General features: G+C 40.4%; 3 protein-coding genes across 7 annotated transcripts in view; 1 reads left to right on the top strand and 2 right to left on the bottom strand.

Annotated features, from left to right (window-relative positions):
- Positions 1–29143: 29143 nt before the first annotated feature.
- On the bottom strand, positions 29144–79202 carry LOC121327675 (BCL-6 corepressor-like). 4 transcript variants are annotated; one of them, XM_041271816.1, is made up of 15 exons: positions 78313–79202; positions 61192–61322; positions 57877–57955; positions 54387–57371; positions 52961–53017; positions 52403–52565; positions 49606–49869; positions 47395–47739; positions 43850–44184; positions 43047–43304; positions 37172–37338; positions 36490–36635; positions 33145–33222; positions 30940–31123; positions 29144–29792 (listed from the first exon to the last, which is right to left on the bottom strand). In XM_041271816.1, exons 2-15 carry the CDS (start codon positions 61275–61277, stop codon positions 29492–29494), a joined length of 5448 nt encoding a protein of 1815 aa, XP_041127750.1. In that variant the 5' UTR covers positions 61278–61322; positions 78313–79202; the 3' UTR covers positions 29144–29491. The 4 variants fall into 4 exon arrangements, with proteins under 4 accessions (XP_041127750.1, XP_041127751.1, XP_041127752.1 ...); XM_041271817.1 differs by having other exon boundaries at positions 78751–79202; XM_041271818.1 differs by lacking the exon at positions 52961–53017.
- Positions 79203–113959: 34757 nt separating this feature from the next.
- On the top strand, positions 113960–122679 carry LOC121327903 (renin receptor-like). Its single transcript, XM_041272228.1, has 9 exons — positions 113960–114074; positions 116546–116676; positions 117122–117250; positions 117898–117993; positions 118500–118637; positions 119373–119426; positions 119576–119725; positions 120104–120223; positions 120481–122679. The coding sequence occupies exons 1-9, from the start codon at positions 113996–113998 to the stop codon at positions 120673–120675; spliced, it is 1092 nt and encodes a 363-aa protein (XP_041128162.1). The 5' UTR covers positions 113960–113995; the 3' UTR covers positions 120676–122679.
- A 5940-nt stretch (positions 122680–128619) lies between these two features.
- LOC121327826 (mediator of RNA polymerase II transcription subunit 14-like) overlaps positions 128620–144179 on the bottom strand; it is a 36299-nt gene continuing 20739 nt past the window's right edge. The window contains exons 20-31 of one of the 2 annotated variants that reach the window (XM_041272051.1): positions 140877–141029; positions 140314–140583; positions 140040–140168; positions 139854–139941; positions 139344–139475; positions 137038–137220; positions 136399–136637; positions 134198–134377; positions 132596–132703; positions 131856–131981; positions 129899–130088; positions 128620–129298 (exon numbers count right to left, since the gene is read on the bottom strand). In XM_041272051.1, coding sequence (XP_041127985.1) covers positions 129225–129298; positions 129899–130088; positions 131856–131981; positions 132596–132703; positions 134198–134377; positions 136399–136637; positions 137038–137220; positions 139344–139475; positions 139854–139941; positions 140040–140168; positions 140314–140583; positions 140877–141029 — 1872 coding nt within the window. In that variant the 3' untranslated portion in view covers positions 128620–129224. The remainder of the gene's footprint in view (positions 129299–129898; positions 130089–131855; positions 131982–132595; positions 132704–134197; positions 134378–136398; positions 136638–137037; positions 137221–139343; positions 139476–139853; positions 139942–140039; positions 140169–140313; positions 140584–140876; positions 141030–144179) is intronic. The other variant, XM_041272052.1, reaches the window with a different exon arrangement.

Below are 144179 nucleotides of genomic sequence, written 5' to 3'. Positions count from 1 at the left end.
TTCTAATTTATGTAAAGGGGACTGTTTCTTAAAGGGAGGTATATTTACTATAAGTGGGGCTGTATTCCTTTTTTTTTTTTTTTTTTTTTTTTTCTGACGGTCTAAAAATAGGTATCGTCAAGAAATTTAATGATTAAACAGTTTTGTTAAGGCGTTGTCACTTTCAAAATTGATCATTTTTTCTATAGTTATTATACAACAAATGTTCCTAAATATTTAAATGCTCACATGAAAAACAGCAAATGGTAAATTATAGAATATTTCGTTTTTATGTCCTCTTTTTAAAGAAATTATATTTTCACCATCAGTGAATGATCAGACAAAATCAAACAATAAATACAGCAATCCGTCGTGTTTCCGCCCGTCACATATCCGCCACGATCAACCTCTTCAGCAACGTTCGTTTATTGAACAGTGAAGATTCGGATACGCAGCGGATTACTGTACATGTAAAAAAAATGTATAAAGGGACTCCTAAGTGGCGCATCCAGTAAAAGGCACTCCGCGTGGAGGGCAGGATGTTCCCTATAGCCAGGAGGTCGCTGGCTCAAGTCCAGGCTATTCCACTGCCGACCGACGGGAGCCTCCGGGGGGCGGCGCACAATTGGCCAAGCACAGCCTGGGGGAAGGACTTAGGTCGGCCATGGTGTCCTCAACTCACAGCACACCAGCGACCCCTGTTGACTGGCCGGGCGCCTGCGGGCTTGCCTGTAAGCTGCCCAGAGCTGCGTTGTCCTCCGTCCTTGTAGCTCTGAGTTGGCTGCATGGAGGGCCTGTAGAGTGAAAAGAAGCGGTCGGCTGATGGCACACACTTCGGAAGACAGCGTGTGTTGGTCTTCGCCACTCCTGAGTCAGCGTGGGGGTGTTAGCAGTGAGCTGAGCCTAAAAATACAATTGGACATTTCAAATTGGGAGAGAAACGGGGTAAAATCAGTTGGCGATTACTAAATTTATTTTAAAAATGACATAAAAAAAAAAAAAGAAGTAAATTTTAAAAAAATTATGTAACATAACTAAAAAAATGAAATTGTCAAGAAAGCATGGTCCTCAGGAGGCTGCAATCAGATTGTAATGTGTGTTCTCCTCCTTAGTTTGCAATGAAATATGCCCTCTGCCTATGGGGCACACCTAGAAATACAGTGTTGTGAGCTGCGAACTAAATTCATTAAAAGTAAGGTATGGTGACAGCTGTTCGACTCTCTAGTGTATTGCACATCAATCATACACCTGAGAGGTATGAGATGGGCTCAGAACTGCCCAATGTGGTTTTAGTTATCCGAAACCAGTGATTGGTTTTAATCTTTTAAGCCTGCTTTTACTGCTTATATAATAATTACATATATATATATATATATTATATATATATATATACGATATATATATATATGCTTGGTGCTGAAGTCTGGCTATCGAGCCAAAAATAACGTAACAGAGTTTTGAAACAGAATTGTATTGTGGTACTTTAACCTTTATAATAGAGTGAGTCAATGTTACGTGTAACTTGTAAACAAAACATTTTTATATGTGCTTGCTTAAAAAGCAACACATTCAGCTAATTTTAAAGATTGGTGTTGTCCTTCAGCAGATGTTTGCGCGTAGTCTGTGTGCGTTTGTGTTGTTATGTGTGTTTGCATAATTAGCCGGTAAAGTAACAAAAGCGCTTCCTTGAAAACTTATATCCCCATCTAGATTACAAAACAAATGGCACTGAAGCCAGGGTTAGAAGCATTACTGCTTTAACTACTGCTGTAACAGAAGGGAGAAAGTCAGAACAGTATGCAGGAGGATGCAGGGTGCCTTAAGGGCAAAAGAATAGGTTTATATACACAAGGAAAACGGTAGCCGTTCTGTCCAGGGTGGTGAGCATAGCTTTCTTCTTTGCTTCATTGCAGCTGGCGATACGCTCCCGCTTGTGCAACAGGACTCTGATAAAGGAGTACCGTACCGGGGCTGTGCGATACGTGCCCCTGGCTGAGGCGGGCTCCTTGGATTTGGGTGATGACAATGATGACGACGACGACACCTCTGTGCTGTTCTACTCCCTGGCGATGACTCCTAAGGACGGGACCGTGATGCAGGCTGCCCCCCAGAAGCAGCATTACCACCACCACTGAGCTAGCTGCCTGTGTGTGGCGGCAGAAAGCAGCAGCAGCGGAGGGGAGGACAGCCCAGGAGACACTGGAGACGAGCTGTCAGCCTTCATTATTAATTCCCAGCTCTTAATATTTAATGTCATAAAACTGCAGCTCCCCTACGCGCTTCTGCGGAGTCATCAGACATGCAGAGGACATATCAAGCTGAGTTCCGGAGATGGAAAGCAGGGGGGGGGGGGGGGGGGGGGGGGGGGGGGGTGAGAGAGTGCAGTGTGCGTGGCTTGCTGGCTCCAAGAGCTTTGAAAGGGATTGAGATTCTTTTTTTTTTTATTCATACAGTATATGGGGCTTCCCCAGTTGTTTTAGTTCATTATACAGACGTGTACAAATACTAATCTTATATATAGGTGTATGTGTAAACAAATGTAGACAGGCAAGCTTATAAATGCTACACGTAATTATTTATATTAACATTCCCTGGTATTTACCACATTGCCAGTTTGCCAGGTCTGTTAATTTCATTCATTGATAAGCAGACACTATACAGAACAGTCAGTTTACTAGATTTATAATATTCAAGAGATAAGAGAGGCTTTGATTTTGGCATGCTGGAGGAGAGATCCTTGAGAGTTTTGGGCAATTAACCCTCCCCCTTCCTGTTCTCCAAACAGCAGTGCGCTAAAGTAAACAGCTGCTGTCGGGGTTACACAAGATCTGTCAGATCCCGACGTGCTGTTTTGTAAATCAGAAGTTGCCGTTGCCACCGTTGCCACTTGATTGGCAGGTTGTCCACAGCTGTCAATCTTCTGAAGTTCAGTGTTAAGTGAGAACGTGTTCTACTCCCAGGCTGCACCTTTGTGTACAGATTCATCTTGTATCTGTCAGCAGGGACGCTGACCCGCAACGGCCTGACCTCATTTCCACCCTGAAGCCTCATTTACCCAACCACAGCATGGGGGCAGGGGTTCCCTGGAGAGGAACAGTCGTGGTCAATGGACTACTCTGTATGAATACCTTGAAATAATAATAACACATATATAGATAAATACATAGATTAGAGGGCATGTAGATCAAAGCTTAAAGCTCATCTGCTTGTTTTCTTTGTTTTACTTACAAATCAAATGGGAAAATGTAGCAAAGACCAAATAAAATTCTGTCAGCCTATTTCTTGTTGTTTGTTTTCTGTTGCTGCATGGCAGCTACGGAGTGCTGTGCCTTAGGGGAGGGGAGGGGGGTAATAACACTATTGTTTTGGACACAAGATGGCAGCCTAAAATGAAGGCAGCTTTGCATAAGCAGCAGCAGCCTCACACCTCATTACTTTCCTAATTTACACATAACTCTTTCACATGCCAATCTATTACTCATTCAGGGAGAACTGATTGAGTAAAAAATGCCTTAGCCAGCAACTAGAATCACACATAGAGTTAGTTCCAATTGTCTGGTTACCTGTTTTATCTAAAATTAAAATTCTTATAGTTCAGCATTATCATACATCTGCTTTATCTGAAAAGAAAAAGTTTTTTACTTTCCCAAAAGTTTTTTTTTTTTTGGTTTGTTTAGAAACCATGCCTTTCTCTCATCTAAAACTATACACATAATGAACCTAAAAATACACCTTTTTTTTGTTTTTTAATGCAGTAGTTCTATATAATCAACAAATTATGATAGGGGCACAGATTCGTAAAATTAAAATAAAGCTTTATTTGTAGTACATATTTAAGTAATTTCACATGAAATCTTGCCCAGATGTACTTTCCTGTTCTTGGGGCATATTTTATAATTGTATATATGGAAATGTTTCCATAACTTCTGATACACAGTAGTGCTGTATAAAACAACTGTACATACCAGTCTGCAAAAACCAAGGTATTATTGGATAGCTGTTGCTTTTCGATCACAGTCTAACGCTAATAAAACAAAATGATAATGCAAAAACCAGTACAATAACTGGGAATTACATTTCTGCAATATGTAATTAACTTTGTATGGTGCACATAAAATAATCAAATCTTGGGCTGTCATATGGAAAATAATTAATTATTTCCTGTATCACCACATGTGCAGTAATTGGATACAGTTTAGCATTCACAGCCCCCTAGCATCAAAGCATGCACTGTGCCTGCCACAATCTGGCCTTGACGCTGAATTATTTTTCAGAGTTTGTAAAAGAACCTGCAAACCCTCACGTGACAAAGGGAGCAATAGGGGGCTCTGAAGAGATTCACATCGGCTGTTGGGAATTATCCTGGACCGAGTGCATTACTGGTTAAAATACAACACTGGCAGTGACAGCACAACAGGAAAAAAAAATTAAATTGAAGCCCACAGCTGGCTAGATATGAAAGGCGCTCAAACTGAGCAGGAAGCATTAAAAGTATTGCTTTGTGGGGCTTGACTGCAATTGTGCAAACCTCCTGGCACTGGTTGGAAAAGCTTGTGGGCAAGAGGGCTGCCTCATAAACTTCCCCTTAAACAACAGGAACCACTTGTTAGTGACTTTCAGCCAGACCTGTGTTCATCTGATCGCTTGCAGACAAAACAGCTGTTAATTTGAAACACAGGAGGGCCTAGGGCCTCCGCGGATAGCCTGCTCACAGTTACGTTCACCTCAGGGTCAGTGCTTTGATTCACAGCCAGGTTAGCAGCTGCTGTAACACTGACCAGAAAGCCTCTTTTTTTGGGTGCTGTTGTGTTAGGGAATTCTGATGTTCCGGTGCTTTTTTTAAATTTTTCTTCCATTGAAGATGATTTTATGAAAGATGTATTGTTATCAATATTCATATGTTTTGTTTTGTTTTTATTTGGGAAGGCAGGACAGAGCTGGTATCCTTGTAATAAATAACACACACTATAAAGGTACTGTGCCACCGGGAAATGTGAACATCTTGCTTTCTAGATTGGCTTTGCAGCCTGCACTGTAACTGAAGATAGCTTGGATTTCTGTGTACTCAGAGCGTAGGGATGCCTTTGAATCCCTTGCCTGGGATTGCCACACTAAGCCGTGTCTAAAATTATAAATCTGGGGCAGGCAGGGCTGCCTGCAGGTCCCTCTGCTTGTGGTTGTAGTGAAAACAAATTGCTCCTTGAGTTGGCTGCTTAGTCCCACAGCCCCTGGTGAGGGATGAAGGAGGAGCCGGGAGCCATCGGCAGCAGTATAAAGGCATAGATCCCCAGCATGCGCTGCAAGCCACTGTGCTGTTGTCCAGAAACAGACACTCGCCTATACATGTTTCAATCCCCAGCTCCTCATTATGCGTCTGTGCCTTCAGTGGATTTCAAGCGCTCTCGCCTTTTACTGCTTACCGTCCCAAGTGTGTGTGTGTGTGTGTATGTGTGTGAGCGCATATCAGAGAGAGCGAGTGTGTGTGTCTGCATTAAGCTCAGTAATCTCTTGTCTTACAGGACCCAGGGGGCAGATATCACTTGTGAAGGCTAGCCTGCAGAGGTAGGGACAAATAATAAGCAGTTACTGGAAGCAGGAATGCAGCCACTTAGAAGGCGATCTGTCTTTTTTTTTTTTTTAAATGTATTTCTTTTTTACATTAGTGTACAGATTAGGCAGTCCCAAATGAGTGCAGCAATGAGGTAAGCACATGGTGGAGGGAAAGTGGGGAACATTGAAATGGTTTTTCATAGTCCTGTTCTGTTTTTTTCTATGTGCTTTGCAATTATTTCCCTTAGGACAGAGACATTTAATATACATTTATAGGGGAAACGCCTACAGTCTTAAAGGGTGTAGGGTGACCATGGGCCACTAGGACAGCACTGATTCACCAAGGTATTTATGACTCAATGGTTAGCACCTCTGTTTCCTTGGATGGAAATCTGCAAAAGGGTCTGTTCTCCAAAGTGGTGTGTATCATCGCTTTTGAGAAAGAGACCACATATTCTTAGCTGCAGAAGCTATCAAATCTGTTACGTGTGTGGTCTGTGTAGAGATGCAGAACTGGCATAACAAACCATTTGGTTATGTGAGGGATAGCCCTCTCCATGCCCTGTGATTGCAGCTGCAACACTAGTAGATTCACCTTTGTGGCATGGCTTCTTAGTACTTGATGGCTGAGTATCATAAGTACAATTTTTTTTTTTTTAAAGAGCATTTTAATGTTATTACTGACGGGTCTTAATATCTGCACACCATAGCAAACAGCCATTTACAGTGCCCAGAATCCAGATTTATAGCAGAGGTACTGAGGTACAAGGTGCGTTCAGTGGTCATTGTTTTATTTTTTCCAAGAAACACAGTCAAGTGGTTGGTTTTTGAGAGCATTAATTCATTGTGAGCAATTGCCATCCAGACAAAATTGATTTACTCTATAAAAAAATATAAAGGAATCTCTGCTAGCAAATGAGAAATTGTTGAACTTGGCTTAAAAGCTTTGCTTCTTTAGCTTTGCAATTCGCACTGTATTACTTGGGTATGTAAATACATGTTTTCAGTAAAACTAATAAATACATAATATTTAATTTCCATGAAAATGTTCTAGACTAGCAGTTCTCAATCTGTGGCCCCCCGGCTCCCTTCAGGTGGTCTGTGGAAAGGTTACATAATTACGGAAAGGAAGCGGTTTATAGATCCCATTGCAAACCCAACATTTGAGACCTGAAAAACTCAGGTACAGAAGCAAGAAGAAAATGTATGCATGGAGAATATCTCCAGTTTTTTAAAAAAGTCTAAAATGTATTCTTTACTAGGGAGTGTTCGTATATTGCTCTCACGCCATGCACTCAACACAGCAGCTTGTAAAGTAAGGGATACCACACGACAGGAACCAACAAAGCCGCTTACTGATACAAATATATCCTTCTGCTTTGGAGAAAAAAGAATCACTCAAATGAGGCTCTATTTGTTGTAAACATTAAACTGGAGGTTTTCAACGTTTCCATCGAAGGTAATTCATTAAAATGAATAAACCTCCGTGCTGGTCTGAATCGCTCAGTAAGCAGAGCTGACTTGACCAGCTAATGAAATGAAAAGATACAGAAAAGGAGGCAAAGACAAAGTTCACTATCCACGCATTACTACCACTGATCTGGAGAAGCCAATATAAAAATACATTATTTACATTTTGAAATACTTGGTCACTAGCAGGCTTATCTTTGTGGTTTATGTCAGCACTGTTTGCGGAGCGACTGAGACCAGAACAGAGGGATGCCACAACAAAGCCTACATTTCTTTTCAGGACAGCAGCCCCCCTGCAGATGCTACCGTGTCTTTATTGATAAGGATTGATTGCGCTGCTTGCAAACTCGGGGACCTTGCGCGTGGTGGCCTATGTGCACGCAGCTTCAAAATACATCACGGGGTTGTGGCTCGATAGGCGTGACATTTGACACGGAAATAAAATCAATAGCAGCACACAGTGGCAGTGTAAAGGAATATCCCTGTCCCTAACCCGACCCCAACCCTAACCCTAACCCTAACCTTAAAAGCAACCCCAGCCCTAAAACCTAACCTCGAACCCAATACCTGATGCTTAATACATTCGTAAATTACATTGCTACAGTAGAGGATGTGAATGCTTACGACTTCAATAAATATATGCAAATTTCCATACATTGAGGTATCACAACTATATCGCACACAAGCACGATTAACCTACCCTGCAATGTAGTAGGACTTTTTTCTAGCTATCTGTACTGATTATACCCTTCAATGTGCAGTATATTTTATTTCTTTTTATTGAAATCAATAAAAAAAAACACCAGCTGCCAAAGCATTTGTGTTTTCTTCGATTTCATTAAGTTGTTGACTTCTTGATCTTTCTGTCTCTTGTTTTTTTGTTGTTGTGTTTTGTTTTGTTTTTTTCAAAGGAGGTTTTGCTTTCTGTAATTATAACCACTTGTCTACTGTCATGCCCCCGAAATGATCAAATGTGACGAAAGGTGTGTGACTCGTTTTTAAAAACTTTAAAAGACCCCTCAGAACAATGTGTATATTTATTGTGAGTTTACTGTATTGATAATTTATTAATTGAACTGTGCTTTGGCCAAATAAGTTCACCGAATCCTCAACAGCCAATCAGCGTGCACCATCGCACTAAAACTAAGAAAGGTAAGTCTATGGTTCCCTTTCAATTCAAAGATGACCACCAAAACAATTATTTTGGGATATGCCTGCTTGTCAGGTATTGGCTAAGCATTTTATATCAAAGCTGCCGATAGGCCCCTCGGTGGAGTGACGTCCTCGGTCCCACCTCCCGCGGTAATAAATAGTCACTGAGTCACAATAGTCACAATAGAGCCTTCAGTCTCTATTGCCTTTCAGGAACAGGTAGGTAGGGTGAGTATAAAAACGAACCTCTTTCTAGTTGTGTGATTGACTCTTTTAAGAGCTCGCTCTGTCTTGTTTTTCTGCAGTTCCCTAGCAATTTCATTGCTAGAAGTCGGCTTGCCACTTCCCCCGAATCAGAAACACAGAAGCTGAAGACTGAGCTTAACGCTACGCATTTTGTGTAAAAAATGTGTGTATATATATATATATATATATATATATATATATATATATATATATATATTTTTTTTTTTTTTTTTTTCAACAGCTTACATTGCATGGTGATTGTAGTCTGCTTTCACTAACCTTGCAGCTTGCTGCATGTGTTTTCTATCTTTTCCTCTGCTTTTTGCAGCTGTTTGAAATAAAAAAAATTAAGACAAGGGAGAACGTGATCCTCCAGCGAGACCCAGCTCTGCTGCACGCTGCTGTTAACTCGAGGACTCTGGGTGACCTCGGCACACCCACTCGCTGTGCGCAGCTTACTGCCCCAACAGGTCAATGGTTACTATTGCTTCTTCATTACTGCTTACGGTCAAAAAGAAAAAAAAGACCCTTACACTCCAGCTTGCTGTTGGGTGTCTGTGTGTGCTGCTGTCTTACGTTTCTCCATGTCTGTAGGCTGTGCCACCCTGCTGCAAGCTATGCGCTGCACCGGTTGTGTATTGCTCCCCTACATAAATCAGCAACTGCTCAAGATCACTGTCAAAGGCTAGGAAACAAGAGAGGAATGCAGATCAGGCAAGGGACGTTGCTGAGTTAAAGGGCCAGATGGCCCAAATACTCAAGCTCTTTGTTCTCTCTCCCCTGCGCCTGCCTTAGCACCACTACCAGCACCTGCCCCGGAGCACACCCTGGCTCTACCGGTGGTCGCACCAGGCGTTTCAGAGTAGCACATGGTGATGAGCGAGGAAGAACAGGACGTGATTTCTACTGCGGCTTCCTGGGATGAGGAGTCCTTCCTAGGGGAAGAGATATGACAACAAGTCCTGACACAGGAGATGGATCCCAGCTCTGAGCTTGCCTCAGAGACTGAAGTTCCAGCATCACTGGCCTTCTTGGAAGGTTCAGAGGTGATAGGGCTAGCACAATTCCCACCTCCACTCCACAGACTCCACCATCATGGCCTTCGTTTCATGTTTATTTTCACGTTCCTATCCATTCAGCACACAGGAAATATCTCTGCTTCGCCTTTCAGGGGAGCATCTTCAAGTTTTCTGTGCTGCCATTCGGCCTCTCTTTAGCCCCCCCGAACATTTTCCAAGTGCACAGGTGTAGCTTGCGGCTGCAAGGAATCAGGGTGACAAATTAACTGGATGACTGGTTGATCTGTTCCCAGTCCCAGGAAGGAGCAGTGGCCCACAGTGGCGAATGTGACACAGCATCTGTTGAGGCCATGTCTTACCCTCAACTATAACAAAAGCCAATTAATTCCAGTGCAAAGTACGGTCTACTTGGGTCTCCGGCTGGATATTATGCAAGCCTACCTGTCAGATGACAGAATAGCTGCCATTCGCAACAGCCTGGCCCTGTTTCAACAACGGTCCACAGTGCAATTGGTGCTGTGCCAAAAACTACTGGGTTTGACGGACGCGGCTTCATTGCGAATATGAACCACCAGGGAGGCCTTTGGTCCCTGGGGTTACACCACATAGCCTCTCAGCTGTCGATCTGGGCACAGAGGCACTTCCTATCCCTCTGGGCTACCCATCTCCCGGGAGTGGTGAACTGGGCAGCAAACCTCCTCTAGAGGGATGGTTCTCACCCGCCAGAATGGCGACTGCACCCCCAGGTGCTGCAGCGCATTTGGGAACGTTTTGGGCAAGCTTAGGTCACGGCAGAGACGACCCATTGCCCCCTTGCACAAATGGCCCGCTTTCCTGTCTATAGCGCTGCTCCCTGCCTTCCCTGGATTTCCATCCCCCTCCCTTTGCGGAGAAGACGGATCGGATATTGAATTCCCTCTGCTCGGCTCGGGCATAGAATGAGGACGTTACGTCAGTCTCACTCATGGTGAAAGGATCCGAGGTCAAGCCCTCTCTAAGCAGCGACTGTCCCATTGGATTGTGGACACAGTTTCGACTGTGTATACTAATGTCGGCCTAGCCCCACTTAGGAGGGTGGCCAATCACTCTACCAGAGGTGTGGCTACGGCTAGCTGGGCTACTCTGCATACATTCACCAGATTCTACCGACTCAATGTGGTAGATCCCTCTATGCCTTCATTAGGCACAAGGGTCCCTGAGGTTGCACGCTCACACCACCAGACGTCCCTCATGTGCTGTCTGCTCGTTCTCCCTCGCAACGGCTTTGGTATACTTTCCCAAAAGTATTGTTTTGGTGGTCATCTTCGAATTGAAAGGGAACGATAGGTTACAGGTGTAACCCAGGTTCCCTGAAGAGAAGATGACCACCAGCTTTCCAAGGTCGCATCTGTCGCATTCGCGGGTTCAACTACTCACCCTACCTATCTGTTCGTTAAAGGCAAGAGAGTGATGGCTCCGTGCTGTGACTATTTACTGTCTCGGGAGGCGGGACTAAAGACGTCTCTTCACGGAGGGGGCCTATCGGCAGCTTTCATAGGAATGCTCAGTGAATACCTGACCTGTGGCAGGCACATCTCAAAAGTATTGTTTTGGTGGTCAACTTCTCTTTCAGGGAAGCGTGGTTACATCCGCAACCTATCCTTATGCTTAATATCGTAATAGGCACGTTTGGACTCGCCCTGGCCGTCTGTTGGTGGAGCGGGTGCCGTGCCCGGAAGTCAGCCTCTCACGGAGAGAGGCTGGCATGCTAATTAGGGATAGAGGGATGCTGCGAGTGGGAATTGTAGGAAAATGTTTGTTATGGTTGTATTTCACTGTTTTGGTTATTGTTCGTGATTGTATTTCTTGTTGTCTTGTACAGTCCTGAAATTGTTGAACCCTTCCTGTGTTTGCCTTTGTTTGAGTGCAAATCAGTGTAGTGCTCCGGGTTGGGTAGGTCTATGAGTGTGCGGGTGGTGCGGGATGCTGTTAGCTAATAAACCACATTGTACCTGAAACAGCCTTGGTGTGTTTGTCCATTACTCCGGTGCTCGCTACAATATTATAGTTTTTTTTTGTTTTGTTTTGTTTGATGTGCTTATTTTTCAGTAAACTGTACTGTTTATTGTGTGATCCGCCGAGATAGAAAAAATAAATAATAATTCAGATGGTCCGAAAACAAAAAAAGTTTGAGAACCACTGTTCTAGATAATTTTTAATGTAAAAAAGACAGTTTCATGCATATCAAACTGTATTTTATTAATAGAAACACGGGTTAAAAAAAAAAAAAAAAAAAAAAAAACTATTATTTTTTGGTTTGTACCATACAGTAATGAGGTGTTATTGTTTATTTTCCTTTGTTTAAAAAACCCAATCTTGGACTATTTTTTAAAATATAAAATTATAACTATTTAAAAATATTAGTAGATCGTTTTTTTCTGTTCTTTGTTGTTTCGTTGCACTGCAGTTACAATGATAACTACTGTTATCTTTTTAAATGGTCTTCCAGGCAGTTTTGGAGCACCTGCAGTCCTACAGTGATTATGGAAATCTCCAAGATGAGAGGTGAGCTCCTTTCGCGGACTTCTCTGCGCGGCGGCAGCAGTCCCCAAACCAGCTGCATCAACTTTGTGTTTTAAGAAAACGGCCTCAAAGAGAGTGACACGGCGAGTCTCTGGGAAGCCGGGGTGTAATACAACTGAGAGATGTGCTCATATAAATCAAGAAGATTTATAGAAGGCTTATACTTCAAATATATATTTATTTCTCAGTATATAGTACCAGAAAATACCAACTGAGTCGAGGCATCTCATTTAGAGGTTCGCAGGTCATATTTTGTTATAGACTGGAGAGGGGACGTATTTTGTAAGATGCGCATAAAACCAACTGCATTTTTTATTATAGTCTATGTGTCCCATCTGTTTTGCTGTTGAAGCTAGCTACTGTTTATTACAGCTTTCGGGAGAAACCTCTTGATAAATATGCATAAAGCGTGGCATATAAACAAAGAAGTATGCTATTCTTTTTTGATACGTTCTTATTATTATTATTTTTTTTGTAATTGTTGAAATACAGTAAAAGAGACCGTAACCAGAAAACCCGTCTCTACTTTCTGATTTAGTACAACCGGGTATAAATAAATAAACACTAAACTGATGTGTATGAAACAGAGACCAGACACACAAAACTGCATGAAACAAGAGGTCGCATCCGCTAAACATAATCATTAGCATCCAGTTTTGGCGAGTCATTCTGCTTTGGCTTGTAAATGGATAACATGAGTATTATTGCACTTTCTGGACGTCTTGCTCATTAAAACTATTTGCAGCACAATGGCACGTTTGCATTAAATATCCAGTCCTAAATCTGTTAGAAATCTGCATTGTTTTCCATTGCACACGAAACATCTATCACAGCTTGCTGCTACAGGCTTTAATGCTTCAAAGCAAGATGAAAAAAAAGGGGATCTGGTGTAAATAAAAACCTGGACAGCTGACAACCACTATAAAATAAACAAACATCCAAAAAATAAATGTACATCGTATTTAATGTTTGCTTGTTTTATACAGTCTCATTCCATTGTCACTGTAAACAATAATACATACATGTACGGTCAGTTTTGTGTATGTGTGTTTATCACAGCCACCCCCGGGAGTGTGTTGTTAGCGTTTCTGTGTAGATTGTTCTTCGTGATCCACAACGACCTGCGGGTGCATAGCGCTGATTAATCACTGCTGCTCTAGGCGCAACTGCGTGCAAAGGACTCGACTTCCTGCAATCGGATCTCAGTGCCTGCCACAAGAAAAAAGCCGGTTTCCAGGGTCGAGTGTCTGGGGTCTGTCGAGGCTGCAGTGAAAGCTTTTTATTTCAGCTCTCATCCCCCGACGAATCAAAGCAATCTTTTGAGTGCTGAGAGCAGATGGCTGCGTCGGTTTTTACTTCCCCGCGTGCGGGACTTATGCAAGTCAAGTGTTCATGTGGATTGTTTCCTTATGTCGAGCGCTTCACGAAGAGTATATATATATATATATATATATATATATAGTATATATATTCTATATATATATAATATAATAAAACAGTGCGAGGTTGGTTTTGGTCTGAGTTTAAGCCACGGGAACCGGAAACCTGCACAACCGTCTACTGCTGTATTTCAAAGACGTTTGCCAGATTCAGACAGAATCATACCCAGAACCCTTTATAATTAAGACTCTTTGTAGATATGTACGTGCTCTGTAATTCTCATTTTATTCTAAAAGCAAATATTCAAACGTTATACCACCAGCTAGGCTTAACCAGTAATCTATCACACATTTCTGGTATTAAATGGACCAGAACTGAAGAAACATAGCTGATATATTATGAGAAGTAATTCATTACTGTGAAATTCCTGTTTAGGTGTTGTTGCAGCTAAAGCAATATATGGCATTGTGTTGCCTCATAGTTGCAGGATTGCTCACATATGCTTGGAAATGATTTCCTCACTTCTTTCCACTAACTTCTGATGCAGTACTGACCCAGAGCACAACTGCCAAAACTATTTGGAATGGAAATAGATCCACTTAACTTGCATTAAGTAAAAAACGTTTATTATTATTATTATTATTATTATTATTATTATTATTATTATTATTATTATTATTATTGTGAAGTTGTAAATTCACATATGATGGTAATATCAAATTCCTTTACAAAATACATAACAACAAAACAAAAAAACATTTTTATTGTGCATGCTTATTTTGTATTGAGTACAACTTGGAAAGAAACATTTGTAGCAGTTCTTCCCTATTTGGGAGGGGAAGTATTTGGTTTAAACTACCTTCACCTGCCAAGTCACTGACATCAACCTGCAAGAACAACTCGCTGTATTATGTCTCAGACTGGCACACTTGTTTGCATGCATACCTGCAGAAGAGGGGGGTTTCAATTGATGAAGGCTTTTGGATAGGTTGCATGAGCTAGCTCCAGGAGCACTCCCCTGCACTGTACTGGTAAAGCAGAAATGAAGCAATATTTACAAATGCTGCTATGTGCATGGTTTTTACTTGGTTGTCTAACCAGAAAGGAGAAACACCAATGCCACCAGTGCCACACCTCTGCAAATCTCTAATGTTTGCCCTGTGAAAAGTTGTATGCAGATTTATAGTGGTTCTTTAAAGGGGCCCTTGTAGTGTAGTATTCCTGCCGCAGAGAGCACACTAAAGGTGTCGGAAACAGACAACAGCAGAAGTCAGTGTCAGGAAAGGAATGTGTAGGAAAGGATAAGGCTGCAGACAACTGAACACTGCATTTCGAAACCATACCGAGAAACCTAAGTCACTCAAAGAGCTCTTAATTAAACTCAGAGCAGGCTGAACATCTTAATGCGTGAACCCTCAGTGAAGGCGGCATGGCAAATTGGTTGATGCCCAAGTCAATGTAATGACTAATGAGCTCAATGAACTGGGAAGATCTACCTGGGGCCCCCCCTTCTCCTCCCTCTGGATAGGGGTGTAGTTGTTTTACCTCTCACAGCTAGGCTTGTTTCCTACTGGAGAATGTCATTACTGCAATGTAAGACAAACAACGCTGATACGTGGTGTGTATGTGCACAATGGAGCATTTTGAGCACATATTTCTCTGTCTGTTCAGCTTTATTCTGCATAATACAAGGTAAGGTGACCATATGGCTCCGTGTTCAGCGGCACAGTTTGGGACAGTTCAGGCTTTTCAACTCAAACCCAATGCATTCAGGTATGTTTTACCTGTCAACCCAATGCATTCTGATACGTTTTACCTGTCTCAGATACCATTCTTTCCTTTAAAAGAGAAGCAGGACTACGCTTACCAGAATGCATTGGGTTGTGAGTTGAAAACCCTGAATTGTCCCGTACTGTCCAGCTGAACACAGAGCCATATGGTCACCTTAATACAGGGTGACTATGATTATATATAACAATTATTCAATACAAAAGTATTCTCTTTGATCAGTTATCATGTAGGGGTTATGCAACAATAATTAAAATAAATTGCAATTGCAGCAATGGGCCACTAAGTGGCACTGTGTGCTACGCAAAAAAAAAAAACAGGAGAAGAAATGCATTTAAACAAGACTAGATTTACAGTGAAAACATGAACAATTGGTTCTGGTTTAAAATGCCATTCAGACTTTGCTCTTTGCATTTGAAAATCAAGTAATCCCAGCCAGCAAACGTACGGTTAAGCAGATAAAGCCTCTTGCCTCGCCTAGACCCACTCAGTGTCTCAAGGAACTTACAGGGGCATTATGAATGGCCTTCACGGAAGTAATCAGTTTGAAGTTTATTGCAGCAGTCCTTCATGAACAACATTCCCCCAGACATCTGCGAGAGAAGGACCCCCTCCCCCACTAGAAATTGCAAGCCTTTGACAGATGTGTAACAGCTGTGAGCTACTGCCTTTGCACATTGCTGCTCAGAGACGCCAGAAGTTATAATTGTATGTTGGTTCATAGGTTGTCAGAATTTGTCACTGCGGTTTGCCATTTAGAATGTCAACAGCCTTTGATAAAAAAAAATAGACCAAGCATAGGTATAATGGTCTGACCGACGCAGAATATTCAGCAGATACTGTGAACCCCCTTTTAATAGGGTGCCATTATTATATTTAATTTAGATATGTTCAGTGTATGAAATACAACAGTGAAATGTTTGTCCTACACTACAAAAAAAAATGCTCACAGCAGGTTTACGTTATTTACTTATATATTTATACAATTAATACCATTGGGATGAAACCTACTTCTATTTTGTAAATAACAGGACACTTAAATAATGACTTTCAATTACTGTTTTATAGGCATTAATTTCTGTGATGGAATCCTAGTATGTAAATCCTAGTTTGTGACGTTATAGTTTGAAAGTGGATTTGAACAATAGTATACAAATGTGTTTGGATGTGTTGCACCCACTAAACTCAACCTGTGCCCCATGTTTAGGTTGTGTTTAGTATGGCATGTGCATTCTCCCAGGAACAGAGGTTATAATTATATAACCCTGCAACAGGAATGCAGTGCAGACACCTTTACTTACCGATGTCCCATTTTTTGTTATATTTAGAAATGTTACCAAAAATATTTAGGGTCATTCATTTTGAGATGCTGTTCTTCATGCTGGGGGTCGTTTGTCTTGACAACCTATTACTTCAAGGTACTAAAATATGTCATGTGTTATCCTTGCTGGGGGTATGTATGTATGTTACTGTCAGGCCTCGTTATTGTTTCCCCCAGTACTGTATGTTTGTGAGTGATGATGTCACCTTAGAAACGAAAAACAGCACCGCGGCAACATTTAAACAGTGCTTTTACTTGACACATTACTCTAGCTGTTGTCAGTGGGGCACCTAAATAAATAAATAAATACTGTTTTTAAAGTGTTTAGTTGGGCCATGGCAATTTTTAACCTGTGTCCTGACTCAGCTTTACAAAGTTTACTCACCCCCTGGATCCGTCTATTTCTCTTCTCCAACACACTAATATATATATATATATATATATATATATATATATATATATATATATATATATATATATATATATATATATATATTTATATATATCCCTATTAGGGATGGATTATTCTGTTTCTAATGCGCTGTATGTATACCGTGTGTCACCGATGTTATTTACAGTGTAGTCGTCTGTAACGTAACCTGCCTGTCTAACAAACAAGCCAGATCCACAATAAGAAGCTGCCCTCGCTGTTTTAATACGTGTGGGTAGGTAGAGGCACCAGTGCTGCGGCACGAAAACCTCCTTAAAGCCTTCAGTGCGAGCAAAACGGGAACATCTGTGGCTTTTAATTTAGGAAGGAAGTGAAACCACTTCCATTTTACAAGCGTCTCTGCGAGCTGTCTGCTGTGCTGATGGGGGTTCTCTGAGCTGTGTACGCGACGACAACACGTGCTGGTTCAGTCCCTCCCCAAACCAAACAAACAGCGGCCAGCTCCAAGAAGGGTGTGAGGGCACAGACAGACACCCTGCTGTAAAATGTTGACAGATTTTATTTCATTTGTGGATATTATTTATACGTGGTATAAATCGTGCTGTTATATTTTAAAGATTGAATTTTTTTTTTCTTGTTTTGTGTTTTTATTTGTTTTGTGTTCACTAAGAGCCAGCGCTCATTTTACTTAACCCGAACAGAGGCCAGTGTTAAAGTAGTAGTAAAAAATGTACTGCAGGTATAGCATGGTCAGGTAAATGTGTAACTGTAGTGCAAGCATGGTACATCACAGGTAACCACAGTAAAACATTGCCAAATCCATGCTGAATTGAATTGGTTTTATTGATAAGCTATTGCTCATGCTACTATAGAGACATTTGAGCCTTGAACCCATTTTGACGATTACCTGGCTATGTGGACCAGGCAGTCAGAACTCCCCTATGAGAAGTAATCCAAGGGGCAGCTGCAAGGTTAGAGATGGGGGAGGTGGAGGGATGCCTGATGGAACCCAAAATGACAAGGGCATTGATTTTTTTTATATACCAATATATCTAGACTATATGAAATCTGGCTAAATGCATGGTAAAAACAATAGTAAACTGATTAACTGCAGTGCAAATTCACAATGGTGACATTTTAAAGGGGGGTGTTGCCATGTGTGTTTATTAACTGAATAACTAGCCAGATAAGAAGTTGGGGGTGAAGAGCGCTCAAGACTGAAACACCCTGGCTGTTCATAAGAAATGCTAGGGTCTGAAATGAAAAGTATTGTTTGTTTGTTTTTCCCCCCCAGTGTGTGTGTGTTGACTCACATTGATTCCCTCTGACTGTCTGTGTACATAGTCTACTAGGCCTATGTGTGTGTGTGTGTGTGGAACCTCATCCCCCACCCTTCTCCATAACACAAAGACAGAATATACAAACAAGATTTTCAAATCAGGTTGTGTCACCCTCCAATCAGACAACAACAATCTAACATTAACATGCCAGGACAAAAATATATACTGCTCAGTCTGGGAAGAGTCACTCATTTCTGTATCTGCACACGTATGTGTGCTTATTTACTGCACCTTAGAAGTCCTGTTGAGATTAAAATCTATTTTACAAGGCCAAGAAAACCGCAGTCCAAGATAATAATCAAAAAAATATATATAATAATAATAAAACCCTAGCAGGTTCACATAGTTAAAACAATCGCGCAAAACAACGCTGGCCTTAAATGATTCATAACACGTTTTACCAGCCAGAGTCAGAAACAGGAGATTGTAGCTCATACTCATACACCACCCCCCTCACCCCCCCCCTTACCCCATCCTCCAGGTGTGGGGGGGGGCCGCACCTCTTGGTGTGATAACAGTAGTTTAGGGCCTCACGTCCTTCAGAAGTCGGTTATTAAGATGTGCTTACTTGACACCGGTGGAATCAAAAAGTCAGGGGAAACTTTCACAGTTTTTAATTGTATCATTAAAAATAAATACGTACTTCTGTGGGAAGCATCAGTCATATTAGCAGGGTGGGGTCTACGCTAGTGAATATGGGGACTTGGCAGGTTTAATTAAGCTGTGAGAGAAACCAATTCCTGCCCTCATTACAGCACTGTCCTTGGGATCCATGAGTTTGAAGGTTTTAATGAGGTGCTTTTAATGGGATTCAGTGTAGTAATAGCACTATGCCAGGGATTGTGTTAGCAGTTGAGAGCAGTGAGCGTTCATGATGTGAGGAAAAAAAAAAATTAATTTCACAAAGACAGAGTGAGGAGTAGGCTACTGCTATTTAGCACTGGTGTGTTTTCTTTTTTATCTCGTTCACATTAAGAGTTGTTGTAAAAAGGCACAATTGTAGTGTTGATGTTACAGTCAGGCTGCACTGCACACTGGGAATGGGTAAAAACTGGACGAATAGCACATCTCTTCTACCCAGGGTACTTAATTAAATCCTATTAAATACAGTATAATTGTAAATCTCGAAAAACTACTCACTTCTGAATCTTTTGTAGTCATCTTTGTATTACTTTAGTATAAATACATGTTAATTTGGATTCATATGTTGTTTTTTTCTGACTTTATGTGAACGAAAAGACACACATTTGCCCATTTGCCCATTGGAAATAGTGATATTTTGAAATATCACTGTCCTGGTTACAAAAGCAAAGTCTGTGGGGAATAATAACCATTTTCTATACTTTTGAGGCATAAGCAATTAGGAAATAACACTTACTACCCAGGAACAAAAATTGTGTTACATAGTGTAATTATTCATGAATCACCTATTATTATTATTATTATTATTATTAATATTATTAATTCAGTTGAATATGAGAGACGCAGAGACAGTAAAGCTTCCTCATCTTACATTACTCTATTCATTACTCTTACATTACTTAAATGTTTCCTAATTTCACATCTGCAGGTGTAATAATTTGATGTAGGTTTTAAGACCAGGCACTTAAAAAAAAATATGGGGACTTCTCTAATGACCATTCAAATGTAGACTATAGGGAAGGAGTAATAATTTTAAAATATGCACATTTCTATGATGAAATTCTTGTTATTTAGATGCTCAAACCTCTTTAAATGCCTCATCTAGGCATTTTTATCTTGGTCCAGCTTTTACCAATTCCCCTGCAAAACACCGACATTTTTCAATAAGGCAGACTATGATTAAGCTGTTGTTTAAGCAGCACTGTTCAGCAGGTATTTTTATGATGTTAATTACATGTTTTTTTTTTTTTTAAAACTGATTTTAAAAAGCATGAATGTGAATTCAAAGCTTCTTGAAGCTGCCATTGCTACAAGCTGACCCTTATGAAAATAAAGACCCTGTGGAACACCCACACACACAGTATAAATAGATGTGCTTGCCTGCTCCACTAATCAGGCCTAATTCTCTCGGCATTGCCGGCTGCACTCCTGTTGCCAGATTCAAACCAGCAAGGCTTCAGATCTCATTGCCAAACCAATGAGCCAGGCAGCTAACTCAGATAATCCAGTAGGAAATACTACAGTACCTGCTGTAGAAAACATGATTCCATGCAGCTGGAGAGCTCACAACATTACCGGTCCTCACCTTAATGGAGTTTAACAAGCACCAAAGCACTTAAGAGTCTCCTTGCACTGGAGTGCTGTGAGGTATCAGAAAGGCTGCTGTTTAGAAACATGGTTTGATTTGAATGCAAGCTTTGTTACGAATGTCTGGGTTTTTTTTTTGGTCTTTGTGTGTCTTGCCCCTTAAACACCCCTGCAGTCAGGATGTGAGATCTCAGAGGAAAATAAATAAGTAAACATCTCCAGGTCTACAGCACAGTGCTGAAGCCTCAGAGCTTTCCTGAATACATTACTGAAACTTGTTTCATAATGGCTTTTATTAAGACTGCATACAAAATCATTCAGAATGGCACAGATTCCACAATAGCATTATGTGATGCTATGAAAAAAAAAATAGCAATTACCATCTCTTAATCATATGGGCCCCTATTTTAAAAGCGTACAGGGGGATCGAAATCCCTGCCCAGTTCCATTATGTCAGTGGGTCTGTTTTTTTGGTAACAGTGTTGTAGTCAGTGGCAGTGGAATAATTTTTAAAGTGGGGGTGCTGAAAGCCATTGAACAAAACTGTAACCCCTGTATGTGGTAGACGCCATGCAAAGCCAGCACCCCTAGTTCCAGCGCCCTTGGTTGCAGTGTACAGCCAGGACCATTGATTGTTTAATTGGTATTCTATAAGACTTCAGTTTTTAAATTGTTTAGTTGTTTAGGGCAGTCATTTTTAACCTTTTCAACTAAAGTTCTATTGTTACCAGTGAGGGCCATTAGCTGTACCAGTAACTATGATCAATCGCAGCTCGGTTATTGTAAACCTACCCCGTTACAATCGATTTTCTTTTTTGTTCCAAACGACTCTGAAAATGTGACAGCTTCTTTTAATTATTTGACAAGAATTCACCACACATAACACATAGGGGGCTGCTTTGGTTCGCCATGCGTAACTAAAACTGTACAACAAATACTTCTCTTCATAATTTCAACACCACTTCTGCTCAGACTTGATAAGAGTCCTTTTCTTTGTTGATGTTACAAACAAATAGCATGATTAGCAGAGTATTGTGTTTTGAGAATCACATTGTCGTAAAGCTGCATACTAGTTGCTTGCCTGTCATGTACCAGTACTGATAAACTCAATTTCTCACCATACCAACCAAATGTTACTTCTAAAACTGCAGCACTAGGGTCTACACAGGTTCATTTACAATTACCAGTACTAAGACTAATACTGTATTACACAACTTTATTTTTTCAGACATGTTCCATTGTCAGTGATGTCAAGCTTAAATGAACCTTTCCACCACCTTGTTTGAACCTCAGTCCATATCAATGACCCAGACTACATGCTTTGTGTAGAATACAGTTCTTACACAGCTGTACAGTTCCATTACTTAATTTTCCCACTGAGCACACAGAGAAAAAAAGTTAGGTTGAGATCATGAAACACATTAAATCAAATTATTTTTTGCACTTTTAAAACCTGTAGTTTTGGGGTTTGTTCTCTCTCTCTCTCTCTCTCTCTCTCTCTCTCTCTCTCTCTCTCTCTCTCTCTCTCTCTCTCTCTCTCTGTCATCATACCGCTGAGTTATTAAATTGATGCACTTCCTTTGACCCTGTGAGCTTCAATCCAATTGTCTCTGGACAACCCTTTGCTTTAAGGCACAACGTTTGTATCCACCCCATAGTTTACACAAAACAGTGCTGTGTTTGTACAGCAATAGTAGAAAACAAAGCAGCTGGGTTTTTTTTTTTTTTAGTCGATAAAGGTTTCCATTGGCCTTGAGCCAACCATATTGGCCAAACCCATCACGAGGACAAAACCAAGACAAACTGCTGGTTCTTCGTAGTTATCGCATTGCAAGAGCACAGCTTGCGTCACAGTGGCAGTCCTGTATTTTGAAGTCTGTTTTGAAACGAAAATGTTGGAGTTTCAGAGAATTCTCCTGAGATGTATCTATCACAAAAGAGGAGTAACACAGCAGTGAGTCATTTACACCCAACATCACCAGACTCTCCTTTTTCTGAGAATTCCTGAAAAACTGCTAGGCTCAGCGTAGATTTGCGCCAGACTGTTTGGTGGTTTTGGATGTGTTGAGACTACACAACTCATTTCACATGTGATCTAGCGCAGGGGTCTCCAACCCTGGTCCTGGAGAGCCTCAAATCCTCAGGTTTTATAGGTGTCTATGTCATCAATGGCTAAATATCTGGAACACTTGTTAATCTTGACTGATTAAGTCAATAATTTGTGTAATTAAGTATTTAAGAGCTCGGTTGAAACAAAAACCAGAAGATCCAGTAGCGCTCCAGGACAAGGGTTGGAGACCCCTGATCTAGAGCAGCACAGTTCTAAACCATAGGTGAAAGAGAAGTACATAAGAACACAGCCCCACCATAGCCTCCCACACCCGTAATTTATCTTTGATATTTAAGTTAATGGATTTGAACCCTTATTGTGTGTAAAGCGAGGCATGGCAATTGGTCTGTTAGAGGTTTCTGTGACGATAGACAGACACACCACACAGTGTACTTTTCCAAAGATTTGAATGAATTTGCATCTCAGCCTATTGAATTGAATGGAAAGGCAAGGGTTGTAGTCGAGAGGTGGGTACGAGTCTTATGCTAATATCAGTAGTATTAACTCATCCACCACTAGGTGTTTCCTGCAAAATGGTATTGGTATTAAAACAACATCATGGGGGCTCCCGAGTGGCGCATCTGGTAAAGGCGTTTTGCGAGTACAGGATGCACCCTATAGATCCCTGGAGATCACAGGTTCAAATCCAAGCCAACCACAACTGGGGGCTCCTAAGGGGCAGCACACAATAGGCTGAGCACCACCCAGGTAGTTGGGATTAGATCAGCAGGGGAATCTACAGTTCACCATGCACCAGCAACCCCTGTGGCCAATAGTGTGCATGCAATTCTGCAGTTGAGCAATCAGATCTGTATCATTCTCCAGCACTATAGGTCTGATGACCTCACTGTCAATCCACTGTGTGAAAAATGGCAGATTGGCAGGAGCATATTTCAGAGGACACATGTTCCAGCCTCCATTTCCCAAGTCAACATTGGGTTGCTGCAGTGAACCAGGGTAAAAATAACACTTGGGCATTCAAAACTGGGAAGAAAACTGACTAAACTTTAAGAAAAAAATAAATAAAAAAAAACACCACCATGGGCTTCTGTCTTTTTAAGACTTAAAAAAATCAAGAAAGTTCTATGTGGTGTGGTGGCTCTTTCATGGGGGGGGGGGGCATCAACAGGTTTTAATGAAGCTAATGCTTAGGTTGGGATCTTGTAAATGCTGACAATAAATGTCAAATTAAAGGGTGAAAAATTAATTGCAGACAGATATGACCACGGCGCTGCCCTTGAGTTGCTGGAATTATCAACACTCGGAAAAAGCCAACAAAAGGGATTACTTATAGTGCAAATATCCTACTCATGCCAATTAAGAGACAGATGTTTATAAAGGGACACCGTCCTGTAGCCTACTGTACAATCTTATAATAAATGATTCGCCAAACCTTGCTTTAGTGCTAGTGCTATACTGAATACAGCCACATATTGTAAATAAAAACATAATCATGAGTTTCTTTTCAGTTTTGTCTTCCGTTTTTAGCAAACAGCATGCTAATTATACCCTGGCAAAAAGAAATCTTTAAATAAAAAAGAATTGGAGGAAAAAAAAGCTCTTGATGTGTATTGTGTGCATGACTAGCAGTGCATGCTGCTTGGCAGTGATGTTCTCAGCCCCTTGTGCTGTCTGTCTATTGAGTGGCTAATCCTCTGATCATAAACACATAGTCAGAGGTTTCGCACATCTAGACATTTCATAAAGCTCATGCTTTATTTAGGTGTGTGTATATATATATATATATATATATATATGTGTGTGTGTGTGTGTGTGTGTGTGTGTGTATATATATATATATATATATATATATATATATATATATATATATAATCCTCCCAGCTCCCTTTCCATCTTGAAGTAATCATAAAAGGCCAAATCAGGATTCTGGAAACTAATCTCAGCAGTGAATCTGAATTCCATTAAACTGAGATGCTGCAAGGGGCATTAGTCTGCTAAGTATCAATATCCTCCGCTGGCTGTTCTCAAGAGCCTCAGACGAGGAGGTAAGCCGTGTCAGGCTGTAGATTGTATAAGAGTACAGAGGATCACAGCCAGGGTGAATCACGCCAGGGTGAGTGAGCACGAAACAGCCTCTGCAGCTAGCTGTGTGTTTTAATACAGCACTAAAGGAAGAACCACGGGCTCTACTGATGACATCTCATACTGAAAGGCAGCCTTTTCAATTGATCAAGACAACAGTGGATCCCAATACAGCTGTCATTATAACCAGTAGAAGTCTGCCTGTCTCTTTAGTGTGTTTTTTCAAAGGCCAGTTCCTGTTTTGTTTATATGTTTAAACAGCAATGCTTTTTAGAACCGCCCCACTCTTTAACTAAATTTGATAGACACCCCAAGGTGTCCTGGGGAGAACAACAGAAAGTGGCTAGAGCAAATCAACCCATCCCAGGTTCCAGCACATATTCACTAAAAATCATTACTCGAGCTTCACATGTCAGTCACTGATACAGTACCACCAAGATTTAGAATCTCACACGTTGATGCGGAAAAACCAAGGGTCTGTATTTATACTCATCAAAAAGCTTGTGGATCAATTGCAGCGTACCAAATAGAGTTTGATCCACTAGCTTGTGCTAGCATTGGTACCATTGCTAATCCCAATTGCAGCATTCCAAAAGTTGACTAACTCATTGGGATCATCAGTTAAACTAGGTCAAGGGTGGTACTAATTGCACCGTACTAAACCAGAGAGCCACATTAAGTGGATTAATTTAGTCCTGTGGAGATAGAGACTGCGCTAGTCTGCTCGTTCTGATTTGTCCCCTTTTTCTTGATATTTGCAAGCAAATCTGCTTGATAAGTTACACACATTTGCTCTTTATGTCCCTTTAGCCAGTAGAGAATTCAAGAATGTGCAGAAGAGAGCAGTTAGGGCATTTTTGATTTAGAAAAGAACTAACCTGATTTATGAAATAGCTATTAAACAGTTCTGGTATCTGAACCAATTACATGTCAATCTGTATGCAGTTAATTGTGGAATTTTGTAATTTGTGACCTGGGTTCACATGGCTCTTGTAGACTACAGTTCTGCTGAAGATATTTGCTAGCGTTCTGTGTAGAACCCTATTGCTTTCATAGATTCTCTGTTAATCAAATATTCCTCAGAAAGGTAATTCTTGGTCAGCAGCAGGATTTAAGAAACAGCACCATGGCGGGAAATATTCTGTGACATAGTGTGAAAAATAAATGATATGAAATCAATCAATACCAATTTGTTGGCTTCTGTAGCACAATAGCATGATTTTTTTTTTTAAATCAAAGGTTGCTAAATGAATGGCCATTAATATTAATATGCACCCTAGAAAATACTTAATACATTATTTATTGGGTATGAATTGTTTTTAATAAAGCAAATGAGGCATTCAATTAATTTATAGTGTTTTGTAACACATGTTCATTAATCTGCTTTGTTTTCCTTTCAAGATTTATGCTAGGTTCAATAGAGAGTTAGACACCATTAAAATGGTGTATAATAATAATAATAATAATAATAATAATAATATTTTTTTTAAAAAAGATTATTGATCAGTGTGAATGAGTTACGTGTTTATCCAGCAGATGTTCTTAATTACAAAGCTGGACCAAAATCAAAGTTCTTAACTGAATTGGAGCCAACTCGACTGGTCAGACTTGTGCCCAAGATCTATAAAAAGTGTTTTATTATTTTTAACGAACATCATCAAATGACAGTGACAATACAGGTAAAATTGGAATTGTGGGCGTTTTTAAAAGGTAAGATTAGGTCAGGGTGCAAGAAGCATCAGTTTGTTTCTTGATATATATATATATATATATATATATATATATATATATATATATGTGTGTGTGTTTACATCTGGTGCTAATGACACACAAGAAAGTGCATTTATGTCATTTGTTAGGTAAATAAGGGACTTTAATATCTGCCCATTGATTGCAAGAGTTCAGGGTCAATAGGGTCAACTCAAGGTCTCATGCTGAGAAGCATGTCATTGATGAACAGCGAAACAAATGAGTGCGTTCACAACCCGCTTCCATCTCTCTTCTCCTTTCTCCTCTCAAATCAAATTATGCCTGAAGTGGTCATTACACTGCCCAGCGGGACAAAGAAATGTATTTAAACCACAGGCTTCCAGATTCTCTTTCCTGTTAGATTCATGGAGGGGTTATAAAACACTGAGATTTTTCTGTGTGACATAGCGTACAACAGTAACAACATGAACTAAAATTGCATGTGCCTCTAGTTTGATTCTTTAATGCCTGTTTAGCTCTAGGGTGGAGAAGATAACTTGTAGTTGAGCAGCCCTCCAGTGCTAGATTGCCATTCAACACATAGAGACACCATTATAATACCAGTGCATTCGAATGAAGGCATCCTTAGCAGACCACAGCATCACCAGCAACAGAGGAACAATGCATTCTGAACTCAGAGAATGATCAAACGCATAATACTTGTCTATTAGGTCCAGTCTAACTGTGTGTACCAAGAAAGAATGTCCCTGAGACCTAAGGGCTTGCATCTCAGCAAAACTACCTGCATACATAACTTTGAACAAGCAAATATAATTTTGCAGCCCAACAATAAAATGAGAAATGCCAAGACATTTTATAAGATTAAATGCAGTATGAATTGATAGAAGTTAAAAAAGCAGATTAATGATGGGACTATATATTTTATCAGGAACATCTTAAAGGACCAATCTCACAGTGAAAACAGTAAACAGTGTGTGCTAACTATCAGAGGCTGGAAACTGTTTGTGTTGCTATAGTGACTCAGGCCTCAGCTAAGGGCTAGTACAATGATCCAACAGCTTTCATCACCCAATCTGGGTGTTTTGATTGACAGGACATGCAGTACATTCAGGTAAGTACAGGGGAAAGGATTGCCGGACACAACACACTGGTTACGTTCTCAAAGTAGAAGCCTACATTGATCCATTTTCCCTGTAGCAAAGTAATAGAAGACTAGTTTGTTTTTCATTTAAAAAAAAAAAAAAGTTATAATCTCAATAACTTCACTTTGGATATATCACATAGCAGTTTGACAATGTTAAAATAATACTGCTCTACTGCATCAAAACAGAGCAACATTTATATAAATTTAATAAATAATGCATTCAGAGTCACATTGTTTTATTTTTTTATTTTTTGGTTGTGCAGTCAATTAGGAAGTGGACACGCAGCAGCTTAAACGCATCACATCAAATATCTGCAACAGTGTAGATGCTTCCTGCCGTCAGTCGCCAGCAACAAGTTGATGATGCAGCTTGGGAACTGGCATGCTGCTCAACACATTGAGCTCCACATCGAATTGCTAACGATGCCTGTAGGCAGCTCTAGGAAATACATCACAGCAAAAACAGAGCAAGGTGTTGTTTATAATGGCAAGCTGTATTATTTGGGCCTTTGGCCCTCCTTGTGACCAGCTCACTATTAAGATCACACTCAGTCCCTTCCACTGGCAAACAAGCCACCCCTTAGGGCCTGCTCCCTCTTGAGACATTTTTAATATAGTTTTAACAGAGGGTTTTTATTGCATATTACTGTTCGTTTGTAACAGACCATTTATTTTGGGTCTTTACATTTTGGCATACGTCTGATCGTTCTCTGCTGTATGATAAATTATAAATCACACAAGAGAAAAATCGTTAAGTATTTGTCAAAATTTCTGTCTTCTTATCCTGTGCATAGAATATATGTCACAATACAACTATGTGCAATAGTAATTCCTGATCACTTCACTTCTGAAGGCACCAATAACTTGTTTAGTTGTGTAATATGGTATAGATGGATGCAGAGAACATTATGTGGTTAACATTGTAAAATACTAATCAGTACACAGACAAATCGGACAGTCATAACTGTTTTATTGCCATTTATTTAAAGGAACTTTTTTTTTTGTAAAATATAAATACAAATAAGAAGTTTTTTTGGTTTAATTACAAAGAAGTTTAAACACAGATCCAAAAAACAATACGCACATCAGTCAGAAACATTTACTGTAATCATCACCCTTTTATATACAAAGTTCAAGCTGGTTTTCCTGCCAAACAGCGCAAAACATTTTAGTATTTTTTTTTTTTTTTTTTTTTTTTTTTTAATATCTTACAAAAAACCACCTGAAAAAATATTTTAAAATGTTCTATCTTTAAATAAAAAAAGTCAAAACCAAATCAGAACACAGGTATAAAAGAATTTCTCCTGAAGTTTAAACTTTGAGAGAGAAAAAATAATAGGAGAGGTGTCTTGCTTAGACTGGAAAAGAACTCAATTCACATTAAAAAATAACTTGATTTCAACCAATATATTTTCACCTACCTGAGGCAGGCAAGTCTACTATCAAACATTTGGAAGTGCACCACATTAAATAAAAATAATTATAAATCATAACAATGAAAACAATCTCCCTATCAAGTCATGTGTATATATATATATATATATATATATATATTATATATATATATATATATATATATATATATATATATATATTACACACACATATATACACCACACATACACACACACACACACACACACACATATATATATATATATATATATATATATATATATATATATATATATATATATATATAACACACCTACCTATTTTTTTCTGTTTTGATATTATGCTTTTTCAAAATTACAAAACATTTAAAATTGACCGTGGAAATGTATACATTATTCTGACTGGGGGTGGTGGGGACAAGACATTATGAAGGTGTTTAAAAAGAAAGCAATCTATAAAAACAGATTTAAAAAAAAAAAACCCTAAATGATATCGGAATAATCCAATTGTCCAGGCAGTGATGTTATCCAGTCGTTGTTTTGTTTTTTTTTCCAATATGTAACACATATGTACACTATGTACAAATATTTATACATATATATTTCAATGTCTGTATTAATAAATCCTCTGATGAGAGTTCAGTGAGAGGACTGCCTGGAAGGTCAGGACCTGTCCAGCAAGGCGGGGCCTCCTCCCCGCTTGTCATCCAGGCACTCCAGCGTGGAGCCCAGCAGTCGCACCAGCTCCCCGGTGAACTCCACCAAGTCCAGCAGCTCCTTGCTGTCGGGGACGAAGGCCTCCAGATCCTCGGGGCATGTCAGGAGCTGGCTGAGCGACGCCTGCTTGTAAAACTCTGCCTCTGCAATCGTCACCACCTCGATGTGAGAGAAGCTGCAGCGGAACCCGCGGGGCGTCATCTTCAGCCTCTTCAGCACGTCTGAAAGCAGCAGCCAGTTCCGAGGCCTGGGGGGGGGGGGGAGTCAAGGTTAAAAAAGTCAGATTTCCTTAAAATATACGCTTTTTTGGGGTTTATAACCTTGATACAAAATGCAAAGTTGTTAAATATTTATCCAGCAACTCAGTAACACACTACAGTTTTAAAATTGATAAGACAGCAGTTTACTTTGTGTTTTGCCAGGAGTTTCTAACTTCCTCCCCCAACCTCTGTATGCAACTAAGACTTAAGACAGGCGTGACAAACACAACATGCTAAAGGGTTACAAAGTATCACGGCACCACTGGGTATTGTGGAGTGAATTGCCAAAAGACCCAAAGAAACAATCTGCTAATCTAACAATTATCCATGATCAAGACTGAGTGCAGCACTGATTACAGGTCTCAGAATGTTGAGCACATAGTCCTGATATTCAACACAAGCCGTAAGTAACAGGAATGCAGTGTAACATCAACAAGCCCAGAACAGAGGATTACAACTTTTATATCTCAACCTCCCCATTAAAAAACATCTTCTCTTTTAACCACTGAAGGAATGTCAAGGATGCTGCTTTGCCGTCGAAGGAGAGAAGTAGCGACTCGAAACAAAGCCGGCTAAAGCAACCTGATCTTTTAGCACTGGAGAAGTATTACTAGGGCACAACTAGGTGTCTGCAAAATGTACAGCATGCTGTGGAAAGCATATTTCTGCTAAGGGTATGTGTGGAACAAGCTAAAATTATAACATTTGCAAACTTATTAAACTAGTGAGGTTTTTTTTTGGTTTCCTGAATATGCATCCTGGTTGATACCTGGAGCCTGGGTTGGGCTGACAATCTGCTTGATTTGTTTTGTTATCGTGCAGAATGCAGAACATAAACAGGATATGATCCAAATCAGGGCATTTTATAAGCCGCTTGTTGTAGCATGCAAGCCTTTCTAGTAGGGGTCAGGTTACACAGTAGTCTATTTTATGGACTTGCTGTCGTCACATCACACAATGGTTCAGAGCAAAACAGTCTGGATTTTCACACAACAAGCCCCCCCTCCATCCATCCATCGCTCACTTACTCTGTCCACTTACTTTAATAACAATACAATCTATGATCCTGTGCAGAGGGAATTCCCAAGAATGGAAACAGCATTTTCACACATGTAAGGAACACAGCTTTCTTACCCCTGAGAGAGAGACACTTGGATGTTATAGCATGGCAGGAGCGGGCGATCGGAGAACTCGAACGCGAACACTTCTTTAAAATCCTCTTCTTCCTCCTCTTCTTCCTCCTCCTCCTCCTCCTCCGTGTCGCCGGGGCCCGGTGGGTTGGCCAGAATGTCAAAAGCTGCAGTTTCATCGTTTGGCTCTGTTGAAAAAGATTTCAGTAAATACAACTTATTCCGTCATTCCCCACAATATAAAACATTCCCACATGGGCATGCCCTTGTTGTATCGTCTTTGATCATTTTCCATTTGAGCTCTGTATGCATGTGCCCAGCTATACACAGGGCTATGGAAGCTCAATAAATTGCCTGGTGCTACATTGGGGTTAGATGATAAATCCCATATGCAGCTTTGTTGCCTGAATTCTTCAGTCTCAGCAGGTTCTTGGCAGATCTGCTACACAAACTCTTAACAGTGAAAACAGCTTACTGCCCCTAGTAATGCCAATTTCTTTCAAGAATGATCATGCTTTTCAAACCCTCAGAAGAACAGTGAATTTTCTACCCCCCCCAACCCCCAGTGTTTATTTCATCTTGACACCAGGGAAATAAAAGGCTTTCACAGGTCTATTTATTTTCAATGCTCAGTCCTCCAGGAGGGGACCTCTAGCTGTCGTCGGGGTCCACTTTGCAATATGAGACTACCTGGATCCCTGGTGACCACAGCCCAGCTCTTGTGAGATAGCTCTAATTACTCGTGGGTACCTCTGGGAAGTCATCTACTCAATATCAAACAAACACTCAGGACTGACTGAGATGCTCACTTAATATATTTAGCTGTGTCTAACCGGAAGAAAAAATAAAAGGTGCAGTCTCGAATTCATTAAGGATCAGACGTGGCTCACATGTTGAAATCTCTGCACCAATCTGTAGATTTCTATTATTATTGAATTATTTAGCAGATGCTTTTATCCAAAGCGACTTACAGAAATTAAGCAAAATATAAAAGTATATAAGTTACAGGCAAAAATGCAACACACGTATATAAAATATATGCCAAATAAATATAAATCAAAGGAAAATACAAAAGATATATAAAATAGGAATTTACAAATAAAAGGTTGAAGAAGTGGGTTTTGTGAAGACGATGGTAAGCAGTAAAAGACCGAACAGTCCTAAGGAGAACTGGTAGCTGCTTCCACCACAGGGGCACAAGGGAAGAGAAGGAGCGAGTGTGGGAGGAAGGAGAGTGAAGAGAAGGCATAACAAGTGGGCCAGTAGAGGATGAGTGGATAGGGTGAGAGGGAATATAAGGAGACACGAGGGATTGGAGTTAGGAAGGGGAGTATGATGAATTGAGTGATAGGCAAGCGCAAAGGTCTTTAGATGACAACACGTTCTTTCTCAACGCTTAACCACAACTTGTCTGCAAATTTCAGCTCTTATGCAGCTTGCCTTGAAACATGTATTCATCCATAATTCTAAAGCACTCCTATCATACACATCTGAAGGATAAACTATCACAATTGGCTGTATAAGAGAGGCCTCAACAGTTACAATTTTTAAGTCTAGATTGAAAACTATTTTTATGATTTATCATTTCAATTTGAATCTGTCAATTTTTTTTACTGTTTTGCTGTTATATATATATATATATATATATATATATATATATATATATACACACACACACACACACACACTGTTTTTATGGTTTTTGCAGTTTTATTGTTGAACTGTTGTTTTCTGTTAAGCACCTTGAGACGGCTCTGCCTTGTAAAGCTCTATAGAAATAAAGGACTACTTTAGATTATTATACTTGTATTTCAAACATGTGCATCTTGACAAAAATATCTTACTAAATAGCACAACAGATATGCCCCCGCCCTCCTCAGATCAGTCATCTTAACATCACAGACAAGAAATGAAGACATGCATTGAAGGTTATTTTTTTTTTTAATAAATAATGCCACAAATACTCTGATCATGATTCAGCTCAGTTATCTAACCTTCCTCCCTCAATAACGTAAACAAACACGAGCACAGCTCAGGCTGTGGGAGTCACCCCTGATGTCTTGGATAATGCCGACAGGCACATTCAGCAGGGATGCTCTGCAGCCCTCTCCTCGTTCGCTGCAAGCTGTTTCACGCTGCTGTGAACACTGTTCTGCTGGCTGCTTGCTTTCTGGTGTTACTGCACATCAAACAACAAGCCCCGACTCACCGCACACACAGCTGCCGTAGAAGTCCCAGTACAGGCCAGGGTCATCGTCTCTTCGGCTCTGCAGGTCAGCAAAGTACTCTGGAGGAGAAAAAAACAAGACGACAGGATCTCATCAAGACAAGCAACGGACAGCAGCAGCAAGGGTCTCAATCCACTGTGCAGGCGAAAGTTATTAACCTGTGAACAGCACAGACAGGTTATGTCTTTTTTTGTTTATTTTTATGGGAGGATAATCTGGCTAAATGTGAACAAGTAGAATCCACATGACCACCACACGAATGTAATTAATCATTTGCCCTTAGGGACTGCTGGAACAAAGGGAATCTCAACCCCAGCCATGCAACTGGAAAGGATGGAAGCAGCTTAACATTTGTCCACCATTTACCATAGCTTCATTTTTACAATATACAGCATTACACAAATCCATAAAGAAAATGTAATCCATTAGTTAATTCATATACACAACAGTAATCAAATACTAAACAGTGCATCATCAGAAACTTACTGACCTTGTTTTTGCTACTTCAGGTCCAGTACAATCTTTTACATAAGCTGGTAAGAACAAAGACCAACATGTAAGCCATGGAACCAGTATAAATGAAATCTGATTAAACTGTTCAGACACAGCTTGGTCTAGATCCCGACAGCCTGCGTTTCAATCTTAAGGATGCAAGCACCTCACTGAGGTAGGGCACTGCAGCCTCTCTAACACGGAGCACAAAGTTCTAAATCACCGGAGGGATGTATGAAGTAATTAAACAGCAACACTGAGAAGGGCTGATTAGGACAATAATGAGGCGCGAACAACACGGCGAGGGGGTGTAAATTAGAAGGGGGAAGACGAGACAACGCTTTTACAATTTATTGCACATCTTCACTGACCCTCCGAAAGCCCCTTTAAAAGAGGCAGTATGAAATCCCACCAGAGATCCTTCAAATGGAGTATCGCCACCTGGGTCTCAGTGCCTAGTAAATAAAGATGTTTTATCACCACTCACTGGATAAAGGGAAAGCATATCAAATAACGAGGGATGGATTTGCTACCTGACTTAAAACAGTCCCGAGAAAGTAAACAAGTACAAAATCCACGGTCAAAACAAGTCCGTTCTCAAACCAGCGCTGGCCTCACATAAAACTTAATCTGGCAGGATCACTTATAATCCCCAGTCCACCCTGATGAAGGAATGACTAATTAGGGACATGATGAATAGAAGTCATTTGATATGTATGTAGATTAGAATAGGGAGAATGTGGGTGGAGGGAGTTTCCTTAAATAATAAAATAAATAGACAGGAAGGCTTTTGTTTTAAAGGGTACGGTCTGAAATCAGACAGACACAAACCACCACTGCATGACTTGGACAGAGAACAGAAGAAAAACATACCCATAATGTCTTCATAGCATATGGGTAGCTGGGATTCTGATTTGGAGTGGATTGATTGCAAGGAGGGTTGGGGTGGGACAGTGTGCTCTAGAGTGGATTACAATAATAAAAGGGGAGTACACAAAGGGAGCGGATCCCACAAGCACAAGGACAGGTGGGTGAGGGAGCACAGGAACAGTGTCATGGGGGAAATAAATAAATAAATAAAACAAGGGAGACAGGAGTGGTGTAAAAAATTCTAGGGCTCTTAATACTGTATCCTTGGTACTAGATGCATTCAAACCACTATAAAAAGGGGCTACATATCCAGGAATGTACAACGCATATTTTTCATGAACATACCACGTTGTGTAATTAGAGATATAACACTGCACTGTTAAAGTACCACCACACTGTGACTTCAGAAGGGGACAAAAAAAAAAAAAAAAAAAAGACAGCTCACACGCGTCTATCTTGTTGTTCTCTGTTACTACGGCAACCAGAGAGCTGGAAACAAGCATTTTAAATGCTAAGTAGCAAATAATGGATTAAAGAATGAAACGCACGAGAGGACTAATTGTAGCTAGGGGGAATGGGTTCTTGTGATGCCAAAGGTAGCATTTTTGTTGCATCTTCTATCCCCTACCATCCCACCTTCTTAAGCATGAATATTACTGGTTTATTTCTCATTATCTGTAGGTCAGGCAAGAGGTGCAGTGATCTTTTGTGTGTGCCCATCACTGCTGCGCGAACTAGCGTACTAAAACCATGGCCTCAGCAGCGAGCTGGAGTCTAGGGCTGCATGTTTTAAAAGCATGCTCCTCTCAACTCTTTTCTGTTTCGTCAGCTAGGTCTCTCCATCTCTTTGATCTCTTTAGTTCATTATTACCTGACTGGAACCTAGCACCTACCTTAATTATAAGTTACTATAATACTACCTTAAATTAGATGTTGGTTAAGAAGTAAATGCAAAACCAAGCTGTCACAACAAATGCTTTTTGCAGCCAGCCACCACTACAGCAGTGCATTGGCTTCCATGCAGTATTGAGAGGAGTGGGTCAGATCACCTGGCCAGGATTGCCTGAGCATGGACAGGAGGAGGACAGTCTGAAATAACGATCTCGGTGGCAGGCTAGCTGCCTGCCTGTAAAGTAATTGGGTCCTACTTGTTATCTGAAGAAGAGACAGGTGCCCACTGGAGCTCAGCTTGTGAAATGAAACCACGTGTCTAATGAAGATGCCGAGTCTCACAGGAACACGATGGAGCCGCAGGGAGGGATTGATTCAATAAGCTCCAGGCGGCTGGGGGGGAGGGGGGGGATGTCTGCACTAACACAATGTGAACAGACTGTGCAAGACGTAGCTTTGTTTATTAAGCTATTTCCTTGCCTGGACAGGGAACTTACAGTCCAGTCCTGTTATCATTGATGCCACTCAAACTCAAGTTTCATAAAAGCCAAAAATCTGTAAGCAGCAGACCTCTTAAATTAAACATCCAGTGTCTGTATGCTTTACTTGATTTCAGACTCCTGCAAGTACATTCAAAAGAGAACTGGCCACAGTTGATTTGTAATATGCCTGTGTATAGGGGAACACTTCAGACTTCAGCATTTTCGTTCAAAAGGAGAAAGTTTACACATGCCACATACAATGCCTGCCTGTAAATAATTGACTAAAAATCCATGAAAACTGTGAATTTTACTTTTTGTACAATCATTATCTAAAAATCTGGAGAAAAGAAGAGTCGCCTTTTTGATTGGCTGGTGAGCTCTGTTGGGCTTTTCTAACAAAGCCAAGTTTCCCCTACTAGTTGCTTAGCAACCTCAAAAAACCAGTAAGCACATTGAAGGTTAAGCAACATCCTTCCTTGCCCAAATAGTTCAAAGTTTCAGACTAAGACAGCTATTTCTGTCTCTTCCAGTGGGGTGACAGACACAGGGAGTCATATATGGGAGGACAGTCTTTAAGCTTTCGATTCCTACCTGACAGAAACTTCTCCATCAAGTCACTGTGGGTCATCTTGAGGATGCTGCGCCCCGAGTAGGTGGCGAGAGTGGGGTCCGCCCCAAAGGAAAGCAGCAACCGAACAATATCCAGGTGGTCATTCTCCACAGCATCATGGAGAGGCCTGGATGGAAACCGCAAGGAAAGGGATGGTACAATGATTTAGCCTCTCTTTAAAACATCAGAAAACACATCCGTGTGTTGGCAAGATGCATTTTGGTGTCTGGAATGAGCAGGCTGGCCTGCTGCCTGCTGGTAGTAAAACAAGACATGCTTGTGTGTGTGCGCGCGTTTGACCCCTATTGTCAAGCTGGATCCCTATTATAGATTCATGGCAGCACATGACGCTTTTGGCAGGAGTCAAAAGCACTCTTTAGCTATCCACAGAGCAGGGATAGGACCTGCGCAAGGCAGTACCTGGAAAATGTGTCCTGGAAATGTCGTGAATGTATGCCCTGAAATTTCCACCAGAAGAAATCCCATATTATCCTTGGTTATTGCTACAAAACCGCAACATATAAATATCCACCAAACAAAGTTGGACCTTGCCACTTGCTGACCGTTTGTTTTAGATTGGAGGTTTCAGGCTGAAAAAAAAAGCCTGATTGTAAAGTATCCTTCAAGATGCAGGGCAGTGTCTTTAGAGAAGGGGCCGCTCACCTGGTTCCATCCTGGGCACTGCAGTTGACATCAGCTCCATACTCCAAGAGGTGCTGCACGATGGACAGCCAGCCCCTGGCACAAGCTTCATGCAGAGCACAGTACCCGGCATTGTCACGGTGATTCACATCACACACCTTATTTTCTAAGCAGTATAGAACCACTTCCTTCAAAGAATAAGAAGAAAAAAAGACATTGGAATGGTTATGCGTGAAGAGTCCTGTAATTGAAAGGAGTTCCTCAGGCTTCACTCAAGGACACGCTCTGCATTGTCTGCTTTAACAGAATAGGTGCTGGAGCAATCTGTGAACTGAATATGTTTCATCATCTATGAAACCATCTTGTACTGAAATAATGACAAGAAAAAAAAGAAATCAATAAATGGAGGATTCCAGAAGCAGAGTTAATACAAACACTTAACCGACGTTTACATACAGTATAACTAGTGGGTTTTTTTCTAGCCAGTCTTCCAGGACAGGTAAAACGGATTTCTTTTTTTACACAACTTTTTTTTTTTTTTTCCCTGACACAAACGGGACACATCTGAAAACATGGCAAATCAATGGATTTTCATGATTATCCAATTAAATTATTTATTATGTCAATAATCTACACCATCTTGATTTTGCTTCTTTTTTTTCCCCCTCTAACAGAAAACCAGAGATTAGAATACCTTTCATGACTAGGTTTTATTTTGCAGGAAATCTAAAACAGGCATATTGCATTGATAATTGGTTTAATGTGCAGGTTGCCAAGGTCAGTCCAGTTCTATCTTTTAACTTGACAGGAACAGAAATGAGCAGTGTAGCTACATTAGATATCGCAACACAAGGGCTGAAAACATCTCATTTGAACTTGCTGCAATCTTTTAAAATTCCTATTTCTATGCAAATTCAGTAGGCTCGACCAGAGCTTTTATAATTCTCCCTTCTTTGCGGATTGGAGAAAAATGAGAATAGCTCATCCAATCTGTCCACATTGGTCAAATTATAATTTGGACAAAAAAAAATATAAAACCCACCCTCCCCAATCTGCTGGGTTTACATTCAGTACTCATTCAGGTTTCTTAAATCATCAAAATCTGTTATGTGAAATCCAGCACACAGACTAACATTTAAAAGAACTCTAGATTAGGGGCTATTTATAAAAAAAAAAAAAAAAAAAAAAAACCTTCAGCTTGTTAAATTTTGTGCCAACTAAAAGATGAGGGACAACAGTACTGGCTATACATTGAGGCACGGTGCTGGCTGGCCTCCTTTCATAGCTCTGAAAGCACACCTCAGTCCTGACCTGGATACACCCTACTATTCAGTACAGGACTCTCTCAAGCAACATTTCCATGTGACCCGAGCCAGATTCAAAGCTATGGTCCCCCATTTATGTGTGTATAGGGTTAAAGCATTCAAGACTTTGCTAATTGAGAGAATGGGTTATTCAGATTTTTTTTTTATGGACAGAATTGACATTAAAAGTACCGATTACACCGAGATTTAATTAATACTGCAGTTGCTTTCGCTGCCACTTGAATAAAACTATACTAAAGAGAATGTACCATTTTCTTCTAAAATTAATCATTAGACTTCAGCACTGTGTCATTGCCTAGCACTGCTTTTGAAGAGTAATGTACTGGGAGCTGGCTATGCTGCCTTTGTGACTGGCAAACGTATCGTATTTTAGGATTCAAATCTACATTACACACACAAACTACGACACCAACTGCAGATAACAGACACCAAATATAAAACTGGACAGAAGTGTCTAAAAATCTGGTGCATAATACAGGACAAATCTAACATTTTACATAATATGGGATATATTTGGAGTGGAAATTACACTATTATTATTATTATTATTATTATTATTATTATTATTAACAATCAACCCATAACTGCCATTGAAAGCACTGTAGAAAGACCCTCCTTTCACAGTGCAGCCTCACCACATTTGAAGTTACATCCCTTAGTGGATTGCCAGTTGTTAGCTAGTAAACACAATCTCAGCTGACAAAGACCCCCCCCCCCCCCCACCACACACACACACACACACACACACACACACACACACACACTCCTTCCCCAACAGTGTCCTAGTGTAACAGACGTATCTCCTCTCATCCAGCGCATTTGCAGCATTTAGTTGGGTGCTTCTTGATTTCATCGACTCGGGGAATGGTATCTAGGATACAGCATGAAGCTGCTCCGTTACCAGGCCTGCACTAACCAGACTAACGTGGATCACAGCAAAAGCTAATGAGCTGTCTGTCTGAGGCTTGAAAATAACCCAGGTCACATGACTACAAGGATCGAGTTTACAGCAGGCATTCACTGCTAGGGGGGGGGGGGGGTCTGGAGAGAATCGGACAGGGATCTGTATGCCTCATCGTACCACACAGAATTTGTAATAAATCTTTTTTTTTTTAATGATTTATTTATTCACCCTAATAAATCAGCGAAAGAAAGCTTCATGTTCCGGCTTCTTACTGATTTCAGCAGGAGAGGAGTCTCAGAGTTACAGCGGCTGAGGTTTACCTCAGGAATATTTCCCCAGACCGCGGCTTTTACCAGCCAGAATTTACATGGTGAAGCAGGAAATGAGAAGTGTCTGTGTGACTAACAGCTCAGGGAAAAAAAAAAAAAGTACTATATATTGCATTGTTACTAACAGTTCCCTGACTAAAAAGACATTTCCACGGTCACTTTCTCTCATGTACTTGCCTGTGCACAGTTTCAATGGAGAAAGGAACATCTGTTTAGATAAAAGATTGAACCCTTACTGGCACATAAAGTCTAGCTAGAAATGCAGATTGATACAAATGCCAAATAGTAACTAGCACTAGCGATACAAATATTATATACTCCAAGGAAACCGTCTTCCTTCTAATAAAAAAATACAAACAAGAGAAGTAGACTTATAAAACCAAGAATAATTAATTTTTCCACCTTCAGTTAATATTACTAGCTACGAAAAAATGAACACAAAGACACTAAATCCAAATACTATGGTGCATATTATGTAAAACTTAAAGACTAAACGCTTGCCTACAAAATATTTCCTTCAAATGCATTATTGGTCTATCGAAGCTGCCATGCAACAACAAAAACGTGCAGTTTCTATAAAACGGCTTTCCCTCGTAACACCGGGCTTCTGCTTTTGCTTGACTTGACTTTAGAGCCTGCAGGGGGTTCTGGCTGGGAAGTTGTGCAATTCCCATGAAACACTACCAAAGCCTGCCCTATCTGGAGCGGTGGGGGCTACCAGGCGTCATGCAAGGGAATCTGAACCCTGTGTCAGCCCTGTGCTGCTGTGTATGTCCCTGTGGTGTTTTTCTGCGTGCCTGTCAGTCGCTGGCGATACAGGCATGCTCACAGGGCTTTTCTTGGTTTGGCAGCTCTGAGCCTCTTCGTTATTAACAAGGCTGCCAGTAACCACAGCAGGTAACTCCAAGACCAGACGCAAACCATGAAGTCTCAATTTGCGACTTGCCTCATTAACATTTTAAAACACAGTGCCAGCATGCATCAAAAACCACAGCGAGGATGAGTGAGTGAGGGGGAGAGAGACTGAGAGAGAGAGAGATAAATAGGGAGTGCAAAAGAGAGACTGATACTGCACACAGCAAATACATGCAGCAACACACATCACAAGCCTGAATTAACATGGCATCTGCAAGAGGACTAAACACAGACTTGACCCAAACCCTACATTAACTCCTTTCCGTCCACATAACAATCAAGAGTCAACTTATCCATCTCTTTTAAACCATTTTACCCTACAACTGGGATAAAGCAGCAATACAATGCAAGTTATCTGGAAGACCTCCTCCTTCTACCCCACTAAGATGTGCAAAAACCCCCAAAAAAACACACCACTTGGTGACAAGTGGATTGACAGACACAAATCCCTGGGAGTTCAGGCTGGTGTTCTCATCTCGTGGGGTTTTGCCAAAATAGCCTCAGTATTCCGGTCCAGTCTGGGCAATCCTATTTGCATCTAACACAGCCTAGCAGGCGGCAATCATTTGCAATTTATTTTTCAATAAAAGGTTGTTAGAATCTTGGATCCCAAGCCCTCAAAGGAACAGCTCACTTCAGCCAACAGATCTTTCAGTCCTGACCCTCTCAGTCAGTAAGGTTGTCAATTAGTGCTAGTTGTAATAGAACTTTCTACTGCAGCCAATTCCATTCACCACAAACTGGGCAGAGAACTCTGAAACTCGTTTTGCATGCTTCTGAACTGCCAAAGAGATACACATGAATAACAGATTGTCTTAGTAATAATGCTATTCATTTCAATTTCTTTTTTGTGCATAGAAAATTAAGAAACAATAATCTACTGATGGAGCAAAAAAGACTAGAACTTGCAATATACAAGTTTCATACACTATAATTTCCCAAACTAAGCAATATAAAAAATACACCAAAAACCAATGAAATATGGAACTAAAAGCACAAAGGAACACAAGAAAAGCAAAACAAAAAAAGTAAAAAATCCAGAATAGTCACTAACCAAAAATCATTTTAAAACCATCTCAATGTGTGCTCAAACATCTATGCTCAATTATTCATGATTACATTTAGTTTTTCTGCTTTTGACACAGAAAAAAATGAGCCAGACCTGGGCATAAGCAGAACTCAATATAAAAAGCCTACAGTATTAGTGCCAATTAAAAGCAGTGAAAGACTAAAAAAAAAAAAAAAAGAGAAAGGAAAAAAGGCGGGTCTCGAGAGACACCCATGTAATGGTCTAAAAGAGCACCTATTTAACACCTTCCACACAAAGCGCCATCACCAGGAGGATTAATTAAACCCTGGATGGAGGAGTGCACTTGTTGGAAAACTGATTGCGTTTTAATGGCAAAGAGCAATTTCACACCAAAGAGCAGAAAAACTACAGTACAGCCTGTGAATGGCTTTCACATTGTAATATTTCATTTCTCTGTGAAGAAGCCTAACAGACAAAAGGGGGGGGGGCAGATAGAACCTGGAGAGCCTTTCTTTTCAAGGGTTAATTTAGAAGCCCTTTCTGTCGCAGGAGGTAAAGTGGATTAATGAACTAAGGCAGTTGCAATGGGGGGGGGGGGTTATTTTCTCAGGGATGGAGAGGGTTGCAAGCCCCCTGGGGAGTGTGGAGGGGGAGGGGGAGGTTGATTCAAGCAGCTATGCTTTACAGTGCGCGATGGTGAAGACCGCCCATCCCAGTCCACAGCACAGACACATGAGCAGGGCGGCACACTAACAGACAGGCAGCAGCTGCCAAGGAACCTCCAGCTGCTCTGCTCCTGTCTCCCTCCCCAGCAGCTGTCTCCAGCAAGGGTGGGGAGAATGCGCCCAGACACGGTTCCAAAATAACATTTAAAACAGGGTTCTGCATCATTCACTTAAGCTACACTTTTCATTTCAAACCTGGACTCAAGTAAAACACATTGCAAATAGCCATGATAGCTAAGATTTCTCAAGAAGGAGGAATAATTAGTCTGTATAAAATACTGGCTAGTTAAAAGCATAATGTAAAAAACACATGTACATTTTTGTATGTTGCTAGCTGACTAATTTGAAGTTAAATCCATGCAAGGTTTTTCAGATTGAAAGCGTTGTATTGTTGTGGCTGAAATTCTGAAGGAGTCACACACATACACACACACACACAGTGGAGAAGTGATATTTTCCAGAGCTTGTGCTAAGCTTTTGCTTGGTGCCTGTCGGGGGACTCTGACATGCAGTTCATTAATGAAATGTGAGGAGGCAGAGCGTATGGCAGTGGGACTCCAATGAAGGAAGAAGTGGGTGTCACCAACAACAATCTGAGTCACAAAAGCAAGAAGAGCGGATTTGAGCGGCAGGGGCGGCGAGGGGAGGGAAAAAGAAAAGCAGCTTACCTCGTAACCCAGACGGGCAGCCCTTTGTAGCAGCGTCTCGCCGGCATTCTTATTGACAATCAGCCTTCGTGCTTCAGGTGGCATGGGCCGGCTGGTGGGGGTCTCCTGAGGGGGGTTCCCAACAGGCAGAGGTGAAGGGTGGGTGCTCGGGGTCTGTGGGAGGATGAGGGAGGCCTTGGGGGCGCAAGGCTTGGCCGCTGAAGAGTCATAATCCGAATTAGAGGCTGTCCGTTTTCTGGAGGATCTCTTTACACTGACCTGTCAATGCAAAAGGCAGTTTGTGTAACACAGGTGACAATAAGACTGTTTTCCTACAGTTACGTGGGAAATAAGAAGGGGTTTGAAGGATAATGAAAAACAAGCTATAAAAGCGGTTGTAAAGAGAAAAGATTAAAAAAAGGGGGGCGAGGGCAGTCATCTAGATCTATAAAGTTTTATCATGAGGCAGCAATTTTGTATTTCACAGCGCATTGCAGAAAGGTACAGACAACACTGCACTATGCGGAGTGGTTAGTGTTCTGCAGCAACGGATGTGATTGTGTGCGTCTGTAATCTGTAGTTTTAATAGCACTTCCAATACAGTAACTGTTTGATATGGTGTAGGAGACATACGTGTTGCGGATTCCTTCTATAATGTTAAAAAAAACTAAACAAAATACAGGGGGGAAAAAAAAAACAGTGATGCTTTATACTTGGTCATAGCAACAAATCTCTTATCGAAGACACATAACTGTTGTTCCTGTATGCTGCAGAGGAGCATGAAACAGTTCCACAAATCTCCTCAGAATCCAGCAGTTGCTCACCTTTTCTTCCCCGTGCTCGGCGTCGGTGCTCTCGTCTCCGGTCACAGATGTCCTCCTGCGCCCCCTCAGGCTGATGTGTTTGGTTTTGCACTGCCGCTTCCCTTTGGGTTTCTCAAAGTCCACGTCACTTTGCAGCCTGGGTGTGTCACACTCCTTCCCTGTTGCGGGGGACTTGCACAAGCCACTGGTCTTGCGGTGCTCCTTCAACCTCTGTCGCTTGTCAGAGAGCCGGGACCCAGACTGGGGGGTCTTTTTCCTGAGCACAGCTTCTGTGTTCGAGCCTGATTCAGGGCAAGCCCCTTTGCACGGTGGGGAGGCAGGAAGAGTGGGTAAACCTTTAACACAAAAAAAAAATAAAAAAAATCTTTAGGAACAGGTGCTGGCTGTGTCAACACTAAAGTGCAAATGCTTTGCTTTCCTGAGTGACAACAGAATGAGCAAGACTGACCTCCGCTTGCAAAGGAGGTTTTCAGTGTACCGTGTAAAAACACCAGGGAAAGCTCAATACACACGGGAGAGTAGCAATCAGACGTAGATCACAAACACCTGAAAATGTCACTTCAACATGAAAACCTACAGTACAAAGCGAGAGCTTCTTTTAAGGTCTGTCGTGGCTCTTTGAATATAGCGTGTGGCTGCTTGACTAGAGAACAGTAAATCTTTTAATGTAGAGGCCTTGCTCGGGAGAGCATTTTCTTTGTTTTTATTTTAACCTCTCAAACCGTTGGTAAGTAAAAGTAAAATGTGAAAATTGCAATAAACACAGGTGCACAGTGCATAGGCCTCTTATGGGCACATGCGACAGTGATGACCTTAGTAGACTTACTGATGTTTTTCACATACATACACATTCATACTCATTATGATAAGCAACCAACCTGGAAATCAGCTCCTTTTAGACCTGCTCTCTACCGATACCCTTTAACTCAGTGTCTCCGATTCCACAATACGATAATAAATGTGATAATAAATGCAATAATAAATGCAGCACACCCCCTCTAGGAAACCAATTAAAATGACTGCAGTTGTTTTGACGGTCCAGAAGGCCAGGAAAGGGTTAACAGTGTTTTGTTATGCTAATTCTGACCCCCTGCACTCACCCCTCAATATGAATGCTTTAAAATGCAATTGTAAGTTAGCCTCAGTATTCCGTAAATAATTAATTCAGTTGCGCTTGAAGGAAATGTGCTGCCAGAGGAAAAGAAATACAGCCACTCTCATGACCGGGTGAACCACACACACACTCACACAGTTTAGTTTGATAGGGCTCGCTGCAAACAGAGCTGTACGCCATAGTCATTTCTTTACTTTTCTTTTTCAGTTGTATTTTAGACGGCCTGCATGCTCAGCACTCTTGGTCTTTGCGTCAAGACTGAAATATTTCTCCTTGGATAGCAAATGCATTCCACTCCATGGTACGGCTCACAGCGAGTGCTGTCTAATGCCCCCCCCCCCTCCCTCCCTCCCTCCCCAGTCTGTGGATTGTCACAACCAGTAAACCTTCCACATTATATCACACACACCCAGGATCCCTGTTCAGAGTCAGGGGACTAGATAGTGAAGTGTTGTGGCCCCTGCTTTGCACGCACCCACAAGTTTGTAAGAAACCACACAGCTCCACGCTGATACAAGCATGCTGCATCTGTATAGATTCAAAACATTAACTCTTCATGTCACAAACAGAAAAGGAATCCCACCCCGATCTCTAGAGTACTCTACTGGTGATGTTTTATGAAAATGTGATTAAATTGAATAATAATTACTCCCCTGTGTATGTGGTGGCTCATTACCGCTCAGCACGCAACAAATTAATAAATAGGGAAATGGCTTATAGGAGAGGTTTTAGTGACTGTCTGTAGAATAATGTGCTCAGAGATCACAAGGCAGTTTACTACTTCACCGGCTAGTTTAAATTAGCCCCTGCATGTTGAGGCCAGGAGGGGCATGTTACTATGTAATATCTAGAGGCAATCTTAAAAAAACCTCCAGCAGGCACCAGGGATTTGTATATAGTGGTGTGTTGTTTGAAATATCCCATTGATGGAATAGTTAATGAAAAACGGAATGGGATTTGGTTCTGGTCAGTAACGAAATCAAAAGGCGCCTCACGTGTCCAAAGCACAAGACAGCTTGTTTACAACACCTCGTCCTCCTTACCCTGTTTAGCATCGCAAGCACCGTTCTTAAGAACCGCACATTCAAAATCATGCACGTTTATTTTAAAGAGTATTGTATGTACTAGTGTTAGATGTTTACAACCACGTATTCTACATCATTCATATATAAAGTATTAGTACGTGCAGAAAAATTAATTCAAGGCAACCGCAGGACAATAAATAGATAAATAAACCCGCATACATTAGCAGGGTTGCCACCTTTGCCACCGACAACGCAACTGCCCCACCCCTCACAGGGCTACATCATGTCTGATATATGTATGTTAATAAACAATATTTACTTATGCCAATTATATATACACATGTATAGATAAACAAGTGGTGACATACAGATACCGGTAGACAGGATTTTACATTTCTTACATTGGTCGTGTTCTCAGCAACATTTATTAAGATTGTTTTGTTTTGTTTTCAACAGCACAAACGAACTTGAATGTGAACCGATGGAGAACGTTGTAGCCTACATAATATCCTTTGAGTCTATTTTTTGAATTTATACTTGCTGTTTGATTTTGCCGCTTCCAACCATTTATTACTTTTAACGGAGACATCGTAGAATTCAACAGCAACAGCTGACGTTGATCTAATGCCAGTCCGGCAAATTTCACTTTCAAACCCAGTACTTCTGTCGCACGTCTTCCTCACTCTCGAGTGATTTTCAGACTCCCACACACAGTCCGCTTGCGAATTGGTGGACAGACAGATGTTGTACTTTCAGCAGTTTTAATATAAATATTACCACTAGCCCGGCTTGTTTTTAATTCACTTAAACCGGGCCAGTGGTAATGTTCATATTGAAGTAGGCTACAATACTGTTTTCATTAAAACGTGTTGTTCGTTGTTGAAATTAACGTTCAGCTTTCATATTTTGTTGTGTACTCATTTAATCAAAGTACAGCAATACGTTTTTCAAATCGAGTAAGCATATTTGTGAATAAAAAAACAACACAGTCCTTGTGCTGCCAGTGTCGTTAAAGACACTCAGCTAAAATCGTAAAGTATTCAAGTACGAACTTGGCAGCGGACTGTATCTTAACGCGGACGCAAGAACCGTGTTGAGAATTTTAAGAAAACTCATTTGAGCAAAAATGTGTGAGATTTTTAACTTTCATAACTGGCACAAATTAAGCACTGGGTGACAGGTCTCTCTGGGTTTTGCAAAAATAAAATTAAAAAAGGAAAAGGATTGGTCACCCCACTTCCTTAAATCTAAATATGCAGACACTTCTTGTTCTGGTGTGCGCATTGAACTTTTGTTTCTAATGTTAGTTTATTTATCTCCACCGATTACATAGTCGGCATGCCAGTAAAGTGGTCAAAGATTTCAGATAATGTGTGTCCTCATTAGTTGATGCCTAGCCGACGTACCTTTCTCTGTGTCACTCCTACAGAGACGCTCTTCCGACCGGCTTCTATTGCCCTTGCCCTCTGAACTTTTCCTTTCGTTTGCTGTGGCCTCTGGCTGGCAGGGCTCTGCAGAGTCAGTCTTCCTGCTGTGTGCAACGAGAGGTGACGGTGCCAGGGGCGGGGTCGGCCTCTCGGGTGAAAGCTGCTGCTCCCAGAGCTCCCGGAGGTGCTGGAGGTGGCGCTGCTTGCAGGGGTGCAGTCCTGTCAGCTCAATGCACACTTTAAGGTTCTTCACTTCATTGCAACAAGACTCTTCCAAGACGTGCTCAGCGGATGGGTTGGGAAAGTCCTTCTCCGTCCAGTCGTCTTTACATATATATATATATATATTAAAAAAAGGAATTACCTCACAGCTCAGACAGGTTCACGATACATACACTGCAGCGCATGATTTCTATCTCGCTGTCTTTTTACTGCAAATTGCGGCGAAGCATATCCTTCCACAGTCTGAAGCGCATATCACTGCATTGAAAACAACTCCCAACACTGAGCTTAAGCGGAGACAGAAGCATTCCTTTTTTTACATTACTTAAAAAAAAGTCAGCAGACTTTTCTATAGGGTAGAGTCTCCAGTAATCTAAATGGCAAATTAACTCGGCGGAATTAGGTTTAACGGCTTCTAACCAACGGTACCTTTGTAGGTCTGAAGGCGTTGGAGCCAACTACAAGCAAACTACTCCAACTAACTCTGTTCAGGAAAATTCACTGGCACGAAACAGTTCTTAAGATCTAACAGCTGCAGCAAAAAATCTGCGACATAATGCTGCTACTCCTATAGAAAAAATTCAGCAAGCATTCATCCAAGTGCGCTAAACCTACCGGTTATTTATTTGAAGCACGTAATGGATTTTGTTGAATTTCTTTTTAGAGAAAAACATTTATACAGACTCCCAGTATTTAATTGCATAAATTTTAAACCAATATGATGGTACGCACAATAATAAAACATGTAACGCGTGCTTGTAGTTTGATTGACAGAGATTCAAAATGATTAAACTGTGTGAAGCCAATTAATCAAGTTTTGTGTCTTTACTCCACAACGGTTAACAGCTAACCCAATAAACTATATATATATATGTGTGTGTGTGTGTGTGTGTGTGTGTGTGTGTGTGTGTGTGTGTGTAAGGGGGACAGCATCACCATGACGTTTGCAACAGACAAGGGATTCACTTCTGCCGGCTCACTCACTTGGCTTGTCTTTATTTATTACACACAACAACATGAAATATGTGCAAGAATGTGCTGGAAGAGACAGAGAACAATGAGTGGTCTGCATACTGGAGGGGCCTTCTACTGGATGCAAGGACGGGGCCCTTAACCTCATGAAACTATTCTATTCAGTAATGCAAACTTCTAAACATTGGTATATAATTTGATTCAGTGATGTAAGGTAGGCAAATAAATCAAGTTTCTACATTTCAGGGCTGCAGTATTAAGATCTATCAGTGTTCTGACTTTGATTACACTATGTAACACAATTTTTGTTCCTGGGTAGTAAGTGTTATTTCCTAATTGCTTATGCCTCAAAAGTATAGAAAATGGCTATTATTCCCCACAAACTTTGCTTTTGTGACCAGGACAGTGATATTTCAAAATATCACTATTTCCAATGGGAAAACGGGCAAATGTGTGTCTTTTCGTTCACATAAAGTCCGAAAAAAACAACACATGAATCCAAATTAACATGTATTTATACTAAAGTAATACAATAATGACTACAAAAGATTTAGAAGTGAGTAGTTTTTCGAGATTTACGATTATACTGTATTTACAGTATAATCGTAAATCTCGAAAAACTACTCACTTATAAATCTTTTGTAGTCATTTTTGTATTACTTTAGTATAAATACATGTTAATTTGGATTCATATGTTGTTTTTTTTTTACTTTATGTGAACGAAAAGACACACATTTGCCCGTTTTTCCATTGGAAATAGTGATATTTTGAAATATCACTGTCCTGGTCACAAAAGCAAAGTTTGTGGGGAATAATAGCCATTTTCTGTACTTTTGAGGTATAAGCAATTAGGAAATAACACTTACTACCCAGGAACAAAAAAAAAAAAATTGTTACACGGTGTTATCTAAGTAGATGAACTCAACAGCTCAGTATTTGCAATATAGGCTGCCGTGACAAACAAAGCTAGTACCGATGCGCTCGTTTGCCTCTTACCCCTCAGAATCCTCTTTCTTTTGCTGTCCTCTCCCAGCTCCTCAGAGGCACTGTCACAGCACCTCCCCTCATCCTGAGGCCTTTCCTTGCTGTGTTCACGTTTCCTGGGCAGTGCCGGGCGAGCACAGAGGCCAACATCCTCCCTCGGCTGGCTTTGTTGTTTTTCTTCCAGCTGCAAACCCTCCCCCTCAACCAGCCGTTCATTTTCCGGAGCACAGCTTAGGAAGCCAACACCTCTGTGGATCTCAGGGACAGCTAATCCACCTGGGCCATTGGGAGAAAGGCACATCGTTAACTCCTTTGCCTTTATAATAATAAACTTTATTTTATATAGCGCCTTTAAAAGCAATCATCTCAAAGCGCTTTACAAGACAAACACAAATCACAACAACAAAGAAGCACATAAGATAAAAACCATTCACAAAAATGCCTTTCTAAAAAAGGAAGTCTTTAAGCTAAATTAATAGCACTTAAAGAGGCTGAGTCCCTGATTTCTTTAGGAACGGTGTTCCTGAGTTTTGGGACACAACAGCAAAAGGCCCTGTCACCCATGGAGCATAGACGAGCATGAGGAACACATAACAGTCCAGAATCAGTTGATCAAAGGTTGTGTGAGAGAGTGTAAACACATAAAAGATCAGATAAGTAGAAGCCAAACTATGCACAGCCTTCAAGGTAACAAGAAGAATTTTAAAAATCATCTCGAAACCTGACAGGCAACCAGTGCAAGAATTTAAACAGAAGTGATGCGATCACTTACATGTGACCTAATCAAGATTCTAACTGCTGAGTTCTGAACATATTATAATTTGCGAAGTGTGTTTTTAGAGACACCTGCGAGCAGGGTGTTACAACAATCTATCTGTGAGAAAACATGGATTACGATTACAGATTAGGTTACTGATACCTCCACAAGCCCCTTCCGCATCAAGAATCGTCCCTTTACAGCACTCCACACTGAAGGCCACGAAGCAAAAGGCAATGTTTAACACAAAGGTTGCAAATTGCTTAGTAAACATCAGCTACCACCTATTGCAAATCCTTAATGCATTTATGGTCAAGGTAAAAGCTTGATGCTTTATTGCATTGGCTTGGTTCTAGACAGAAAACTGTGACAAGCATGAATGCTTTAAAGGTTTATTGCTCACCCGAAAGACTGGGGAGTTAGTCAATCTGCCTTCAGATTGACACTCCAGGGTCATTGCTTGTCCTTATTGGTCCTGCTGAAATGCACTAAAATTTAGCATGCAGCACAGTCTAATGTAGGGCAGAATCTGATGAACTCTGACAGTCGCTATGTGGAATACACAAGCAGTTTTTTGTGACTTAAGTTCTCTTGTGCATCTTGAATTACTTTGTTTATTTATTTATTTTTATTTGTTTTCTCATCAGTATAGATCCTAATATTAAAATCAGAGACAGGGCGAACAGCTTTCATGATAGCTGTGAAATTAATTAGGAGGTAGTGTGGTCCAGTGGTTAAAGTCCAGGGCTGGTAACCAGGTTCAAATCCCACCTCTGCCACTGACTGACTCACTCAATGTGTGACCCTGAGCAAGTCACTTAACCTTGCTGTGCTTTAACCTAGATGTTAAATCATATAATGCACAGTTGACAGCCCACCTCTGTAAAGCGCTTTGTGATGGTGGTCTGAAAGGCTATATAAAAATATATATATATATATATGAAACTTATGAAAAAATTATGAAATTAACTTAGCTACTAGTATATTAGGGTACACAGAACTCCTACAACAGAAATGTCCTAACCTGGTAAACTTTGTTTGTTTGCAGCACAACAAGCAAGAGACCCTGCACAGATGTTAGTGGTCTGAAAAAAATCACTTAATCTGTGAGCAACAATCATATGACTCATGAATTCCAGAATTTATCACTATGTTTGTGCTATAGAAAACCTGCTCAGATGGATCACCATGACAACACTGGCCACTTCCCCATAGCAACCAAGCCACTTCACCATTCACTTAAAATGTCCTTTGATTGCCAGACATGCAGGAAGACTAACTGGGTAGCATGGGGTCATTTCTACTTTGGAATAGTCATCAAACTTTTTTTTTTTTTTCTCCTCCTCAGGTTTAGGGGGCAAATTCTGCTGAGACACAAGGCACTTGGCTTTGCAGTTTCTTTTGAAACTTCGCAACTTCAGTTTAAGGTCTTTGAATTTGGATATGTGTTTCTGTAGAATGGTCTGAGGAACGTTAACAAACAAATGTCACATTTGAATTATAAAAAAAAGAGGCGACCCTACAACAGTCGTGAAACAATAAAAAAAAGGGATAGGATTCATTTTCTGTGTGATTTGCCCTCAAATGCGAGAAATTGAAAGTCTTGCGCTTTCTGATCTAGTTCCTTTCCTTGTTTTGTTTGTTCCAAAATTTGAAAAAGCTTGAATTGATCAAAATGAAACTTCAGAAAGCCCTTTTCAAATGAGTTAATGGCTGACTGTGTATCGCAATTTATTTATATTTTTTTCAAATGATAATTCAGACCATGAACAAGAAAGTATAGAAACCTTTTATGCATCAGACATGCAATCGAGATAACTGACTTTCTGAGGCTGCAGTATGATGGGAAATATGCAAATTGTCTGCCATTTTTTAACAGGGGTTCATGCTAGAATTAAAACACAGAAATCTAAGGAAGGAAATTAAAGACTGTAAACCCCACCCCCCATAGTATAGCTGGGAAAATGAGCAGTTTTATTTTTAAATCTATATCGGGGACTCCATTCTAGCTGGGACATCCTCTATCAGTCCCCACACTTAGGAATGAATTACCTTCCCCACAGGCCTCCTTCCCCTGGCCTGCCTTGCCGATGTTTGCAGTCCCCCCTCCGCTCTCCCAAGGCGTCTCGCTGGGCTGGCTGTCTGCAGGGTCTCTCACTGTTGCGCTGCCCTCCTTTTCCTTCAGTTCCAGCTCGGAGAAACGCATCATTGCACGCTACAAGCATATATAACACAGCCATGAAAAAAAACTAACCTCGAGCATCCATGCAAGCGCCTTTCTCTTATCTTTCATTCTTGTTAAGCTTTTCCATCTAACATTTATTTTTTCTTATAATCTTCTCAACATCAAAACAAAAATATCACAATAGTTGTATACCTTCAAAACCTCAAAACACTTAATTCCATATTGTCCGTATTGTTTTTAATACTGTTTCACTTTTACATACAAACTCTTTACATTTCTTAAAAGGAAAATGCTTGCAGCCTCCCTGGTGCATCATCATCGCCCTAATTCCCTGTGACAACACGCTGTAACCTTCTGCACAGCTATGTTAAACTTTTAGAATTTTTAAAGATTTAAATTTGTAATAAGAAATTTAAAGAACTGACCTCACAGTTAGCAGCAGGTTGACTTAAATTACTGTCCTCTTGTGATAATCGTTCCATCTAAGCAATTAAAATGGGTACTCAATAGATCTTTCAATCATTTTAAAACGACAAATCTTTAACATACAACAGTGCAGATCTTACCCCCTATTAAACACACAGAACATGTAACACCCATGAACAGTTGTTGCAAAAACACACACAATTAAGTATGTATGTCCATCTAGCCTAAAATATGGTCCAATGCAGGATTATGCTTTCAATACGCTTTCAATCAATTTAAATACTCGTAACTTTGTTCACAATTGAAATGCACAACTGCTGCTTGATCAAAGACAGTATGAAAATGCAACAACTTTAAAATCATCCAGAAACTGCAGGGTACAATCACAACACATCTTGTACATGACAGTAGTTTCAAATGTCAAACCTGCTTCAAACCAAACATGTTTACACATATTATACAGAGACTTGCAGCAAAGTAAATACAGTGGGGTGTCTATAGATTTGTGACAATCCTCTGTACATAAAACATTTGTATACACACACACACACACACACACACACACACAGAGCATTATGTGTTTTAAATATACCATTAGTAGCAGTCTTATTATTTAACACCAATTTTTGATTCAGGCCACATTTGGAAGTTTAAGCAATGGGGGGAGGGGGGATGTTGTCAGACCAGACACAGCCAGTTCAGAGGGTTTGTAAAAGACTATGCAGTACTTAGCTAGAGGGCAACAAGCTGTCTCCCCAGGGAACCAGGGAACAGCTCATCCCCACAGTTCGCCTGCAAGTTGACGGTTGCCTCCAGCAGTATAAGCCCATAGGAACGCAGCAGGCTGCTGCTGGAGCTGAGCTTCCACACTGCTAAGCAGCATGGGGAGAGAGACAGTGTTCTGCTAACCCTTCCCACTGAACCTACAGATTCTAGGACCCGCAGCAAATAAAGCTGTTTACAACACAGCTTATGTAGTTTAGATGCCTTGCCTGGTGCAGAGGATAAATTTGAAATCATGCTACCTGGCTAGCTAAGGTCAGAGGTAGTCTCCATGGTAATACCATATCATACGTATATATATATATATATATATATATATATTATATATATATATATATATATATATATTATATATATATATAGATAGATAGATAGATAGATAGATAGATAGATAGATAGATAGATAGATAGATATAGATAGATAGATAATATTTATTAATACCAAGAAATCTGCAATGGGCTTTACTGCTGTTTTGTCTCAGTACACTTCAGTAAGACACAGTGCATTGTGTTACCAAGTAAACAGCTTGTAAGAGACAGAGCTGTGCAATACAAATCCTTCATTCAAATATACCCAGTATTGAAATGACCCCCCGCAGTACCAGACCCCACCTCTCCCTGAGCCCAGCGTGGGGTGCTCACCTGCAGTGCTCGCTGCTCTCGACTCAGCTTGCTGGTGTCAGCGTACAGCTCCGTGGTGACACACTTGAAGCGATCGCCCACGTAACCAGCCGAGTTGGCAATCCGCTTGGCCAGGTTGGACTTCCTAGATCCGGCAGAGTTGTGGTCATCGTCCTCATCATCATGTGTGTCCCCATCGAGGCTTTTCTTGTCAAAGCCATGGTGCTGGTGTTGGAAGAGGTGCTGATGGAAACCCAGCCTTTCAGCGATGGAGGCTGTATCTTCTACCCCCCTTGTCCCAGATGTCCTAGCACAGCAGAATGTCTGCTGCTCTGAAAAGTCAGGGAGGGGACTGGGTCCGACTGGGCTGTCCTGGCCTTGACCCTGGTGTGGAGATAGGTGCTGTTCTCTGCAGAAGCTTGGGGTGGCACAACCCTGCTCCTCCTGCTTGGCCGGGCTGCAGATCCTTGGGTGCCTTTCTGGCTCTGGCGGTTTAAGAGCTGCATCCACACTAGAGAGAAGCTCCTTCAGCTGCTGTCCTTTACCCTCAAATCCACCTAACTTAGTGGCATCTCCTTTCTTGCTGTTGGGACTGCTTTGTTTGGCCAGTTTGGTTCCCGGATCTGAGTCGTCCTGGATCAAGTCAATGCAAACAATTCTTGCTTTGTCCGTCACTAGTTTCCTGTGCTCCTTTGTACTCTGGCTTGCCTGCTCAATCAGGGTCTCCTTGCCTGGCCTGGAGCTTGGGTCAATCCTTTCGGTCGCGGGACAGCTTTTGTGAGCAGACTCCTCAATCTGCCGATCCTGCAACCTCGACCGCCATTCAGGCCTCTCACTGGCTTTAGCCTCCAGCGATACAAGGGGGGACGACATCAAGGGGTGAATCATCTCCTGGGAGTCCTGGTAAGTCAGAAATTCTCCCCGGCTGGTGGGCAGTCCATAAGGGAGGCTGTGCTTTGGGGGCAGGCGTGCCGGATAGAGGCTGCCACTGCCCATCATCATTGTAGGTGGGTAGACTGGCCCTTTCCCTGGTAAAGGTAAATGAGCAAGGGACAATCCCTCTTGGACAGGGTAGGGCAGATATCTGTTGGCATAGGCCAAAGCAGGAGGGAGAAAGGCTTCGTTCTGTGGTAGAAACAGGTGGCTAGGTGTGTGCCCATTCTCCAGATGCTGCTGCTGTTTTTGCTGCTTATAGCCCAAATCCTGGCTCTCACCTCTTTTGTATGCTTTGTTATGTTTGACAGAGGATGGCTGATTGCCAGCATGGTTGCCTGGGGCAATTTTTTCAGAGTGATCAGCATTTGCCTTGGGCCACTCGCCATTGGCATTGGGTGAGGGACTGGCAGAAGCCGGTCGACTCAAACTCGGCACCAAGCCAGGGACCGGATTAGTGGCAGGGCAGCTGTTTGACTCCCCAATCCTGGGGCAGGAGGAACTGCGTTGCTGGGGCAGAACACGTTCCAGGGTCTTGTTTTTTAGCACAGCTGGGCTCTTGCTTTGCGAAGAGGGTGGGGGGCCTGGGCCAGGAACTACCCAGGAGGAGCGTAAAGTGCTGATCATTTCAGGTCTCTCAGGAGCAGTGGAGGAGACACTCACAGCAGAAGAGGATGGGGACACGGTGTCCTGGAGAAGCAGTCCATAACGGCCAGTTGGTGAGTGGCCCACTCTAGCAATGCCATCTTCCTTGGGGGAGTATCCATCTGGGGCATTTCCAAAGTCCACGACTTTGGCAGACAGATCCAAGGGCTTGTCTGCTGGACCTTTGGTGGGGGTCTGCTGCTGCTTCTGCTGGTGCTTCTGCTGCTTTTGCTTTTCCGCTGTCGAGGGGGACCGGCTTGTTTTCCTGTCCTGGCGCTCGCTGTTTCGGGATTCAGCTGTTGCTGCATCCCGGGATTTGGGCTTATGGCTGGTAGGTCGGGCTGGAGAAGGGTTCTCAGGGGCCATGCTGGGGGGCCAGGAGAAAGGAAGGGACACTGATGGGCAGGGGGTTGCTGGCATCCTGGGGAGAGGCTTATGAAAGTCCGAGGGGTTCTCCCTGAGGGTGAGGGGTTGGGTGGTAGGTGGATGGAGGCGAGAGGTTGTCTGGGGCGACTGCAGTAGAAGGAGTGGGGAGTCGACTGCAAGACTGCCGCCGCTAGTCCCTTTTCCCAAGGGCGTTCGGCTTTGCTTGCTACTGTGCTGCCTGTCACTGTGTGACTGCAGCTGCTGTGCTTGATGCTGCTGCTGGTGGTGGTGGAGCTGTTGTGACTGCTGGTGGTGGGGCCCAAAAGCAGACGGTTCATGGTGCATCCTGGAACTGATCCCAGCCAGGCCCTTCTCCTGACAGTGGAGAAGGGGGGAAAGGGTGGGGGCAGTGGTGGCAGTGGCGGCTGTAGGGATCCTCATGGGGGACGCTAATGAAGAAGGCATGTGTGTCGGGGCGTAAGGAGGAAGGTAGAGAAAGCGTTCACTTCCTGCACCAGCCCCGCCACCACACAGGGGTGAGTAGGCCAAGTGCTGTGGCAGGTAGGGGGAATGCTGGGAAAGAAAGGAGGCCTTATACATGCTAAGTGCATATTTGTTTGCAGGGTCCAGGAAGGGGTATACTCCAGCCTCAAGGTAAGGGCTGACCCAGGGGAGTCGAAAGTAGCTGCTGCCGTTCAGGCCCAGTTCAGTGTGTTTTTCAACAATCGATCGACGGTCTAACCCCAGAGTCTCTCCCCCACCAGGGACCATCACTGGCTTGTGCAGTCCTGGAGGAGAGGTCTTGTAGAGGCCGCCATAACCATTAGAATGCTTCCCATTTTCTAGTGGCGACTCTGGAGACACAGCTGCCATGGGTTTGTAGCGCAACTCTGGCACGCGGTCACTAATGTAACCCAAGGGCATGCCCTCCCTACTCTTGTCAGTGCCAGTGGAGAGTGCCCGGATCCCTGGGTAAATCATCCCCCCATGAACACCCATCAGGCTGCTCCGGTCCATGCTGAGGGCTGCCAGCGTGTTCCTCCGTGCTGCACTGGCGTCCACCTGGAGATAGGAGGAGCATGTTAAAAAACTCAGGAGACATCTTGTTTGAATGGATCCAGTATTAAAAAATGTGTGCACCTATCAGTTTATTTTTTTGTGCAATCTTACTGCACTACAAAGAAACATAAGGGCAAGTTAAATTAACATTTAGGTTACGGGGTTCAAAATAGTTACAGGGGAAAAACAAATGGAAACAATAAATACTAAATGTTTTAAGAAAAAAACAGTTCAGCTTGTGCCTTGGGCAACACTGGGCATTCCGGCTCAGAAACATACACATCTACAATAAATGCAGTCAAGACATAAACTGAGACCAGCCACAAAGAGTAGTTAAAACCAGCACGCTGCTCCAGAGAACTGGAATCCCTTTGTCACTAAATAAGGGAATGTATGCAACAGAGCGCCTAGATATCTGCCCTACCCTGTAAATACTTCAAGGTATTTAGAGACACCTGCAACGACTTTGCAGAGAAGAGCACAGAATTCATTTCAGAAGTGTTCTTACCATATTGGGTGCAAGGTGATTCGCTTCCCTCAGTTCCAACCTGCTTTTCTGGGATTCTCCATCAGCTACCGGGACTTTCCTGTTAAAGTGAAAAAAAAACATGTTACTACTGTGTAGCCACATAAACATTCATACAAACGTGGGACAATTAGATTTGCAAGTTTATTGCATTTATTAGTTGGCATCGTCCGGTACACTGAATTGAATTCTTCATTTTAGCATAGCTTAGTGTTGCCTGTGTATGCTGGTGCAAAACTATGTGTATTTTGCAGGATTACGACAATTCTTTTAAGAGTCACTAATTGTTTCTTACATGGCTGACACACGTTCCGTGGTTCTTACAAAAAAAAAAACTAAAGAATTACGGTTTAGCACATTAATGTATAGGTTCTGTAAATTAGAAGCCTTTGTGAGCATGCTCTTCAGAGGTCATCATCAGCTGCTTAGCAAACAAAAGGAATTCAGCTCCATCAGGTATCAATCACTTAGGTTAAAGTATCGAATCAATGCATTTCTGGAAATCAGTGCATGCGCATGCTATTGCTTCTAGGCTGCTACATAAAAAGATCACTAGATCTAGCCTGACTGGTGACTGAATTCTAGGGTGGGAACATCACATCTGTGTCTCCAGTGCAATGCACTGGGACTTGTTATCACAGAATGAATGTGCTGATAAGGAATACCTCGGTGGCAGATCTCATAATCCCAGGGCTAAAATGGCTGTCATCTACCAGAAGGAAATTTTCATCAGTTCACACGAGAGCCAGATGCAATCACCTAGCTCTTTCTTTCAGCCCACAGCTGGGAGATAACACAATAGAAGCCACTGTTCAGTTTCTATACCATGCTTTATTATTATTATTATTATTATTATTATTATTATTGTGCTTATATCCCTGGATTCCAATAATGCAGACCTAGCTTCTTCAACAGACACCACTCCTGAAAGATTGGCTGGAAGCCCCCTGGCTTAATCCTCCCTGACCCCCATTTCTGGGGACCGAAGCCACCCCTACAGTCTGCTTCTGAACCTCCATGGACCTCTTGCAGAGGTGAAACAGAGGTTTGTTGCAGTTTATTCCCCATCCTACAGGGGTCATCTTGTTTTCATGGAGGAAGAATCATCAAGCCACATTCCTGAGACTTAACAGCACTCCATGCTACCATTGATCAACTGTATTCAGTGAGCCAGCAAGGGGGGAGATTATCTGCAGGTATTGTTTCAGGTTCCTCTTCAGCATTAAGGAACCTCTGTTAAAAGACAACTGGACTTTCAACTATATGCAGCATATTTAGATGTTTTCTTTTTTGTTTAAAAGATGACATGCTCATTTTCATCATTAAGTTCTGGTTCTCTTTAAATACTAAATTCTGGCCAGCCTGGCAGACAAACTAACTGTTTAAACTTTGGATTTGTACCATGCAACATGGACTTAAGACAGCCTGCAATGGTTAATCCCTTTTCCGCTAACCTTTTGTTGGCTTGCACAGCAGTGCAAATGCTATTGTTGTGGGTTCACGCCTTCATTTCGATGCAGAGACAGAAGCTCAAAAATGACAGCCAACTTTATCACTGACATAACATGATCTTCAGACAGTGCATTTTATGTCAAGCATTTATCATCCCTGAAGTCAATAGACAGAACTGCTGCAACACTTGTTACAGTGGGGTAAGCCTGAAAAGAAGTTAACCTCTGACAGCAAAGAGGATTGTTTTCCCTACATAAACCACAAAGTTCCATAGAGCTTTTCCAGAACCAAGCGAGGGAAAAAAATATCCTCAATACCGCCTGCACTGAATTCTATACAGCTGAATGACGTTATGAATTAAGCTGTGGTCGTGGTTTTAAAAACGCACACGTGCAGAATCAGAAATTCGATCGCAAACACAGGACGATAGGATTAGAAATGGATCATTCCATAGGTGAGGAGGTTAAGCCAATGGAACATGCTCTTGACCCTCAGAGGAGCAAGCAAGGAGAGGCAGCGGCTGCAGCTAACCCTGCATCCTGCTGTTCTGTGCTTAGACATGCGAACAGAGTACAGTCATCTGCTTTGTGAATCCAGGAGTTTCCTTCAGTGCAGGCAGACAGAATTGGCTCCCGGAGTGAAACACAGTAAAGCCCAGATTCAGAAAGCTTTCAACTTTATAGGCCCCCATCACAGTTTGCCTCTACATTCTGAGACAAACTGGGGAATTCAGAAAGATTTCTAACCAACTGAGGCCATTACTTGATTGGTTGCTATTGCTGGATTTAAAAGAAAGATATTCAGTCCTGGTGGGAAAGAATCAGGGCTGGTCAGAAGCAAGGCTGTTGCTGCTGGCAGCATTCAAACTAGGCATGCAGCTGTATCAGTGGCCTCCGGTTCATTAATCTCATGCATTTGGAAGCGGTCCCATCTTTGTTATGTCTCCAGATCCAGCAAAGCTTAAATACTCCAGCTTAAAAAAAATTACAATCTGATTGAACCCCTTCTCTGCTAAATCTCCAAGCTGTCGCTCAGCTTTAAACTGGAACTAATGAAAAGGATCACCCAGGCTAGTGCGACTGTCATATTGGGTCAAACAGAAAGGTGGCATCTACCAACAGCTGGATTAATCCTCTAGACCCAGATCTCTATCGATTGGCCAGCATTTTGCTATTACCTCATTTAGAATTTTAGGAATTGCTAAATATTCATATTAATATCGGCAAATATCAGGTAACAGAACTGAATATCGTTTCTGTATGTTTTATAAGAGGTCTATGGATCAGTTGTAAAAGCAAGTTTCACACAGATAAAAAAAAAAAAAAAAAAAAAAAAAAAATCTTTCTTGGTAATCCAACCTTAACGTGGAAATGTTAACTTTCAACAGCTATATAACTCATCAGCATTGTAATCAGTTTAGCCTCTTATACGATATATATTTGTAAGCGATTTCTATAGAATGTCCCTGGTTTTCCAACAGGAAAATAAACAGGTCCCAAGGGGAAAACATTACGTGTTTACTTCAAAAGTTCCCGAAATTTTGTTAAACAATATTCTCGGATTTGTATGACTGTGTAAATACTAAACACTTCTATTCTCTTTTTAAGGTACTGGGTCCTAGTTAGGCGTCCTCCTTTTCACCTGTGCAACATTTAGAATAAACACACCCTCTCCTAATGTGGTGAGACTGGTCAGTGAACAGACACGTGACGCAATTCACAAGTACGTGATTTGTTAGTCCCACTCCATACCGTTACACCCCCACCTCCAGTTTTGAACACAAGCTCAGATGAACAACATGGTAGCGCCGGTCCACCCGGTGATGCAAAAATGAACCAGACTCACCTCTCCTCGTTAATTCCACACATGCGTACTCTCTCATTGTTCATCCAGCTGTGAACTGTTCCATACAAGGGTGTTGCAGAGAGCATGACGTCCCCTCGCGCTGCGGCGCCTTTCTATTCCGAGGCTCGCTCCTAAAAAAAAAAAAAAAAATAATCAAAAGAATCCATTTAGAATCGGCGCCGTTGCCTGAGCTCTTGAAACCTTTTGATTTATCGTTGACACTGCGTTCGTGCACGGGCTAAATATATTATGCTGTATTCACGCTTAAATGCAAGGGAGATACCCTATCATAAAAGCAACACATGAAATGCTTTTAGTTCACAGGAGATGTCCCTTCTCGGCACGCGAGGGAAATTAAGCTCCTTCCATTCCAGATGAAAACGATACAAGGACTGATGTGGGGGAGAGAAAGTTAAGCACATTGCATTTCAATTAGCGAGTTTAATCTGGCAGCCAGAAAAAAAAGAGACAAGAGTGATTCATTCATTATTTGGATCATTTCAACTTCCAAAATGACCTGTAAAAGCTTGACTGCTACCAGTAAATCTAATAATGGAAAAAAAAAAACAGATTTAAAAGCAGCAGTACAGGCCTCTACAATGTTTGTTTTTTGTTCTGAACGTGTAAACCAGTTAAACCAGTTATCCTCTACAATTAAGGTTTCAACTGCATCTGTTAAACGGAACCGACGGTCACTGTGCGAGCACGTTTTTCCGTTGTCACGTTTGTGGTTAAAATGACCCGAGCTTCCTCGCACTGTGTATCTAATATGTATGAGAGCTCCTGAATGATTAACGGGCTCCGAAATATGAGCCGCTGGGTCGTTCAGGTGACAGAAACTGTCGACTGGGCAAATCGGACAGCGAAATCGGATCTTTCTGTCACCCATCCGGCGTCTTTGCTAACCAAATCAGATACGCAGACACCCAAAGCCAGCTTCCTCGCCAGCCGGTTGAGCAAACAGTTCATTAATCATTTTCTCGACAAGCAGGCTTGGTTATTAAAGCAATCCCAAGGTTAGATTGAATGCACTCCCCGGGTTAGAGTGTATTTGATTCTTTGTTTATTCGCAGGATATATGAGATTCAATTTCGCATTGTATAATCAACAGGCATACAAATTATGAATCGTGAAATTAACGAATTAACAGTACAAAATAACCTTAATTGAGAGACGATTTACATTTAAAACCGTCCTACAATAAACAGGGTTGCTAAACAATTGACTGTATTGAAATACATGCTAAAATGGAAACTCAAGTTGTCTGGCATTAGAGATGAAATTAGGTACAACTGTTTCCCCTGTGCATTAGCTTATTTGAATGTGTACAGTCTACAACCATTTGCAAAGCATTACAATACATTACTTTTATGCACCCTTAACACAGTGCCCGGGATCAGCAGGCTGTAAATGAATAATCAATACCGCCCCGCCCCCCTTCCCTCTTCCCTATCCACACAGGGGTATCACATACTAAATCCTGACCTGTGTTCTTTCAGCACCTGCTCGTTGCGTTCTGTCATATTGTGTCTCCTATTACAAGTGCAAACATAATTAATTGTCATTTAAGACAAAGCAAAAAAAGAAAAAAAAATCCTTATGGATATTATTCTATTAATATCGTGGATTTCTGAAGGCATTTCAGAACAAGTTGCTTCTGATTTCAGACAATACAGCATACCTATACAGCATTGCAGCTCTCGCGGCAGAAACAATCTAGCGCTGTAAATTTATGCACGCTTTAAATTATTTCAGAGTGATAGTTTTCTGAAAGATGGAACGCTCAGCTGTAGACTAGAAGCGCAAAAATCATCACGTGTAGCATATCGCATTCATTTAAGCAACCGTACTGCGCTGCTGAACTCAGTCGGGGTTGCCTGTGTGTGTGTGTGTGTGTGTGTGTGTGTGTGTGTGTACACAACTGTGGGATAAGACAGCAAAGCAAGTCAACGCCCATGGTATTTGAAGTACTTTGCACTACAAACGAAATGAAGGGGTCTCCATCGCGGAAGTATGGCACAGACAGTAGTTAAGCGGCGACGCTGCGCCTGGTTTGACACGCCGCACTGTTCGAGTGAAATCGGATGAATAAATCGTATTGTTTTCCAAAGCAACGCGACGATTGCATTGAAACACGTGGTTACGCAAAACCCAGCACAAAAGAAAAAACTAATTACGTTTTTTTTGGGGTCCAGCACTTCGGTGCTCATTGCAAAATTGAACAGCTTCGATATTTCTGAAACACTGGAGACGGCTTTAGCCACGTTGAAATACAAGTGATAATGCTCATAGGTATAATTATACAAAAACGTATCAAAATATATCATTTGCGCTGAGGTGAAATACAATAGTTAAGTTGTAAACTCTCCAGGCAAAGCAACGAGGAACAGTTGGCAAGTCTATAAAAGTAGTATATTTTTTTAAAGTATTTTAAAAGTATAAACGCTAAAATATTTTTTCCTAATTGTCAGTATTTCGCTGCTGCTGCCCTGCCAAGACCAACACAACACGGGCTTTCAGATGATGCTAATCAGCCCTGCCTGCGTTGTTGTTATGAAGACCCCACAGTCACTCGGCTAGCTGGAACCTTTATTTTGCTTTCCTTTTTTTTGGTTAGCTACTAGTTTATCGCCCCGATGAACTTCATCTGAACTGCTTCAAACTAGAGGTCTGCTGTGCAAACAGCGGCGCCAGCGATCATTTCCCTGCAACAAGCAGCAGACTTTTAACTGCATGACCTATATATCCCTATCTCTCTCGATCGGCTGAGGCAAACAAAAAAAAAGTCATACAGTTTAAAAAAAAATAATAATAAAAATCTCCAAGACCGAATGTTGTGTTGAGTCTGAGAGGAAGCGCATATCAACTGCTCTATCTACCCACGATTCCCGGTCAAAAAAAAAAGAAAGAAAGAAAGATCGGGAACATAGTCTGTGTGCGTGCCGCCCCCTCCCTAAGCAAACTCGCTAACCCTCCTTACAGCGACTGAGTGAGCGAACAGATTCGAGACATAACTCTTCAGCGCTCTGAGAGTACGGGCACGCTTATCAATTTACAGGCAAGTATTTCCACACCTTAGAAGCGCACCCCGTGACATTTATTAAAACGACCGATTTGTGAAGTACCAACAACGTATTATTTAGGCGTGCTGTGGCCTAATATACGCAAAATAATTATTTAACCTGTTCGTGAAACGTTCTAAAAATAAATACTACATGGGCTTAATAAATGAGTACCAATGCAAAGCTGTCTTTTTGTTTTCCATAAACATGCATGTTTTTCAGAAACAGGCACAATTTAAATGTAAAATAATAGTTTGTATTATTAGTCTATTGAAATTTTTTGACCCGCTAAAAGTCCAGGCTATGGGTGTACAGGCGATGGTAAAATCAAGTGTAAAAGCGGGTCTCATGAATGTGACGGTGCTCTGTAGTGCTCTACATTTACATATATTTTAATTGGAAGGTGTGCCGTGTAACATGTATTAATTACACGCCTGATTAAATACAAAATGTCCATTAACCTGTAACTCAGTCTACCGTAAACCAATGCAAATAAAATGACAGCGTAAATACGCATGCCAGACTACGTTTAGCCAAGGGGTTAATGCAATTTACTGTAGCCTAGTTAAATAAACTACCAGCCGTCTCGTCCCTATATCGGGGGCAGTGCGAAAGAGTTAACATTATCCGCTCCGACACTGAAGACAAGGTCAATAAAGCCTGGGTGAGATTTGCTTTATTTCGTTTCTATTTGTTAGGTGGTCTTGACTGTGCATAAGAGAATAAAATGCCAATTCTTTACACAACAGTAATCAGCTGCCACGCTCCCAAGGTGCGGGACTTGGCATCGACACTACAAGAACGCCTCTCAACGCAGTCTTTTGAGAGAAAGGGAATGAAAGCGACTGAGCTCAGCTGGAACACAGCGCGGAGCTCCGTTTTGGCGCCCTCTCGATTTCTGTCTGGCAGGTTGCCAGCTTTATCTGACGCTGAAGCTTTCAACCTCTTAAAGCTGCAGCGTGCCGCTATTAATCTGTTTCCAGAAAGACATTTTTAAAAACGCTAAAACGCGATTAAGGGGAAAACCCGGCCCGGGCTCATGGTTTTCAAAGTGTTAACAACAAGGTGCTTACTTACTTATCATTCCCCACATCAGAAAATACGCGATGAAACGCCTCTGGGGAAAAGCATCATCTCACATTTCGTGAGAAGCCGAGTTTATTGGCAGTGCTGAGAATATCAAATGATAAGCAAACTGCCTGTTAGTTCATGGTATTATACCCTGCTCAATTTCCAAATCCACACCTACACGACCCCCATTTAACATGCGAGTCCTAGCATACCGTTTTGATAAATAGTCCTATTTACTTTGGGGTTAAAGTAAGTCACTCACTGCACAGCGTTGAAGGCTTTATCGAGGTATAAACCTGAAGTGTCCCTGGTTCAGAACAATACAGCAGCCTAAATGTTCCTGGCAACTAAACACACACGGGGCTAAACAAACCTTAACTTGCGTCAGTTGGCTTTGTTTTCAATTAACCCTACCAGAATGGAGAACCTAATCCTATTAATTACATTGTAGCGATCTCGGTTAACGCAGGCAGGTGGAGGGCGGGTGCGAACCCGGGACCTTTCACACTAAAAGCATAGCGCCGATACCGCAGTACAAAAGAGCCGGCTCCTTTGCAGGAAGCGTTTATCGGGCTTAGGTCTCAGTGTGTGATTACGTCACCTACCAGCCCTGCTGATGCCTTCCCCCGTGCACACTACAATATTATAAAGCACACGTTTTAACAAGATCACATAAAAGCAAGCGGAGCAGGAGGCTGGTGTTGTTAAACCGTTTTCCTAGTTTTACATTATTCATAACATAACCGTAACAAGACCGTAATAAAATGTGATTTGAAAGGATTGTTTGGTATGAAAAAACATAATCACAATACATATTCAAAATGTGCTGATGTAAACCTCATATTTAGATGTTCTCAGTGGCATCAATACTGCACCATTTCCAAGCTTTAACTTAGAATGAAACTTTTTTTTAAAAACTACTTTCACAGCATAGCATACACTTGGAATGTATGGTAACTGGGCATGTTCAATCTAAGAAAAGCGCACAGTGTAAAACCACATGTTTGGCAATCACGCATTATCCTTATGCAACACATCCTAACATTAATTTTAAAAGGACAAGAAAAAAAAACAACATTACGGTGTATTTTTACAGTGCATTTTATCATAATACATATTAAAAATGATACTAGCTTTACGACTAGCCAACACTATTTCGTGAATTAAAATACACTACAACCCACCGACATTCAAAGGCATTAAAAAACAATACATATTATCACTCCTAATCTAAAAATACATGCATTCATAAAAGATATTCATGATTTTTTTTAACTAGGCTTTAACACCCCCCCCCCCCCCCCCTCCTTTCCTTTATGCTTTCGCTTTTCTGTTCTCGTGTTTATTGCTGACCTCGGGCGGGAGCATCTATCTGCAAATCCCCATTAGGATGTCTACCTCGTTACTGGATTGATTCATGCATATACTTAATGGTCTCAATAAATCAGAATTAAAAAACAATTTATTTTACCGACGAATTATAGGGTTAATAACAGCAGATGCGCTGAATGATCGGCAGGGAATACCTTTTTAAATCGTCTTCCAGTTTTGTGAACTCATCGCTTCCCTCGGGTTACCCCTGAAACAACCTGCTTAGCCAAAATGCACAAATTGCCGCTACATCGCCGCTTTGTAGCCTTGTGGAGAGTGCTGCGACCCAAGCAGCTAATGCATACTTCTCTGTACATCTTTGACCGCAGCACCGTTTCATTAGAGGCTACATTGAAAGTAAACTTCATAGAAAGTAAAAACAAGCCACATAAAGGGGCAAGTTTGTCAGTAAAATATTGTTCACGACATTCATAGGAAAACAGACCCTACACAAACTATTCCGATGTAGGACTCAGTGTAACATACACAATGGCCTTTGTCAGTTACATATATGCTCTACTGCGGTACAGAATAGAGAAGGGAAGCGGTTAAAATGGCTGGTGTCCATCAACAAAGCATTAAAAGGGGACTTTTTCTCCCACACACAGACTAGCTTCTGCATATCGGATTCCAGACTCACTGGACGCGCCATTTTACAGACATGAGATTCCGCAGCCTCAAACACTCCGAGGCTGGAACCTAACCAGAAAGGGGGGGGGGGGGAGCCGCAGTATTTCCCATATATGTTTTCGTACTTGAACATCCTGCGAGCCAAAATCCTCTTCAGTGCTACCTTAAAACCCGCTGCATCACTGTTATCTCGTTCTGTGTGGATAGACAAAGAACCTACAACAGATACAAAAAGCCAGCAGCTTTAGTTTGTCACAAGTTATTGCATCCCCACCCCCCACCCCCCCGGGAATAAATAAAATAGCGCCTGGAAACTCTCTCTGGCACTTGAAAACAATGACTGCAAAAAGTTCACCCCACTGTAAAATGTTGTGATAAACTATATCCACGAGGTCAAAGAAATAGGCAGTTTACCAGTGACAAAGTTGGTAATAATTTACAAGTCTCTTCTTAACCTTGTTAAGTGCTTTAGGAATACGTGTAACCCTGCTAACTAACAAGAGCGCATGACTATTTAAAACCGTTCCCAGGCAAGTAAAAAAAAAACGTAGGGGCAGAAATAGTTACGTAGTCAGAATGTGGTACTTGTACCCGCGAACCGTTTAGGTCCGAAAATGGTGCACTGTCAAAACGCCGTACGGTTCTATTCCCACTAATTAATGCATATACCAGTTTGTGACGGTTGTTTTTAATGCTGTCAAAAGGCGATACGTTTGTATTTAATGTACTTTTAATGCATGTGCAAGTTTATGTACCAGCTCTTGTTTTTTTTTTTCAATATATACACTGATTGAAGTATAGCTATACAGTACAATATGTATTGAATAGGCTACCGCTGTGTACTTGCTTTAAATATACCTATACATTTCAGAACCATTAGCTGTGTTCATAACCTTAACATTGGGTTAAAACAAAATTCAGATTTAAGCTCTTGGAATATACATTATTGTCTATTTTTTACATGTGATGGTGTTCCCTCGTTTAAACAGATTTGTGTAAATGTTACCATGTAAACATAAGCAATGTTATTATGCACAGCTCTCCCTGGCTCTAATGGTGTAAGAGTGTTGTTTAGTGCAACAGAGTGCCATGCGTTTTGCATCAGGGAAGTCTAGTCGGTATATTGTGCGGTGCGTAAACAAGGGAGACAGGAGACCCCCACCACCGGATTTGACTTTTTTTTTAACAACGTTCGGTTCAATACACTCACATTGCATTTGTAAAATGCAGTTAGCCAGTAGAATAAGTTAAATAAACAATAAAAATAAACACTTTTTGTTGATACCATCCCAGACATGCAGGGACGACGGTCAAATAGTAAAGAAACATGTCAAGAAAAGTATTTATTAACTAGCTAAAGATTGGCAAAAACAAACAAACAAAAATACTGCTCAGAGTTATCGCTGTGATCTTAGTATAGCCCCATACCTTTAAAGCCTAAAATCACACTTAAAATATACAACTCTTGTGACAATTTAATATATATATATATACCTTTTAAAATGAGTTCTCCAGCCTGACAATGCTCTAATTAAGGGCGCATTGATTCAGAAGTGCTGTGACTGATTACTGAACAAATCACAACAAAAAGACAAACTAGTTCACCCGCAACATCGTATATGCTTACAGTTTTAGAAAACCCAATGTTGCTCATCAGTAAAAGTCACAAATGTGATGAATTCTGAACAAACGATATTAAAAAGTACTTTAAGTTCCAAACTCAATACATCTTAACCCCTTTCATATTTTGTTTCTGAGCTAAAATCATTTGCCTATGCCTTGGTAAAATAACACCACACCTGCACCAAATGTCAATGCAGGTGTGCCACGTTTAAAGCTGTGTTCCAAAAACCCATTGTCTCGCCGTGATGTGTTACTATTTCCCCTACATACAGTGAAACGTCATTTTTTTTCGAAAGCCAAACAGAGCAACGATCAGACAGGCAGGCAGTTGTGTGCCTTTGAGCCAAATACCAGCAAGCAAGTGTCGGCTAAAAAAGGGAGATGAGCTTTCAGGAGGGACGTTAGTAGATATCGATCGCAAAAGAGCTGGTTTTGCATAATTGTGGCTGACAAGGCTGTGTTTCCCACATTGACGGCGCAGCAGCTTTGAAGGGCGACTCGACTAACTTCCCCGACTAGCTAAAGTGCAACCCCCCCCCCCCCCCCCCCCCCCCCCCATTCCCTTCAGTACCTGAATGGAAGCGGGCCCTGGGGAGAGGAGAGCAGCTTTCTATACAGCAAATGGACGCGCAGCAAGGTTTTTTTTTTTTCGCTATAGGGTCCACAGCCCTTGTGTTTGCTCCATCAATCACATACAGGAGAGCTAATTCAAGGCGCGCATACAGAAAAGGTTCACAACGATCTTCCGAGTGCTCTTATGAAATTAAACGAGTTCCGAGATAGAACGGATACTGGTTTACATTAGCGCACTTTACAGGTTTAGTGTGCCATTGCTGGTTTCTCATTACAAACTCAAATTGATGTTCATTTGCGCACTCTACTAGGGTGACTTTTCCAAACAATAAAATAGGTTTTACATTATGATATATATATATATATATATATATATATATATATATATATATATATATATATATATATATATATATATATATATATATATGACTATAATATATATAGTATATAATATAATAGATGACAATTAGCTACAAATATTTGTTTCTATTTTTGGAGATTTAGACATGCGACTGAAATTGTGTACCACTGGTTTACTCTGGTAGGTCATCAATATCGGGTTAATGGAATGAATGAATAAATAAACAGATTAACCGTGCAGTAGCAAACATTACAGTTGTTGACCGTACTTTGCAAGGCGACAAAAACAACAATACATATTTTAAGAAAGCCGTAAGGTATGATTAGGATTCTTTGGAAATTTAAGAGGAAAACATGCTATGTGTGAGGTCATTTAAACGTTTAATTACCAATAGATTGCTTCTGTTTTTCACTTTTCTGTCTGGGTGCAGAATCCGATTGTCAAGTTTTCATTTCAGCATCCATTCAAAGCATAGAGTTAAATCGCCTATATTAGAAACACCGATCTGAACGGAACAAAAACACGAATCTAGCCAACCCGGGCCTAATTGGAGTGCTTTTAAAACCCGGACCCGCAGGGAGCCATATACTATCTACAGCGCCGCACAATGGAACTTCACTTTGATTTTAAATGTAATCGTTCGCTATCTTTTTGAAGATCGGAGCTGCACAATGCTTAGCTGAAACGCTTTGGGCTCCACCAAGCAGATGTGCGCGACTTGGCAGTAGGGGATAAATGTGGTCTGCATTACTAACCATCACGGCTGAGCAGCACTTCAGTGACTGAAGGAGCAGATGATCGTGATGATGCGGTATATACTGCCATGTGTTTTTCTTTTTTAAAAGCCTGCCATTGAATGTTGCTAGCATGCTAGCTTATATATCGTTAATGTTACTAATTATTATTTCTTACTCTTTCAGAAACGATTCTCTTTTGTAATTGCTGCCTCTCCAGTTAAGGTAAGTCGGCGCGTGTTCTGTTGACCAGCTCGGAGTTGCTATATATACCAACTTTGCCTTATTCAAAATTATTTGAGGATTAAAAAAAGCCTTACTCTTTTATCAGGTAAAACAGGCAGACGAGGCACTGAACATTATGTTGGGAACAACTGCCCGTGTTCTCTTTACAGGTTCTGTATATTTTCACAGGCTGGATGAAGCCTCGGATACATTAACTGGGTAGGCACTTTTTATATATATTAAATTGCAGTAATAAGCCTAAATCAGAATTTGATTATTGGGGGCAGATAATTTATTTTACTAACCTTATGTCCAAACAGACACACTGGATCAGCAATTCAGCAAAGCGTAAACTACCCCGCTGTTATATTAGCCTATAAAACTAAATTATTTCAATAATAAATGGAACACGTTAACATTTATCCTAAATACTACACTCCTCCCCCCCCCCCCCCCCCCCCCCCCCCCCGCTAAAAGTGAACTGAAATCTTCCCAAATAACATGGCGTTATCTATGACGTTATTGGCATGTTCTACAATAACCCAAAATCTTTCAAGATAGACATTGTGTATAGGATCAGCTGATTTTATTTTATCGTATTTTAAAAGGAGTGAAATAAAGGAAACCTAATTCAAATAACAGTGGGACCGCTGTATCAGCTCCGTGCCCTGTTATGAAGTGCAAGCACTATAATGAAAGCATTGTGCGAATGCAGTGGAGAAAGCGAGAGAGAGGCGCGCGGACAACCCGCGCCCCAACAGCTGTCGCATTATTTGCACTGGCTGTAAAGAGGCTTCACATTCTCCCATTACCACACAATCTGCGCGAGCTAGACGAACAATCCCTGACTACACAGAGCAAAAACTAACAACAGCAGCATTGTGAGGCCCGGGTAGCTGCAGGAGGATCTCCCACCGCAGCTGGGATGAGGGGATTAATTCCAACCAAATGTTAAAAAGTAGGCCCTTCATATAAAATGTTCCTTATTTTATACAAAGGGGAAGCAATATGTCATGCACGATATCACCAAATGCTTTCTTAACAAAAAGCAACTTTTTTGGTGAAACTAACTGCTTGAAGACGGGCGTAAAGTAGCAATTTCTGTGACCGTCATTCCCTGTCAAGTTCGACACTGTCTGTTTGCAAACCAAGATTTCATCACGCGCTTAAAACAATACTAAATAATACGTCTGGTGTTCGACTGTTTCATCGGATTACATATTGGGATTGGGAATTAATACGTCATGTTATTTAGATGACAAATGCAAGTTTAGGTAATTCCAATTACAAAGCTTTTTGAAGCGCTCACGCCCTAAAAAGGTGTTTCAATAAATTAACAAAACAGGCTGAGGCACACTGCAGGGAGTAGCACTTTCAGAAAAGGAAGTTAATGCAAATGCATACCATACAGCATAGTGTTCAGACAGCGTCACCACGGTGACAAAAACCAGCATTTACATTTAAATTATTCACCACAATCCACATATGTTTTGTTTTGGTTATTATTGTTTTGAATAATAGGCTAGGAAAATAAACCAAGCCTGTACATCATTTTACATGTTAACCTTCACAGAATTAACTACAAACTGCGCAATATACTATTAGTAAAATTATTGCAAATTTGTATACAGAAGTAAAATACAGGTGAATGGCTAGCTCAAGTGCAGCAATAACGACTACTTTATTTCTAATTAAATGTAATAAGATACCTCTCTATTCGGTCACGATAAAAAGCAATGACCTGTGTTAAGTGCGCAGAATCGAGTTTTCCATGTCAAATGCTCTGCTTGCTCGTGGTAAAAACGCTGCGCTAAGAAAACAATGCTGGCGTGTAGTCAGTTACGCGTTCTTATGAGAGAGCAGCGATCCGTGCCTCGCGAAGCTCCTGCAGCACAAAGGCTTTCAGAGGCAAAGAGAGAATGCGCTCTCTTCTTTCAGGGCGGCTGTCCCCCGGGAGGCCGGGACAGAGTGCAACTTCAATCAAACCATGACTTCTCTTCTGGGAGCCAAGTATGAAACCTGATCTTGCCAGCTTACTGCCATACGTTTGCTTTTACACACACACACACACACACACACACACACACACACACACACACAGGGCGCTAGCAGCCCCCTATTCCATATTGCATTTAGAACTTAGAACAGACATTGCATAGAAGTTGTTCTTGATGGGTTTTAACAATTTTTCCGATTTCTTGTTTCGTTCTTTGGGGTTAAAGAAACACAACTCAAAATGTAATCTTAAACCATAAACTGGGTGTTTATTTTCATATTTACAAGTTGCAATAACCTGTTTTTTTAGTTTCAGTGAAGAAACGTTTAAGGTCGTTTTTTTAAAAACATTTTGTTAAACTTCTTAGATCTGACTGGTGCATATCACCGCAAAATGACTTTAGTTATAAAGATTAAACAAAATAGGCTGATGTCTGGTTTTCGTGTAAATCCGTAGAATAAAGTATATGTGCCAAACCCAAGAAGCCATTCACATTTGGAAAGCGATATTCTGAAATTAGCTGTCGAGCGACAGTTTTCTTCTATGCAGGTGCAAACGGTAGGACATTTAAATGGCACACGTTTCCTACAAAGTGCATACATGCAAAAAAGCTAAACATAAATCACTACAGTATTCGTCAACTGTTTTTTATTTGATTTCGAAACGAAGATAGCCATCCACACAACCAAGCTGAGGGAGATTGTTTAATTTGATGCTGTGCAGCACGGTGTCCATTCATTTAAACACATTTATACATGTGTTTATAACAAGGCTATTGATCTTCGTTTTTGTAGATTCATTCCGCCAAGTTATAGGCCTAATTAACTGATGTAATTATAAGCCTTTTGGGGGAGGTACACATTCTGATTTACAGAGGAATCCCCTGGGATGGTCTTTAAAACCCCACACGGATGACTAGCGGCAACCGACATGAATAATCTGTAGGCCTCTCGGTGACCTAAGGGTACAGTACTGAAGCCTCGTCACAAACTCTAATTGCATGCTTGGTACGTCAACCAGTCATCTAAATTCAAGGGCCAATTAAATAAGATGTCAATGAATTCAATGCTTCGTCACAACACCGCTTGGTTGGCATTATTGTTTATAAAAGCAGGCTCGGCTACTTGTTTTTACCCAAATCTTAACAAGACCAGCTGTCACTTATAGAAACATTTAAAGACCATCTTAAACATACAATTATTTAAACATACTTCCAATATGGTAAGTAAAACATTGTTTGATGTTAAGCCACACCAACACCACCAGCGGTCAGAGCGAGTGACATGGTATTATTATTATTATTATTATTATTATTATTATTATTATTATTATTATTATTATTATTATTATTATCCAGACTCAAAGGTGAGTTTACGTAGCTGGTTTTCAAAATCCACATTGTACCTTAACAGCATTGCAAACAAATAGAATAAACAGGAAACGTGGTTACAGATAAACTACCCACAAAACGCAGATCAATGCTTCCAAATCCTTTTTTTATTAATAACACCCAGTTTAAACGCCTGTGGAGAGGCTGGAGAGCGCTGCGCATTGTGTCCCTGGGCCACGGGCCATGGACTGCCTGCATTTACAGAATAAATTAAAACCAGGAGCACAGCTCACACATTCCCTGGATGTGTGGAAGAGAAAGGCATGAGATTGCATTTCTTTTATAAGCAGCAAATTATAAATCAATACGTCTGAATATTTGCAGAACGTGCCTCTGAATGCTTCCCCTGGAACGAAAAGGGTTCCATTTCAGACAGTTGTTAGCGGAGAAACCGCTGTAGGACTTCAGCATATCGCGTGTTCCTGCATTTCGCTCGAATGGCATCACTTCAATGATTCTGCCTGCGCCGCGGATCCATAGTTATGCATACGCAGTCAATGTTGCACTTGCCAGTGGTGATGGATCAATTCCGGCCATATACCTCGAAGTTTGTAAACCTCATTCGTCGGTTTTTCATGCCACTTAGCTGCAGATTCAATGCCTGGATCATTTCTGAACACAATACAGGCGATATGTTTTAAATACGAATGCGGATGTGAACTGCTAATGCAAATGTAAACAGTTGCGATGATCCCAGATTCAATCCCGTGTCAATGTTTTCCTAGAGCTGGTGGCGGGGGATACAGTCTGTAACCAAATCAGATTTCCACATTAAATGCGGAACAGATGTTTGACATGAAAGGATTTTTTACGTCGAGGATGTTTAAACATTCATACGCGCTTTAATTGAGTCCAGAGAGGAAAGAGTCCCACGAGATGTAAAAGCCGAATGAATATAAAACACGAACTGGACCCAACTTTGCATACTAGAACCATGTCCTTTGTGTTATTTTTATATTTATTAAACTTACCATAAGGGCGGAGTTCCTTCCCCTTTGCCAAACATAAGTAGAATCAAATACTAATATTTCGTATATATTTTCAGCCCTGGTGTTAAAACCAGCAGCTACAGTACACTATCCTACGGCTGTCATAGTCATTGTAACGTGACCCCGTCCTTGCGCAAACAAAGCGGCAGTGTTTGAATCATAGACTGGAGTGTGTGTTACACTGATTCGCTTTCTGTAATTAAGGATTTTACTTAAGAAATAAATAAAAACGCGTAGGATATATGCTTTTGTGAAACTACCAAGTATTGTTTTTTGTCTCAATAGAAGTTCTTAACAGGCATTAAGGTCCTACTGGGATGCGCATGCTCGGCAGATAAAATAAAATATAACGAGCTAGCCAAGACCGAGTGTAGCTGAACCTCACGGGGTGACAAGCAGGCTAGACAAAGGCGTAAACACATCATGACTTCAAAAATAGAATATACATTAAGAACATTAAGAATTTGATCAACGCAATAACCACCTAGATTATAGATTAATAAGTGAGAGATATAACGTTTGGGAATTATCTATCTAAAACGCCGTACACGTGGTCAATAATACGGACTATGTTCGGCTCTGCAATTAAAGAACATTCTGCTTCTGTAGATCTGCTCCCTGTTGCCGCACAGCCCCGTTGCTGCACAAGAGAGTCCGTGTTGCTATTTCTAAAGCTGCTGAGCGCATGCAGCTGGATCTCGAACAATCTCTAAATATTGCCAGTTAATTGCAGGATCCTCCTGTTTGAAGAGCAGCGGCGATCTAGCTGGGTTTAACTACCTTATGCAAAAAAGCGAGTTTGGCCGTATTTCCACCCAGACAAGAGACAAGACAGCGCAACACTGTTGTCCGTCCAGTACGACTACAAGTCTATTTATTTACCCTATCCCTCACATGTGATGCACACCAAGGTCATAGAAGTGCTTTCTACAAACGACAAATTGACAACGCCAAGATACACGCTCGCTTTCTCTAACTCCTACAGCCTAGAAAAGCAACCGGGCAGACTTTCACTTTGAACTTCCAGTTCAGCCTTATCAGGGTTTCCTCCGCCCCCCCCCCCCCCCCCCCCCCCACACACACACACACACAGGTTTTTATATTATTCCTTCCATTCCTTCCATTCCTGTCCAAAGTGAAAGATCACAGGGAGTCCTAAAGCCTGTCTAGACCAATCGATCACCAGACAGACTAACAATACCCTAAAACCACCTACTGACCCTACATGTCCAGCGGGGGAAAACATTACCTTGGTGTAGGCTTACTCACCTGAAACGTAACTCTGAGAGGAACAAGAGCAAAACTATACTATACAATTGGAGGCGGACATAAAACAAACAAGAACAAAAAACAGTGAATGGGTTGCGTGGAAATGGTACCGTTTGACAAGAAAATTTTCTATAGGGTTCTGTTTTTATATCTTACTTCAAGTATTCTTTGCCGTAATAGCGTTTGATTTTTTGCTCCAATTTAATTAGTGAAATAAAAAGAAAAAAAAAAAACTCTATCGGGAGGAGGGGGTGCGGATATTTCCATTGGTTACTTCCCTGGAATTTTACGACCCCGGTAATGTTCTTTTTGTGAGTGGATTGCCTCCCTTGTCTCAGGTGTATTATTTTGCTAAATTCCACCAAAGGTGCTAGATAGCTAACGAGCTGTAAAGCGCATCGATCTGGAGAGCATTTCTGAACTAATGCCGACAGCGGCAAGCAATGTCGACTAAAATTGGAAAAGAAAAACAACAAACTAGAGCCATATAATAATACAAATAATATCATTTAACTTGCTTACAAACCGCTATTATTAATACGATACTTAACACAAATTGTGTTTTTCTACATATTTTTGTAGTGAAATGGTGACTGTGTGTGCTGTGTGTGAGCTAACGCCGTCTTTCCACAAGAATGCAAAGCTGTAATTTAGTGTAAAGTCAGATTAAACACGTCACATTGTAATGTATAGCTCCGGCTCACACCTGCACGAGACTGTCCGCTGGCTTGATAGAGCGATACATAAGTGCACCCACCTCAATACATTTTCTGCCGCCTCCTATCTGGCAAATCAGACCCCCCCCCCCCCCCCCCCCCCCCCCACAACATGCAGATACTCATATGAATTACCCCAGGCGCTATATCCGCTCAGTCACGCACACACTCGCGCGCAAAGCGGAGGGGATGCTCTCCAACAGTGACAAACCACAAAATAATGTATGAACTGCCATAAACCTGGGCAAGGCTCCGCTATACCACAACTTGTATTGTATCACAACAAAACACATCAACGGATAAATGTTAGAACAAAGACTGTTTTATATGGGAACTAAAGTACCCAATGGTGAAACAACTGCAGTTTACCGGACGAATATGAAAAACAGACATATAAAAATAAAACGCCAAAAAACACAGCCCGGCACAAGTATGGGCCTACTGTGTGTTATTAACAACAATTTGACCTCCTCCCCCTTTCTGAAAACTGCACAAGTAATGCAGCCACTCCTGCAAAGCCGCCCGCTGCCCAGGAAGCCCAGACATGATTATATGGAAAATAAGGTTTTCGCTTGTTGCAAGACTATATCATTAAAAACACGTTTTTAATGATATATAATTAAAAACAAGTTTAATGTATACATCAGAGGGTTATGCCAGTTTAATATATAAATCAGAGGTTGTGACACATCCCAAGATCGCCACTTTTCGGTTCTGTTCCTAATGTTATAATTAGTTACAGCAGATATTAAACATCTGGCGTTCTACGGGGAGTTTTTCGCTACCTTTCTTAAAACCTGATTTTTCTGCAAACTCGTTGCCAGATAGCCTAGTACTGTAACAGCAAAACTGAGCATTTTGTACACTGTACTCGATCACTACTTTAGTAACAAAAGCATAGTGTGTGTGTGTGTGTGTGTGTATATATATATATATATATATATATATATATATATATATATATATAGGCAAATATTTACCATGCTTTCCGAGTCAATGAGATATATTCTCCTTCGTATACCAAACAACTAACTGGAAGTGGAAAGCCCTGAATCCACCAGCACAGCGCGTCTCAAAATAGGTATATTCAGTAAAACGATCGTCTTACCTGAATCAGAAATAAGGTGAATATAAATCCGTGTGGTTCTGGCCACTAATAGATGTGATTGGAAGGTCTTGACAAAGTTTTAAAAACCACACGAATTCAAAACAGACACTGACAGTGTATGTTTGTCTAACGAAAGAAACAAATCCAAGCCAATACTCTCCTCCTAGTTGTATCAGATATCCCGTGCTGCGAGGAACAAAATGAAAGTCCTGCTTACAAGATAAATGACTTGTTTTAGCATATGCAATCCACCTAGATGCATCAATTCGAATATTTTACGTTTCTGCGATCCTTTTTAATATCCATTTCTAATGGTGCACATACCGATAAGTCAACACTTTCTCTCTAGCGATCCAGCGAGTCGCGATGTATTTCCAGTAGGGAGGACACTGTGCGCTAAAAATAAAAGAACACCTAGACATCCTCTGAATTACAGACCTGTTTATAACAATCCCGATCCTTGCAATTCCGATGTTGCGTGGACTGACAGCAACTTCAGGTTTTAGTGTATAAAGCCAAGGTAGTTAGTACAGGTGGCGACGGTCCACGAACTCCATTAATTATTGCAGCACCGTAATGCCTCGCAGCGCCATGTTTGCTTATTGCTGCTGCTGTAAGAGCCTCTCACTACACACGCCGCTACAGCCGAAGTTACCCACTCGTTTTACGCAGCATTATTAATGTTTCCAAGGCTTTGAAGATCACGCGTCTTTTTTTTCTTTCATTTCTTTTTCTTCCTGACTCAAATAAAGTTTTTTTTTCCTTTGTTTATTTTTCGTTAGCTTTTTTTTTCTTTTTCTTTTCGCTCACTGTGCAGCACGAGACTGAAGCTTGCGCTCCTGCTATCTCCGTGCGTGCCGCGGAGACTGAGATGAGAGCGACTCACTCGCTCCCACTCACACAGACTACCCAGAAGGCCGTCGTGGAACCGCAATTACCATAAACCTCCAGCTACTTCACTCAGTGGACGTGTAAGGAAAAAAAAAAAAGAATAGGAAAAAGAACGACAGCATGCTCGTGGGTTGTTTCTTGCAATGTGTTTGTATTTGCTTATAGATAAAACAGTCTGCACTTCTAATTTTATGGTGAATATTTGTTGACTCTGCGTCGTGCTTTTACTTAATGGCATCGTCAAGGCCACTTTCATAATCGCAAACTGTAACTACTTGTACAAATGTGTACTTATATGCTACTGACGTATATGATATGTTTTATGATAAAAAAAAATAAAATCAAGGCAGTTATCCTGTGCCAGATGTAGAAAGAAAACACAGACAGAAGGACACGATTAGACAGGATTTCAAATTTTGAGAGACATGTGGTTGGTTTCCCTTAACATATTGTTTAACTATTGCACTGCACATGCAGCAGAGAAATGAAATGAGTAACCGTACACCAAAAGTTATTTAGCAGTCACTCTAGAATTGAGCGGACCAAATGAGTAGACTGTGCTGTTGTAAAAACCTTTAGCAATCCGGTTTTAGTATGCTTTCTCAGCTATATTACACATGTTTCAAAGGTTAAATAATGGTAGAGCAGCATATTTCATTAGGCCACTACACATCATTCAGTTTCTGCAGCACGTTATTTTAACCGCTAGAATTCGGTACCTAGTTTATAACCATAGTAAAATCATATTAGTAACCATATTACTATACGCACAATGCATACCACACCAGTGCTAGAATTCCACACCCATTCACCCATTCCTTAACTCACAATCAGTGGATCTCTATTCCAGCACTTACCTCTTCATTTGCTTAATTGATCAAAATCCCAAACCGCCCAAACGTGTCTAAATGGACTAGCGCGTGAGACGTCTGGATACCTTCTTTTAAATTTTGCAGTCGGCAGCAGACGTACACCGTTCGTGCTCGCGCGGTCTTTTATGGTTTACCTAAACAGATGCCTTGAGTCTCCAGGATATGTGCAATGCATAACCAATAAAGACAATTATATATAGGGAATTGTACAGGGAAGGGAATATCACATATTGTGTATGTTAAATGCACGCACATTATGTAACCAAGTCAAAATTATAAATTTTTACAAGCAGTGAAAAGAGCATTTATTTTGTGCACAGTATTGAAGGAAACTGAATAATCACGCACGGTCCTGCTGTAATCAGATTGCCTTTATAGTCTGACAGGCAGCACTCCCCCTCCTGCAGCCGCTCTGGGATTTGATTCAAAGGTCAGGCCGCTGTGCGCTGCGTTTAGCGCGTGAAGGGTTTCGCACAGAGCTTGGGAAGTAAACACCACTGAACAGCTGAACTCGTACCAGCGAGCCGAGCCCGTCTTACTTACAGCGGAGAGGGCGGGGGTTAGCAAACGCTGCCAGGCTTCATGACACACAACGAAAACGAGGAGAGGATTTCGCTTCATCGTTTGCTTTAAAATCTTTACGCTGCCGAACAAAACTAAAAACAATTACACAAAAGAGCGGTTCTAACTCATCTGGACCAGTGTTTTTAGTTTAACTGCCGAATATACAAAGCTGCGATGAATGTAAGAATGAAGCTTCAAATGTTAAAATGTAAACTAGGCCCATGGAAGATTATTATTATTATTATTATTATTATTATTATTATTATTATTATTATATTTTAGCGTTAATATAATTATATAATGCTTCACTTGAAACTGAGACACGAGATATCAGATTTCGTAATATTAACCATAATCAGGTCCGAACAGACAATACGGTAGGCTTGGCCTAATGCTTTGATTGGGTTACCACAAAGAAATATTGTTTTGGCTAAACACAATATCTAGCCTCTTTATTAATTATCGTTTTGGAAGTTTGTCGCTGAAATAAGGTATAATTAATTTTACGTCAATACTGCAAAAGGATACCAGCGAAATGAACACAGCGAACACTGTGAAGAAGCTGCAGCTGTCAGCTAAGTGATAAATGCACAGGGGGACTCGAGGCCCCTTTGCGCTGCCAAATGTTGGATCTCTGTCGACATTGCTGGTATGCAATGTACCATGAGACAACGTTGTGGCCTATGGGTAGGTGCAATATTTGGGTTGAGTTCAGAAAATATACAGTACAGGGTAATATGTACGCCTATATTATTTGAGTTTGCCAGAGGGATTGCGTTCTTAGCATGCAAATCGGCAGCATGTGCGTGGAATATTTTCCTTCTTGTGAGAATAATTGAATAATGTGTCAGGATTTTCTTTCATTTTAATGTGCTCCGAAACCCAGGTACCGAATACACTTCAGACAGTGTCTCTGTTGATACATCACAGGCTAGAAAAGGAAAGAAAAAAAAACATCCGCGCTTATGCTGGCTAGAGTACAGCCTTGGGTTTTCTTATGTGAAAACGCAATCACTTTGCATACATGTGTGCCGCTCTGTATATGTTTATATTCGACTCTGGTCACAGCTGTGTAAACTTTACTAGTTGTAATATGTAACAAATTAAAAGCGTGTGTTTGTTTTGAATGTATTTGTGTTATTATGGTTCATAATAAGTACAAAATGAATGATGTTCCAACATACTACACAATTCAAAATCATATTACTGTGCATCGATTCTTCAAGGATATATCAAAGGTGGCTGCAATACCAAACTGTTTTGTCCTACGAGCTACCCAACATTGTGCATGTAATTGCTATTGTGCCCTATTTACACTGATTCCTAACCACACATGTCTCGATGCTGCACCATACAGATTATTTTTATATTTTATTGTATGCCCTTCGGTGACTCGTGCATAATTGTACCATTTCGATAAATAAAATTTTAACTATTATATTCTATGAAAATAGGCTTATGGATGTACTTGGATGCAGTAAAACATGCTATCGTAAAAATAATTAAATAACACTAGTTATAAGCAACGACATTAATCCTGTTTTAGTCATAGGTAATTCACAATATACATTTGCTATAAAGAGGCCAATTGCTGGGTAATGTCTTAATTTATTTTACAAAAAACTTTTTAATAATAACTTATTAGCATAGCATTTGCCGCAGGTGCACCGGAAACATTCAATAAAAAGCGACAATTGTAAGGCACTGTTTTCTGTCCGGATCACGTAGAATAAAGGCAAGTGTGGGAGAGCCGTTGCGGCAGTAAGAACGTGCTTCCAATAAGGTATGCAGCGTTTCCTCCAGTATACTTTCTGAGAACCACATCCTTTCTTTTACTGAGAGTGTGGGCATATGAAACACCCTACGTCACAAAACTATTATTAGTGATTTAGAGAAATCCCCTACAGGAAAGAAAAAATGAGAAACAGACAAGCGACTTCCAGTCTGTGCTGTTCTTTTTGAACAGGTCCAGACCGCCAGCGAGTTGAATGCCTCAGAAGGAGACTCATTAAAAAACAAACAAAAAACACACACACACAGTATTTGGCGGCTTTTTTTAAATAACCGATATAGTTTTGAGAACAGTTTTGCGGATGTGCAAAAGAAAAAAAAAACTCGTTAAAACTCCTAGACCTAGAGACACCAATTTCAGTTGAAGGTCGGCAGTTGTGCAGGCTAGAGAAAAAAACAAAAAACAAGTCTGTGATTAGCAAGGAATCGTCTGCATGAACCCCCGGTCGGAGACGGCGATATTACCCCCCTCCTTCGTCCTTTCTCCATAAGCAGTTACTTCCACTTCCTGCACAGATCTCTACTTCTATCGTGTAGGGGGTCTAGCTCCCATCGGTTATTTTCATGGACACTGGAGATTAGTGTATAGTATGAATGGGCAGTTGCAGCCATGCAAACTTCTTTTATTTCCCTATCTGCGAAAGGATATATTTACAGGGTGGTGGATGTATGGTGTAACAGACGAAGAGTTTGGTACATTTCCTATTCCTGTAACTCTACAAGCGATGCGCAGGAGTTATAAAAATAAAAAAAAGATGGGATTTGTTTGAAACTCATTCCCACAGTCCAGATGAAGATGAGATTGGAAATGAATTGTCGAGGTGAATCCTGTGATCATTCTCTCCGCTGACACCGAGACAGGAGGTTGGAGAGAGAGAGAGGAGGAGTAGGGGTGTGTGGAGGCCTAGTCTCATTATTTTCGAGGGCGGAGTAACACAAGCCGAGGACAAGTCCCCAGGCACTTGTTTCGGTTAATACAGTGTTATGCAGAGCGCATGACCTTGTCGAGTATTGTTTGTGGAATCGGAAAGCGCCACAAACAGTTTAGAATTGAACTATTACCTTGGGCACGCTTGGGAATTTATCATTTAGGAACAGTGCTCTTAGTCAGAAACCCAGGCACCTCGTTTTATGTATTTTCATTCTTTGTTGAATGGTTTCTCACTAAATTGTGAAAGCACAATCCAGTTATTTCTGACACATTGCAAAACATTTCATTTCAACATTTCATTTTCAGCTTTCTTGGTCAACCGTTTGTGTTTTCAGCATATTCAGAGTATTTCTAAACCAGATAACACGGGCAAACGGGAAGCAATCCAAATTGAAATACATCTTCTAAGAAATCACTTTGTTTAATATAGGTGTGAAAATGTTGTGCTTTTTAAAAAGCTATTCATACAATCATAATAAAATGAATTGTTTACGTGTTCGCCATTGATGCTAAAGCGTTTCAACTATTGCCCCGTGTGTGAGGTTAATTGTAACAAAACAGGATTTTTTAGTAAACAGAAAATATATCGTTTTCCTCTATAGCTGCAACTAATAGCAAATCTACAGAGTTGAGTGAGACTCATCCGTGCTGTGAAAAGTGAGATCAGTTCAGAGCAGAGCAGGGACTGTTGGTTGCTCAAGTTTCAGACACGTGCATTTTAATAATATAGGAAACAGTGAGATCTAAATCCTGGGACAGGGTGTGATTTTCAAACCCTGCCATAAGAAGATAACTGTTAACAACTGAACTAAACAATTAAATACCTGATTTAAACTATCAAGAGATTTGTAAGTCATTAACTCTTTGTTTGCCGACTTGTGTTTCGAATATTATGTCTTATGTTGCCCACTATTCTTGTGATGATAAGCATTTTATTTAAATAAGTACATAAATATACATAAATATGCATTATGGAGTACAACAGTCATTTTCCTCTGACAAAAAAATAACAATTACATACACAGTTAATACAGTTCATAAATAATATGACGGGATATATTTATTTAACTCAAAGGAGAATGGATTGCCCTACTTTGTGTCTTTTAATTTTAATTTTAATACATTTTTGGAGACTTCGGGTGATTACACGCTTAGCTGATTAATTTAGTGTAGTCAAAAGTACATTCTAGTTTGCATTGACATTATTTACATTGGAAACCAGATGTTTGAGAATATGAATGATATGCAACAGATTTTAGTTTTTTTCACATTGTAATGTTTGTTATAACACTAGCTTTATAAACGATATTCTTAAACAATATATAAACACCATGATGTGTTTAAAAGTCTGTTACATAAAGGTGTTAAAATGCTCCAGCATTACAATTTCTTGACCGATGTAAAGTAGACGGCTCAGCATGTCTGCTGCTGATCGTGTGGCTTGCTGGCTTGATTTACCTTCCCTTTACAGTGCAGCTATTTACTATAATCTCAGTTCAGTTCAAGGACAGGACAGAACTGCACAAGCAGAGACTCTAGAGAGGAAATCTAATCTTAAACACGCCCGTGCTCCACCGCAGAGCGGAGCACGAGGCGTGGAGCCTTGCGCGTGCCCGCGCGCGCACACACACACACACACACACACACACACACACACACCATTGTGTTCCGAATGGTAATATTTCACACCACCAAAGACAATAACCCTTAGTAAATTGAGAAGATATACGATCCATATATCATCTACAGCCAACCTTTAATGCGTCTGTGATAATGTTATAAATACCCCCCAGTATGTGCAATTGAGCAATTCAAATCGGCAATATAGAAATTCCATTGGGTTTTCAGAAAAACGCAATAACGCTGTGCTTGATGAATGACACGTTACCCTACTGATCGTTTCATGGTGCCATATAAATACCATATTAACAATTAAATGGAGCAATGTGAGGGGGGCAATAGGGGATATCTTTACAAAGATGGGTTTTTTGGAGTTACGTTCACATTACATGTATTGTTGAATTAGCATTTCTATGAAATGGTTGCCTAAAATACCTGTATAAATAAACCAAATATATAAATAATCACAATATAAATATACGAGTTTTTGTAATAGATTTATCTGAACAAACAAATATATTACTGGATACGTGGGCGCAATTTTAAATTAACAGCCTCTTTTAAAAAACCTGTTTCTGAGATTCGTGAAGAATGGCCGCTTATTTTGCTTTCGTGGTTTATCTTGGACTTTTTAATTAATTTTATTTTAATCGGTAAAGTATGTATTTACATTCACGCTCGCTCAATACATTATGCAAGCACAGACAGGCTGCACTCAGGCATGTTTAGCTGTGTTAATTCCTCGCCGAGACAAAATGCTTTCGCTCGTATGAGAAGAATTTCCGAGTTTGCATTCTAGAGCGTTTGTATGTGCAAGTGTTGATCCTTAAGTGTATTTGGGTTGCTGGGTTGCGTGTGTGTCTGTGCGGATGAGACAGACTGCAATCTCCGTTTTTTTTTTTTTTTTTTTTTTTTTTTTAAATCTGTTGTTTTTAGATATGAGATGTACGCAAGCATGCGCTCTTGTGAACACGCAGCGAAGTGTTTCGGGAACACTTCCACAGCGCAGCACGACAGTAGAGGGTTTGTCAGCATGTTTTAAGAATGATGTCCATTCACTGCTAATGATGGCCGCAGGCAAGATAGAGGAAGCGAGTGTTTGATGGTGAGACTCTGTTGTCTGAGTAAGCGCATGCTGCGTCACGGTTAAATACATAAATACATAAATAAACAGATACCCGAGGGGTCCGTGTCCCACAGTTAAACTAATAAATGATTCCACCAGCCCCAATACAGTAGATGTATACCTCGATCGCTGGGGAAGGGATAAACTGCGAAATTAACACAAGGTTTTAGCTTCTGAACCGGCTGCCGATCAGGATTCCACACTGACAGCAACTCTTGTCCATACGGGGCACACTTATTGCTTTTCACGGCGTGGCTAGAATAATTTGAAAACACTTTACATAACAGAAAGGAATTATAGGGCATTAGTATAAAACGGGTGCAATGTAGCGATGTGTGGCAGGTTGCAAGCTCCGGAGAAGCCGAAGGGCCCCCGTGCCCGAGAGCATTTGCAGATTTTATTAAAGTTAAGAGCGCAGAGGCTGGTCTTGAGTTAACAGCTGTCTCTTACAGCTACTAGATTGCCAAACATACAAGCGCAATGTGCAAAACGGCGGTATCTCTGAAAGTACGTCTTTTCAAACAGAAAACAACGTTATGATTCTGTCTCTGATTAAAATGCAAGCGGTGCATTTGCAGCAATTCAAATCGAAAGCCGCGTGGGCAAGAAAATATAGACAGAAGCGAAAGAGAAAAGGAGGTGAACGATAAGCTTTTATGTTCAGATAACCGTTTCGCTTTACTGGAATTTGTTCTCGACAGTAAGACTACAAGCCCGTTTTGTACCCCATCCCAACCGACACACAATCGCGGCACTTCTACCTTCTTACACTCCTGGCAGGATGTGTGAAACACATATAACACATATTTAAAACATATAGCGTCCTGGTTTAAAACGCGAATAATCTGCTTTAGAATGGTTTCTGGCGAGTTTCTCTTTCAGCCGAATTGATTTTATTTCAATGTCGAGTAGCTGCTGTTTACATGAGTAGACTGATGTGATGCGGGTTAGCTAGCAGCTCCAGTACTCAGACCACTGGAATATTTTCATCAGTGTACTTTGCCTACAACACCTTTTTGTGCAACAGAGATCCTCTGTATAACACAACGGACCGCAATAATCTTGAATGGAGTTTGTTTCAAACAGGTTCACTATCTTTTAAAATACTGTGACCAAGTAAAATACTGGTATGCAGACAGCGAAGATGCCAAGTAACATAACATGTGGTTTTCCATATACCTAAAAAAAAAGAAAAATGTACCTCAAGTTGCCACGGGTTTTTTTTTTTTTTTTTACTGTGGTACACCGTGACTAATTGCGTGAGGTTTAAAGACACCGTGCAGTCTTACAGCGTAATCGGAGCCCTCCCTATTATGTGCTCTTGATCGTTATTCAAAACTATACTTTCCGTCTCGGTTGCAAGAACAGGCCAGCGTAGAAAAATGAAAACACGAAACCACAGCCGTTCTTGTTCTGACAACAGTAGGATTTCAGTGTTAACGAGCAGCACGACGAGCGCTCTGTCTCTCTCGCACACACTCACACACACAAACACAAGCTGTAGAAACTGACACAAGCTTGCGACTCCGGGGGTGGCTATTCATTAGGGAATCATGAAATATAGCCCACACATGTGATCTTCTCTGCCGTCTAGAAAGCTTAATACCCTTCTAATAGTCATGTTAATTCTTCAGTCCCCGTTCCTATATCTGGACTATATCCCCATTCCATTAAGAATTTTAAATCGACACGTATCAAACTTGAACTGGGTGGTCTATTGTAATGTTGTAACACCCGTAATGCAGATTTCATTTTGCCACGTTATACGCATATATCAGTTGTGATTTTTAATTAAATTGATCGTAACATAAATACTTTCGCAATCACGTTATAAAGAGAGACAAGCACAGACAGAAACACAATAACTCATGTATTTTATAGGTCGTCATCCACTGTAAATTAGGGTATATATACCTGGTATATGTATATATATATATATATATATATATATATATATATATATATATATATATATATATATATATATATATATATATGTGTGTGTGTTGTAACCAAATCGAATTTTCCAACCATATGGCCACGAAACCAGTTTGGGCTAATAGACAAAGAGAAACTAGGCAGATAACACTTGAAAATGTTTTTTCTGCGCCACATTTTTTTAAGTGAAGCTCGATGAGTTGCTCTTCTCCGGAGGAGCTGCCGAGGCCATTGATCTCGCAGCAGACTGGAAGTGTCTTCGGCTCTCACGTCACCCCAGCGTAACAATAGCGGACATCGGCAGCTTTCCAAGCGCTTGCTGAATGAAAGAATTGCGGAAGACGCCGTCTGAGCCGTGCTCCGCTCACACCCTTTCCCTGATCACAGGGTGTCGGTTTATCCGGTTGATCGCCACTCTGATACACGTTTAACTGCACAAGGTGATCTGTAGGTTTAAAACGTGCGCGATCTGCTTTATGTTTACGATGTATTTTGTTCTGCGCAACGAGTATACCCTTGTTCAATCCCAATACGAATCCGTTTAAAATCCACTTATCCCTGCACGCAGTCCTGTGCTTGCTAATCTGGTTGCATGTATTGAGGTAAAACTTTTTTTTTCTTGAATGGATATCTGGTCCTATTGCAATAGTCTATTCATGACTTACAGAGTCGGGTGATAGTAATAACTGGTTAGATTAGATAACCCTTTAACGGTCATAAATCTGTTCAGTCTGGAACAGATTTTAGAGGAAACCGATTATTTACACCTGCTTTTAATTAACAAAGAGGGACTGGGTGAAGGAGAAGTGTATTCTTTCACCAACGAATTGCAGAATTCTAACAAGGAACTATCAGAGCAGCGCTAATGTTGCCAAACACTGCAGGCTATGTTGCATTCTGCAAGTTAAAAGGCTCCGCTCCTTCGGAAAGCTCCCTATTGAAACGTATTGCCTGAGAACATTATAACGAGGTCTTTACAATTACTTTTTAAACCAGTCGTACATAAATGCATGCTAAATCTGACTGGAGCTGTATATATTGCAGATATCTATGGTCGCTTTCTTCAGAATGATGATTTATTTATTTAATTTTCTGCTATATTTTATCCCCGCCTCGTGAAAGCGTTCTATCACCATGACTATGAAGAGATAATATAGAAATGCAGTTTTGTGGAGCAAATTTTAATAGGCTAATAATAGCACATGTATTTTATTTTAATGTAAGAACACTGATGGGCCGCTTTGCTAATTTGCGGTCTGTAAATGTTTCTTTGTACTCTATTCTGAGTTGCATGTGTCGCAAGTAGTTCAATTACCGGTCAGCGATCTCAAGGTCCCAGCATGAAGCTGACAGTTCTTTTTCAATTCAAAGACGACCACTACTGCATTAGATATGTCTGGTAGTGGCCGTCTTCTCTTGCAGTGAACCAGGGTTACGGTAAGTAACCTAACGTTTTATTTTTTTTTATTTTTCCAATGATTAAATATAATAGCGGGAGTGTGATCCGAATACATCATTGAAAAGCTGTAAAACACGAACTCATTGTAATTGTAAAGTTACCTACGAGAGGAACGAACCGTATCCATTGAGTGGCTAAGGCAGCTCAATAAAGGTGTGATTGGACGATTGATTGACTTAATGTCTGCCTTAGATTATTACTCTCCACGGCAGAGCATATAATATGTCCCTACAGAATACCAATTCTCAACCAGATGGTCAATTCACAAATCCGCTGTGCGCTGCCTCGCTCCCCCGGGACCTGCCTTGCTGGATTTACACACCCACACTCGCGTTTGCACGGAGATGCTGTTTATTTTAAATTGATATAACTACACCTATATATAGAACTGTGGGTGCATGACCTAACATACAAACAAAATGGCGTGTGTTTAATTTATTTCACAATGTCAAAGGCAGTGAGCAACGCTCGACAAAGGATAGCGCACGTGCCCCCATGAGAAAATAAATCATGTGGATTCATCGTGATGTATAAGTAGCCTCTTGAAATTGTGGATAGCATATTGCAAGTGAAGGGAGAAACAAACCCCTATACTGGTGACAGCTGCATGGAACCAAAGAATATTTTGGGGGGGGGGGTTGGGGGGATAACCCAGAAGAGCTGCCAGGTGGTGTTTGACAGCATTTTTATCTCGTGCTTAAAAGGTGAAAACATTACAGGCCTATATAAGCTGTGTGTAAACTGCTATACTAAACAATGCAATGAGCTGAATGAAATAACAACATAATGCAAATACATCAACCGATTTCTGTAAAGGTGACGACACTTGACTGACAACGAAGAAAACAATTTGGCATGGTCTCTTGAAACTAATCTTGGTTATCTGCAAACGATTCTTCCAGTTCGTTGTTTCCAGACTGTCCCTCCCGGGTCAGGCAAATTCACTGATTGTGATGACTAGCCGGAATCTCGAGGGGCGTTCAGAACTAATTGCGGTGCTCCTGAGTACCACTTTGATTGGACTTACCATTTATAGCCTGAAGATTACAGCCTAGAGAAAAATAATCTATACAGGATGGCCTCCCACTGAGACAATCAAGGTGCCTACAGGAAGAAAAGCTACAACAGTTGAGAGTTCTTCATTTCGGAGCTGGCTTCTCAGTCTGCACACACGAGAACAGTGTAGTCAACGGTATCATCAATACAAACATGCTGATCATTTTTAATTTAGAATTGCTACAGTGTTAGGAAAATATGGTTTGTGAAAATGCCAGCGAACGTTTTGAACAAAAAATGTGTGTGTGTGTGTGTGTGTGTGTGTGTGTGTGCGCGCGCGCGCGCTTCCGTATGTTCTCTTACTGGTTTTTGCGCAGAGATAAAAAAAAAAAAGTATTGAAAAAACAGGGGTACAAGCGATAATATAATAGCAATAATGGAATTCACTAGAATTGCCGTTCGATCGCGCTGCATTGTAACACGCGGGGCCGCTCTCTAGCACAGAGATCTCAAAGGACAGTTGTTCTGCAGACCGTCAAACCGTGTAAGGTCTATTTTAACAGTCTAGATAGCAGCAGAATTAAACATTTCCGCTCGGTAACTCCCTCAGCCCCCCACCTCTGACATCTAAATGTTAAACTACAGGTAGGGTACCAACATTACCATCCCCTGTACCCACAGACTTGCTTCCAGCTCATGGAACTGTTTGTCTGTCTTTAATATATAGAGGCCTATGTAACAATGTTAGTGTAGAACAGAATATTTTTTGCATGCATATACATACATCAGTTTACTTACAGCCAGGACCTAGAGCAAGACAATGTTTTGTGAAGGGTATGGGCAGCAGCAAAGAGAACTGAAAAAAAACATCCCTGACCATGATAACAAAGAGCTGAGAAGATTTTATGGTTCACTCACGTGACTAGCATGAATATAGGACTGTAAAGCAACGGCTCATCTAAGGGTCGAATGAAAGAACGCAGAGTCGAGAATGACAGGCAGTGAATGAAACGGACAGGCAGCCCGGTATGTGAATGAGACGAGCTTGTGTGCAGGAAGCTTATGAACCGCGCCCACAAAGACGCATTGGAACAACGAAAATAAACACGACTCTCACACCAGCGAGTAAACATTCCAAGTAGACTATAGTTTTTTTTTTTTTTTTTAAAGGCTAAATTAGTTGATATGAATGTAAAAAAAGAAGAGCAAATATTTGAAAACCAAAATTACTTTCGATTTTAATGAACCGTCATTCTTAATCTTTAAGCATGGGAGATTCGTCGCAATTTTCTCCTGTCAAGCGATGTAATAAAGCAACCAGATTTTAATTCGCTTCATTAAAGTCACACATTTAAATGCCTACGTTACTGGGGTAGAGAACGAGCCGTCTGTTTTCCCCTGACACCTATGAATGAAGTTTGAGGATAAATAGTCTTCTGTTCTACACCAATCACTCTCCGTGGATCTGCTAGCAAAAGCTTTCGGTGCATGGAACACACTTGATTCGGTTATGTTTCCGTGCTCACCGGATCACCTACAAATCACATTGTACAGGTTTGCAAAGGCACATTATTAATTAATGAATACCAGTCATGCGTCCGTCATTGCACTGCCCACTCCCCGGAGTATCGTGTTTCAGCAGCTAAAGCACCTACCCCGCGTATATAATTAGCATTAAGAAATACCCTTATGTATCTGTACATCACTTATTCCTTTAAAATAGTGTTAACCACAATTTGAAGTAGGCTAATTATGAATATAGACATAATTTAATTTTAGTTTTAACCTACAGTTTACATTATTATTGGTGCACAGAGTTAAGTAATCTGTTTCATGAACAGCAATATGCATAATACAGTAATATAGTAATAATCCTTAAACAAGCTGGTTGTCCTTGCGATAACAACAATATCTTTACACCAGCGCGGTGTTCTGTATAGTCTTTTATTTGTTTACATCAAAATTGAGACCGTTTCCGACCTGGTAGTATGGGGCAATATCGCAGTTAGAACATGTCATTTATCTTTCGCGGGCCAATGGGTTTAATGATGATTTGGTGCATGGCAACGGTATTGAGGCACGATGGGGGAGGAGAAGGGGGGAGTGACCCGCCATTTAAGGAACGCGAAAGCGAATGCGGGACTTAAAGGGGCAGTTGCTTTATTATTATTATTATTATTATTATTATTATTATTATTATTTTAAAAGTGTTGAGAAAATGCAAAGTGCTGAGTACCAAGCACGATGATTACTGATTCTGGATTACAGATTAGCAGGACAAAGGTGGCTCTCGAAGCGGCTAACCTGTGTTTGCACACGACACGGATTTCAGACAATTGTATAACTAAGTCAGAATGGTCTTAACAAGCGCTCTGCACGCAACTGCTGTCAGTGACAGAGGAGGTCCTGCTGCCGCGGAGAATGGATAAGAGCGGAAGGGAGATGGGCAGTTATTACAGTGTACTCTGCTCGGGTGAATGAGGCTAAATTGTATGTTTCTAGGGGACGGAGGGGGTAGTAAATAAATACACATGAGAAAATAATTTAGATACCTGGCTTTCATCTCAGTTAAAAAGGACGTAACTCGTAATGACAGTTTCTAATTGCCAGGTGCGCTAAGCACATCTAACAACCACACCGCGCTGTTCACTGAACTTGCAGCTACAACGCCCAAGCAATCCAAACCGCGTATGTTGGTTTACACAGACTCGACCTTTTCGCAGTCAGATCCGTTTCACCCGGGTTGACGGCTCTGCTGCTTTAATAGATAACACAGAAAGAGAAGCCTAACGGAGAATTTCAGGAAACTGAAATGCGGAACTTAAGCTTCTGGCCTTCGATCATAAAGCAGACAGGCCACGGTCCCTTGTTTCCTCAAGAATACATTCAAATTCATAATTTCAACACTGGAAATGATGTGTGATCTAAATAATGTAACGCACATGCCTTAATCGAAAGCACTTGTTTTGGCATCGCTGACTGTCTGTCACTGTGTAGGAAACATATTTATATGTAGCAATGTATTGTTATTGACAACAAGACGTATATGAGCTTAATGCATGTTATATACATTACGTCTGTGTGTGTGTGTGTGTGTGTGTGTGGTGTTTTAGTTTATACTGAAAACTGGCTTGCGTGTGAGAGAGAGAGAGAGAGAGAGAGAGAGAGAGAGAGAGAGAGAGAGAGAGGGGGGGGGGGGGGGGGGGGGGGGGACGCGAGTCAGGATGGGGGATTTGATCAGCTGACCTGTACCCACTGTGCTGGCGTCTTTTGTGAGCTCTTAGACCGGCTAAGTGAATCAGACAGAGGATTTATTTTTTTCTCCATCGTATATATTTTTTTCAATCACAGCAATCAGATAAAAAAAAAAAGCAAAAACAAACTACTGCATTTAACTGCAACACATTACCACACGTTTACATATCTTTGTTTCTAACACAAGCGCCCCTATAAAAGTTTAATGCGTTAAAGCTAAAATGAGGTATCTCTGTTGTCTCTATACGCATCTTCTAATTGTGGAAAGTAAGTTTGCATCCAATTTGCAGAATATCCTATAGTGTTAGTTCATTTAAACAAAATCTTCCCTATAGATAGATAGATAGATAGATAGATAGATTTTTAGAGAGTTTGCGCTGACGAAATGCTCTCGAGAAGGAAACACGGGTGTTATGTGTATATAGCTTCTTAGAAGGCTCTAATCACCATGGTTCACATGCGCTAGTTTATTATTCTCTCCTATGCCCACATACTCGTTGTCTGCTCATTTACTAATATCTCATGCTGCGCTGTGGATTCAATTTGAAGCTGTTTTTGGGACATTAATGGTTAATCGCTCACCGCCAACCGACACGTCCCTTACTCCACCCCCTTATATATAAATGAGGTGGTGTGTGGGCGCGTGTGTGTGTGTGTGTTGTGTGTGTGTGTGTGTGTGTGTGTGTGTGTGTGTGTGTGTGTGTGCGCGTGTGTGAGAAAGAGAGAGGCAGAGGAACGAAGTGCTGCTGTGAGCCGTCCATCAGGAGCCAGTCCAACCTGCCAGTGATAATGTGCGATCAACACGAAATCACCACCGGCAGGCACGATCCATCATCCCCGCTAGCAAGCGCTCCTAAGGGACGTGGGGTGGGGGCCCGCACCGTGTGTGTGTATGTGTGTGTATGTGTGTGTGACAAGGGAGGGTGGGAGCTGCAGTGGGGGAGGGGAGGACTCTAGCTGCGCTCTACCGATCCTTCTGAAGAAGTCACCCTATCCGCGATTCAAAGCGATTGATTGACAAAGGCTTTTACCAAGCTAAAGTCCCCAAATGAACTAAAAGTAGCTACCAAATAGTTTGATGTAGACAGCGTACATTACGATAAAATGTAATTACCATTGGATAAGAACATGTACAATTTTTAACAGCGGCGAAAGCTTTTATTACATTATAGACCAATACCATACACTCAGGAATAATAAAAAAAAAAACGTGGGTGGTTTCTATTGGGTAAGTGAAACATGTTAAATTAGTAAGTGACACCCCTGTACTACACGCACACAAGTTGTAGGGACCCACTTTAGCGTGCTGTAGAGCATTCATCTCGGTAAACGCGTTAGCTTGGTGTCACGTTGGAAAGTGAAGAAGAAAAGTCAACAACTCAGGAGGTTGGGCCCGCTCGTGGTCATATGCAAATGAGCACACCATTCACACGCAGGTGTACGCTGAAATCAAAAGGAAAACGGAAAAGAAGACGAAGACACTTGTGATAGGTGCATTAGTTCTAAAAAGTGCCTCTGCGAGATTATCTCGTAAACGGAGAGCTGGTGAAGTCATTTCCTTCAAGATTTGCATTCAGTTTATTTTCACAGACTACAAATAAGGTTGTTTCCCGAAAGGAACACAATCAGCCAGCAAGAAAGACTGAACGGCAGTTTGACAGATCTGTCCACGAGATGCAAAACATGCAATCGTGGTTAAAATGTATTTCAAGACCCGTCATCGTTAAACAAAGGTCGCATAACCCATTTCCCTTTCCTTTTTAAATCGTGTATTACTTGTGTTTAAAAAAAAACAACAACTAGGTGTTTCATAAATGAGAAAAGCAGCACAGACGCAGTCTTTTCTAATCAAACACGTGTTGTTTGCAGTGCAAACCTCTACACTGACACAACCTGTAGACTCTTCCAATAACAGTAATGGTGTAGACATCTACATAAAACAGCTTTTGCCTACATACTGTGCTTGTATGTGTGCGAACACACTGCGCTGTGAATGTTGACACAACAATATACGTGGGAAACAAAAACAAACAAACAGTAGCCTCCACTGGCATTAGATGGTAACTATTTAGGTCATAAAAATTGCTGTAGGCTACAGTATTAGCTACATGCTACTATAAAGGCTATACAAGATGCTGGGGTATTTGACATGTTTTCATACGGTACTCTGTGGAATCTAGTCCGGGGGAACCTATTTCATAGGATGATATATGAAAAATAAACCGGGATCACCATATTTCAGGGCGGACAAAATCTCGCGGGGGGGGGGGCGGCGGAATATATTTCATAGTGAAACTTAGTCTGGGAAGACCATAGGCTGATCTATGAAATGTACTCCGGAGAGGGGGACATATTTCATTATTTCATGGGGGCCACATTTCGCGTGACTCCGCGTTAGCATCAGTCTTCATTCTTCCTTCCTCCAAAGGCCTGCTATGCAGCGAACCGCGTTGTTTCTTTCGCTACAATTAAATTTCATATAATACATACTGAAATCGCTTTCATAAGCCTTTTAAACACAATTAGGGAAGCGAGCTTGGACAAGCAAAAATGCTAAAAATACGCCAACACCCGTGCATTGACCCAAACCTAACTAAAAACAAAACAATCCATATTTATACAAAAACCCAATATATTTATTATAAGTAAAACAAAACATACAAATACATGCATTTAAATAAATACAAAATACAATTAAAAAAAAAAACACATCTGATTACTGTTAAAATGCTCAATTTGCAAAGTCATAATGGCCATTGTGAAACCCACCCTACGGAAGGGGTTGAGCGCCGCCTGTTGAAAGTTACCGGTATCGCAGCCTTGAGACAATGCCAGTTAGTTCGAGTGGTTTGGTGGAGCATAATATAAAACATGATTTAAATCAAACTCGGACAGCAGTCCGTCATCTCTACACGAAGAAGATTAACAGTACACTAGTGAGATGGGTAAAAATAAATAAATAAATAAATAAATAACAGAACATTTATTTGTGCATTATACACACGCCCCTGTGACAGTCCATATTTTAAGAAAATAGTGAAACAACTTAAACAAATGCCTATATATATATATATATATATATAATATATATATATATATATATATATATATCTATATATAGCCTTGCTCGTCTTTCAAAATGCTTCGAAAATGTCTGCAACAGACAGTGGCTTTGAAGCGCGCATAACTGAGTGTGTGATCGGCTGAAAACTTGATGCTGTCTGCAAACATTACAGGTAAATATTTATCGAATGTCACGTTGAAATGGAGGTTTTTTATAGAGTTCATTGCGGTTTTCTCTGAAACCGTGTTGTGTATTACAGAATAGGCCTACACTGAACAGAGGGTTTGTATGACAGCTCGTCACGGAACACAGGCTTAAAACAGCAAAGGCGCTCGGCTGGCGGGTGTCTCGATTCCCAGGCTGAGCAAATGAGTTTCACGAGGAACTGATGCATCATTTAACCACGTTCTCCATTGCAATGTATAAAACGAGGTTAGTACTGAGGAACTGCCCGGAATTCAAACATCTGGAGTCTTGAAGCCTTTGCATTAACACCCCGCTCTAGTCCTCTTTACCCTTGCTCGCTCAATATAGAATAATCCTCGTGATTCCATCACCTGCCCCACACACAGATCTGCGCTAATTAAAATACAGACTGAGAGCAAAGACAGCCGCAGTGCGCAGGCCATGTGCCGAGTAAAACGTGCTAATGTTCAGAATTGAATACACCGCATTAAATAATAGATGGGATGCGATGAATGATAAGAAAGCGGAGTCCTGTGACTTCACAAACCAAAAGATCGAAACTGCTATGGTGATGAATAATGACTTTTTGCAGCAATCATAGCTATCCGTTTAAATTAATAAGTTGGCCATTTGAATGGGTTAACAGTATTTTAATATGAATTGACATGAATATCCAACACGTAAAACGTCGTGTTTTTCCCCCCCCCTTGAATTCTGATTACAGATTAAAATACATCATACTGCCTGTGTAGACAGTTGCTTACGTGTCTCGTATTTCTATGGTACAATTAGGCTTGTACATCTGGAGGATCAGGACCAGGCTAAAGGGGGTTAGAAGTGCATCGCTGCTTCCCAAATCAGCCTATGCGTACAGCTCCGCGGGTGACTGACAACTCGAATCTAAATCCACAGCACGTGGAAGGCAGCGAGCGAGCTCTTTGCAGAAACCACACACACACACACACACACACACACACACACACACACACACACACACACACAAGCATTTCATTCGGAGTTCACACACTGCGCAGCAAACTAAGAGAACGTTGAATAAGAATCCATCCTGTGACTTACATGCGTAGAAGAACGTACTTTATTTTTCATATTCCAGGCTGTTTAGGCATCAAGTATTTAAAATACAGCAAAAACAAGGTAACGTTTTAAAAAATCGTACCGCAGTTTTATAACATTATATACATGTGTTAAATTAACACCGGAGTCATTTCCGATCAAGTACATTAAATATATGATTAACGCGGTTTGTGGTGCATTAATATACATCATGTTGTTGTTTATTAACAGTAAGGGTGTTAGCGGAGAACCAATTTTAACATTTGTATTACAATGAAAGTTAATTAACGAGCTACAATCTAACAATTTTAATTAACCATTTATGAATGCAATTGGCAATTTTAATTAACCATTTATGAATGCAATTGGCAGTGGCCATTTCATACCGTTTCCTGTTGACTCATGCATCTCATGCATATCAATATTTGTAATAGATCAATTCTGTTATAGATGTTGTATATTCTGTTCTAGATTAACAGTGTGCACCGTAGAGTCCCTAGAGTAGAACATCAACCAATGATACGCAATACGTTGCGCTGCTTTTTTTATTTTATTTATTTATTTATTTATTTATTTATGCCAAGCAATGTCCTGCTTCCCGATGGCCTCCAAAGTCACGAAGTGTTTATGTTAAAAACGCACCCGCCCAAAAAGAACTTTAACTAAAATCCGAAGCATAGGGAACCAACACAATTTCATTCTCTAAAACGAGGTTGATCTAGTTGTCTTGAATTAATGGAAGTTTTTGTTTGTGTGTGTGTGTGTGTGTGTGTGTGTGTATTATTAAGCAGCGACAAATACCTGAGTTTTTGGCTGTTTCGCAATGTTTAGGTCTGTTCTGTTCGTGTTGAACTACTTACTTCCCGTGTATTTCCCAGCGTCTGCGTTTGAATCATTCGGATGAAGGCAGCGGGTCAAGCCCTGTTCTTTTCTCCTCGCTTCATTTGGAGCGCCTGGTATATGCTCAGTAATCGTGCTCCCAAGCGGCACAGCCTGGTGAGTTGGCGCGTGCTGTCTGCGAGAGCTACGCTTTTGTTTTAACAGGTGTGTGCTGCAGGGCATTTTCCCAAAAAGCAACTACTGTTAAGATTTTTTTTTTTCCCTCAATTTGTTCGTTTTCTAAATACAGTGGTTATTAGGGATTTAAAGTAGACTCGCTTAATTGTCAGTTTTGTTTAGCTTTCTTTAATCACATGTGTCAACATATTCAACTGGAGCGAGAAACAATATGGTCCTTTTTTATCTATTATTTTTGGGTGTAGCCTACGCCTCGTATTCTCTATTCGTATTTGTCAACGTTTCCATCTAATGCACAAATGTGTTTCCATCGAGATTTATAAGATCCACTGTAGGGCCAAAAAGTGGTACATAGTCAGAATGTGGTATGCTTACCAAAACATGACCTGCGTAAGATCAGAAAATGGTACGTTGTCAAAAAGTGGTACGTTTAATTTCAAGTCTTTTAATATATGTACCCGTTTATGTACTTTTTTTTTTTTTTTTTTTTTTTTTTTTTTTTTTTTTTTTATATACACTGAATGCGGTATATCCTACAGTACAACAAGAAGAAAGGGTTGAATAGGCTATTGATGTGCGCTAACTTTAAATACATCTCAGAACCATTAGTTGTGTTCATAAATTGTTACATTCTTTAACATTGCGTTAAAATAATATGCAGATTTAAGCTCGTGGAATCTGCATTATTTTAACATTTTTACATGTGATTGTGTTCCCTCATTTTAATAGGATATGACATAATAATTGTATTAAATTAGGTATATTGTATGTTGCCTATGTGTACTGTATATACCAAGGACTCAACACTGGATATGTTATTCAGGCTATAGCTGGATAATAACGTTTGGAGATACAGTAATGTTTGTAGTAAATCTCTTCACTCTATATAGGAATGTTACCATGTAAATGTAAGCAATGTTAATATGTACAGTTCTCCCTGGCTCTAATGGTATCAGAGTGTGGGCATATTTCCTGACTCCCCTCACATGAGACTATATCATAAATGTGACTGGGGGGAGTCATCGAAATTTGACACCAAATCAAATTACCCTCCTCCTTGACCTTTTCAGGCTCCTTCACTTTATGAAGCCTAACATGTTGACCGCCCATTGAACTTCACTGCAGTCCAAAATACCAAAACACTACGATAACACCTATACAATATTTCCATTAAGAAGGAAAATCTCACCTCTGCCACTGACTGACTCACTGTGTGACCCTGAGCAACTCACTTAACCTCCTTGTGCGCCATCCTGCAGATGAGATGTTAAATCAGTGTCCTATTGTAAGTGACTCTGCATATAATGCGCAGTTCACAGCCTACCTCTGTAAAGCACTTTGTGATGGTGGTCCAGAATGAAAGGCGCTATATAAAAATAAATATATTATGTTATTACACACATTCAAAATATACACTATAAAGACAATATCAGTTGTGAGAATTATTGATTGTTCAAGAGTATAGTGCTAATATTGATGCATAAAATGCATAACAAAAAAAGGAACCATATACAGAATATTAAAATGTTTGCACAACTACAGTATACTGTACTGCATCCATCTGATAACATTTAAAAAAAAAAAACCTTTGTGGAGAATTGCTCGGAACTACGCTACTACGTACGTTTGCAAGAACAAGCTGAGGGAGTCTCCTCATCGGAATAAAACTAGCATGCCATGAATAAATAAAAGGTAAGTACCATTATTTAAAATGAAAAATAAATAGATCGTTAGTTAGTTTTTCCCCGATGGATTTGACTTTTGTTTAAACAATGTTCGGTTCAATACACTTCGAGCACATTGCATTTGTAAAACACAGTTATTTTTCACTAGAATAACTTAAAAAAATAAACAATACAAATAAACACCTTTTGTTGATCTCATCCAAGATACGCAGAAGCGATGGGTAAAGCAGTCAAGAGAAATAGCATGAAAAGCATTTAGATAACACAGGGCTGGAAGCGATTGGCAAAAAGGCACTGTGCGTGGAGTGCAGGATGCGCCCCATAGCCTGGAAGACCGCAGGTTCGAATCGAGGCTGTGCCATTGCAGACCGTGATGGGGGTTCCGAGGGGGCGGTACACAATTGGCCGAGCCGGGTAGGGAAGGGATTACGTTGGCAGTGGAATCTGCTCACCCAGCGACCCCTCTGGCTGAGTCGGTTTATCTACAAGCAATTAATAGGTGTATAATCTATTCCGATTCATTTCACTCCTAAAGAAGACCATTGTTTTCCTGACATCCAAATATTTTGGTGTAAAACAGCTGTGGAGAAAATTGAGATATCAAAAGCAGCCTAATTATTTGCAGTTGTTGGGTTATCAACAGCAACCAAAAACAAACTCATACTAACTCATCAGCAGCCACTGTTTCCAGCTAAACTAGCCCTGCATTCATTCAGATGGGTCCAAAGCCTGTCGGGGATAGAGGGCTTTTCTGGAACATTTACTTGCCCTGTCGATTTACATGACGCACGACCGTGGTTCATCCCCATTAGCTACACATTATTTTAGTAGATCCACAAAACGCAACCCATGTTTAAACTGTGCTGTTGCCAAACGCAATTACAGCACCCATCCTCCGAAGGGACTGATGCTCTTCACCGGCAATCTAGCAATTCGAGAAAAGATAATCCTCATTCTGCAACGATGTCTGTATGCGTCGTCTCTGACGCATCTGGTTTTAGGGACATAAATTTAGCAAACAGCGTTTTGCAGAATTCTGTAGTTTTATAAAAGCTTAATAATAATAATAATAATAATAATAATAATAATAATTAATAATATTATTATTATTATTATTTATTATTATTATTATTATTTAGCAAAATATTGACATGTGGACTTAAATACATACATCCCAGTTAATGTTTCCACCACACCTACACTTTTTTTTTTTTTTTTTTTTTTATATACGATTTTCTTTTAAAATACCAAGCAAATGTACTCCAGTGTACTGTAGCCGTGAAAGCCTGGAAAACGTTTGTGTGTGTGTTTCCACTTCGTGCGTAAATAGCCTATATTCGGTTAGCTTTGTGGTAGCTGAGATGGCCTTCATATTGTTTCTGTTTATATCAATCGGTGTTGCAAAGCTTTAAAACAGGAACCCCATTGTGAGATGCATACATAACCGTCAGGGTCGGGTTTGGTTTGAAGGCCATTGTGCTCGGACTCGCTTAACAAACTGGTATTACAGCTGGGGACATACAAACAGACCCCACACTCCGTAGTGCACACATCACTGTGTGGGAAAGATTTCACCAAAACCTACAGGTAACTTTAAAAAAAGCACATAAATAACCGCCGCATTTACTATGTCTAATTGTTATTGCCTTTTGTTTGATTTTGTTGTAAGTTCATGATTTGTTTTTGCGCGCCTTTGTGTTAGACGACTGGATCCGAATGCCTTTGTGCTCCAGGTCCCTGTCGCCGGGGAATAAAGCTGTGTGAAACGTCTCTATCAATCGCGGAACTGTTGGTTCCGGTGTTATTCTGTATAACATTCTGCATCCCCTGCTTATTGTACAGTAGCTGCAGCTACAGCAGCAGGGCTGGCAGGTTACGTAATCACACACGAAAACATAAGACCGATATACGTTCCTTGCACTGAGGCGGCTCTTCTGTACAGCGGTATCGGCGCTATGCTGTAGTGCCAAAGGACCCGGGGTTCGTTCCCGCACACCTCGTGTGTGTCTCGCCCTGTGTTAACTAATGGTACTACATGCAGGCCGGTGATCTGCCGATTCGTGTTCCGCACTTTCGCCATGGTTTGTTGAGTTGGAATCCCGAAGTTGTCCTTCAGATCAGAGTAGAGTGAGTATTTTAAACTGGTCAGTAACCCGGAGGACTTCCAGGAGAGGTGGTGTGTGGGAGACGCCTTGTGTGCTGTGAGTGAGGAGGGGGAGCTCCAGTTTTTGTTCAAATTTTAATTATATTTTTTTATTGTTTTACAGTGTTTTTATTTTGTCTTTAATCTCTTTTTAACAGAAAGAAAACACTGTGTTTGTTTTTTATTGATTTTTTTTATGATCTTTTTATTCTGTTTAAAATCTGTTTTTAAGGAGAACACGATGTATTTTAGGATTTTGTAATTCTGCTGAGGCAGTAGGAATCTTAATTTTTGTTGTGTTTTACCTTTACTGAATTTTAATGGATTTTATTTGGAATTCAATAAAGGATCTTAAAAGTCAAAGTCTCTCTCTCTCTCTCTCTCTCTCTCTCTCTCTCTCTCTCTCTGGATCTCAGATTCCAAAGGGAAATACGCCCTCTGCTGGAAGATCGTTGTGCATGTAGCATTCTGGATTTAGACACACACGTCAGAATCCTATTCTTACCACTGCACTGATTATTTTCAAAATGAGACTTTTTTTTTTTTTTTTTTTTGCTAGAAGGAATGTCTTTTTAAGCCCGTTACCTTTTCACCCCTTATTCAGACTTGTCTTGTTGAAGACTTGCTTCCTCAGAATTATTAATTATTTCCCTGCTGCGTTTAAGCGCCGTTCACACCAGACGCGGCGGCAGTCGCCTCAGTCCAAAACGCGGAGGGGAAAGTCAGTGGCCGGTCTGTTGTTACGTCACGGCTGCATGTAAAAGCAACAAACCCTTGTCTTTCTGTAGTGTAAAATTATCACGCTAATTTAAACGTACTGGGACACAGTTTAAAACTAACATGCAGGTGCTGCAAAATCATGTAGACGAATAGGTACTACTAATAATAATAATAATAATAATAATAATAATAATTCAAAACATTGCCACATTTGGACATAATTGGCTCTCAGACTCCTTGATGTTTGGTTTAAGAAAATATTGCTCGAAGTGGTTGGCTCATATGCTAAATAGGCATTTTTTGTTAGGAGCAGGAAGCAGGCTATTGTATATTCATTTCTCATGTAGTGTATTGTTTTTGATTTTACACAGTCCATTTTAAAGTAATTGGGGCATGAATTTAATCAGTCTTTAAGGCTATACTTTATAATGGCTTTGGAGCCACCATAATTTAATGAAATCCAGGCATGGGCTTCATTAACTATACTTTATTATTTAAATTATCAGGTGCTAGCAGTTTACTCAATCAGGCCGCTGTTTAAAAAAAACCCTTCACTGCATTCAGTAACTGCATGATCTCCTTTTTGTACACCTACACACTTGTGCTTTCATGAGTGTAATCAGTAAACATAGCAGGGACCTGATTGCTCAAACTCCTGCCCCTGTTCATTTCAATACTATATATACTAAATGTACATGAAGGCTAGTCTGAGTTTATAAAGAATAAACTGAAGCATGACACAATTCAGAGTAACACACTTTGCATTGTATGCCTAATGTCCAATCCTTTGTCCAGTCCTTGCATTTGACTCTAAACAAAATAATAATAACGCAGATGCCAATTAAATACAGCCAAACAAGCTAACAGTCATAACCCAAAGTTGGTAACCTGGTAAATGCAGACTATATGACCTTAGTGTTGTACTGAATAGGTTTGTATTATCATGTTTTTTTTGTTTTATTTAATGCTCAAGTGGCAGTTTAGAAGTTCAAATTTGCAATCAAGATGGATCCTGCCAGTGATCACTGGTTTGAATGCATGATTGAATAATTTTAGTATCTTTCTCTGACACTGACTGCATTAAGTTTGTTTCTTGCTTTTCAGTTAAACTGTTTAGTAAATGCAATGGTCTGACGACGTCTGTAAGAAGCCAGTTGCTTTTAAACACTCCGAGAGCATGCTAGAAGTACCATAGGAAAAACACCTCTGAAATTAAAATACACCACAAGATAGTAAGTGTTCACAGAACATATCATTTTGTACAAATTTGCTTCTCTCTAAAAGTTATCCTGTGTTTTGTTCACATTTGTTGGGGGGCTGCAGTAGTAATGGGTGGGATGCATATTATAACCTACAAGCAACATGATTCTTTAACACTAACATCTGACTTCGGGCAAGCTGGATTTAGGTCAACGGATTAATGTCTATCCCCTGGAGGTCTAAACAATGTTAATAAGAGGGAGCGCTTTGAAAGCATCACATCTAACCTCTGTTGTTTCATGGTAATCAGAAGAGGCAGGTTCGCGGGAAGCGTCAATCCTGCTTGAAATGACTGCTGCTTCCAGACAGTCATGATCACCAGTGTAACAGAGCGAAAACCCCCAGAAAAATAAGCTGCTAGTTAGTGGGCTTGAGCGAAACAAAATCTGCTTTATCTTCGGCAGGAGTTTATGCTTTAACCCAGTTCAGTTCACACACAGTGTATGAGCATCAGATCATATGCTGTACACTAATTTCACTGGTGTCAGGCTAGAAGCCCAAGGCAAAAATCACCCCTCATCATTGTATCCAAAATCCTAAATGCATATAGGATACCCTGAGTGATTTTATGCCCCCAACAACCATAGAAAGGAAACTTGGATAAAAGAAAAATGTATTTGCATTTTAATTAACTTGTAGAGAAAACTACGAAGGCATTACTATTTAAACAATTGTATTCAGTTCCATTTATGTCTCAGTTACTGGTAAGGAAGAGAAAAACCTTTACCAACTACGCAATGAAATGCATAGCTTTTTTCTCCATTTAACAAAACTAAATAAATGTGCCACAGCTTTACAAAATATGGACATCCATAGCATTCAAAAATAAATGTATTTATTTCCACATCTAAATTCCAATTAATCTTCTTCCCTAGGATTTTGGTATAGAAGAACATAAGGACATTTTTAAATGAGATCAGTTCTCATCTGGTTCCTAGTAGCTTACTGCTCCCAAATATCCACCCATTATGCACTCGAAAGATCAATTTTTTTTATCAATATGAAGTTTCATTTTTAATAACAACATCTCCAGTTTACATTTATACGCACAAGTAAAATTGTTCTGCATTTTAAATGAACGCCCCTTCTACCCACTTGCATGTGGTTCCATTTTCTCTGGCACACCTGGTTCCTTTTCTGTTGGGCTGTCTGTTCTGAGGTCCTTCTCAGTGAATTGAATCTGAAGTTTGTTCATTTTGCAATGGTAACTGAACATGCAGCCACTGCAACAATCATGTAACAATAAAAGGAACTCCATAGTTATTATATTGGTGTAGTCAACTACACTGTTTGAGGCTGTGAGTGTGTTAGTAGTCAGCCCTGTGAAACTCACACAGTTTAATCATGAAGTGATTATCCAAGACATTTTCACTTGCTCTCTTTTTAGCTTTGAAAGATGTTCTAAAAGCCATGTATTCACAAAGAAAAAAAAATAAATAAAAATACTGGAAAATAATAGACTCCTGTCAGTAAAATGGATATTATTGGCAGGGATCCATGTCTAAGACATGATAAAATAGGAAAACATGTGGGCTTAGTTAACAAAGATGACTTAAGACTAGAAGGTCATGGGTTTCGCCCCTCCAGTCGAGGTTCACCCAGTTTATAATTAAGCGTTAAATGAGAAGCCTGGGGCAGATGGGCCTCTTGTCTCAAGAGTATGCAAATCCTTCTTGGTCGGGGGCTGTGTTTCATAGGCAGAGGAACTGCTGCCATCAGCAACGCTAGCATAGCGACAGCATGCGGCAAAGAAAAACAGAAATATAAGACGGGTTGCTAAAAAACCTTACCCGAGCACTTAAGCATGTCTTGAGCTCGGCTTATGATCTCAAAACATGCTTTACCAAAGGCATATTGTCATGGTAATAGCTGAAAGAATAAAAGGATCCTTGCCAAATGCAGTGTAGGTTATTGGAAGTTAAGCAATTAAGATGAAGAATGTACAGGTAGAGCAATGGGGGAAAATGGAAGAACAGCATTTTTTTTTTAGAAAATGGTCAAAGTTTAGATTCACTTTGGTCTGGCAGAATTTATTGGTCCATGAGTTTGCTAAATATATGAAATACGTGTTCCCTGCTATTTATAGTTTTGTGAAATTAGCAATCATCACATCATTAAATCAAGTTTGACAATCAACACATCACCTAGCACTTTATTTCCCCAGGGTGCAGAAATTATCTTTCACAACTGCAAATATAAGAGGGACGGAAAATGTGACTGAATGAATCGTTACATCATGCACAGCTGAACTATATAATCAACAACTGCGAAACACCCCACTGCCTTCCTCTCTCCCTGCTTCTCGTTAATTTTCATTTGTCTATCTGCAGCAAATGCTCAGTATATCAACAAATCATTTAACTGTGCAGTTACTCTATTCTGATCTATGCTAGCTTTATTCACACAGAACAATATTCAAATGTATTATACACAAATTCTACAACAGAATTGTATTGTATATATATATATATATATATATATATATATATATATATATATATATATATATATATATAATATACCTGTATATATGTCTTAATGTTGTATCAGATGTATTTAAATATAGAGCAGAGATTTAATGATTTTTACTGATTCTTTTATTTTTACTATTGAAACAAGTCGATGTCTATTAATTGTATTTATTGGATGGATGTTTAATATGGCAATTTTATAACATGCAATAAATGCATAATGCATTGATTAAATGTTTTACCACCCTGGCTTCTTGGTCCATAGCACAGATCTTCAGTTCTGAATCTAATTGAGGATTGTGGGATTGAGTTCAAGAGGTAGACCATCAAGACAAAACGCTTAAGCATTCTTTGACGTCAAGCCATTTTGAAGATTTGACAAATCTGACCAAATTTCAATAAAGATGCCCCGAACGAGATCCCCAGTGGCTGACCTGGTAAAAGCACTCCCTTGTGGAGTGGAGGGTGAGTGATGCAAGCATGGGTCGAATTCCAGTCATGTGAAGTTGCCTGGGGGCCCCACAGTGAGCTCTTCATGTGACTTTGCCCTTTCACAGGTTGGAAAGGGAAATTGTCCAGAGATAGTTTCCTCTATCACCTATCAGCTATTGGCAAGGCAGGGCTTGGCAACATTCAACGCTATGGTTCGGCAGGTGAAAAAGGGGATCAGCTTAAAAGCAGCAACAAAGGTCGCTATTGATCTTGATCAGTATGTGGATGGCAACAAAGTTATATCAATAAAAGTTCATAAACTATTTGTGATTATCTAGTAACAGGATGCTCACACAGCTACTCTGTATTGTATATACTGCTGGAAGCTACAACAGGACCTATATGTGAACGACATGGCATGGGTCCTGCGCCTGTGGTGGTTCGGTGCCTGTGCTAGAGCAGCGCCATACAGATGTAAGCATGGTTGACCCAACGATGACTTGTGGAAGTGCCACCGTGGTTTCTTCAATATGTTTGAATACTCAGTCGGGATGATGATGCAATTATTTGAAAACTTACTTATTTACTTCTAAACTGTAAATAAAGGATTCAGCATAAAGCCCAGTGCCCTATTAAGATCTCTTTTTGTCATTTCCGTTCAGTTTGGAGTCAATATGAAGATCTTCCGTCAGCACGAGCTCAGTCCCTTTCGAGGCTGCTCTACCTTGTTTTCTTAAGGGGGGAGGGGGGGCTAGGAAAGCAAGCGCAATCACCCAGGACACAAAGTGCAATGTCTATGCAGTGATCAAAACTCAGCTCAATTCCAGGTCGTCTTCTGATTACAAGTTCCATCATATTTTTTTCTTAAGGAAAAGGCTAGCAGGAGAGATTAAATTAAGACACCCACTGCATTGCAGTTTCAGCCATTTCGGGTTATATTGAGAGCCTAATGCATTGTTTTTGAAGCTCACAGAAATGCCTGACTCAAACATCTGTAAAATGGGAGTCTTAATTCCATCTCTAACTAGTGTAAACAAAACTCCTGCAAGCAAATGTTAATGGGAAAAACCAATGTGCTACGCCAGAATTAAACTGAAATACAAGTTGTAAACACTTTATAACAGAAAAGCTTGAAAGATAACAATTACAGTAAAATTAAACACAATCCACATTAGCAACCCCACTCACTCTTGGGAGAGATGTCAGCTAACCTTTAAATAATGACATTTCCTCTGCTGCCACAGTAATCAACACAGATCATGGGTTACTCAATCAGAAATCAATACATGCTCAAAAGTCACATATGTGTGTGTGTGTGTGCGCGCTAAATATTTCTGTACATTTACTACATTAACTTTGGCAATAACAAACACAGTCTGAATTAATTGAATTTGAGAGCTACAGTGACAGAGCTGCCAGTCGAACACACTCAAATAATAGCCGATTCTAGAATCTAGAACACACTACTGTATAACACCCAGGCATCAAACAGCCTCACATTCTCCACTTGCTTTGTTTAAAAAATATATATTGTTACAAAAACAATGATGCTGTTAGATCAGTTGCCATTGCCTAATGAAAACAAAGCGTCATTTTACACTGCGAATGTAAACACATTTGTCATATACTCTGCATTGCTTTTTACACTGAGCTCATGTGTGTCTCTGTATAGTTTGCAGGGCTAATTATATAGGGGCAGGACTTTAAAAATATACATTTATGGAACAAACAATAGCTTCGTTCTTATTTTGCTTCGGCATCCTTTATATTATTTGTTTTTTAACCTTTGGATTCGATATTTTGTTTTGTTTTTTTCACCAACGTGTACCAGTTTCTGACTCTTTGTAGAGCCCTAGTCCAGTTTTTAATATTTGTGTTGTTTCTTGTTCAGCAGTTGTCCTCCCTCTTCCTTGTTTTTCCATTTTGTTTTTTCATGACTCACGCACAGTGGTTCTCCAATACAAATTTCATTGCCGTGTAGAAGTGATGCAGCAACGTTGTGTGGAAACAAACGCTGCCACCGCTGCTGTATAAACAATCCAGTCATGCAGTGGATTTGAAAATAGTTTGGTATTTTTTCATGTATCCAGCAGGACGGCCTAAAAGCCTACATTAATAATGTATTTTCAATATTTACAATCTGAAAAAAAAAAAAAAAACGAGCACATGTAAGTATGGCAACCAAATGTACCCCAAACAATAATTTAAAAGAACTCCAGAATTGGACTGGTGTTTTTTCTGAATGATTACTGCCCAGCATGCTTCAAGCACACAACTGGACAATAAGCAGTCGCTGCTCAGGAGAGGACCAAGACTGAATAGCAGGCCGTGGGTGCTCCCGGATTGGGTCCGACACTAGCACAGGGTGCTTTTCAAAAGTCCTGGCAATATTCCAAAAACACAAAAACAGCCTTAATAAAAACTGAAATGTTACTGGGCCTCCATTAGACCAGGAACAATGTAAACTGGACTCTTGTTTATGCTCATTAACTAAATAAATGTCAGAATAAAAAAGCGGTGTGTTCTAAATCTTCTCCCTTTCCTTAGTCTCATTGTGAAATCTGAACTTCCTCAGGCCTGCACTAAACCCTTGAGTCTCTGCAGTACACCTATTTTTGGATATCCTCTAGCACGTTATCAGAAGAAAAGAGGAAGTTAAACAGTATTTTAAACCTTCTGCTTTTTCCTATAAATATATACTGTAAATGCAAAGCTTGCAGCATCAAACGCCACAGAAGAACTATGTCAGGTCCCCATATTCAGTATCCTGATTCAGAAGTTCGATAAACTGCTGGTGGTGCAATGGTCGTGCATGTATAAAATTAACACTATGCACCACTTTGTCCATCTTCAGTCTATCTGTCTAGCTTTGCACAGAGTGCCTCCTGGTGGGTTATGCAATGCACCCCAAACAAGTTAGGTACGTAAGATCTCAGCAATGTCACAAATCCATCCATTTCTTTTTTCTTCTTTCCCATTTTCTTAAAACTATAATTATTACCACTGTGAAGCATTCAACTAAACTGGCAGTGCACATTTATGTTTTGATTTTATATTCATCAATGGAAGAGAGCATTAACTCATTTTCATTTTTAGGGATTTTTGTTTAGATGGATGAGTGGGGCAGGTAGATGCGTCGCAGGCCGAGAGATTTTTTATTTTTATTTCAGCTGGAGGAGGGACCCGCAGGTAGATGCATTGCGGGCCACAAGTAGCCCACCAGAGTGTAACCTGTATAAACCTGTTCCCCTAAAACGCTCTAGTGGACGTTAAGATGTACATCAGGAAGAAATACAGCATTCAAAACAAATGTGGTATTTCCTTAAACCCACTGGGGAATAGTGTTGCAGGGGGGCGAGTTAATGGTTACACTGCAGTGTATCAGATACACTTGGAGGGCAGGTAGGATCCAGAGGGCGCTACTGAGGCCACAGGGCTGTTTTAAACTTCTGACATTGAAAAAGTCACCTGGATGGAATGCCTGAAACAGGAAATTATACAAAGTGAATCTAAACAACAGGTTGACATAACATTGATATTTCATGCCCATACAAACAGCTCTTTACTCGGCAATAACGCAGAGGGTAAAATTAAACCTGTAAGAGGATTTAACATCCACTGCAACAAGGAAACGCTCTTATTGTTCATTTGCAAACCGGCTCATTCCTGTGCAGTACCAGGTGCAATGGCAATTAAGAAGTGCAAACAAAGTCTAGGAGAGAGGAGCACATCAATAGCAGCCTAATCCCTTGTTCAAGGCAGATAACACTCAGGAGGATCACGAAGCCCTTGTTAACTTAATCATAACAAACACCTTATTCTTCAGCTTCCTTCATTAGCTTCAAATGGGAAAGAATAACGCTGAGCCACAGGCAGTGCATACCACTGCTGATTCGGGGAGAAGCCCATGGAGTGAGTATGGTGCTCCCTCCAAAGTCCTGCATCAATAACTGATGTCAAGGAAATACTTCACCTGGCCTCGAACCAACCAGCTGGGCCTAACTATATGAACTTCTGTTCTAAGGGTAATAATACAGTAGCTTTAGTGGGGGGAGGGTTTAGGTCGGCCAGGGTGTCTTCGGCTCGCCGCGCATCAGCGCCCCCTGTAGATTGGCCAGGTGCCTGTGGGCTTGCCTGTAAGCTGCCCAGAACTGCACTGTCCTCCAACACTGTAGCTGCACAGTGAGTCTGCAGTGTGAAAAGAAGCATGTATTCATCTTCGCTGCTGCTCTCAAGGTAACACAGGGGTGGTAGTGGTGATCTGAGCCTTAAAAAAAAAAAATAATTGGATATACCAAATTGGGAAAAAATAATAAAATAACTGGCCTCTATTAAATAAAAAAAAAAAAAAAAACATGAGTATGAGACCATTGTTTAATGGATGTTCTATATTCATCACATCAGTGGAATTCTGTATACTGATTTACAAACATTTTTAAGTATAGTACAGAACAGTGGTAGGCAGGGATGGATATAAGACTCCTATTACATAGCAGTTCTCACCATTCCAGGTTTTATTACAAGCCTGATTAGCCACGGTTTAACAAGCTCAGGTCCATTTGCTCTTCAGACAAACATGAGCTTTAGTTTATCCCTCAACTCATGATTAAAGATCTTAGAGCAAGTGACTATATTGAACATTTACTGTTTTGCCAGAAATAGAGGAAAATTAAACTCACTGTAGTCGTACAATAGATGGCGCTGGCTCTGATCACACTGCTGATCCTGTCTTTTAGTTACTCTAGATATAAAAACACAAGTCCTCGCATAAAATGCAGCTCTTTGATCAGCACAAATTGGCTAATGATGGTCACTGAGGGTCCCTGAACACTCTGTCCAGCTCACTATAGTGAGGATAAGTGACAGGCTGAGTGACAGGCTGAGTGGCAGGCTGAGTGACAGGCTGAGTGGCAGGCTGAGTGACAGGCTGAAATGGAGTCCTGCTTTTTCCTACGTGTACTTGAGCTGGAAACTGAGTGGAGACAGACAGAGAGCAGGAGACTTCCTTTTGATTTTTCATTATTGCCAATCCCTAAACTGTATCATCACAATAGGCTAAAAACAACAGAAGCAATCGTTTGACTTGCTTTGTGAGGATGAGGACTATATTACATAGCTCGCCACACTTAGCTGCGGAGTCACTGAATTCCTTTAAAGACCACTAGAGTAGGTTCTGGAATCAATTTGCTAAGAGGAACCGAAGAGTTATTGATGGGCCAAATATTGTTTGTAACTTCTCTTAAGTTATGTTCTTGTGCTTCTATTTCTCCTTCTAAATAACTAACCAACGACCTTGGCATTGTATTACAACTGGCCATTCATACATGTAAATGCGAAGACAGTTGGCTGAACTATTTACCCTCAGCAACCTCCACTAAAAGGTCATCAGTAAGTTGCATCACAACTTGACGAGATGCAGCATTTGTCTTCAGATAGACAGAAAGCTCTGAAGTGTGAAACACATTCAAATGTATGTACTAGCAAAGAAGCATTACTACCAGTGGACGGACAGAGAACAAGCAAGTCATCATCATTCACCCCCTACTGCTGTACCTTCAAAATGAGAGGAACCGGAAACAAGCGTGCTCTTGATAGCACATGCACACAGCTGTCTTTGAATACCTTGATTCTGCAGCAGCCTGGGCTACCCTTCTATGTACAAACTTAAATGTGACCTATGGAGACAGGCAGACAAGCAGGATGCCCTTATATACGGATAAACGTATTACAAAACGGATATTTTCGTTACAACGAGACAAGGTACGCCATACATACTGAGGGACGAGCGGCCACGATGATAAACACCCACAGCGGGATATAAATAAATAAATAAAGTGTGGCACAGGTATTGCCCGAGTCAAGCGAACATGAACGTTACCGCTATATGTACCTGTTAAATGCACAGTATATTCTTACTAGCTACTGCCGCTGATCTCCACACCTCGCAATATCTCTAAACTGCCTGCAGCTAATGCTGAACATTCGCCCTGACTGGGAAGGTCAGTATAGCTAACATCTATGCAAGTAAATCGTAAACATTTATGATTGGATCATTTTACTGCGAGTTAGTCTATTGTGCTCGCCAATTGGCTAGTGGACTGTCTGTTGTATGAGAGAGGCGGCGGGCGGTGCTTCTTGTTTTGTACCCACAATCCGCCGCTGCAGTGACTGGAAACGACAAGAGGAAGATGGGCTTCTCTAGAGCAGTAGCGGGGGTTAACAGATTTCAAATGGCGATGCTAGCCATCTTCGCAGTCCTGACAGCAGGTAGGGATGACACGTCCACATCTACACGGGTAATTGTTTATAGATTAGTGGTCGGTTTGTCCAGCCAGCGAAAGGGACCGTGTATCTTTTTATGTTTGTCTTTTTGCTGTTGACAGTGTTAGTTGACACAGGTGTCAGATATTTAATCAGCTGGTCGGTGACCGCTGTGAACGGACATAAATGTGATAGAATTTAACCGAATAACACATTACCTTGTCTCTTTTTATAAACTATTTAATAATTGTTTATTTTTTAACTTATGTTCAATATTACTCTATCGGTAGCCTTGTATTGATTACATTATATGGTATATAGTCACCGTATGTTCACTCAAATCTAAAGCGTCTTTTGTAGTTTAATTTTTTCATCGCTTGTTGGATGTCTGACACTTCTAATATTACAGACCCTGTATTGGTATTGGTATCATGTGATGTATGGTTTTCATAAGCTTGCTTCATCACGGATCAAGTCAAATTAATGCTTCTGCTTTTTCTTCTCTGAAGCAGTTGCGATGATACAGATTTTGAATAATTAAATACCAGACAGAAGGAAGCACAATGTTGTACTATAATTATTATTAGACAATGACTGTGAATCATTTGACCATATTCACTACATACCCAGTACGAAAAATCAGCTGCACCATCATTTTTGTGCCTTTTTTAAAATTTGTGCTTGCAAATGTGAGCAGGCAAAATCTGCATTTCTTGTCCTTTACACAAAGTCTCGGAGGAGCCAGAATTTTTAGGTTGTATTCACTTCAAGCTCGTTTTGCAACGTTAATATTTTGGCATCAGGAAGGCTCTGTGGAGCTGCATACTGTAAACTATGAACCAGCCTTTCCCAGTTTCACTATCCCAAAGCCTGTTTGGGCCTGATGTGTGTTGACTGGGTGCTATGCATTCTTGCCCTAAAACCAAGCTCTAACTCAAGACCCTGGGTACATCAGCCTATACTTGTCTTGTTTGCTACAGTAATGGGAATGTTTTTGAGAAGTAGTAGTTGGGATTAACGACAGTTTTACACTTTGACTGTAGACTGCATTTTCATTTCCTAATTTTACTTGCATCAAGCATGAAATGTTAGTGTGGAGACAAACGGGTGTTTTATGTTTGAATACACTTTCAAAAGTTAGAGCTATTTCGATAGTCTTTCATTTTGAATTAGCTGAAAAATGAGGATAATTCATACTAATATTATAATAAAATGATCTCTCTGGACTAAAGTAAATGCTTTGGCACCCCTACCAGATTGCCTGTTGAAGAAAGGAGAGAAACACACTTTTGTACAGTAGACTGTGTTTATTATCTTTGGTTAGCTTTGTGTAACATATTTAATACAGTCGCCTTTCATATCTCTTTAAATGAACAAAGAGGAAGATGGTCATTTTTTGCCACGGAATACATTTCAAGCAGTGTTTTAGTAGTGTTTCGATTCTGGCTGTGAAGTTCAAGGCAGTGTCCATCTTCAAGGACTGTGGCCTCAGCCCAGTGGCTTCTTCATATAGGCAGGTGGGCTTGTTTTCTGTCTGGAGGGACTGGTTCCTCTTCAGAGTAAACTGGTTTCAAGGGGAGTGTTTCTGTCTCCCAGGTCACAGAGTCCAGTGACCAGTTCTTGTCTCTATTGCTTGAAGTAGTTTTTAGCAGGTTAATTCAGTCTTACATTAGGTACATGGGTGTTTAAACAAAACAAACATATATTATAGCAAACATGGATTTTGATTTTAAAAAGTGATATCAGGTATTATACACGTGACAGGCTTTGACGTCTTTTTGCTTTTGTTAACCTACAAGATATCCAAAAAAGAAAAAAACATGTTTGCTAGAACTGCGCTTCTCTCAAAACTAATCACGTGATGTCTAATTATGGAATTATTTCATATATTAATCCCTGTGAACTCCACTGCATGTAAGGTAGACCTGGTGATTTCAGTTTGACAACATAGTGCTTAGTGCTTCTTTCCATGCTAACTTTTTTTGTTTAAATATAAAAAGACAAACAATTGCTTTGTTATCATGAAATTGGTGCCTGGAAACGGTTACCTAATATGTTCTGCTTTTAAAAGCAGTTTGATAAAAGTTATGAGTGAGTGTCACATTGTCTTTCTTGTGTTTCTGACTTTAGTGTTTGGTGGATACATAGCAGCAGCATCCAAATGATGTATTTTTACCTTAGTTTACAGTACAGCACTGTAAGTCCTATTTGTTGTAGTTTTCTAGGGAGGGATTTGAGTTTTATACACTGTGCATGCTATTCAGTATATCTGTATTTACTTGCTGTTACAGTGGTGTTGGATTCCAAAGTGCTTGCTTGAGAAAGGAGGTTCTTGGTTTAGTGGGTGGAAGGCTGTTGTATGTCATGGGTACCTTCTTATATCAGTAAGATATGTTGCATCTAGACGGATTGACTGCACTATACATACATTCCAGTGTATAATGGGCAAAACAAGAGTAACTAACTATTTGTTCCAGGTGCGTTTGGGGACAGCTTCACCGTGCTTCGAGCACCTGGGTATGTCACCTTCAAGGAAGGACAGTGGCCCATCTCTGGGGAGCGGATCCCTGACCTGGTGGCCTTAACCTTGGGCTTCTCTGTGAAAGAGGTACACGCCACATGCATGCTACCAGCATACCAGATTCCTTCACTAAACTTTAACTAGACCAAATCCAAAGCAGTGTATTCTGATTCAAAATGGATTTCACTGCTCCCCTTATCTTTTAGTGGAATGTTTCCTTGTTCAAGATACTGTTGCCATTTCACTTCTCCCTTTATGATTGAATGCTACCCTGCCCATGACGTCTCCGTATCTATGCTAAAAGCCTAACCTGGAAGCAGCTGATACATGATTTGTATGGCATTTCCTGATGACTTTGGGTTCAAGCTGCACCACTGAAGTGACTTTAATTGTCATTTTTTTTGTAAGGAATTTCCTGACTTCAAGCTTAAACCAGAACTATTTTCTGAACATTTTTTTGTAATGAATGTTTATACTTGATGTAAGAACTGGAATGTAAATGTGTCTGTAACGCAATGTGTGATTTGACTAGGACTTGGCCTGGCCTGGCCTGCGGGTTGGAAGTCTGTTTCATCGCCCTCGTGCGAGTGCTCTCGTTGTAGTGAGGGGCGTGGATCAGCTGCCTCTGCCAAAGAGTGGAACTTCATATCCTGTTGAGAATGTAAGTACACAGTACACGCCAGGGCAGCAAAACTCGCACAGCTACCATATGCAAAGTTTGTCGCAAGATATTAAAAACTGGTAATTATATGAACTATTATATTTTAAAGGGAAATCAGTATTGCACCCGTGGTTCATGCGTCACAAACAGAAATACAAAGATCAATTTCAGACATAGTTACCGCTTGTAAAAGTTTAATACAGTATGTCACAGTAAAGCATAACATGTTGAGCACAGCTGCAGCACAGACATAGTACATTACAGAAAAAGTATATTTGTTGTAAAGTCATGGTTAATGCATAGTTTAAGCAAAATGGGAAAACAGGATAAGCTGTTCAAACAAGCAATGGTGTGTAGCAATATGTAATACAGTTAATTGTATGATTGTAGTGGGGTGCAGAGATCATTTTAAAGCACGACCTTGAAACAGGACAGTCAGAAATTAAGGTTCACTCCTGGCCTATAAAGTTAAAATCGTATGCAAAAGTGGATCTTTCTTACCTTGAAGGAAGATTAGTGTTGCCACGACATGATCATGCTCAATAGTGATGGCTTTTTTTTTTTTTTTTTTTTAAATGTCTCTTCGCTAAGGGGAAGCCCATATAATTGCAGCACTTTGTGGGAATTAATTAATGTGTTGTTTTCAGGCGGTTCCCTTTACCCTGGACAGTGTTGCTAATACTATCCACTCTCTGTTCCCGGAAGACTATCCTATCATTTTGCAGCTGGCTCCGACTGAAGAGGTACAATTTGAAATCTGACATTTATTTTCCAAAACCCCTCTGTATACCAAACAAAAATCAAATAAGTTAGACCTTTGAACTTCCCAGATTGTATTTTAGACTCCAAGTGCATCAAAAGCCAATGTGAGTAGAACTTCAAACTAAAGCTCAGGACTTGCCTGTCTCTATATCTTTTGCTTTGAACATTTAGGAGAATATGAGGAGGGGGTACATATAAATATATGAATGTGTTTAATAAGCTGTGGAACAATATTAATTTGGCTTGACTTCATGCATTGTCCATGATATGTTAATCATAAAAATTAGATATTCCTCCAGCTTTGCTCTAGTTTATTTGAAAAATGTTAACTGAAATTGGGCCCTTTGTGTTGGTAACGAGGGTGGGGGATAGAAGTGTCAGAAAAGCTACGTTCTCAGCAGGTATGAGAAGCAAGCTATGTTTCTGTATGTCCGGTTTCTCTCTGACCTGGTGACCTTGATGTTAAGCTTTCCCCTCCTTTGTGCAGGGGGTGTACATGGGGGGCAAGGCGAACGCCGTGTTTGAAGAGCTGCCCGTGACGCTGCGTCAGATCCGCGGCAGGCTGTCGCAGAACAACTCTGTCCTTGACGTCCTGCCCCCAAACTCCTTGAACAGAAACAGTGAAGTAAGCAGCCAGGGGAAGAGCAGGTTCTTTGGCAGTGTCTCCTGAGAGGCGTGACAGACACGCAGCTTCTACAGACCACCAGCAAACTAGTGCTGGCAAGGCTTCTGGTCATATTTGTGTGCTTTAAGTTTCAGTTCAGTGCTTCGTCACAGACAGTAAGGGGCCTGTTTTCAAAGCTTTTTAATGCAAAGTGTCCTCTGCATCTTTATGGGAAGTGTAAGACACGGCCAATCAATAGTTACAAAACTATTGATAAAAATAAAAAGTCAACAGCTGTTAAGTACACTATACTAAGTGGTTTTTTTATTAATATGGTACAATCTGCATGTTTTTAGTATCCTATCAGAAGAAATGGTGTAATGTACTTTGGATTAAGACTTTGAGAATCAGCCCCTTAGTGCTGCAAAGGTAGAGCTGCTACATTCTGAGAATACGTTACAGGAAGAGTCTTGGATGCTTCCTGATTTGAAAATGATGCTTGTTCTAGAAATCTCAAACAGTTAGAGCTGTGGGTGAGTCTTTAGTAAAGGTTTTGAACTGAGGACCAGAAATATCTCCTAGGGTGTAGAGTTAGAACATGAAAACATGATTTCAGAGCTTTAAGCCACATCCAGCATTACCTATCCCTTACCTGGGCAACATTAAATAAAATAAAAAAAAATGTAAATACATAAATCCACATGATGTAATGTGTTTGACCTGCTTGAAAATATATATTTTTCTGTCTTAATTCAGGTGGTTCAGCTGTTCTTCTCTGAGCTGCAAGTCCTACAGGATATCATTGCTTTGGTAAGAGTCGGACTGGTATCACCTTTCATATATTTATCGAACATCCTGATCATCAATTGCCTCCTGTCATGAGATCTATGAAATGTGCACAAAGCAGCTGAATGTTTAAAGGTGCTTTCTCCTCTCTCTCTGTCTCTGTCTGTGTGTAGCTGTCCCAACATAAGCACCTGACGAGTGAGCACTCCCCAGACCTGTACTCCCTGGAGCTGTCCAGCCTGGAGGCGATGGAGAAGAGCTATGGACAAGACTCCATGCAGTTCAAGGAAGCCACGCAGATCCTGGCCAGCATGCTGCAGAAGGTAAAGGGAGAGTTGGGCTGGCTCATACCCTCACTACTTGTGAGACATGCAAGTCTTAAGAGTCTGCAGTCATCTTTATTATCTCCTGCATTTTTTGGTCTTACGTACATCAAGAGAACTGCTTATTCAAATGTGATTAAGTTGGTTAAGAGACTATTTAGCACAATTTATTGAGAGTGTTGAAATCTGGGGATAAAAGGAGGCTCCTGTTTGTCTTATGACCTATGATCTCAAGAGCTCTTCCCTGTTTCTTTGGCCTTGTAATTCATTTTAAGTTCAAACAGTTTAAAATGAGATTTGCTCGATTGTATGCGTGGAGCGTCTCTAGTACGATGAGGTTGACTGATCTGTTCCTTTACCCTGCTGTCTGTGCTGCAGTTTGCTGATGACATGTTCAGTATCTACAACAGCAGTGCTGTGGTGGAGCTGGTGACGGTGAAGAAGTTTGATACTCCTCTCGTGAGGAAGGTTCGCTCCATCCTGGAGTCCAAGCAGATTGTGAGTACACTTTTGCAGTTTTTGATAGTCCAACAGACGTGGGTTCTTTTTTTTTTGTTTGTTTTATGATTATTTGTCAGCGATTTTTGCATTGTACCTAGTGAATGACCGCATTCACGCGCAGAGTTGATAATGAGTCCATGAGACAATAAAAGAAGCTTCTAGGACTAAAGGGTTCTGAATCACACCTAGATCTAAATGTGGTTGTCTAGGATACGTCAACCAACAAAAGCAATAACATAGCTTTAACATTTCAGAGCAACCCAGGAAGCGCATACAACCTGGCCTACAAGTACAACTTCAACTACGCTGTGGTCTTCAACATCATTCTGTGGATGATGATCGTCCTGGTTCTGGCTGTGATCGTGATCTCCTACAACCTTTGGAACATGGACCCAGGCTACGACAGCATCATCTACAGGATGACCAACCAGAAGATCCGTGTGGATTAGTCATCTCTCCTACTCGTCATCTGTCGTTCAAACACACACGGAGTCTCAGTTTTAAGGAGTGGCCTTTTGTTTCCAATACAGGTGTCTTGTAATAGTATTGTATATTCCCCTGAAAAAGAATTTGTTTCCATTGAAGTGAATATACTGCCCCCTTCTACAAAGACAGATTTTCTCTGGATACATGGTGAGATACATTTAATAAGATGTAGAAGTCTGGCCCTGGGGGGTGAGGTGTTGTGCAGTACTGCAGTTCAGTTGTCTGGTCTTTGTGTAGTCATCCTATATCAATGGTTTTTCAAGTTGGAGATGAGAAGATTTGTATTTTGTTGAGCTTTGTTTTTGCCTGTAACTTCTTGCACTGCCGATCTTTATAGTGTCATGTGAGATTTCCCTAAAGCATACAGTATGTGAAGTGAGAGCTACAGTAAAAACTTTCATATCACATTTAATTGGTACCAGGGGTCCATCGGCTATGTAGAAAGAAGGTATCTCGGAGGGAGCTGTTATATTACATAGTAGTTGCTTTATTAATCTCGGGGCATCATAAATTAACTGTCAGGTACACCTGTGTGTCTAAAAAGCACCAAAGTACAGTATTTTACTTGCGTTAAAGAAAATCTGTGAACTATTTCAAAACAGAGCACTGTAATACAACATTTGGCAGTTATAAAACAGCATTCCAAAAACAGTTCTTACTGTGCTTTCTCTGTCTATGCCAAAGTAACCTGACTTTGTGTATTTTTGCACTGTGTGTTAACCTAAGACAGAAACAAGAAGAAAGAGCGCACACAAACACTAACTAGCTTTGAACGTCAAGGAAAAGATCTTGTTTCAGCTTTAACGGTACAGTGATTACTCCCTTGTTTTCTTTTATTTCTCGTGGTTAAACATGAAGTGACAGCATTTAAAAAGTGAAACTGATTTCCCAAATGCACCTTTTTTATTTTTAAATTTGCAACAGAGTCCACTCTGTCCTGCTAACAGCTGACTTTACTGTTTTCATACTCACAATAAAACATGCATTGATCAGTTTCCATCTGTACCGTTGAGTTGGTAGCAGCATGTGTGAATTGGTGAATAGAGGATATTGTATCTTCCAGGATGGGACATGGCAGGCTCTACTGTAGTCTGTATGCAGATCACAATTTAGTATTTCCCTCAGTTCCACAGTGCATTACATAAACTCCTATATAGCGAGTCTAATTTAAAATGATTACTTATTTGTTGAAACTCGGTTTAAATGAAAAGATTAATTTAAGAGTGCTTGTCAATTTGTTATAAATGATCATTAAAGTAGTCCATTTAAGTTAGGGCTTTATTACTAAATAAAAAGGTCCCACCTAAAGTGCTGATTGGGTGTCATTCCTCCTGGAGCTTCTCCTGAAACCTGTGAAGAATGGTTTTTGTTTTAGATGGTTTTCCTGAAGATTAGGTGTTTTTTTTTTTTGTCTTGACACTGAACTACTTACTATTGATGCAGTATGACCATTACTTTGTAAGGTTTTTATTCAAATTAGTGAAAATTGTCTCCAATGTTGTAAATGTTTGTCTAGGAACAATGTGTACCGATACAATGTAATTTAACAAATGAAGGTGTGAAAGCTCTGTATATATTGAACAGAATATAGAATAGTCAAAAGGCTGGTCTGGTCTTAATGTTGTCTTCTCTTAATGCTCTGTTTTGATAACCCATTCTGACACTATGGCAGTGTGTTTTGTCAAATTGAGTTCTGTTTCGCCAGTCAAAGTTTTGCAATTGGGTATAAAATGTGGGTGATTTAAACTATGCAGCCCAAGCTCAAACCTTGATCCTGAAAACTGGACCGTGTCGATTGCATTGCTGCAGACTCATTGGCTTTCCACATCCTTTTACAAACAGGACCAATTGGAAGATCAGCTGTAAGGAAAACATTACATATACACTGCTGCCACTAGGATATGTGTGAAAACATTCTGTGAACTTCAGTGTAAAATACATCCAATAAATAATCGTCCAGTAACGTTTTTGAATGTGTATATGTTCTTTTTATATTGTCTTTCCTTGCTTGTTATTCAGGATATAGTGGAGGCCTATTTATATACTTGAAGTATGTTCCACTAGGTTACTCCACGTACTGTAAACTTTGTCATAGTGACATTTTTATGACATTGACTCGTATCGAATTTCACCCATAATATAAAATAATCTATATGATGACACTGCTGGATTAGTTCAGAAAAACAATGTTTAATATTGCTCTGGCAGCCACTAGCTATATTTGAGAAAAGAAAATCAAATTAAACTTAAGGTTTCTTACATCGCCAGTTGCTTTATGAATATGTAAGAGATATGCAAAAGTATTTAGATATGTTGCTTTTTTCTACTCTGCATTTATGAGCATCAACAATTTACTCAAAGCCTCCAGTAGTGTTTTCTACTACTATAACAACCTTGACTTGCATAAAGAAGGAAAAACACTGAATGACGTAGCTCACATCACTTGATTTTCAAGGTGTGGTATCCAAAGCATAATCAACAAGTACAGAAAAACATCACCTGTAATTGACAAACCCAGGACTGGAAGACCCAGTACTCAAAGATAATAGCCTTAAGGAATAGAAAGAAGACAAGCGTTGAATTAACAGGACTGGCAGAAGGCACAGGTGTCGTTGTCCATCCATCAACAGTCCAAAACGCCTTTGACCATTGTTCCATAGTCCAGTTTCTGTGTTGTGCATATTTTAGCCTTGTAGTCTTGTTCCGCTTCCTTAACAGAGGTATTCTTACTGCAACATATCCTTTAAGTCCTGATTTCAAGAGTGACCTTTGTACTGTTGATTTGATGGACAAATACAGAAACATACTATATAATGTTTTCTCAACCACTAGAAGTGGTTGAAAATACAAGAACGCTCAATGTAAAACCCAACAGCTTGGAAAGGTGTGTAATTGATAAATGATACGGTAATTACAATTACAGGTGTGCCAAGATTCAATTAATTACAAATGACACAATTAAGTTGACATTTTAAAAATAAGTCCCTTCCATAGGTATCCAGAGAATGTCTATTTATGAACTTTGTCAGTGTTGTTTTCATGGTTTCACACCTCAAATAAGGAACCTGCAGCAACATTCTTTACACCATTTCAAATACATTTTCATGGTGCTAAAGGATTTGTCCTAATTATTATTTTTCTCTCCTTTTGTGTTGAAATTGGGAAACTAACACTTCTCCTATCAATGTATTTCACAACTTACAGAACAAGTTAATTCTGGTTCTACTTCAAGTGAAAAGTTTAATATAAGGCCAGCTGCAGAACACTAAAACCCATGCACCATAAATCTCATCCACACTAAAGGCGAAAAGCAGCCAGTACATTTTACAAACTGGAACTCCCAGTTTGCCTGATTCAGGTATCATCATAACTTTATTAACCGTCTCTGTTCACATCAACATTTCAAAATATAAGACTCAATAATTCCGTTATATAACGTTCAATAAAACATTTGGTTTTTTTTTTTTTTTTTTTTAAATCACCAGAAGCATTTAGAATCGCATGTGCAATAGTTTTGTTTTAAATGGCTTTTAAAGGCTTTAAAATTGTCTTCCTTAACTAACTTTGTTTTGTCTTCGTCTAACTGTTTACTTGTTATCGCTGTTAGACGGCTGACACGATCCGGAGCTGTCGCCAGGGGCCAGCACAAAACCGGACAACACTGCACTGTGAATGAAGATTAATTGTATTTGTACCACGAGCACTACAGCACGCATATCGGACTAGTGACTGTGTTTGTACATTGTGGGTGTTTTACAGCATGTTATTATTTGCAGGACTGCAACCCTTTAACTACTGTGCAATACACATTGCTGTGTATTGCCAAATCATTATTCTTTATCAAACCATCTGGATTACAAATTAATAAACAAACCATTTCACCCCTACTTTGTTGTCTTTGTTGTCTGTTTGTTTCAACTGATTACTGCACCTGCTCTCCATCTGCATATCACTTACCATGTTGCCACATAGTCTTACACTAAATGCTCTCCGGGAATTACCTTGTCCAGCACTTGTCTTTTCACAATCTTATCAAAGTGCTTGCCTTGATATATACACCTGTAGCAAACATGACAAAGGAGAAGGCGTTTGAACATTTTCAAGGCCCTTCTAAAAACAATAATTATCTTTTTGCTGTGCTAAACTTATACAGCATTTCTCAATCATATATTTCTAGAACAAATGCACTGTTATTTGTCTCTCTGCTTCTAGCATATTGATGCAAACCTGATTTATATATAGATACTATCTATATATATATATAGATATATATATATATATATATATATATATATATATATATATATACGGTAGCTGTGATTATCCTAAAACCTCTAAAAAAACCAAACTTAATATAAAAGACAAACTTAATATAAAACTCTATATCCTGCCACCCAGCACCATATTCTTACTCACTGGCCCTGGAATGAACAAATAAACAGATTGATTGTTATTGCCCACCCACCGTTATTGTATTTTCCAATGATCCCAACGAGAGGTTGACACAAGTCTGTGACCACATTCAGACAACACGAGTTTGCTGTCTCAACAGAATTATATATCAACAAATATTTTCAAAAAGGTTCCAAAAAAAGTGTAGGAACGTTGTTCCGGTGCGTTCTGCCAGGACTAGAGCGCTGGTTACAATGACCTAACCATGAACTAATCTGATTTGTAGGATGAGACCAAGCTAGTCAAAGTCAAGCTAGTTAAAATGCTTTGATGCATGCTTTAGTCAACTGTATTTTATCTCTAATACAGGGATGGGAATAAGACTCCTATTGCATAGCAGCGTCACCCATTCCAGGTTTTAATACAAGCTTGATTAGCCAAAATGTGTAAGTAATAAGCTCAGGTGTGTTTCACAGTAAAACCAGGAATGGAGCTTCTATCTGGAGACGTAGCTCCAACAGACTCTCCCTCAGTACTTCAGCCTCCACCTGGCTGATCTGTGTGGGGTCCAACATCTCATAGTCCAGCCCATCAGTACTGTCCACTCCTGGGACCTGAACAGACCAGTCCACTGACAGCATCTGCACAACAGAGACAAGCTAGTGAGGTTAAGCTGATCAACCATTAGCAGGAATCTTTTAACGTGATAATGAAACTTAATGTTTTGACAAAGTGTGAATGGCCCTCATTACAGCACGTCACACAGGCAAGGAAAAGACTTTCAATTTATTATTTCATTGCCATTGTACTGTACTTTGTTTTTAAATGTTATTCACTTTTTTATGCTTTAAGAATCATAGAACATATATATATATAAAAACAAAAACATTATCATCATACAATAATACATACCGGGGCAAACCGAGGTAAGCTTTGCCACTTTTCATGACCTTTCCACACTGTCTCATCACTTCACTATATATATATATATATATATATATATATATAGAATCAATCGGTCCTGTCTGCAGCTGAAGATTTGAATCCTGAATGTAACTGTGTGAAACACAATCAATGGAGAAACCAGGCAAGCATGTTATTAAAGTTGTGTTTCCACCAAGTACATCCATTTTCTTTTGTTATTTATACTTGGTGTTCAGATACCTGTAACTAAAACTCATACCCTCCCTGGCAAACTCGCCAGAGCCAACCAGAGCAGTCATATTCACAAAGAGTTGAATGGAAGGGTCCACTTTTTCCACTCATGCATTAGAGGGAGCCATGGTGCTTAATAGTGCCAGCCACAGGTAGCATGGTAGGAATAATTAATTTATTTAATAAGTAAATTTTTTTGAATAAATTTAAAATAAAATTTTAAATGAAATTTTTAATAATTAATTAATTTATTCATGTTGTGTGCAGTATGTGTGTGTGTGTGTGTATATATATATATATATTCACACATACTGCACACAACATGAATAATGTATTCTAATATAGTTGTTCTAATCTCTGTTTTTTATTATGCAACAGATTCCTCTAAAATGCAGTTAAAACTGCATATAAAAGCCACAAGAGGCTACTTTTCAAAAACAGCTGCCTAACGATACAACCCGTAGGTATCAACATTATCTATCATTGGACTACAGTGACTCTTGTGTTTTCCTTAGCGTGCTCTTCGTGATTTACCTCTTGGACTTTGTGCTGGGTGAGGAAGCTGAAGTGGTCACAGAAGTTGATGAGGTTGAGCAGCAGCGCAACATCGCATTTCTCAGGATCCGGAACGTCTGCCTGTCCACGCAGCATGCAGGCCTGCAGAAAAGAAAAGAGCCTGCCCTCCGCCTGTGTGAGGCACCTGCTTGCGGGAAATGGGATCGATACATTATTATTATTATTATTATTTGCACATATCTGCATCACACAAGTAGTGTCCCAGAGGTTGTACAAGCGATCATAAACTAGTGTGCAGGGATTGTCAATCATTGCAGAATGCCAGCACAGGTTGTGTTGTATTAAAACAAAAAACACATTTTCTACAAGGCAATAATGGTACCATCTGTAATTACACTTTATATGTAATTGAAATATCTGTTGCAAACACAGTAAAAAGGAATGGGGACAGTAAATAATATTTGAGAATGTTAAGCTTTTTTTTTTTGTTTCAATTTGAAAATGGCTAGGTGTTGCATTAGCTTCAAACCCACATACATACAGGCCTGAAGTTATTTTATATTCATACTCGTCTGTTTTTGAGAAATCCATATAAAATCCCTCACATAATTGATGCAAGAAAAGTTAAACCACCAAAAATTAGCTTAAATTTAAGTGAAGCCCACCTTGGATTACCTAACAGAATTTAATAAAGGTTATATAAATTGTCTTTGGCAGTCAGCTTTCATTTTAAGTTCAATGCATATAAATTGAAGTGGTGAACATTTCTAGAGAAGTGAGACAAGCCTAACTGGGCATGAAAGAGGCCTGAACTGCAGTATAATCCCATCAGCGCCATTCTGCCTCAAGACATTCGACAGGTTCTGAAATTGGCGAGTTCTTGTGAATGAAAATAGTGCTCCACAGTGGTTGCAGAGAATCAGTGGCAGCCAGCAGGAAGTAGGCTTTGGAACCAATATACACAGGAATGTGTGTCACACAAGGAGAGCTTGTAAAGAATCCAATATTGAGCCAAACATGTTTTCTTTGACATTGAAAAATACGTTACGCTTGCTCACTTCTGCGTGGGCAGAGATTTGAAACATCAAGTCCGGTTGATGGTTGAGTCTTGAATATAATCTCAAATCCTTGGTCCAGGAAATCCAATTACCCAAACAAGCTCAGGTATTGCTTTTCATCTTGTGCCTCTGGACACATGAAGTAGAGCTAACAAAATCATTCCATGAATCTTACCTGTGTGTCCCTCCATTCATTGCGTAGTTTTAAATGTGCATTCTTGTCATTATACAAAATCGCCTCTCCTTGTGACCGACGTGTTTTGCGGCTAGTACTGTAACATGCTATTTGATCTTGTAGATATGAAGCTGAAATGACCCAGGAAGTGAATCAGACTCCCCGAATGCAAGGCAAACAAACAGAGAACTTCCTCTAACCTAGTTTAGTACCAGATACATAGTTCTTCAATCCTCTAGAGTCAAGTACAGTGCTTAATAGGGGTGTGACGATTGTGAACCATGATACTTTCTTCAGGATATATCGTATCGTAATAGAGGTATGAGTCGTTTGTACTGTGATACAAGACCAAACGCACAACAGAGTTCATTCTTGTTCACCAAATGATTCTTGAATGGAGAATAAGTGTGTTTTAGTCAGTAAGAATATTTACTCTCCCAATCTCAATACATTTTGTCCTTTAACAAAATAGTCAATCATTAACCATTACATGCATGGAACTCTCATATGAGGATGCCACCCCCCATATAAAAGCAATGGGGAAAAAATTATTGAAAAACTTATCTAAAAATAAGTCCAAGTCCCTAGAATTGAAGGATCACGCCAGTTACTGATTTCTTTATCAATTTATTAAATAGTACTCGTCTGTGACACAGACAACAGAATCAGACCTTTTGTAAAGACTCAAAGCAGTCATAATAAAATACAGCTTCATTATAAAGTTCGTCACAGTTTTACAGTATTCAAAGTGACAGGCTTAAATGAAAAAAAAAAATTTGGCTACAACATCAAAAAGAAATTAAAAAAAAAAGAAATATTTACATAATGTACTAATAAAAGTAAATCATTTCTAATACCCTAGCATTTGTTTCTCACAGTATAAAAAAAGAAACCTTTTGAATAGAAGTTCATGGTAAAGAGTCCTCCGTATTGGACTGTCTTTCCTTAAATCCCAGCATATAAAACAATATACAACAGCAGGTAGACAACCCTATTTACTCTTATTACATCATTTATTATTTAAGAAGTGCATCTCGGAAAAAATAGATTCATAGTTTTTTTTTTTCTTTTCTTCTAATCTTTAGCTCTTTAAAATAATTTATGACTGGCTTCCCAATTTACATTGGTTCCTGTTTGGCTGCAGTCTGTAATTTCTGATAAAAAAAAAAAATCTGGCTGATCTTCATTTTGAGTCCTTTTCTCTGAAAAGAATGTGCTATGGTCTGCCTCCAGGGGGCAGTGTGAGGTTTGCCATCAGTTCGTGCACTGCTGCAAATATTGTGCATTCACCTGCAAGAGACATAAAAATTAGATTTGTCAGGATGTGTCAGACAATTCTGAGCATGAAATTCTCAAACTGTGATTGAATTATCGCATTTTCAGTTCTGCTCATGTCAGCTGCCCTGTGGAATTCTGGCCACAACTCGGGATGGAGTCTCTGACATGCAGCAAATGAGGGCTTTACAAGCGTTAAATACACCTGAGAAAAAAGTATGACTCACAATTCGTTGGCAGACAGCCAACGAACATAGGCACAGAAGTTGTGAAAATAGCCATTTCAAATCATCCAACAATACTATCCATCCAGTTTGGCAATACCTCTGTGAAAACGGTTCTAACAGACCTGGTTAAAAATCAGAACTTATATATATACATATATATATATATATATATATATATATATATATATATATATATATATATATATTATATATATATATATATATAGGTTATGATTAAAGTTATGTTATCCACAAAAAAGAAAAACGAATACTGCCATGTTCACTAACCCCCCCCCCTTTAGATCACTTCCACTCCTGACATTTGGGTTTGACAAGAGACCCCCCTCAGTGTGAATGTGACGGATATGCCCTGATGGATGAGACTTACTCTGGCGCGGAGGGTGCATCTCGTGAAAGCGCTTCAGGATGCTGCTGACCATGAGCGCCGCTGCCCCAGAGGAGCTCTGCTGCCGAGGAATGTCAGCCTGCTGTGTCATCCCGCTGGCCATGTCATACACGATGGGCACGATGATACTGATGGGCTCCTGAGGGGACGGCAGCCGCTGGGTCAGCTGGAGCTGAATGAGACAACGGCAACAGAAACGAAGCACTGTTGAGTATACAGTACCGGACCTCTAGAGGTTCAAACGCTCGATTTGCCAAAAAGGATCATAAAAATAAAGTCTAACTTGAATGAAATAATAATTACAATCCAATCTTCTTGAAGTGCGGAGTGCTTATATTTTTTTTATTATGAATTTTCTTGTGACATTTTTCTGTAGGAAATAGTGAAAAGTAGCTATTTCAGTGTAAATTTCTTTTTAAATATGGTTGTTGGCAATGATTTTTACCCCAGTTTTCACCTCAATTTGGAATCGCCAATTGTGTTATTAACTCTGAGTAGTGAGTTCTAAAATGCACTGCCACTCCTATGGGAGTGAATTTTTTTTGTCTTCTGCATGCGCTTGATTATTACAAGTCTAGTGTACAAACAAGCTGAAAGCTATATGTTTGTATGTATGTATGTAATAAATACTGATGAAATACAGACAAATCATTTTTACCGTAAATAAATAAAACAATTTTTTTTTTTTTTTTATTTAGTCATAGGGGAAAAGTTTTGACAATAACATGTAGGCAATAAACAACAATGAGGTGGAACAACCACAACAACACGTCCTAACAAAATAAAAAGGGGGGGAGAGAGAAAGCGAGACAGACATGAATAAATCATATCCAGCTAAACAGGTTGTGGGGGCGGAGGGAGTGAGAGTGTCTAATATTTCAGCGTATGATACTCCTTGAACCATGGAGCAATGCACAGAGCTTGGAGCCACCTCTTCGCTGTCACTTGATGTTGATAGTAAATATTCTTTGCTTCTGTCTTCACTGACATCCGATTCAGTGTAAGAATTGTATATAATTGAATTTATATCGGAATCTGAATTCAGTATTATTATCATTATTTCTTTCTCACTGAGCGATTATCGACGGTTTACAAACACTGTTGATATTTTTGTGACTGGGTTTATTTTATGTAATTCAGTCAATGTCTGGCAGAGGGCGGAAGAGACCAATAAAAGGTGTTACAGAAGCCTAGTGTTACAATACCATGTGATCAGGAGTTTTGTAGGCTCTGTAATTTAAAGTTTAAACTTGCAGATACCTGTATGTTCGTACTCCCTGGGGACTAGAATCACCGATTGTGTTATTAACCCTTTGAGTAGTGAGTTCTAAAATGCACTGCCAGTCCTACAAGTCAGTTTTTTTTTTTTCTGTCTTCTGTATGCACTTGATTATTACGGTGACTCGGGAAACAGAGGCTGAAATACACGTCCTACGAAACGTGTTCCTGCCAAGTCGTCATTTTTTACACTGCGGATCCACAGCAAAGCCATGAGACCTATAGTGCCGGAGGACAACACAGATCTGAATGGCTCCACTGCAGACCCACAGGTGCCCTATCAGCCACAGGGGTTGCTGCTGCACTATGGATTGCCCTGCCGACTTTAGTCTTGCCTACCTGGGCAGCGCTCGGCCAATTGTGCACCGCCCTCTAGGAAACCCCAGTCACTGTCGGCAATGACATAGCCTGGATTCTTACCTGCGATCTCCAGGTAATTTTTTTTTTTTTTTTTGTTTAAGTCACAAAAAACATCCAAAATGTTTGAAACTAATTCATTTTTGTTCTAAACGATCCATTCAGTGGCTTTGATTACTGTAGTGGCAGGCAGCTCCAGGATTATAGGCTTCCTTCCTAGAAGCGACACCCAAGTCTTTTTACTATCCTTGGCTGCAAGCAACACAATACCAACAGTGCAGCTGTCAGGGTGTGAAACACTTACGAAGAACAGCATTTTGGATTTGAGCACCACCGCGATGGTCCCGGGAGGAGCAATGGGAGGGGCGCTGGGAGGGATGGTCAGGCAGAACTGCACGTTCCACTTCAGCTGGGCAGCCTGGTCTGGGAACTGGTTCAACAACAAACACAACATAAGCAGGCTTCCCACTCAATAGGAGGGTTTTTGTTTTTTGTTCATGGCTTTTACACCATAAAGTTTAAATCTAAATCTTTGCTATTATTTGTAAAACGGTACTTTTTAGAATCACACGCATCGTAAACAGGCTGCACAGTTTGAAGGGAAACTGGATTACGTTTCACACGACAGAAAACAGAAATACAAAAATCTTGTTTGCTGCCAGTCTGCACATTAGCGTTCTTAACTCTTTCCACACAGCAGACCTGCAGTGAACTTTGTGCTGAAAATACTGGCAAGGATTTCTCTTTGGACTTCCTGGGAAGTTAATGGATCCATCCTCCTTGACTATTTTCAGGGATTTGTACTGATGTTAAGGTACTTATGAGATGTGCAACATACATATCAAAATCCAGTATGGTAAAAAAAACACATTTGATTGAAATTCTGTTGCCAAATGATCATGCATTTGTGATGCAAACCTGTGCATACGACAAATACCAATTGACTTAACACAGATCAAAGTTTACACAGATGGCTTTAAGAGTTCAGAAAAGGGTGCACACAGCAACATGCCAACATGCAGAATTTGTGTTCAAGTCACTTACCAGCTCCAGTTTCATGATTCGTACACAGTCCCTAAGGATATGAGTGGGAGCCCCCAACAGCTTTGTAAAGGCATTTAGTGTATTGTATTTAAACGGTGGTCCTGCGACCTGCAAAGGGGGGGACGAGGAGGAGGAGGAAAGAAAACCGAAAGTGTTAATGTTTCTATCCACGGGACTAACATCAACCAGTTGAAAAACATATGAGGAGACAGCCCGGCTCATATCATTACAAGTATGACTTCAAGTGTTTTTGTATTCTCTTGAAACCTACAAAGCCAACATAAAAATATAAATAAATAAAAGGTACATGGAATTCCATGAATCTGGAGTTTTAGATCAAAAGGCCCTCCCAGACACCAGGGATTTATTTTTTTTTTTTTTACACGAGGAGAGAACTTTTACAATATACTATAAATGTCAATTAATTTTTTATTTTTTTTTTAATTTACCCTGGGTCTCTCCCCAATTTAGTGTGCCCAATTATTATTTGTATCCTCAGCCCACCAATCACAACCCCCCCGTCAACTTAGGGAACAGAGGCTGGAACATGCATCCTCCGAAACGTGCTCCTGCCAATCTGTCATTTTTCGCACTGCAGATCCACAGCGAGGCCACCAGACCTATAGTGCCGGAGGCCAACACAGATCTGGAGGCTCCACTGCAGAACCATGGGCACCCTATCGGCCACAGGGGTCGCTGATGCGCGATCGTGGATTCCCCTGCCGACCTAAGCACTCCCTACCCGGACAACGCGTGGCCAATTGTGCGCCACCCCCTAGGAACTCCCAGTCACGGTCGACTGTGACGTAGCCTGGACTCGAACCTGCTATAAATGTCAATTTAAAACACTCCCTCTCAAGAGCTAACCATTAGGCAACACTACCTCCATTCTCCAATGTCTTCTAATAAATAATCAATTTATAACAATCTTTTTATTTTTATTGGTTTAATTTGATATTGCAATACGATTGAATAATACAGGATTTTGAATGTATGGTCTCAAAGGATGGTGAATAAACTGCTTCGAGGGATCCACTTGTCCCATTTTTGTTCCAGTAGCTGTGATAAATACCACTACATACATTTTTAATTAACAGACATTTGATAGGCATGTACCACATGGTAGCTGTACCTAGCAATGTTTAATATTAAATATAGTTAGAGGGTTTGGTTACTTCAAACTGGTAAATTTTGGATACTCAATATCGCCTTTTCCCTGCAATTTTGGCAAACTCCTTGACTGCCACTGGTTCTGTTTTCTAAAGATGATAAATAGTTCCTTGAATTTTTGGCTTGTCAGACTTCTGCACTCAATAACTGCTAAATACACCGTCACTTGATCCACAGCTACGTCATATAGTGAGGGCCTCGGTCAGTATTAATGGAGGAATGAACCATGAATTTAAAATGCTGTTTTTTGCCAGCGTGTTTGTTTTGTATTTTTCCATTACAGAACGGAGAAGAAAACTGGATTGCATGATTTCTAATATTTCCTGTAATTTTTTTTTTTTTTTTTAACTATAGTACTGTAGCACTCATCACAATCTCAAATTACACAGATTACTATAGGAAACAAATGTGAATAAATAAAAAAGCCCTTACCCTCATTTCGAAGAACTTCTCCAGGACCTGCAGCTCCTCCTGGGACCAGGGGCCCGTGTTTTCTGGGGTCACCTTCAGCTGCAGCGTCTCATAGTTCTTGGGGTTCAGAGCGACTCTGCACTTCAACACTTCAGTCTTGAACATGATCACTCCGGGTTCATTAGAGTTCACAATCTGCAGCTGGAAGGAAGGAAAGCACAAAGCTAAAATATTGCATATCTAACACAACAAACAATACGTGTCTTATTGAACCCCAATGCAAAAAAAAAAATGTTCTGCTGCAAAAATGGGGCACACCTTACCAATATATTTTCAACACTCACTTCACATTTAAAACTATTTTGATCATTGTAAATTGACAACTAATAGGACACTAAATGTTGTAACAAAAATGTACTATATATTTACTTCTAAAATTGTTTCAGATTCAAATTTCCAAACACTATGCCACTGAATTGGTAGACAAACCTATTGGTGGATTGGTTATTCCCCTCTAAAAATGACAATACAAAATTACAAAAAAAAAATGTAAAAAAAATTGGAGGAGGAAATACTCACACAGCCAAGGCTTAAAACCTCATTAGCATTGCCTGTTAATACTGGAGGTCAAGATCTGTAAAAGTATCAATGCCTTTCTAATTTAGCACTCAATGACCTTGCTGGAAAATGCTTCATGTTACAAAATCAATTGAGGATATCCTTCTCAAGGCAGGACAGTACAGGTCTGTTTATTCCAGATAGCCTGGGCTGCACGCATTCAAATCTTACTGCAGCGTTCCATTTTATTTCTAGCTTTTGACTAATGAGAAATGAACACAGTGCGAAGAATGGCAAATAAATTAGTGCATTATGACACCTGATGAGCTGACAAACTGACGAGCGAGGCGGGGCGGAAGTGAGAGATTGCAAAGGAAACCAACTTCCTTTACATTTTGCTTTTTGGTATAGTTACTAGGAGACTGAATATCACCCAAGACATGTGTTTATATGTGTAGATTTTTTTTTGTTCCGACTTCACCATAGTTTTGTGAAATAACCAAATAAATCAGTTTCTCCCTCCCACTAGGAAACTTACACAGTGAATGAATTGACATTCTGCAGCCATTTTGAATTCATTAGTGTCAATTCAACTGATCTAAAATAGTGGCGGATCTGTTTAGATCAATTTAATAGATGCCATCATGATAAAATACAACAAATAATATCAAACACATGTAATCTACAATCAATACTGATATGTTTCCATGTGGAACACACCCATGCCAATACTAGAAAACATTGGAAAATCAAGGACCAATTCGATTGAAATGTTCATTTCCAGTTTGTTTTCACATGCTTATAATGGTGTTTGCAATCATTCAGAGGGGCTCTGGGTTCTGTCCAATACTGAGTTAGCATCATTTGTATATATGTCTTTCCCTAGCTTTTAACTGGCAGTATTAAAGAGCAAGCAGTCGGGTTCTGAACGGTAGAGCGTTACATGTCCTCAAGACGTGTTGCTACAACTGTTTAAATAACGTACCTGTCATTTTTTTTCATTATTAACATCCTGACAACTTTTTAAACTTAAAGTCTGTTTCAAAGCTATTTTCAAAATGTCGCTCTAGTGCACCGACAGTGTAATGATTATCAACCACACTGTCAAACAGGCAGCACTGCAATAACGATCCACAGTGTGGTACGGAACAGAAAAGACAGAGCACTTGTTTTTTACTTTTTTTTTTTTTTTTTTTTTTTTTAAACTGGGTGAAAGCTGCAAAAACTCGTGGGAATGTGGCTGGAGCCGCCAAGTGAATAAAGAATTAAATTAAGGCCACAGGTGTATAAAATAGGTGTTCACGGGGTGGCAATTGAGATTTAGTGTTTCGAACCTTTTGTTTTGTTAAATGTGTCTTGTTTAGAGTTTGTGTGTATTATTTTTGTTTGTTTATAATTAAACATGCACAGCAGCACTTACAAACCTGCATTCCCTGCCTCAGGGTCTCTTCCTGGTTACTATTAGCCTGGCCAGTGATGTCATTCTTACCACAGTATGTTATTTAAACAGTTGTAGCAACACGTGGGGATTTATAACGCTATAGTTTTCAGAACACAGCTACTTACTCCAAGATCTGGGTAAGACTGTGATCAATAAAAACAACCAGCTAGCACTCAAACAAGTCTTTACTAAGTGCCATGGTCTTGGAAATCATGCAGCTTACATTGGGCTCCTGCTGAATGATCCTCTGCAGGTGGCGCCTCATGATGACGGAGCCCAGGAAGCGCTCGAGGGGGGAGCACAGGTAGCTGCCCGCCAGCCCGGGAACCAGGCAGGGCGTGGGTGAGGGCAGCAGCAGCACATGCAAGGCATTGTGGTTCAGGATGGTGGGGATGGAGGCCGCCCAGGAGCGCTGAGGTAGTTTGCGTGGTGGAGGCATGTTCGTTGGCATTGTCTGGGAGTCTAAAACAAAAAAGCCAACAATTACTCATTATAACATAGAAGAGTAAGTAACTACAAATGTCATTTTAGTAGACTGATTTCTACATGTATCTTACTTTCTTATGATGTTAGCAATTGTGTTTAGTGGTTTAACGTTGCTCCAATTTTCTCTAGACTGTCTTTAACTGGCTTTTCCATTCCAATCTTGTGACAATACGACCTTTGAACTTTGTTGGCCCCCACCTACTCTCAATATATACCTAGAGTTGAAATGATTGTCACATGATACTAACTCAATATAAGGGAAACGTAAAAATTCAGTTGAAATGACATTTAAAAGAAACTTTAAGTGAAGTATGTTGTATATAAAAATCACTGTCCCTAATTTCAGAGGGTATTCCCTCGGCTACTTGACACCTACTGGTTCCAGCCCGCGGGGAGTGCGAGACGTCAGGGATGGGAGAATGCAGGGTCGGGTTTCCTGGAGACATTCCAGTCATGCGAGCAGCAGGCGAGGGACCAGGCACCTGGGGCGAGCCCGGCCAGTTCCCTGCTCGCTGGCTTGGAGACATCATGGTGTATGGGGAGCTGGGGTCCAGGGCCCCTGCAATGAAAAAAACAAAGCGGGTGAGATACACCGACATGGAGTAATACGAACATCAAAATGTATGAACTTACTGAGCACAACAAACATGTCCATGAACTTACTGAGCACAATGAACATTTACATTAACTGTAGAAAAATTATTAGATCACGAGAAACCACACAAAATACCTCCAAGTAACTTCACAGAAAGACTACCCAATGATTACTAATGACAATTTTAAATGTATAGAAATCTACGTATTGGTATAATCTGCGGAGAAGAGGTATCTTTCCAATACTGCTATAGCGATCTGCAGTTTTGAGCGGCATTATCTTACACAAGCATCCACTCCAGTGCCAAGAGAGTTAAACATGGACATGGTCTTATTTTCAATTTTTCTATCAGTATTGGGAAGTTAATCACAAACAGAAGGAAAGCAGGGCACTGACCTGTGCCTGTAACAGCGATTATACAGTGAGCACAATTAAGAACAATGAATATAAAATACTAAGGGCCTCGTGCACTAAACAGTGGCAACCAGTTTACCACGCAGTAAGCCTGTTACTGTGTGCTTTGTACACCTGCTACAAATCACTAACTAGCAGCAAATGACTCTGCATGCGAAATGAAATGCATGGGAAAAGATACTGCGTCATTTACATAGAACTAATAATGGTAATCCATGGAAATGTATTCAAATTCTCACCCCGAATACAGTGAGGAAGGGACTTCATATAAAAACCATATTTACCTAAAGGTGCTAACTTTCCAAAGTGTCTCAGCGTGTGTTAAGTTTACCGCTTATTGAAACCAGACAGAGTCTGTCTAAATCACAATATTTTAACATATGGTGTTGTAATACTGTACATAACTATATGATTCTGAAAATGCAACTTACCAAAAGATGACTGCACGTGAACTGTATAATATAATCATTTCCTTTATTGATTCCAAACGTGTATTTCTCAATGCAAGATGCTGTGTAACATTTTTCCATTATGACGTTGTATTGCCAAAACAGCCTAGAGACACTTGTGCTCTTTTAACACACAAATTACACTGAATTATTTCGACCCTGAAAACATTAGAATTTTTGTCATGGAAAAGACAACAGCGAGTACTGCACACATTGTGACTGGCCTGCGCAGCATGTCGAAATCACAGAATAAGCAGCTGAAAGGTTAAAGTTTCTTAAATGAAAAAAAATAAATAAACTGCACACTTGCAATCCCTTTAAAAGAAACATTTATACTGCGCCAACATTTCAGTACCAGAGTACCTTCAAAATAAACCAGAGGGGGATAAAGGTGAACAAATACATATTTGTTTTCAGTTAATTATTTTCTGCTTCTCCACTTTGACCGTCTCAAAGGAAGACATTCCCGGTGTTACACAGAATTCTGTATCCCTGCATGATTCCATGCCTGTGCAGATGCAGTTTTTCAAAGCTGGACGTGGATGCCCGATATTCCTGTGCCCGAGTCCTGCTGTGTTCTCGGGCGCTGCCATTGAGTTCTGCTGCAGTTTGCAGCAAATATTGAAAACAAGACCAAACAAATTTTGTAGCAAAATAAAACAGCACATTTAACACTACTGATTTTCCACAGTATGCTCAGCCTCCTTGAAATCCCACATGAAAACCTTGATTAAAAGCAACCTATAAAACTGCATTTTTCTTTTAAAACACATTTTAATTTTAATCTAAGGGGATACAGAATTCTATGGAGATACAGAAATCAGCATAACACCGGGCCACCTCCCCTCATCCTACGGAGACCCGCTGAAGTTGTAGCTGCTGCCTCCTTGGTCGCGGTCATTTTGACAAAGTGATAGCCGGACTCCCTGTCCTTTGGAGTGCCCATATACTAAAATAAAGGGGAATAGAGCAGACACGCCTTCCTTTTTGCGCGCATGGGTTTCTCCTACCGCGGTATTTCAGGTAATTTAACGCGGTTTAGTGCATGAGGCCCTAAATCAGCAGTCAACTTTCAAGTGTACATGCCCACACATCTGTTGATTTACACAGGAGTAGACACCACATTGCACCTCAGAATCAGAGGTATTCTTCTTGTGAAATATTTCTATACTCACACACTGTACAATTTGTTTTTCTTAAGGCCACATCGGCACATGCACTTACCATGCGGACTGGCAAAGTTGGAAGCCTGCCCCATGGAAATCCCCAGAGACGAGGGTGACGGGGTGGGGCCAAACGAAGCGGGAGAAGGGGCCCGCAGAGCACCACTAGGGGAGTTCACTGCGTGGATGTTCCCTGCACACAATCAATTATTGACTCATCATACTCTTTACTCTAAAAAGTCAATTAAAAAAACATAACTGCGGGGGCTGGCCGGTGACAGACAGAGGATTGGAAACGGGACGCAGAACTGTTCACCTTTGGGTTTTGTTGCAACCCAAGTCAACAAGGAGAAGCGCTTCCCATTCGCTGGCTGCTATTATTGGACAGAAGTAGTGAAGGAAGTTTTTTGATTGCCTTCCTTGGAGTTGCCAAGGCTTGAAATGAGGACTGTATCACTACACTAATGGAAGAGCCACACATACTGCAGCTTTATTACTTTTTCTTTGACAATAAAAAAAAAAGTAACTAAAACTGATACTGAAAAATAGTAGCTGAATGTTACTGTGATACCTGGAGAGGGTGCCACGCCAGTGTGGTAGGACGTCGGGGGCGACGTTAGGGGATAGGCTCCTGTTCCTCCGGGCTGCTTACCAAATTGCTGCACATTGAAACAACATTAGCGCTCATTATCACACTCACTTAATAATTACTTGTACACCCTATTGCATCCACTGTACTGGTTCAACCTTGGCATACCAGAGGCTGAAGCTGGGACATCATCGATTCCATGGCATCCACTCCTACAGGGGAGGGGGGATTGTCATCCTCATTGACAGACCGTCTTCGCACGTCCTGGTTACTGTCCACAAACATGTTCAGGAAGGTCTACAGGGACACCGAGGCAGAGAAAAGAATCCCGTTAGGTTGCCTTTTATACAACCACTGCACTGAAACAAAAAGGCTCTGGAAGCTATATAACCAAGTTATATCAAAGAGCTGGAGATAGGTTCTGCATGTCAGCTCTGCTCACCTTTAAACCCGGGGCTGGATAGAAGCCCTCTACGATCTTGGTGTTGTCGAAGAGGCTGTAGGCCCCGTCGCGGATGGCCACCACTCCCCGGCTGCGGCAGTAGATGTCGATGCAGTACATGTTGCGGAAGGCCAGCCGGATGTGCGTGGGCGACTGGGGCAGGATGGAGAAGCACTGGTAGGCTGTGTTCGTCCTCTGGGTCAGGCCAAGCATGGGCACAGTAGGCAGCTTGTTGATAGCATTGAGCGGGGCCTGGGTGTCAAACAGCACCTGCCAGAATGGAGCAGAACCAAAATTTAAAAAAAATGAGTTTAGCCATCTTTATAAAAACGAAATATTTGTGTGACACAGCAGTATGAGAGATTTACAGGGTGTTGTATAAGGCCATTGCAACCTCATTGTAGACCGTCAGACTGCATGTGAATCAAACTTGAACCTTGCAATTTTCAATTTAATATTACTTATCTAGATTATGAACCTCAGCACATCTATCAGCCAATATATTGGTTAAAAAAAAAAAAATTGGTTTGCTTGCACTGAGCAGTTCTGCAGTTTGCGGTCACCTGCAGTAGCTGAACCACGTTGGGAGTCTTGTTAAACATCTCCTGCAGCTGGTGAAGGATGATGTTGTGGCAGTTACTGCACCCTGAGTTGGGCCCGACTGTTCCCAGGGAAATGTGAAACTTGTGCGTTGCCGAATTCCACTGAATGGTGATCTGGAAACAATGACAGAAATTTAAAGGAGGGGGGAGGAGGGCCAAACTGCTGGAGTTCAATGAATACACAAAGCCATCATTAATATTTTTAAAAGGGCACAGGACAATTGGCATTAGTAATTAATTATTCTGCAAAACAAATAAAAATAACACATATTTAAAAATGCAATTATATTTATTTAACCAGGACAGAACCCTTGAGACATACGTCTCATTTCTAATCCTGACGAAGCATAACGGAATATCCACTAGAAAAGTGACCTGAAGGCATCTGATGATTCTAAGGCATTTGCCGTTTTGTCATTTACTCCAACCTTTCACTTCCAGAGCTCGGCAACTCTACGAAATCAAGCCACCTTGTCCTAAACCCAACCCCAACCCTAACCTGAAGCAACCCCTGCCCTAAAACTTAACCTTAAACCCAATACCTAAACTGACCATTAAGAATCATCTGATGCCCTCAGGACACTTTCTAGGGGATATTCCCGTGTGCGGGGGGTCCTGACAAGAGACAATGGCAAGAAATAACAATCTAAAATCAATATATCATTCATTATGACAACTGAAAGGGTTGGTAATATACACCAATTGAAACTGCACACGCAAACGGTGCTAGGACCCAACACTAGCCAGCAGCATGGGAAAAGAGCGTCATGTGGTTAGAGTCAGTTGAAACTATGAACTCCCAAGTAAACAGTGCATTTAACATTGAAATACAGTGAACTCTTCCCATCTCACTCTCTTCTACAATACACTTTAAAGCTTCTTAGGTCTATTCTCAATACTACAACAGAGACCACTGAGACTGCATAGCTCTCTAGAACAGTGCAACTAGGCATCAGAAGAAAAAAAAAAACTCTACTGAAAACATAATTATCTTAAAAACTGTTATAAATAGCCTAGTTTTAGAGTACTGCACATCAGTGTTTGCGGTATGCTTTGCTCTAAGGTAAGGTTACACAGTTCAATTTACTAATGTAGAAAGTGAAACCTAATAACAAATGTCAGCATACAGGCTAATGACGAGACTGAGTTATATTATAATCAGTCATTAAGATAAAGTATAATGTGCTTGCTAACTTCAGCTGGTGCCACAGGAGCTCTTCACTGATCCATGGAACACATCTCTATTTTATGGCATGTGCTGCTGTTGCTGTAATGAAACAGTCCCCTACTGTTTCAATTTTGCTTTTGACAAAATGCAAAGAGAAGCCCTTGTTCTGAATTTAATTGCTACGAGCCACAATCTTTCAATTCCTGGCAGTTCTGGCCTATGGTAGGAATCATCATGTTAAAAGGGGTAGCTGTGTAGTTAAAAAAAATTGTAAAGCTCCTGTTGCCTTATGCAGCCTTATTTAAAATGATTGAACTGTTTGCTGTAAAATATTCATTGTACAACCAAGACACAAAGTCACCACAGACTAAATTCTCACTGAGATTTACTCCAAATCATCATTAGCCCATTTTTTTCAGCTAGCACAAAATGTATCTAATAAAGTTTCCAAAACATATATAAACTACTAAGACTTTTAACTTAATAACTTGTGAGCACACAAAGAGTAAATAGCAGGATTTCCAAATATAGCATTACATGTCCCCACAATGTGTTGTTACAACTTTTTAAATAATGTACCTGTAATTTTTCTTTTCATTGTTAACATCCTGACAACTTTTTACACCTGTTCTTTCTACAGTGATTTGAGGACAGATCTAAAACCCCAGTGCATTAGAGCAGACATTTGAAAAAAAGCTTTGAAACACACTTTAAAAGTGTAAAAAGTTGTCAGGATGTTAACAGTGAAAAGAAAATAATGACAGGTACATTATTATTATTTTTAATTTAGTAGGTCGGCAATTGTTTTTACCCATTTTTCTCCCAGTTTGAAATGTTCAGTTGTATTTTTAGGCTCAGCTCACCGCTACCACCCCTGCGCTGACTCAGGAGCGATAAAGATGAACATACGCTGTCCTCCGAAGTGCGTGCCGTTAGCCGACCGCTTTTTTTCCCCACTCTGCCAACCCAGAGCTACAGCGTCAGAGGACAAGGCAACTCTGGCCAGCTTACAGGCAAGCCCGTAGGCATCCGGCCAGTCTCCAGGGGTCACTGGTGCGTGGTGAGCCGAGGACACCCTGGCCGACCTAAGCCCTCCCTCCCCAGGACGGTGCTCGGCCAATTGTACGCCACCCCCTGGTGACTCCAGTCCATGGTTGGCAGTGCGGAAAGGTACATTACTTATACAGCTGTAGCAACATGCAGGTACGTATAACACTGTTTCAGAACCCTGCTATTTACTCTTAGTTGTTTCTTCTTGTTTTTTTCCTTTCAGATAAAAACTGCGCTAAAGACAAGTTGGAGTAATAAATAGCTTTGAGTATCTAGGTCGTGCACTTCCTGAGTTATAACAGAGTTTGTAGAATTACTTCCTAATACTTAAAGTAGTCACAGATTGATGTATAATAATGAGTTATACTGGTATGTAGATTTTAAAACAGTTCAAAATACAACTGGACTGTCAACAAGGCCTGCCAAAATGATAGCCTATGGAAGAATGCAGTAAACATGCACCAACACGAAACTGATTTTTCAGACATTTCTACATGTTCTTATCTCACAAATATATCAGGTAAACAGAGCACCTGATTTACTCTACCAAAAACTTTGAATGAATGATTCATTCTGACAAGAGTGCACACATTTCATATTGAAGAGGTTTCGATCATCTGACTACTGGCTCAGATATTATTTAAAACCTTGGGATTATTTTGACATATACCATCAGAATAAACTGTTTGAATGGGAAAGTAAAAGCTTCTCCAAATATGTTGGCACCAGTGATTTACAGACTCACATATGCAGTTTTTTACAAATCAAGGAGGCAAGTTAGTAAGAGCTGAAGACAGACAACTTTAAGACCCTGGGTTCAAATCCCAGTCAACTGGCTGTATGAATGTTTACTGCCATGAATAATTCAATTTGCGACACTTTTGCTTTGACAAAGAATGTTCACACCTGTATACAATAAGAAGACACTACAACACAAAAAGCACACATGGGAAGCCTTCAAATGACAACCAAAGCTGTATAAATACCTCAGCACCTAGTTCACTACTCCAGCCAGTGGGATACTTTGTGTCAAAGTAAGGGTTCGA

Source organism: Polyodon spathula, chromosome 15 (genome assembly GCF_017654505.1).
Source record: "Polyodon spathula isolate WHYD16114869_AA chromosome 15, ASM1765450v1, whole genome shotgun sequence".
Lineage (NCBI taxonomy): Eukaryota > Metazoa > Chordata > Actinopteri > Acipenseriformes > Polyodontidae > Polyodon > Polyodon spathula.
Note: the sequence above shows the minus strand (reverse complement) of the source record. Positions and strands in the feature narration are given on the sequence as shown.

Coding starts and splice junctions, on each gene's coding strand:
- LOC121327675 (XM_041271816.1), bottom strand. CDS start 61,277: ATGCTCTCTGCAACACCCTTGTATGGAACAGTTCACAGCTGGATGAAC. Junction 49,870..52,402: donor GAAGGAGGCCTGTGGGGAAG/GTAATTCATTCC, acceptor CCAATGGCCCAG/GTGGATTAGCTGTCCCTGAG. Junction 43,305..43,849: donor CCGAGCACGGGGAAGAAAAG/GTGAGCAACTGC, acceptor TTGCATTGACAG/GTCAGTGTAAAGAGATCCTC.
- LOC121327903 (XM_041272228.1), top strand. CDS start 113,996: ATGGGCTTCTCTAGAGCAGTAGCGGGGGTTAACAGATTTCAAATGGCG. Junction 114,075..116,545: donor CTTCGCAGTCCTGACAGCAG/GTAGGGATGACA, acceptor TATTTGTTCCAG/GTGCGTTTGGGGACAGCTTC. Junction 120,224..120,480: donor TCCTGGAGTCCAAGCAGATT/GTGAGTACACTT, acceptor TTAACATTTCAG/AGCAACCCAGGAAGCGCATA.